General features: G+C 41.0%; 1 protein-coding gene across 1 annotated transcript; it reads right to left on the bottom strand.

Annotated features, from left to right (window-relative positions):
• Nucleotides 1-3,815: 3,815 nt before the first annotated feature.
• On the bottom strand, nucleotides 3,816-117,986 carry PHEX (phosphate regulating endopeptidase X-linked). Its single transcript, XM_009476238.2, has 22 exons — nucleotides 117,610-117,986; nucleotides 113,739-113,807; nucleotides 111,081-111,242; nucleotides 95,070-95,156; nucleotides 93,769-93,995; nucleotides 90,430-90,498; nucleotides 85,454-85,570; nucleotides 81,629-81,712; nucleotides 81,172-81,317; nucleotides 74,489-74,582; nucleotides 68,771-68,899; nucleotides 65,129-65,230; nucleotides 45,560-45,637; nucleotides 43,834-43,937; nucleotides 36,267-36,325; nucleotides 24,629-24,683; nucleotides 21,339-21,406; nucleotides 17,381-17,511; nucleotides 14,209-14,274; nucleotides 13,993-14,097; nucleotides 11,554-11,630; nucleotides 3,816-7,917 (listed from the first exon to the last, which is right to left on the bottom strand). Exons 1-22 carry the CDS (start codon nucleotides 117,719-117,721, stop codon nucleotides 7,815-7,817), a joined length of 2,244 nt encoding a protein of 747 aa, XP_009474513.1. The 5' UTR covers nucleotides 117,722-117,986; the 3' UTR covers nucleotides 3,816-7,814.
• Nucleotides 117,987-121,896: the final 3,910 nt, after the last annotated feature.

Raw genomic sequence — 121,896 nt, forward strand, 5'->3', positions numbered from 1 at the left:
TGGCAGAGAAGGAGGAGAAACACATGAACCCTGGCAGCTGGTTAGGTGGCACACCTGTGCTTGCACCAGTCCTTGCCCTAGTGCTTGTGTGAACCAAGGTGTGCCCAACCGCTAAGCCAGATCTCTCTGTCCCCAGCCTTTTCTCCCTCCCCATTTCATTTGGTTTTTTGCAGGCAGGCTTCCCTGAGGAAGCAGGAGGTTTAATCAAACGAACGGGGTTAAACCTGATTCTGCAAGGAGATGCATTGCACCCACTGCTAGAAGCGGGAACTGGTGCTGGAGCCGTTGGTGACTCCTGTCTGGGCAGCACAGGAGGTGCCCTGTTTCTTACCGAGCCCTCCTTCTGCACAGCTCTCCCTGTCGTGGGGAGCTTTGTTCCTTGCTCAGCCCATCCAGCCTTTTGCGTCGTCTCAAAATGAAGGGAAAGAAAGACACACCTGCAGGCAGAGGCAGTTCTGCAGATGCCCATGGCTGTAACAGTGCTGGAGCATGCACAAGCAAGGCGTGGGTGCTTTTATTACTGGCCTCAGTCAGAATGATAGCTCAGGTTTTCCCACCTTTTTGATTTTCACAAGGAATTTCCTTTAGTTTCTTGGTCGGGACAATAGATGTCTTTGTTTTGCTAGGCGGTACCATTTAAATGTCTTGGATGTAGCGCAAGGCGCACAGGGCAAGCGCTCACTGCTGTCTCTCCGAGCAGCTTTTCCTGGCTGCGATGGACCACACACCTCCTCCCCGGCCACCCCACGCCCGCGCGGCTCTATCCCTGCCTCGGGCACTGCCCGGTTTCCCTCTCACTCCGGTAACACGAAACTTTTCTGTCTCATCATGGAGACAAAAACGCCTCACTGGCATAAATAAGCCTACACTTAGTTCGACAGGACATGTTGTGTTTACTTTAATGGTTAACAGAGCCTTATCTGGGAAAGTTGAAAAAACTACTTTGCAATTCTGAAACAGTGACAAAGTAACTCTTAAAGTGTTTAAAAAGATGAAAATGCAATGCCTGCTAGATAAGAGTAAACAGAGTCCGTCCTATACAAATGACTGAGGACAGGGGCAGCTTTTGAAAATCCCAAAGGCTAGAAATTTTTTTCTGGCTAGAAGAAAAAGTGTATCCTAAATACTTTTAAATCAGTAAAGTCTATCTGCAGTTATCCAGATGGAGTAAAATGCTGGCCCCACAGATGTTAATCACCCAATGAAGTCAGCGAGGTCAGGGTTTTACCCTGAGACTATTTATTTAAAAATGATTCATATTTCTGGCATTTTTATATACACTTACATAGCACAGACTTACAGACTTCCTGTGCTGTGCCCATACATATATATTATCTTTAACAGCAGTACGTGTACTAATGCTTTATAAAATCTTTTAATGATTTACAACGCTAAAGAAAAGAGTTTCTAATTTTTCTTTATCATCCTATTCAGAGGTCACTCCGTACGTTGCTCTCCTCTCTCCAGCGCAAACCCTGTTCTAGCGGAATGACATGAAAGCATAAGTGTTAAGGGTCTGATTAAGAGCAGCCTCATTCCACAAAACATGCCAGTGTTTTTAAGATGCAGTGGCACTGCACCGTTTTGCAGCATGGACCTATAAAGGCACCACTGTTTTCCTTTATAATGCCAAGATATGAAGATTGGTTGATTTATATGCCTGTTACATGCACTTGGGGGAAAGGAAAAAAGGATGCATAGAACTAGGAGTCAGTGGCAGAATTGCAGACAGAGCCTTTTGGGGGCTCTGGACACCCTAGAAAAGGCAGATAGCCCCTCCAGCCCACTGGCCAACGGGGCGAGCTGGGAGCAGGCACGGTGCTGGGATCCCACAAAGGACGGAGCTGTAACACCCGCACGCTTCCCAGTGAGTTACAAAGGCAGACAGGTCTCCTGCGCTCAGGTCTTTCTCCCAGCAGAAATGATGTGGCAAGTTGAACCATTCTCCTGGCCCAGCTGGGCAACTGCACCTTTTACAAGAGTATTTTTTTAAAATTGCACGCCATGGCATATATTCATATATGCATTTTCCTGTAATTGCTGTATTTCAGAAGATAATTTTTTTTCTGATTTTACCCAAATACTTTCCTAGTGTTGACGTAAGAGGATGTGACATATTTTTTCAGATTCCTGTACTGAAATCTCTGCTACTCACATTTCAGAAGGGGAGCATGTGTTGTCCACAGCAGCACTGGTATGTTAAATAAATTTTGTGGCAGAAAAAGTTTTTAAATCCCTTTTGAATCTTTTCCCCAAGCTTTGTTAAACAGGTCACTTTTTCACCAGTTCGAACAGTAGATATGCATGTTGTAAAAGTTTTAGAGACATTTTTAAAAATCTGCGTCTAAGTTCACACCCGTGGTTAATGTATGCATCTGTGTCTAACCTTGTAGGTAAAGCTGTTTCAGCTGTTGTGCTTATGGATGTTTAAAATTATATCTCTTTCTTTGATCACAAATCAGTGTAACACATTATCTTGATTCTCAGTAACTTCCAACTTTGATGTTATGTTCAATAAAACATAATGCTGTGTTGGAGAATCCGTTGGGAATCTTTAATTTCTTTTCTTTTTTTTAATATATATTACATTTTAAATGGGATTAAATTGTCTGATTAGTGAAGCAGGCTCTTGCTGTAGCAGATAAATGCTGAATTCCTCAGGGCAATCTACAGTCATTGTTAAAGCATCTTTCCAAGATGCCGGCAAGCTCAGCGAACGCTGCGAGAGTCACGCAAAATATTTTCTTCATGCCGAGGCTGGTGTCATGCTCCAACCCCAACCTTTGCTTTGTTCATTCATCTTCCTCCACGCAAACCTTTGCTTTTGCCCATAGAAATGTTGGTAAGGCTGTGCTGTAAAGTAGGTGACAGAACTGATGCAGGCTTTCAATGATAAAATCTCCTTGCCGCCCCAAACCCAAGAGCTATGCAGAGACTTGCCTGCACAAAGCTATGGGCTTTGAGAGGCTGTGTCGCCACAGAGCATCATTCAAAAGATGCGGCAAGGCTGACTTCAGCCATCATCCCAAGGGGTACAATTGCTCCTCACTGTTCACAGGCTTTGTGCTGCCTTGAGGTGGGCCAGCACCGCTGCTTATGGGAACCCAAGCAGTGTCAGGAAACTGGTCAGAGCCCAAGAAACAGGGCACTTAGCCCAGAAGAGCCAAGCTGGTAATGTGTAAGGCCTTGGCATGGTCCCTGTGCCTGAACAGCCCTTGAACAAGTGCTTGGTCAGGCTCATGAAGTACATGATGAGGAACAGCAGTCACACCCCAGCCTGGGAAGGCAACAAAACCATTCCTTTGTGCTGGCTTGGAAGAGACGTCATTGAGCTGCAGTTCAATCTCAGGCATGGCGCTAGGTTTATCCTAGTGAAAACACTTCTGGAAAATGCTTACAAGCCATTGAAAAATGAGTAAGGCTACAAAGGATGGGCCAAGACAGGAACGGACTGGAGCAAGAGGAGGAGACGTTGACAGGCAGGTGGATCTTCTCCCACCCCTTCTTATGCTCCAGCGGCTTCTAGTTGAGATAGTTCTGCCACCTGCCCTTCTGCAATTTCTGCAGCATCCAGCCCTTGTCCACAGTAGCTTGTCCTATGTTCATTTTAATTGCCTCCAGCAGATTAGTGGGGGCAAGTGGAGCTTAATAAACTCTGGCTGAAGATGGCTAGATGAGTCTGAGAGAGGAGGTCCTTCTTAAGCTGTCAAGCAGTAACAGTAGCCTTAGGAACCTGGGGCCATGCCATTATGCTCTTTATTACATTTTATAAAGACAATATATTACAGAAGTAACATTACAGAGTTGGACAGCGACAGGCCAAGCAGCTTTTGCCATACTGCAAGCATAGGAAAATTCTCCATCACTTTGGCTTTTACTGCCTAACACAGTTGTCTTTAAAAAGTCAACCAACATATGACGCAAGAAGAAAAATTAAAAAGTACAATAGACTGACTAGCAAAATAAAACTCTATATTAAAAGGACATAAACACAAAAAAACCTTTTAACTCACTATAGTTCTGCCTCTTGAGTCATCAGGCTTTTAATTTTTCTTTGGAGACAGATATATATATATAAACAACATTGCTGTGAGATATACTTCTAAGCATGAAATTTGTTGAATAATACTCAATGAAAAGTTACACATAAACCCACTTGATTATTTTATAAATATTTCAAACATTTAGTGTTATAATAGCGTACCTACATAAAGAATGCTGAAGTGCCCCTGCACAGGGTATGAGGCAGAGCTTAATAATGCAACTGGGTTTTTTGGTCCTTCGGCGTCCAGACCCAGCTTGGACATCATTTACGTACCTAAGCAGCTTACACAGGTGAATAGCACAGCTGTCTTTTCAGAGAGCTACTCGTGCGTAAAGCTAACTTTCACAATGCGATCAGCAGCCATACTCACAGTGTATATGGTGGTGTTTTAGTGTTTTCAGGGTTTGGCTATAAAAAGAAGGTTTACATATTTTCAGGACCCAAAGAAGGGGATGTGGGACAGGAGTAGGGTTGTTTCTTTATGTCTACACAGTAGAAAAGTATCTCCAAATTTACACAGGTAAAAACGATTTGTTCATAGGTGATCCTTCCCTACCTGATCACTGGAAGAGAAGATTATCAAGCCAACTGGAAGAAACATTTCACAATATCCTTAAAGGAAAAAGAGTGATGATATAATTACTGGCAATTAAAAAAAATACCAATTTAAAAGCTCTGGGAGAAGAATATATATGATGAAGGATCTGTTTGCATAGATGTAATAGGTGAGTCTGATCGGAACACAACAAGATATTGCTAGCATAGACCCAGGAGGCACAATGTGAAAGCAAAGCAGTGCCAGGGAGTCTGATAAAACAGGCAATGGGACAAGACCTCACAAACCATCACTAAGACATTAGCTGTCTTTCTTTGGTGACCAAGTTTCAATAATCCCACTTTGCTTTCCAGCTGGTACCTAAATAGCTGACTCCATCCAAAGTGAACAGTAAATTGCATTATCAGCTCTTTGGTTTGAGGTAAAATGTGGGCAAGTGAGGCAGGCTGGGATCCTCATGTGGGCGTATGCAAGACCTAAGCCCAAGGCACTGAAAACCTGGGTCAACAGCAAAGATTCCTCAAATTTCGATACTACTGATGAATGTGCTGGTCAGCAGCAAGGACTTCTGGCTTTCCTGGCAGCATGTAGGCCCCCTCTCAACTGCTAAAACCAGGGTCCAAAATCTGGCCATGCCCTCTCTTCCTACCTCCTAGTGCATCACCCCCAAACCCTCCAGCTCCCCACTATTCCCCCAGCCCAGGACCTGGTCCCCTGCCTGCTGCAAGAGATATCCTAGCAAGGATTAGACAGTTTTGCAGTGGTTCCTGTGCTGTTGGGTATAGGTATTCCCCAGTTCGAAAGTCCTTGGTATTAAACATGAAAGACCCGAGCCTAGCAAGGAGCAGCAAGAGTGGTGTTTAAGGCAGTGAACATCAGGCATTTCAGAAGAAATCACTATCCAGTACAGAGTAACAATCCCATAAACCACAAAATGACAAAATCTATCCCACTGGAAAATAGCCATGAGAGAGGAGCTCTTGCAAATGCATCTCTGACCTGAGAGATAAAATTAGAAAACTAAAAGCTGACTGTTGTGAAACCAGCTTTGCATAGTCCAGTAATTTAGAAAGCTTAGATAAGTGTTTGAGTTGTTGTCCTGACTTTTCTGAGGACAACGACCGTATTGGTACTACCTTTAATGGGGCCAGAGCGTCACCCCTGAACTTAGCTCTGTTGATCCAAAGCAGCCAAGATCAAGTTGTGACAATGTTCATATGAGCACATGAATGAATTCGGTACAGGACCCAAGTTGCTAAGGAACTTTCCCATTAGTAGGCAAAGAGTAACACTTCGCTCAGGATTCATACCTGCTGGATTGAGGAAAGTCTCTATGAAAATACTGCCATCTAAACAGTTTATGTGAAAATATCTCCATGAAAAAAAATTAGCAGTGGCAATTCAAATGACAAACTGTAATCCATGGAACTCGGGAATAGAGCTGGCTTGAAGGAAGTAAAAGTGTTTTTCCTCTTAAGAAAACGTTGACTTTTTCAGGGAAAGACTGAAAAAAGAAAGTCCTCGTCCCAAAACATAATATTTTGTTTCTAAGAAATGGCAGCAGTGCCTTGAGTTCAGGAGCTTTGGAAGGTAGCTTGAGGGCCTATCTCCTTCCATAAATGATGTTTCCATGATGCCCCCCTTCTTTATAAAGAAACATAGGAAACTAACCCTGTTTGCAAAAACTTAGCTTCAGTTGAACATTCCTCAACCTTGACTGTTGGAAAAATATTTGACCAATCCTTGTAAAAAAAGTTTATCTTACTAACATTTCTATACTGATAAAATAAAATTTAAGCAAATAGAAGAATTTATATATTTTATATATATATATAAAAAGTATATACACACAGAGACATATTTGCAGTAATTAAATCAGTCTAAAGAAACCCTCTCTCTGTTTGAAACAATTCCACCATGTAAAAATGAATTAATGCACAAGGTATAAATAAATACCAGTTAAATATGTATCTTTCTGTTGGGGAAGAGAGGCTTGTTTTGCTTTTTCCAACCCCTTAGTAATAGTTAGGTGTTAAAGTTTTTCTGCTGCAATAAAATATTTTTTTATTAATAGTTAGAAATCAAATGAAAAACTCAACTGGCCTGTGTGTATACTGTATTTAAAAGACCTCTGCTCCTGAATTTCTCTTTTTATCCAGACAAGTCAAATGCCGCTGGTACTCTGTTTTTCAGTCACAGTCATCTTTCCTTAAAATCATGTCACCCTGCCCTGTCCAGAACATGAAGACAAATATGCACACAACTTACATTCCTCTGTAAGACCCAGATGCTAAGAAATCCCTAAATTAAAACTGGTATAGTATTTCAGGCTTAAAAATAAATGTAAGTGAAGCTACCTTCAGCACAAGGTAAAAATCACCCCTTGGAAAAAAAAAACTGCCCACACTGTAAACAGGAATAAGTGCTGTAATATTTCTGAGTATCATGGTGCTGGGAATTCCCTCTGCCAGCCTCCGATTCTCACCATACATTGATTTTTATCATAAGCTGTTCTAAAATTAGAAAAGGCCAGGATCTGACAAGTATCCTTTCTGTTTAGTCCTAGCAGATGGAAACCAAGAGGTGCTTTGTCAGCTTGAAACTGTTCCAAAACCCGAGGCAATAATCTGACATATTAAACCGAATTTATATAAAGTCTTGTGTCTTTACATCATGCAACATCATTTATGGCACGCTGGGCAGTGACAGTTTAAGTTATGAAAATTCTGTATCACACAGCAGATCAGAGCTGGCTTTATAGCAGGTCTCATGAATTTCTTCATCCAGCAAGAATGAATTTTGTGTGGGAGCATTCTGCATAGCACCCCTGCAGAGCAACAGATTAAAACTGGATTTTAGCATTTACCTCTTGCTCAACTATGAATCAGGAATTAGAATTGATAATGGCAGTTACCCATCAACAGCAGTGCAACTGCAGATGAACAGGAGCAGCTTTATGGACAAAAGGAGTTCCTTTTTTTTAAATTATTATTAAAGAAAACCTATCCTCTTCTCCTATTTCAAAAGTTTCTAGGCTCTGGATAGAGAGTGATTAGATCCATGTAAGTTATCAGCATGGATAAGGAAGATGCATGCGAAGTAACACCTCTCCAGATTGCAGAACATTATTCTGAAACTCTAGCAGTGGGCTTGAGCTCAGGTGCAGCATTTCACATTGCAGACCCCTCTTGACAGAAGATCTGGAAGGGACATCTACCACAGCCGGCAGGATTCTGCCCCTCGGTTCATCGTTGTGTTTGCTGGGCAATTGAAAGCTTTACGGAACTCTTCAAAGTTGCTCATGGCACCGATAACTCTGCAAAGAGAAGAGAAAAGTTATCGACATGCAGATTGTCTTCTGTTAAACACTACAGGCCTGTAACTGTTTCAGTGTGGTCACTTCAGGTTGAATGTTCAGACTTCCCATGTCATTTTTCCACAAATAAAACTAAAAAGTTCAGGAGAAATACTCCAATTTAAAGTTAATGTGAAGACAATCTTGTTTCATTCGGTACTTTGAGAAGCATCTTACTTTGCTAGAAACTCAACCAAAACCAACTGCATTTTGTGGAGACTATGTCATTTAGAACAATTTTCTAATCTGACCCTTGGCAGCAAAGGTGGATCAGCGACAGCCTTGCACAGTGGAACCCTTCTTCCAGCAGCTGCCAAACAACTGCAGTCGAGCAGGCAGGAGCATGTAGGCACTTGGTTGAGCTGGAAGTGATTTGATTTGACTTGTGCCAGCCAGATTCTTGTAACAACACCCTCCGCCTATCCGCCCACACACACACACACTGGCTCCCTGAGACTTTGCAGCCTGAAGCTGAAAAGGAGGTCAGGCAGAGCCTCTCTTACTGGCCAGCTCAGCCTTACACCTGTGAGCATCTCAACTCTTCTGGTAGTTTGGAAATACGTTTTCTGAGACTTCTGCCCTGACCAGCTCCCAAGCTCTCTTGCTTCCACCACAGATGGTGTGATACTGAAAAAGCAGCACATTCCTGCCTCAGACAAGCTAGACAATGTGTCTGCATCCCAGACTGGCACCTTCAGGCACAGGGGAAGAGCTCGCACTTTGTATGCAGTCATCTTTGGCTCCTGCTTTCATGTCTGTATTATTTCATGCTGTCAGAAATTATTATTTTACCATTGCTAGATTGGGATGGTGGTGTTTGCTGATTTTTTGTATGCTTTTAAGCATATTAGAATTTACTAACCTGAAATTTGCAATGGTACTAAAGTAAACAGCATCCCGAGTTAAAAGCAGAAAAGTATCTACTGAGATATTAATTGTATGCCTTTCCACCCTCTTTGTTATGCAGTGGGAAGGCATTTTTCTCCATTGCAGACAATCAGCTTCTCAGCATAGCGCAGCATGATAGAAAACATTCTTACGTTGATTAGACTTTCTGTGGGTAAGAAAATTTGCAGTCAGCTGGTGCAAAAATGTCCAAAGGTCAGTTTTGTAGGGAGAATTGCAAAATGATGTTAGGCTTCAAATGAGATATACAGCTTTACTGTAAAAACATTGCAAACACATATTCAGGGACCGGAACAGCAAGAGCTGGTCATGCAGAACCGCTGCTGAAGTTGGTGGGAGTTCTGCCTGCCATGCCAGGGATTTCACTTTGAAACTGGTATTCAAAAATAGCGAAGACACATGCTAATACTGAAAATCTGCCAATTAAAAATAAATCAACTGAGAATCTAGCCAGCACAAGATCTTTATGTGTCCATGCATGTGACTTTTCTACCCATGGTTTGATATTGCCACACATTAACCACAGTTAATCAGAGTGGCCTTTCCGGATTTCATCCCATTGAACCACGGTGGAAACACCCTCCCCTGAACGGGTTGCCCTAGGCTCCCTTGGCAGTCTATAGAAAGATGTATTTGCAGGGTCTAAGTAATCCAAATTTATTGCTTACAGAAGGATTATATATACATACATACATATGTATATGTATATACACACTTTCAAAATGCCTATTCTTTTCTGACTGTGAAGGGAACCTGGGGTGACTAGCTCAGATGCACACACCTATGCTCAGGATATGTGTTGCTCATTTCTATCATTTTTTGTAGTTACTTAAAAAAAAGCTCTTTGGGCTTTTTGGATAGCAAGAGCTGTCAATGTTGAAACTAGCTGTACTGCTGACTCAACGGTCTTGGGACATAAATGAAGCAAAGTTGGGGGAAGTAGATTATATAATTTGTTAACCCAGTTGACATGATTTGCAAGAAGACATAAGCACTACAGTTTCTCTTCAGGTCTGAAACAGAAGCCTGTTCTGAGTATCTCACATAAAAACTAAGAAACAGTTTTGTCTGTATTTTCTAGACCCCAAACTCTTCTAATCTTCTCTGGAATTTTCTTTTGTAGCCCAATTCCTTCATGAGTTTTCCTCATGAATGCTCTATCCCCAGGCTTCCCTGTATATTTTGTGATTTGCACTGCCTCATGGGAATGTATCTATGTAATGATTCAGAATATATAAATACACATATAAGCAAATAAATCTGAGGACTTTAAAAGGCAAGAGATGGTTATTTTACCAAAATCTTAACGAGGCAGGAATTATAAAAAAATACTGCTCTATAGGCTGAAGATCAACCTAATACTCCTGTCCTCATTGTCATGAGGTATTTTCAATTGTTAAAAGGCATTTTGCAGATTTGCATACTGCATCAGTTTTACCCTAGCTAGTTAGTGTAACAGGTATTGCAAAGGTACAGTAGTGCAGGTTTCAATGCAGAGTATAGAAGTCTACCAAGACCAAGCATACACATCTACAATGCTAGCTTATATTAAATTTGTGTCATCGTGTTTCCAGTTCCATTATTTCTTAACCCATCCTGGTTATAAGTAGCCCAAGGTGTGTTATGCATGCCATGTTTATATCTTCAGCTTTGGCATGGCTGTGTCGAGGGAATATGTCAGAGTAACTATGAAGCAACCTCACAACTCCCCCGTGAAGGCAGTGTTGCTATTTTTACTTTACCAAGAGAGAACTGAGGCAAAGGGGGCTCATATCACCTAAATTTAGCCATGGAGAAGGTGGGATCCCAGCTCCCTCTTTAGTCACCAGAAAGTGGTAGGCATCTCCAGAAGGCAACTAATCCCATGCATTGGAGACACCTCCATTATGAATCAGTTTGTGGAGTTAACATCCTTCCCCCCAATACAGAGGTAATGTAGCACTTGACTGAGGACAAACACAAAATTCTTAGTTAAGTAAATACAACTGACATGAATCCTAACAGAAAAAACTTGCTCTCAGTCACACAAACTCTGTGGAAAAGCAGAGAAATAAACTCCGACTTCCTAATTCTTATGAAGTCTTTAAACCTTCCTCCTTTTCCAGCCTTTCCTTCTTGAGGTTCAGGAGTGTCTGTGGTTAGCAGAGACTGTGGGAGGCCTTTTGGGCAAGGACACAGACATGTTGTTACAGCTGGGCTACCACAGCTCATTCAACCAAAGTGTCTCTTGAAGGGCAACTAAGAGTTCAATCCTGATCTGAACTTACAGGGCATGCTTTACTTTGCCTTATCAATATAATTCAAGGTACTCACTTTAAAGCTTTTAATGAAATCAGGCAGATTAAATCAAGGACCCTCCTAATAGTCATTGTTTTCTAAAGCAGAATTGCATAGGAAAAAAAAGTGATAGATTAGACATTTTAGGCCATGATTACAGAACATCACAGGGATCAGAGTGCGTTCTGGTTCAACTGTTTTTGAAGGTAAATGGAAGCCCCTTATTTTTACAGAAGAGCATTTGTAACAGTGAAAGATAAACTAATAAAAGCAGTTCAATTTCAATCTAAGCCAAGAGCACAGTCCAATTTTGCGTTTGCTCTTAAACCCCTCTTAACATGCTAAATTTCTGCACTTGTGTGCTGCAGTGATTGATTCTGTATGTATACTGAGTAAATGCATTATTTGCACTACCTGAACTGAGGAGGGCTGTGAGCTCCAATATATATTTGCTCTCTCGCAGATTCTGGTCTGAAGGAGTTGCATCTTACCTAATAAAAGATAAAAAGCAGAAATAGGCATGTTATCTGGGATGACTTTGGAAGTAAAGTAGAATGTAATGTCACTGTTCTTAAGACGCCTGTTACTTACAGAATGCACAAGATGGAAAGACACCACAAACTCCTATTTTGTTTCACCTTTGCTAAGTTGCATTTTTCTGTTGGTATAGTCTCTTGTTTTTCAAATCCCTTAATGGATCCAGTCTCCACCCACTGTTATTCTCCACCCACTCACTCCCATCATCTAATCATAGCCACTTTACTAGTTCTTTTTTTGAGGTTCTCTATAATTGTAGCTTGCTTTTCAGCTTATGCTGCAGCATCTCACACCTTAATAATTACCAAGCATACTACTTGGTCTCAAAGCTATGTAATATGTATATAAGGTACACGTAATGATGCTTATCATCCCTAGAATTGCAGCTGTATTACCTGACATATTTGTTTCATGTTGGAATGTCAGTTTCTTTTGAAATTACACATTTTTCAAGTTTCCATCAGTGGAAAATCACTATTCCTAATACAATACTTGACCCAATTGTAACTGACCACAAAACAGGGTAGAGAGAATATTTGCACAACTGAATAATCCCTCTTATGCTGTATCGACTGCATGAAAAATCTCATTTAAGCAGCCCCTCCCTTACCTAAGCCCCAATGTTGAATGTTTCCTATCGATAAAATCCTTTAAACCAGTTTCATGGTTTAACCCCAGCCAGCAACTAAGCACCACACAGCCACTCAATCACTCCCCCCTGGTTGGATGAAAGAGAATTGGAAGGGTAAAGGTAAGAAAACGCGTGGGTTGAGATAAAGAGAGTTTAATAGGGAAAGCAAAAGCTGCGTGCGCAAGCAAAGCAAAACAAGGTATTCATTCACTACTTCCCAGTGGCAGGCAGGTGTTCCCCAGGAAAGCAGGGCTTCATCATGCCTAACGGTTACTTAGGAAGACAAACGCCATCACTTCCTTCATCTTCCCCCAGCTTTATATGCTGAGCATGACGTCATATGGTGTGGAATATCCCTCTGGTCAGTTGGAGTCAGCTGTCCCATCTGTATCCCCTCCCAACTTTTTGTGCACCCCCAGCCTACTCACTGATGGGGGTGGGGTGAGAAGCAGAAAAGGCTTTGGCTCTGTGTAAGCACTGCTCAGCAATAACAAAAACATCCATTATCAGCACTGTTTTCAGCACAAATCCAAAACATAACCCATACTAGCTACTATGAAGAAAATTAACTCTATCCCAGGCAAAACCAGCACAGACAGGCTGCCCATAGAATATGTGAACTTCGGTGCAATTTTGTCTGGCTGAAGACAGCCCTGGCAGCTTGAATGAGTCTATTGAGTGTCTTAAACTCTGTGGAAACAAGCTGAGCTCAAGCGTACTTGGCATACACTCTTCTCGCTGTCCATGTGCCTCCCCTCAGAGGGTCCACTGGATGTATGATTCCTGCAGCGGTCCTGTAAGACCCCCAGATCATCCTTATAGCTTCAAAGTTTTCCTGGAGAAAAACTGACACAGTGTGAAACTCAACGCAGCATAAACGACCAAAGTGGAATCTTTTCATTGGTTAATATTGTCAAACTTAGGTGGCCATAGACCCATACACTGCTACATTGACCCTCGGCAGAGAATGATGTTCAGCCAGGGTTGGTTGCATGGGTTGCATTGGGTTCTGTTTCTTCAGTTTTAGATGATTCATTCCTTCAACTGGTGAGTAAAGTTTTATAGCAACTTTTACTCCTCATATAGGTAGTTTGTCCCAACTCTCTTCACCAAATAAATAATTTCTGATTCTCTCCCTTGTTCTACATGTTCTTATAAAAACCTCACATCCCCTATCAAAGTTTTACTACTGCATAGTGTACAGCAAACAAAGATGGGAAAAAAATAAACTAAGATTTTCTTCACAGCTGCTTAGTTTCCTTGAACAACATGCTCAGTAACAAATGGTGATGGTACCTTTGCAACAGGAGTCTGTGGTAGAAGCAATCAGAAACTGCTGCATATGGCAAGCACCAGAAAACTGGGAAGCTAAAACAGGAAGAGGTTAAGGAGTCAATAACATGCAAGAAGAGCCTTGCAGTGGAGGTAAGCAGCAAGAGGAAAGAAAGCTGCCATGACAACACTGTGCAAACCCAAGAATAATTTCAGCAGTTCTGGAACCATGGCTAGATAGATGAGGACAAAGAAAGAGAAAAGAAATAATAGTCCTGGGAGAAGTCTCTGTTTATACCCTTAAAAGTCTGGGTTTCGCTGGTGTAGACTGTTGAAAAGAAGCAGTTTCATCTCTGCACTGTACATTGTTCAGGTTAATAAATGGGGACTTGAAACACATTTGTACTACTCACATGGGCATAACTCAGAAAGAAAAGCTGGTTGTGTGTGAACTCAAGACCTGGCAGTAAAGGCTCTTCTTCACCTCCCCTCTTTTCTGTAATCCATCTCCTGTATGCCTGATAAGAAAGAGATACTAAGTGCCTTTCAGCGACATGGAGCCTAACCACAGCTTTTTCTTTTTCTTTTTTTTTTTTTTCAAATGTTTCAGATATTTTTCATCTACTTACCCTGAAAGCCTCTCGCAAACCTCCATTATCTGCAATGTTTTCTGCCAAAGTCCTTTTGCCTTTCACCTGGCAGAATGAAAGAACATCAGTCATTTGACCTGTTTCTGAACTTCCTTCTTGATCAACTTCAAGAAACAGGGGAAAAAATAAAACAAAGCAAGAATGACCTCAGCCAATTTCAGCCATCATATCTCTGGTTAAGAAAACTGGGTTTCAATGTGAAAACTGTCAGTAAACAATTCTCTGTGATGAGTTATCCTGGCTCTGGTCCTAGATCTCTGTAGCACAAAATGTAGTAGATAAAATGCACTCAAGAATCCAGTCCCTGATCTTTGATCTGAGCATCAATAATTTTCCCCTGAAGACTGTTTTTCTCTGGTTCCATGTGAGATCCAGTAGTCCCTTTCTTAAACTTTTATCTAAAAGGTTATGTCTATTTCTCTACATAACTCTTTATATACTACTGGGATGCTAAAATAACTTTTAAGTCATAACATAAAACAGCGTAATTAAAAACTGTCAGAGACAGAATTGAAATGGATAGTATATTCAGTTCTCTAAAAATATCTGCAAAGGAGATTCACATTGCTTTTCCCCAGTATTAATTCCAAGAGGAAGAGCAAGAGCAACAAGAACATATTACAAGAAGCAGTGTTATCTAAACTTTCTGAAAAAGCCAGTCTCCTGGTATTACCAAGTGCAATATCATTATGAAGAAACCCTCATTTCTGCAAGTGCAGCATTATCTCTGATCACCCAGCCTACTAGGGTCTTAGTGTTACCAAACTGTATTTGTAATTAAGCAGTTTTACTCTCTACGATGCTTCAAAAGAGCAAGGTAATTGAGCACAGTTTTGAGCAGAGCTCTGAAGGTCAATGCTATCCTGCAAATCCTCCAGCGATGGGGATGAGTATAGTGGGCTTGGTGTCAGGACCCACCTTAGTCTCAGGATGGTAAAAGAGGGGAAAATGGGGGAGAAGAGGCAAAATGACCTAGGGGATACCCAGTTACGTGTGCGCAGCCTCACCACTCAGTGCAGATGAGCACCCAAATTGGACCCAAGGTATGTTGCTTGATGCTTCGGGTCCAAAGTTACACCCAAGGGTATAAAATAGGAGAAATGGGAGCAGTAGAGGAAAGTGCACCCCTTTCCTGCCACCCCTCCCTCCCCTCAGGAGCCTGGAGATGGAGGCGGGAGAGAGGTTTTTAGGAGAAAAGGTGCTGGGACACCAGGGAACGTGCACACATATCAGCTGTCTTTTTTTCTGGTCTACCTACTTACACTTTTTTCTTGCAGTGGGCTAGTGAAGTAGACTGATTTAGAGCATAAGATGAGAGTAATCTAGCAGTGGCACTTGGGTTACAGGTCACTTTAATAAGTGGAAGAAATCTTTCTGCTGATCTCAGGCAGCTCTGGGTCAGGTATCTGAGACTGCTCTGTGCAGACAGTTCGTGACAGGGCTCAGGGACCATGATAAGCCCTTTATTTGATCAGACGACTTTATGTGATTACCGCACTCTGAAGCTATTTCTATACCCACTTTTTCTTTCATTACAGTTTTCTGGAGATATTTTTTATGTAAACTGAATAAGAAAGAAGAAGAGTAAATAGGTTTCTTGATCCATGTAAAATATTCCTACAGGGGTAAAAAAACCTGCAGAATGTACAAATATTGATGTAAATGGCAGGCAAAAAAAAAGCTCTTTGCATGCATAGCTCTTCATACAGAAGCTATAAAATATGGCAGAAAATACCAAGATTCTTCTTCTATCATCTAAAAAGTGCTTTAGGTTATCCCACGGAAATAGGAGGAAAAAGCCTTAGAGATGACAAGGCTGTGGGTAACAGGATCTCTCTAGTAAGGCCATCCATGGACTTCAAAGGCAATAGCTACACTGGAGGGAAATTCAGATCTATCCTGTCTCAAGAAACAGCAAAGAAGGTAAAGGGGATGGCCAAGCCAATGGCAGGAGCATGGGAAGGGCTCAGTCACATCCTTGGGAATGGTTTTAATGACCTTCTTTAAGTGGCATTTTTGTATTGACAGTTTTTGTCCTACAGATATTCAGGAATGAGCCTGAGAATTTTTATTTGTAAATTAGCTTGTATGAAGTACTTCAAGTCTGAGTTGTTGGACTTCAGAGTGGACTACAATATGGCCTTGTTAGCTCTGAGACTAATACAAACAGCCCAGGGAAAGTGTTAAAATTATTGCTAAGCATTCAATATGACGTGTCTATTCTTAAAAGGCAAAGGTGTAATTGTATTTCTGATTCTAAAATGTAAGTAGAGGTGGTAGAATTGAGTAGGGCGTGGGGCATGTGTTTTATCCTGAAAATTAAGATTAAAATCGTGTCCCAGCCAACATTACTGGAATTTTAGCTATTGATTTCGAAAGGTCTGGGATTTATCCTATTTATCCTTCATTTTGGACACTTACATAATGTGCACATATTCAGGGAAGCCCATAACTCTGATTGATAGACAATGAAACAGAAACCATTCCCTTGCACTTTCTTTCTCAGTCCTTTTCTGTGAGCTACTGCTATCATACTCCCTTCATTTAAGACACAAATTGGGTCTGCACGCACACATGGAAGAAATAGCAAGAGTTGAATGTGAAATAAAGTAGGGTTTATGCATCCATTTTATAGCTGTAATAAATAACAGGCTGAATTGCTAAAGGAATCTATAAAACATGCTATTATATTCTTCTTTTTAAAAAGAGTGGCTGCTCAGTTTTCATTATAGAGCTCATCTTCAGAAGACGTTTAACATGCTCACAGTAATTAGACAGGCCCTGCTGAGTGGCTTCATCCTCTTCCTCTGATTCCAATATGATGTGATGAGGAGAAGTGGTTTAACCCTGTCACCAGGGTGCGGGTAGTAGTATTTGACTGGACTAATCAAATCTGACAGACAATTTTTATCACAATTATTCACTTCAAAAAATGATTTGTTGTGAGAAATGAAGTTGGTAGCCTAATATCCCAATACGTTGGGATTTATAAAATGATAATTTAAAAAACAAAAACCAAAAAAACAAAATAAAACAAAAAACCAAACCAAACAAAAACAAAACAAACAAACAAACAAACAAACAAAAACCAAAAAAACCCACACAAAACTCCTAAGGCACCACTGCTTTCAATCACTGGTGTTTTACATACATGTAAGCCAGCTCTCTTCCAGTAGTAATTGCTGTATTGATTAATCATGCATTTTGTTTTCTCTTTAAATTTTTCTTCAGAGTCAGTTGTCCACCAAGGGTCTAAATTTCCATTTTTGTCATATTTCCGACCTTAAAAAAGAAAGAAAACAAATGTTTTTGTAAGAGAAAACCCCATACTTTTCCAGTTTTGGAATCTATCATCCGCGCAGAAATGAGAGGTGAATGTACTCATGCAAGTGTGTGTACAAAATGGATAAGATCAGCGAACAAAATCTTGATCCCACTCAAGTCAGTGGTGAAAAACTGGTATTCTATTTATTGTCATAATTTCCATTTTCAGAAAAAAATAGTAATGACTAATGAGTGCTATAATACATTTTATAATTACAGAATGTAAGAGGCATATGAGCTTTCTTGTAAGTATAATTGCGAGTATTTTTCATCCTCAGTCCTTATGTCTTTGATTCTGCAAACCTGATGATAACTAATTTATTATTAATTAATTACACTCTTGACCAGAAAAAAAATGCATTTCGTGGAAACTTCTGAAGTTTCCATATTTTGCCTTGGAGCAAAACCAGAACATTTGAACCCTATTCATGGAAGTGAGGAGAATAAATACATCCCATTCCTCAGGCTGACAGATACAGCAATGGCTCACGGAAGATTCAGCCTCAGGTCCCTGTTCCATCTCATTTGTAGGAGAGTACTTAGTCTCCCTCATGTCTCCAGCCAGTCAGAGAGGAAACTAAGATTTCCTTCCCTAAGCAGACCACTAACTCTTGCCCAGGCTCTTACCATCCAAATATAGAAATAAATACATCTCTAGGGAATTTGTCATCTTGAACAAGACAACACATAGGGAAAAAATAAAGAAATAAAAAGATGAAAGAGAACATTTTCAGTACTTGGAATCATGTCTACTGGCTGCTCTTTACCTCTGTTTCCTGCAGTCATAACGAAGAATCAAATCACAGAGCAAGGTTGCATCCACATGGGCAGATAAACTTGCTCTCAAAAAAAGTCCTAACATGTCTCATGTCTACCTTTCTGCAAGAAAAGACTATAGAAGACCCAACTGCCAGACTTTTAGGAACTTTGGGTCAGCACTGAAGACTAAGTCCAGGCCCTCCACGTCACACTGCAGGATAGAAAAATCCGCTGGTACTCAAATGCTGTCATATCCTCTGTAGCAGGGTCCCTTAACCATGCTGTGCTCAAATGAATCATAGAATCGTAGAATCGTCAAGGTTGGAAAAGACCCTTAAGATCATTGACTCCAACCGTTAACCTATCACTGCCAAGTCCACCACTAAACCATGCCCTCGAGCAGCACATCTAGCTGTCTTTTAAATACCTCCAGGGATGGAGATTCAATCACTTCCCTGAGCAGCCAGTTCCAATGCCTGACTACCCTTTCGGTGAAGAAGTTTTTCCTAATATCCAAACTAAACTTCCTCTGGCACAGCTTGAGGCCGTTTCCTCTCGTCCTGTCACTCGTTACTAGGGAGAAGGGACTGACCCCCACCTGGCTACAACCTCCTTTCAGGTAGTTGTAGAGAGCAATAAGGTCTCCCCTCAGCCTCCTCCAGACTAAACAACCCCAGCTCCCTCAGCTCCTCCTCATAAGACTTGTGCTCTAGACCCTTCACCAGCTTTGTTGCCCTTCATTGGACACGCTCCAGCACCTTGATGTCCTTCTTGTAGTGAGGGACCCAAAACTGAACACAGTATTTGAGGTGCAGTCTCACCAATGCCGAGTACAGGGGGACAATCACTTCCCTAGTCCTGCTGGTCACACTATTCCTGATACAAGCCAGGATGCCATTGGCCTTCTTGGCCACCTGGGCACGCTGCTGGCTCATATTCAGCTGGCTGTCGACCAATACCCCCAGGTCCTTTTCTGCCAGGCAGCTCTCCAGCCACTCTTCCCCAGCCTGTAGCGTTGCATGGGGTTGTTGTGACCCAAGTGCAGGACCTGGCACTTGGCCTTGTTGAACCTCATACAGCTGGCCTCGGCCCATCGATCCAGCCTGTCCAGATCCCTCTGTAGAGCCTTCCTACCCTCCAGCAGATCAACACTTCCACCCAGCTTGGTGTCATCTGCAAACTTACTGAGGGTGCACTCGATCCCCCCGTCCAGATCATTGATAAACGGAACTGGCTCCAATACTGAGCCCTGGGGAACACCACTTGTGACCGGCCACCAACTGGATTTGACTCCATTCACCACCACTCTCTGGGCTCGGCCATCCAGCCAGTTTTTAACCCAGCGCAGAGTGCACCCATCCAAGCCGGGAGCAGCCAGTTTCTCCAGGAGAATGCTGTGGGAGACAGTATCAAAGGCCTTACTAAAGTCCAGGTAGACAACATCCACAGCCTTCCCCTCATCCACTAAGCGGGACACCTTGTCATAGGAGGAGACCAGGTTAGTGAAGCAGGACCTCCCTTTCATAAACCCATGCTGGCTGAGCCTGATCCCCCAGTTGTCGCGCACATGCTGCCTAATGGCACTCAGGATGATTTGTTCCATGACCTTCCCTGGCACCGAGGTGAGGCTGATAGGCCTGTAGTTCCTGGGATCCTCCTTCCAACCCTTCTTGTAGAGGGGCGTTACATTTGCTAACTTCCAGTCATCTGGGACCTCCCCAGTTGACCAGGACTGCTGATAAATGATGGAGAGTGGCTTGGCAAGCTCCTCTGCCAGCTCCCTCAGTATCCTCGGGTGGATCCCGTCTGGGCCCATGGACTTGTGAGGATTCAGGTGGAGGAGCAGGTTGGTGGCTGCCACCTCTTCGACAACTGGGGCTTCATTCTGCATCCTATCTCCATCTCCCAGCACAGGGGCCTGAAAACCCCAAGGATGACCAGTCTGACCATTAAAGACTGAGGCAAAGAAAGCATTAAGTACCTCAGCCTTCTCATCATCCTTCGTGGCAAAGTTACCTTCTGCATCCAACAAAGGAGGGAGATTCTCCCTGGCCCTCCTTTTGTCACTGAAGGTCAGTTCCAGAATCCAAATTTATCAAATCAAACTATCCATTCAAATACATGGATGTGCTTGCTACACCACAGCCTGTATGACATGGAAGCGGTAGGGCAGACGGGAGTTTGTGACGAAACATTTTGCCATTCAGAAGTGTTTGCTTATGCAAAATGTTGCAGAGCAGTGCCACCAGGATACGAGGTTTTCCTTTTATTTTTTAAAAGATATTCGAAGTCACGCAACGTAAGCAACCTAACTTTAGTTAGGCAGTGAGCTAGAAGCCTGCTTTTCCTTAAACTCATTATATTTTCAGTGGAAAGGGGTTTCTCTAGACAGTGAGTCAGAGCAGGATGTCAGTCAGACACTCAGAATTGCTCCCTGGCGGAGGAGGTTTGTGTTTCTCTCTCTCTCTCTCCCCCATCTTTCTCAGGAGCCCAATTTTAAAAAGCACTTTACTGAGATAGCCAAAGTTAGATGGTGGTAATGCCCCACTCCACCCAGTTTTTCAGGTTTCCCACTCTTTTTTTTTTTTAAATGTTTTGCAATACGTTTTCTGTTCCACTTCTGTTCCGGTGTTGTATTTTAATATTTGTATGTAATTGCCTTTTGAAAAAAGTCAAAACTGAAATGAAAAGTTTTATTGGAAGCCATTTTTATCAATCAGAAGTTATCCCTTTGCCCTTCCCACTCTCTCCAAACAGGATTTTCTGAATCTGTTGTTGATTTAGTTTCCATTCAAAATAAACAGAAAGGGTCAAACTTGTGGTATTCCTTACCAAACAAACCCTGGTTCAGACAAGTAAGATTGTATGTAAATAAATAAAAAAATACAACTTTATAATTTTCTTCACACAATTCAACATTGTTAAAAAACAAAACAATAAAAAAGCGAAAGCATATACAAGTCAGCTTTCTAACCTGTCAACTCTGTTAAAAACAAAAAGTTAGCAACATATGGACAAATACTCACCGTTGCTATCAAATCCATGAGTAAACTCATGGCCAACGATTACTCCTATGGCACCGTAGCTTAACGACCTGTAACACGATGAAACAGTTTCCTCAGAAAGTGTCCACACTCATGAACATCAAGGACAGAAGACAGAAGAATCAAACAGATTTCTACATCAGGAAAGATCGTTATTTATTTAAACTGGTGGTGGGGTGGGGAATGGGACTAAAGATCATACCTGCACAATTTTGACTTAAAGTTGTTGAAAGTCTGAATGTTAAAGTCTTGTTTAAAAACAAACTTTAATATAAAGCTTTAAAAAGCATTGTGATGGTTCACTCTTCTAACCAAATCTCTTGTTAGCATCATATGAGCTCCCAAATGTCTCCTTCAGCTGACTGCATTGTGTATATTCTAACTGAGAACAGGACAAAGCTACAGGTGAAATTATTCTCTTAACGTCGTCATGAAAAAAGAATAGATCAAAGGCTGAAATGGGCTTCCATAATGCCAGCTCCAGCCATTCTTCACTGGCATGCAAGAAACAGACTTGCAAATGACTGACTCTAGTTTGTAAAGCATTAAACAGATCTCCCTTCCATTTTAAAAAGAGAGGTCATACAATTTCCTTGCACCTGCACAGGAATAGGACATGATCGACAGTCAGATCTAATGCAGCAGAGAACCAAAATAGAAAGAAATATTTTGTATTCCTGATTGACGATGAATTATATTTTCCTCGTTATAGCCAAATAAGCATGCATCGGGGAGAAACAGAGGTGAAAGTAGGAAAGGTTCAGGGTTTTTATATCAAATGCAGTGGATATTGCAAGGGGAAAGTGATGTACTAAATGCATCTTTCATTTATTATGTTGTTCTTCCTGATTTTAATTATTTCAGTTATTGAGATGCCATACTTCAAAGTAGCTCATAGTATTTCTAACACATTGTATTGAAATAGGAGAAAGGCAGAGGGTTTTGAAGTAACATGTTATTACTGGACCTAATGATCCATAGCACACTAATTGCTCATCTCAGTCATGCCCAAAAAGTATTATATGATTTAATTCCCCCAGCTCCCATGACAATTCTTCACTTTGTTTTTTTCTTTCCTGAAAGGTAATTTGCATGTGATAAAACTTCCCTACTGGTTTTTTTTCCCTGAAGTACTATTGCAAACCTTCACCAGAAAATGCTGGTTAAAATTATACATTTCAACAATGGAAATATCATCCTTTTGTGTGACAAATTTGTAATCTTGTGTAGCACACAGTGATAATTATCTATACTAAATGTACTATATTAGACCTGTTTTCCACATCTGAAGTAAAGTGGTTATACAGGATCTTTTGCAGCTGGAGAAGTATAAAAAGAATAGCACAAAACATGTAAAGAGGTCAAGAAGAACCAATAAGCCCTATTACTCAATACACCTTATTTTTCCTCTAAGGTTCTTGGTCACCAGGAGTGGTAGGGACAAAGAACAGGCTGGTGCCCGGGCACTCCTAAGGCTTTCCCAGCTCCAAAAGATGGGGTGAAGTTTGGGGTGAATTTTGGCCTTTGCTTCTGTGAACCCCCTTCAGCATTTTGTCCAGCTCAACAACATTTTTGCCAGAAATGCTCCCAGCTCTGTTCATGCTCTTCACTTCTGGGGCACAGCTGGACAGAGATGGAGGGGATTAAGTGCAGCCCAACAGGTACCATATTAGAGGGGAACTTTCTGAGACTGGGAAGGCTCAGAGGACTGTAAGGAAGCTACCAGCTCAGGTAGCTTGAAGTCTCTATTTCAATGTATCTAGCACTGAAGACTCGTAACTATGAATGATGGCATTTGAGTGGTATTTTATTTCATGTACTGAGATGTAAAGCTTCCTTTTATGCAAATAGATGCAACTGTTTTATAGTGGTTATGCTGGAACTGGACACTAAAATGCCACTAAATGTTAAATATCTGCTAAATCAGTTTTCCAGCAAGTGCTGATGACTTTTTGATGATTTTTCTGTTCCAGTGCCATGTACTGTTTCTTTTAAGCAGACAGAAAACAGATCCAGAATATTTCAAGGACAAAAGCAATCTGTTGTCTGATATAAAACAGCTACATTTGTTTAGTAAATTTCATTTTGATACGTACTCAAGCAAAACCAATTTAAGCTAAGGTAACCTTTAAAGAAGAAAAATGAGCAAAGTATAATTCTTTGAAAGAACCACAATTTTATCGCTATGGCAGAAGGTCAGGGTACAGACAAATCTCTTCAGAAATCAAAGCTGGAAACAGGTCTGCAATAACCACAGCAGAAAATAAGTTCATCCTAACAAGAAAGGACTTTCTTCTATCCCCAATTACCACTTAGAAAGTCACCTGGCTCATAAGAATTCTCTTTGAATGCAAATTCATTTGTTCCTAAATTGAATGTGTCTCTCTACATATATTGCCAAATTTTCTGTTTACAAGGACACATCCATAGTGGAAGATGGCAAACCCAAAGTGTTCTAAAAGTTTGATTTTTTTTTTTAACAAAGATTTATTAAGGATATGTTTCATCAGTAACTGACATTATATAACTGCAAAATAACTTTCAGAAACTGCTGTTAGAAACTTTTCATGGTCTTATCCTCCCCTAAAATAGAAAGTTATTGAACTGCACTGAAAAGCAGCGATTTTTCAAAATTAAATATATGTGACCTATAATTACTCTTCCTCAGCTACAGTAGCACATGGGCCTGCGCAGGCAATCACTTATGCACATGGAGATATTCTCATGCACCTCAAAAGGCACAGGCGAAGGACTGCTGTTAATCTGAGATATTAGCAGAAAGTGAACTATAAACTGTTAATAAATGGTTTCTCAGGGTATTCACTTCTGTTCAGGAAGTGTTAGTTACCTGATTTACAATTCCTTTTAAAACCTGCCATGTGCACACTACTGCATCTGCATGCTATAGCATTGAAACACTTCTGCTCAGGTGCACTTAATTAGCAATTCCTGTGAGAAATCAGTCATCAGTTTAAGACAACAGCAACACACACAGCTCCCAAGGGTGACAAAAGTTATCGTGCAAAGCAGCAGTTTTCAAAGTCTGTTTTTTCAATAGTAAAAGCAGTATGCAGCAGGGAAGAACACACAACCCAAGCGCCAAGCTTTCCCTACAGAAGGGCAACGCAGTATTCCTGTGCACTACCTCGTGGTTGTCTTTAGCAGCGTAGCCTTCTTCTCCATGCTCTCTTCTTTGTATATATGTATTTGCAGTACCTTCCCCTGTTATTCCTCATTTCCAGGTGTATGAGGTTCCCTGGTGCAGTACTTACCTAGGATACTCTGTTCCCCAAAAGAAAGGCTTTTGCAGTTCTCCTGCTGGGAATCCTGCAATAGCAAAAACAATAATAGTGAGGTCCCTAGTTCAGTACAGCTGAATAACAGTCACAAGGCCCAAGAGTTTGGATTTAATGATGTTTTATGTTTAGTTTCAGAAGGTTTTGCTAGAGGAGCTTTCCCTCAGGTGGTAGTTTTGGAATGCGGTAGAGAGGATCTTTGAGAAGAAGCAGAGATCCTCCCTCCCTCAGGACCACAAGGGCAACAAGATGCTGCACTGCAAGAACTTTAATTTTCTTCCATGGCTACACACATGTCTGTGTGTGTAAGTGCATATGTTCCTGTGAAAAAACACCTAGAGTTTCCTGCGAAGAAAACTAATGCATTGCCCTCAGATGTGTCGACAGAATAACAGACAATATATAGGTAAAATGCAACAAGAATTCAGAAAGTGTTAGCTTAGTGCGGCTTCAGTGCAGCAAGAGACATATGAAAGTGACAAACTGTAAGCCTAATTCCATATAGTCTATGAAAATCAAAGGTAAATGACCATACTTAGGCATGTTGGTAAAGGAGAGCTATAGACTATTAAGGCTGTAGAGTCAGTCTAGCTACAGGAATTACCTGAGTGCTTCTGGTAGACTAACTAGTTGCCAAAAACCTGTCAATGGAGACACTCTAGCGAGTGATGATCTACTGATGTTACACATAGCAACCAAAATTGTTCCTCAAATTTAAAGTCACAGGTCTATGTCTAATTCCTGGATGACATTGCAGTGACATGATTCTGAAGACAGTGGACCTGAACGTGATAACAGTTTAACAGTCCAAAGAACTGCTAAATAAAACAGACACCTATGGTCAAAGTTTGTATATGCTGGTGAAAAGTGTCATCCTTCCAGGCCCAAATGTGGAATTTGTTGTCTCATGTCAGGAATTCCCATCTATAAAGCACAGGCATACACCTACTTTGAAGGTTACCCCACATGGACATCATCTTGTCAAGGAAGAAACAGTTTCCTTGGGTGATTCACTTGCTATCCCAGGAACCTCTGCTTCAGCTTATGGGTCTCTCTTCAAGAAATCATGTGGCCGCTCAGATCAAAACAAAAACCACATTCACTTGATTCTAACCCTATTGAGGTTTTTTTTGATAGATAGGACATGGATTTCTTTATATCTGAGATAAATTGTCAGGGAAGATTTTTGTCCTTTCTTTATAAAGTCTTTAAAGACAATATGTTGAGTGTAATTCATGCCAAATGATGTGGCAGGTGGCATGTCCTCCTGGCCTGCCCATCTGCTTTTTCTCCTCCCTGGCTGCCTTGACTACCTATTTGCAATTAGCTTACAAAAAGTATGATTTTCAAACTTACTTTCTGAGTGTTTTTTTCTCTAATTTCTCTAGATGCTGGTTTGCTGTTTCAAGCATGTTATCATTTGCTTTTCCAGTGCTACAAAGCACAATTGTACCAATGTCAAGAACAAAGTTTTCCTGATCTAACTCTCTTTGCCTCCTAGTGCACACAGAAGAGTATTTACTATGTATATTTTTTAGACATCTCACAGCAATGGTACACTCATGCAACCCAATGAAAATTGCTTGTCAGTACACTAAGTTAAGAGCTGGTGTTAAGAGCTGGAAATCTAGTCTGAACTACATTGCCTGGTTCCTTCCAAATATTGAACCTCAGGAAAGGTTTCTGGACATGGCAAAGAAAGCATTTAACAAAGGAATCATTAGGGTCCGCTATCCCTGAATGATCCTCTCCCCCCAACAGTAGATGAGAGGAACTGTGGCCAAAAGGAACAAATGAGCCCATACTGAAGATGGTATGAACCAAGGTGGCACAGTCACCCCACAAATCATGTTTAGGTATTACACAATCCTGTGTGCCTGTCACTGCACCAAAAGGCTATCAAGATCTTGTAAGGAGCTGCAATTATTTTGTCCAGGTATAGACTTGTGTAGTGAATTTGCACTTGTCTGTGTGCCAGGTAGAGGTAATGTACGTTATTTACAGTATACTAGGTGCAAACCTTCACTCAGGCTCATTCATCTAAGAAATACAATCTAAAGGTGTCGTCATAGGACATTGCTGAAACACAGTGAGATATGAGTTAAGCCATGAGATAAAGTTTTCACTGAACAAGTTGTGTGAATGAACAGGAAGAAGCTCCAATCCTGAATCCATACAACAGGTTGATAATTATTTTACTCAAAGTCAGGATCCATTTCAGGTAAGACATGCCTTAGCATAGAGCTTGTTGAAGGAGTGGTTTCTGCTTCTCGGCAGCTGTGTGAAACACCTTTGTAGTTTGATTGCACTAAAGGAAGCTTAGGAAGTATTTTCAGGCCAAAGCAGAGTCAGAAGCCACTAGAATGTAATACACATTTAAGAAAAACTCAGGGAACTGGATTGTATTACCCACAATAGATTTTTTTTTTCTTTTTTAAGAAAAAAAGTTATCTACTTTTGAAAGTGATTCTTGAGCAGCTAGTAAAGCAAAGGTGTCCTGTTCTCCAGAGATTAGTAGCACTAAATGAGGGAGGGTGCTGGTCCACTATTGCAACGCTACAAGGAACATATTCAGAATGGGCAACACAGGGCATCCCTCTGTATGCAATGTCTCCCTCAGGCAAGCATCAACCAGATAATCCTTGGAGGGAACAAGGATAACAATGTCCTAGACCTAGAATCTCCTTGAAATTATAACAGGAGATAGATCACCTGACAGTTTCTTATTTTGTGCTGTATTGAATTCCTCAATTTAGGCAATTCCCTTGTGAAGTCTGTTTCTTGCTTGCTTGGCATATTGTACTTAAAAGAATTAATGACAAAACTCAGAGAGCTCATAGTAGGCTGTAGAAGCAATAAATACTAATGGGATTATTTATATGCCACTCAAGCAAGTGAGTTCAAGCAAGCAAAGCATTGATCTGGAGGAGTAAGTCAGCCAGACTTCAGAGAGTTTCACATCTGAAGGAATGGATACAGGCACTGGGAAGGTACTTTAAGCTAACACTTCACCATGAATTTAGCCTGTAGTGCATCTGTTCATGCTTTCTCCCTCTACACAGCCCCAGAAGAGGGATACGGGCTGAAAGCCTCTCTCTGCATACAGTTTATTGCTAGTACAGGCTTGGAGCCTACACTCAAGGCCATTACTCACCAACAGCACATGGAAAGTAAACTGTGTTGTCTTATTACAGACCCCACCCAAACCTATCTGCCATATGTAGGACCTGGACTTGCAGAATCTGCCTTGCCTGCCTTCTTACAACCTACCTACTTTTGGAGCAATGCCACAAGGTTGAGCATTATTCTGAGATAGGCACTGGTGTCACATGCCACAACAGCACTGGAGGTCTGTGGACAGCTGAGTTTAAGCTGTCACAGAACAGCACTAATACCCTACATCCATGCATCTTTCAGGTGGCAAGGTAGGACAGCCAGGCTAGATCGTCCTCCAAGTGGACTTTGTGCCACTGATCACAACACTTTAGAGCCTAGCAGTTCTGATCACACAGCCCTTTAAGCCCAGTAGTTCAACCAGTTTTCAGTCCACCTGACTATCCACTTGTCTAGCCCATTCTTCAGCAGTTTGTATTCGAGAATGTTATGGGAGACAGTGCTGAAAGACTTGCTAAAGTCAAGGTGAATCACATTCACAGCTCTCCCCTCATCCACCAAGCTAGTCATCTCATCATAGAAGGCTGGTCAAGGAAACTATTTCCAGGATTTACTCCATCGCGTACACAGGCACTGATATGAGGCTGACCAGCTTGTAGTTCCCTGGATCTTCCTTCTTGAAGATAGGAGTGACATTTGTTTTCTTCCAGTCCTCAGGAACCTCCCCTCAGTCACCACAAGCTTTCAGAGGTAATCAAGAGTGGCCTCGCAATGACATCAGCCAGCTCCTTCAGCACTCATAGGTGCATGCTGTCAGAGCCCATGGACTTGTGTCTTGCCCAATCTGTTTAAATATTCCCTAACCTTCTCCTCCTCCACTGAGGGTAGGTCACCTTGCTTGAGACTCCCCCTCTGGTCCTCAAGGGCCTGGCATTCCTGAAAGCCAATCTTACCAGTAAAGAATGAAGCAACGAAGGCATTGAGTACCTCAGCCTTTTCCATGTCTTTTGTCATGAGGTCCCCTGCCCCATTCAGCAGTGGGACCACATTTTCCCTAGACTTTCTTCTGTTGCTGCTACACTTGCAGAAATGTTTCTTGTTGCCTTTCATATCCCTCACCAGATTCATCTCCAGGTAGGCTTTAGCTTTCCTAACCCCTGTGTCTGGACCCTTGAACAGTGACTCTTTGCTGAACTTTCCTCTTACTCAGCTTACTGTTCCGGAATGCAGGGGCATTTCAAGCAGTGGAGTACATCTGGTTTACTTCAAATATTTCACCCTGAATTTATGCTGATCTTGAAGCTCTGACAGCACTCTTTGCCTACACAGGACTACTTTTAACTTAATTGAAGGCTTCTAGCTTCATTTTATCCATTAAAGCAATTTTCAGCCTCTCTCCACAGCAAGGTGTTATAAAGCTTCTTAGAATATATTTCAAATTTGAAACAATTTTTTTTCCCTTTTACAGGGCCTTTACTGCCAGTAATGAATCCATTTACCAGCTAAAACCTTTACAGTATTATTACACACATTTTGCAGATGAACGCCCTGAGACTCAATGTAATATTGTTACTTCACCAAGGAGACACAAGCAATCACACTTCATCTGATAGTTCACTGAAAAGATGCAGACTAATAACGGATGAAGTAAACTAAACACACAGGAGATGGCTCACCAAATCATGAGGAAATTTGGAGTGCAAATCTAAATATGAATTCAAATTCTATAGTTCAATTATTATTCAGTCACATTGCATGATACTTTTAACTGAGCAAGACAAAATCTAGTAAAGCCTTATTCCAAGTCAGTGCATTTACAATTTCCAATTATTAGTTGGTTTGTTTAAAGCAACTTCTGACAGGCTAGTGAATCCAGTGTGTAAATAGTGCATATGGGAGACAGCTGTACTAAATTCTGTGATATACAGGGTACTCTGCCGATTTTTGTACTGGCAATTCTCAGATGTGTTTAAACGCTGTAACTTGTTTTTCAAGTGTCATTGAATCAATTCAGATGGAGAGTTGTAAAGGGATAAGATATAAGCAGAAGACTAACTGCTGGTCAGTAAACAAAAGATATTGAATTCACATAAGGAATTAAACATGAAGACAACTACGGTGCTGATTAGTTATCTAAAAACGGCACAAAGGTCAGAATACATTCGTTTAAAATGGTTCCACAGACTTCTGTTTGGACAACTGAATCTCTTTCCAGTGCCTTTTGAGATGACTTTGCATGTCCTACTTGGGCTCTAGCTGCCAGTCTTGATGGGCAAGGGTCTTCTGCAAGTTCTCTCTCAGATACGCCAGACATGAGGAAACATATCGGATGCTGTAGAGCATCCCAGACAGCTTTGAGCACCTATATGTAGGTTGTTAGGATCAAACTCTCTGCCATAACATGGACCTGAATCCTATGCTTAATTTCAGGTTTTATCCTGTGGACAAAGAGGACAGAAAACATAAATTGTGTAAAGCACAGTAACCGTTCCATGTTTTGCATGAGTACAAAGCTTAACTTTCTGAGGACTAGTGAATAAATTCATTAACAGATAAAGAGAAGTGATAGTCTAAGCAGATGACTCAGCAGCCTTTGGTTCAATTCTTGGCTCGGTTTTTGCTTCACCTGACAAGAGGATCTTTGCTGCTCATGAAAAAGAGACAACCCAGCATTTCCCAACCTCAATGGGACAACATGACGAGAAACGTGATGGTTTGTAAGGGGCCAAGGAATACTGTATGCTAAGGGACTAGGAAACATGTGAAAATACCTGCTTTTACAAGAAACTTCAATCTTTATTTTCTAAAGGAAACAACTCACTAGATTCCCCAGAAGAAAAGAAAAGAGCAAAGAACCTCCTATTTTATACTTTTATAGATAAAAATTTTAGGAAGAAGAAATAAAAAAATGCATGTAAGGATCATGCATCATCTTACCTGTGACCATAATTAAGTAAAAGAGAATACTGGTCATTAGTAAATAGGGTAAACTGAAAATGATGGCTCACTTAAGAACACTTAAGGCTTACTTAATAACAGGGCTTAGAAAGTGTTTAGTCCAAATCTGTTATGTTCATTAACCTCCTGGAAACCAACGGCGCACTTGAAACTACTTCATCAATAACCTTCCAATTAGTCTAGTTCTTCAGGGAAGAGGAAGTGCCCCTACATACAGTCCCCTTGTCCTCCCCCGTCCACAGCACCATGTGCTGTTTGCCAGCACTTCCCTGGCTCCTGGCAAGATAAGAGGTCTCCCTTGCAACTCACAGCATCAGCAAGCTGCCAGCATCAATATCTGCATGCCGCTTTCTATAAAGATGATACTTATTGGCTGATATGCACTCTCATCTCTGGTTTTCTCTATGAATGCTAATTCAAACATAATTTTAAAATTCTGTTTTAGATTATAGCTTATTCCTGTAACATGTAATGAAGCCACTCTCTAAAGAGGCCTCTTGACTTTCACTAGAGAACTGCAGTACAAGCACAAATGACTTACAAGGAGCATGGGTATAAACTTACAGAGATAGTATCAACACTACTTAATTATCCAGTACATCTATTTAAGCTTACACCTCATGAGTGTGCTGTGTATATTTGCCTCAGTTCACTGTAAATCTCCCTTTCATTACTGTTCACAACCCACAAACGTTACTTTTTTTCATATATCCTAGACACATACATATTTACACTTGGAAAGCAAATTAAATATACCAAATGTCTAATGAGCAGTTCCTTTCTATCCTTAACATATTCAAGGGCCAATATTTTAGCGCTGTAATGAAACAAAACCTTTTCTTCAACAGAAGTATGCTAGCATACTTTGATCATCACTTGTATCTATTTTCAGCACATATTTGTTGACTGCTCTAGAGCCCATTAAAATAAACAAAGTCTTTGGGAAAGTGTTTTTGTGCTCCAATGATGATAATTAAAAAGATAGTATCCATGCTGCTTAGATTATATGAAGTGTGCTTAGATACCTTTTTAGAATCTAAAGACAATGACTTGTACCTATTGTCCTTGTTAAGTACCCATAATTGAGGGAAAAATGACTAGCAAATACAAAGAAAATTGAAAAATGATTCAAATTAGAATTGAAAAATTATGAACGACTATTAGAAACATGCATGGTTGTTAATCTAAGACACTTTGAATTATGGAAAAAGAGGAAATAAATAAATAGAACTCATGTACAGAGAACATCAGGAGCAAACTTATATAATAATAAGATAAATTATATATATGTACCATATTTTATAACTCTGCTCTTTGCAGCATGTCTTACCTTGATTCATCTACTTATTTCTCCTTTGGAGATACTAACAGAATTGTTGGCCATTCAAGCTATCAACAGTTTAGTAATAAAAATTAAATGAAGCAATAGCAAACATAAGGATGTTTGCACTAAAGTGCAGCAAAATTTGTTACAATCTACAACATATGCAAGTTTTGCTGTATTCTCCCAAATCTAATAATTTTCTAAGTCATCTGGTTTCTACTCTCTATTAATTTTCACTTTTAGTGAGGAAAGATCTTTTCTTTCAAGTAATTGAGTAGGCAAGTAGTCAAGTCATAAACACTAACAGCTTGCCCATGTATGAAGATTGCATGGACTTTTATGGAGATTGCGGTGATTTCTTGTTTAATGCTTATGTCAGTGATACAGACTACAGAGACGGAAGAATTTGTAATTCTTACTTCAGGAGTGTGTCAGAGACCTCCTTGTGCTCTGAGCACAGAAAGCAAAAGCATCTTCCTAAAGTTCAGAAGTGATCAGGACCTCCACGTTCTCCTCCACTTCTGCATGTACCTGATGATTGCTCCTTTTCAGAATCCATGATTCAAGGCACTATTGCTTTTTCTCTAAACTCTTTCATGAAGCCTTCAGTGACTAATCAAGTTTGGAACTGGTGTGGTTATGTTGATAACATCACACAGCACATTTCCATTTCCAACTGAACGGTCTTAATTTTTAGAATCAACTTTGTAACCAAGTATTTTCCAGTTAATGTAGAAGCTGCTTTCCAGAAACCATTTCTATTATGCATTTTAAAATTCTCATTTCTCAAATTCTCCTTCTTAGTAAACTCATTTACCAAGAGCAAAAATAGATGGGCCTTGAACACACTAAAATCTAGTTTGCTCACTGAAGAGCAAGGGCACTCAAGCAGATGAAGAGCCTATCTGGTTCACTCTCTTATTTCCAGCAGTGACCAGTAGTAGATGTGTAGCGAAAGAGTGTCAGGCACCTATCTGTGAGCTAATTCTTCTACTAGTATATCTTTCTACCTTCCAGCAATCAGTAGCAGAGGAAACTGTCTTCCTGGACCGAGTTGATATCTGTCTGTTCTTTTTTTCAGAACAGAACACCCTCTTTTTCAGATCATCTGCTAATACAGTGACCAGCACAGATCCTCATATCACACCCCTCCAACTAATTTGAAAACAAGTAATTTGTTCCTACCTCCTTTTCTTATTTCTAATTAGTCATTAATTTATGAAAGGACTTTGTCTCATGACAGCTTCCAGTTAATAACATTGGGAAAGCATCCCATCAAAAGTGTTCTATGGAAATAAACATAGTATATCAAGCATACTTACTTACTTTCTGACTTTCAAAAAACTCTAATAGACTAAGAAAGCATGATTTTTTCCTAAAAAAAAAAACCAAAAACCAAGTCACGTTGACTCTTCCCCATTAGATCGTACACTTACTCATTCTCTCTTATTCATTCATGTTGTGGTCATGAGCAGTTTCCTTCATAGAGGTGCAAGAATGACTTTTTATGCAGATCCCTCTGGAACCTCTTCTGAAAAAAAGGTTTTGACACTTGCCACACCTATTGTTCCTGTGCTAAGGCCACTATAAGTGTTAAGCTATATGTCAAAGTTGGTTGTTTGGCAATTTCTTGTCTAAGTTCCTTTGAAATACCTGAGAGAATATTATCTGATCCTTATATTTGTCACAGTTCATTTTATGAATTTCTTCTAAAGTATCTTCTTTAGACACTAGATTTGAAACACTTCCTAGGACTTATGTCCCATAAGAAAAAGCTCCAGGATAAGAACTTCCCAAACTCTTCCAATGCAAAAAAATATCTTATTTTTATGCCTTAGAGACTCTCCTCTTCCAATGTATTTGAAAAAAGGTTTTATTATTTGTTCTTATGCTTTTAGAAAGTTGGTCTTCAAAGTCTTTGTGGGCTTGCTGTGTACTTGTTATATATACTTTGTGCACTTGCTATAAATACTTTACATTTAACTTGCTAGATTTCATGCTTGTTTCCTATTCTCAAATGACTCTCTTTTGTAGAACTTCTTTTCTGTTGTTTAACTGGGCCTTTAAAAAGGCCACAGCTTTTGTAGCATATCACCAGCCCCTACAGAATTTTCTACGGATTATTACTGAAAACATAGCTGCAAAGCAGTAAGGTAATAACTGCTGGGCATGAGATTTGCCCAGCAGATACATCACACAATACAAGTGTGCACAGGTTCACAAACTTCAGTCGCCCTCAGCGCAGTTCTTTCCCAGCGGCGTTAATGGGAACTCAGTTGTGATGTGACAAATACTTATGAGCAACTTCAGACCCGAGCATGTTCCTCCCACATTTCACAGGGGCCTCTTCCCCTGCAAATCACACCGGCCAGCAATGGAAGACGGTTTGTACTGTGCCTTTCTGTGAATCTTCCCTCCTATTGTGCATCATTTTTAGGGCATGATTACATTTGTACCTCTCTCTCAGGTAGGACAGGGTTTTCTTCAGAAAGAGCCACCTAAATTCTTTTTCTCTTAGCAACAGCCCTAAAAGGACAGTGATCAGCACTATCCGAACTTCAAGGTCAGGTGCCAGCAGTACAAGAAGGTCAGCAGTTATGATAGAAAATACAATTGCCTCTACACCCATGACTGCTTGGTTACGTTTGACAGTTCTCTGCTTCGTGACACTGTTAGACACAGCAAGTGTGAAATTTAGCTTCAGTGACTCCAGCCTCTCATTACAGCTTTCTCTAATGTGCCACAGCAGAGAGGCTGAGAGAGCTGAACGCTGCTGAAACTTGAAAGGACTCAATATTATAGAAGACATAACAGCGATGGTTCTCATTTCGCGCTGACTGGGCTTCCTCTCTGTTCACACGATACATCTGAAGCTGCAGTGGTGGCCAGTGCTTAGTTCAGCAGGAGCGGCAGCTGCCATGCTTCACATGTACCTCAGAGCTGCGATCAGCTCAGGGAAGCCTGCCTCAAGTTCTCCCTCAGATGATCAACACAAATGTGGCTGCTTAATGACAGCAGCCCTCTAATTAAGGTCTAGGTCTAGGCCTAGAACTAATTTTAATCAAAAGAACTGCCTAATTATCACACACACTTTACAAATGAGCTCACTTATAGACAAAAGAATTTAAGTGAGTGGTTTGAAGGCAAAAACTGTTTACAGAAATTGGTAGGAGCAGATACCCAGATTGTCAGTCCTCTGCTGTAACCTCTTCAGTGTGATAAATTCATTTTGTGCCTTTCAAAAACTACTTCTCTCTGCAGCCAAGAGATTCAGGAGAAAAAGGGGGAGTCGCTCAGCGATTTTTGACACACCTGTCCTTGGGGACCAAGACCACAGAGGTTATGGCAGCTGCCTTCCAGACCGTGACAGCACAAAACAAGAAGGCTGATTTAACTTGCAAAGCTAATAAGAGTGGAGAGAAATGTCAGGGTAAAGATAACACTGTTGTACACAGAAATACTGATATAGACTTTTAAAGCCAGTTAGAAATTTTCTATGCAAAGCCCCATTAAAGCAAATGGGAATGAACATCCAAATCCATACACATCTTTGAAAAACTCAGCTCTTTTACCTCATGTCCTTCCAAACCAGGATTTATGCTCTTGAAAAACAACCAGTAACTAAAATTAGCATAAGATATGTTGTACTGTACATACAAGATAATTTCATCAAACTATACAGGTAAGAATTTTAGGTTAACTACAGATACCATTCCTTGTCTTTGAAAGTATTGAACAAATATTCTGGACTCCCCTTCTTAGGTTTTCTGGCTTATATCACAGTCTAGTCTAGTCACATTTATTGCTACATGTTTATTAATACTAGAGGACTGAGTTGCTATCACTTAAAGAGTTACTGTATATTTATGGAGGTATGTGTACACGTGTTTTTGCTACAGAAAACAGAAGACAGAAACATCAACCTTTAATAAAAGTGATTTAAAGTAACATTTGCAATGGACAGAGTACACACACAAGCGGTCACTGCAACTCAGCTGACACGGGATAACTCATTAAGCAACAGTAAATCAAATTTGTGGGAGCCCTTGCTTTTCCAGAACTATCCTCTCACTTAAGATGTCTCACAGCTGAATTACCAGGTTTGAGCTTTTGATCTTCCGTCACAAACACACAAACTGTACAGATATTATCTGAAGCTTGATATATACATTTCCCAAACAGGCACTTTATAAGGAGGCTCAGAAGTCAGATACTCACTGATCTGGTTGGTAGATGCACTATAAAAAGCATTTACAGTAGTTGGGCTTGTAAACCACCTGTAGCAAGAGCAAAAGAAATTGGCTGTCAGTACACTTACACATCTTTATGAATAGAATGAGCAAAGATAAAAAGTTAACTCAGTGGAAGGAATCAAAAATGTGAAAGACCTAGGCTACATTGAAGTTTAAGTATTTATCCATTTCAACACATGCTACCTGCACTTTCTAGAACATTGAAATCTATTGTTTAATGGCTTTATTTTAAGTGCAGACAGTCAATGAATGTTCAACAGGAGCGATTGTTAAGCTTCCCGTTACCTAATCTGTTTTATTTCTAAGTGGCCATTGTGCTTGTTAGGTCTGCCATGCTGATGAACTGAAGTTCACCCAACAGAGGCTGAAGCACTGATAGCAGCTGTGAAAACTCTTTTAGGTGTCTTTCAACCATGTGTGGAGAAACTCCCTCTTGAAATTAGAGGAGAGCATTTTGAAATGAGTGAAGTGGCTTTAGACCCTTTGCTGAACAACTACTTGAACAATTAGGATGATGCCAGCAACATGGGCAGGAGCTTTCTGGGAACTTAAATTGAAAATAAACAGCTTCACATTCTGTACCCTACACAATGAACACGGCTATCAGTGTGCTCATAAACAAATGGACCTCTTGCAAGGCAAAACAAATCTAAAAAGGAATATCAACATTTCTTCTCATAGTTAGATCTCTCATATACACTGGAGGGAAACCTAGATTTGAGTAGCAAATGGGATTTATTAATTTCCTTAGCCTAAGCTCATCTATATTGGCAGTGGTTTCACCCATATGAGTGGAAAATCTCAACTGGCTTCAGCAAGATCCAGATCCTCTCAGATGAAACTCTGAGTTCAGTGAGTCCAAGATTTCACTTTATGATTTTATAAGGAAGAACTGAGATAAAAGGAAAGTAATAATGATGATGAGAATTAGTGGTTAATTCATAATAAATTAGAAGCAACTCTAGTAAATGTCCAAACAGTAATATCCTGATGTCTTTCTTTAGCAATGCATTACTCAGAAGTTTTATAAAGCCAAATGAATGCAATGAAATTGCTTTCGAAAATTTCTTTCAAAGAGAATACAAGGGAGCTGCAAAACAAGGTAAGGCAAAGGACGATCTATCAGAACATGGAAAATGTGTGATGTCAGTGACATTCACGTACACAATCTGTGCTTTAAAATAGCACCATCAAATGAATGAGTTATCTACAGATCCCGACAGTTTTTATGGCAACTGATGTCCTCACGTAAACCATGCAACACGGGAGACTTTTAGAATGGCAGCATTCTGTCTTTTATCAACAAATTTATCTGCTTCTCTCACCTTCAAGGCTGAGCAGCTTATTTTACAATGCACCAACTACAAAAACTAACCAATGAAAGCAAAGGGTGATGTCATGTAAATATCTTAACCATCGCATTATAGGCTCTAATTGCCACAGATAACTCTCTATGTTTTGTTTAGTAGGAGATTCTGAAGGGGAGGAGCAGGGGGAGGTTTTTTCCTGGTGTGTTTTCTATTTTCTCTATAATAAAGAGATTAAATGTTAGAGGTAATGTAGTAAGATAATTGAAAATTGAAGAAAGAATGCTTATGGTGAGGGGATAAAGACAAAATTAGGGGCTTAATTAACTACATCTCAATTTCATGTCTGTTTACAGCAGCAGTCAGCTGAACTGTTTTGAAGGATGCAAGCCAGCCATTTGTGCCGTGGGACCTGCTCTCCAGGCTTAGCAGTATCTCTGGAGGACTCTGTCCCTTTTTTGACAAGGAGAGAACCCATCTGAAAGGGACCCATCTGAAACACTCAACACTTGAATTTAGATTTTTCTCTAAGTTTGAAGACACATAGTGTTGTGACTTCCATGTCACCCTGTTGGCTCGTTTTACTTACAACAGCCTTTCTGTTCTCTTGAACAGCAACTTTCAAGCATGAAAAAGGCTTCCAGGACAACAAATCCTCCCTTTTTGCAAATCCTTCTTAGAAGGAGTGTCTTACAGGGCCTCTCATTTCCAGCCACAGGATCAAGGGCCTGAGACAGACAACAAATATTTCAAAACACACTAATGTGTTTTGCTCTTCTCCCCATCCTCTTTGCTGCTGCAGCCCCAGGGGCTTACTGCAGCTAGTTCAAAACAGGAACCACCACAAGCAGTGGTTAAAGAGCTCTTCACTGACAAGCGACACCTCTCTACTGGTACAAGTTTGCACCCGTTTTTATTGGGTGAGGAGCTAACTAGTAATGCACGTACTTGTCACCACAGGAGCACCTCACTCTGCCCAAGAGCAACCGCAAATGCTGTTGCCATTTGGTCCGCAGCTACCAAGGGAGGACATCACACCACTGTTGGCCATGCTTTCATACCTATGAACTCATAGACTTGTAGCTTGTAGACGAGCTGTTAAGACTCATTGCAACATCCCCATCCTGAGACTACTTCTTTCTTCGTGATCTACCACCACAATAACAGAGCCCACCCTGTTTCCTGAGCTTAGTATGAGCCAAAGACTGATAGCAGCCTTGATTTTCTCACTGTAAAACTGAATTAAGTTCTTTCCAAGTCACTCTTTCATAATGATGCCTCAAGAATGACCCCATATGATGTTTGTATGTTTTTAAGTAGCTAAGAAGATAAGACTTAGCAGCTGTACCAAGGAGTCAGGAAGAACACGAGTTCTCTAGTGACAAGCAGAGTATACTGCTGAATTTCATATTTGACATTTAGATACTCAGCAAGGAGTATATTTACACTCCAGTATTTTGTTGTACCATTATAAGCCACTCTCAAAAAGATTTAGGAAGCACAAAAGAGCAGAAATAACCAAGATTGCTTGCATTCAGACTAGCAGAACAACTTCACCTCTCATCTGTCATCCTCTTTCAGTGAGCTCCTTGAAATGACTGAACCTTCAGTGACAGACCTTAACTAATAACACATCAAATTACTATATGAAGGTCTGTAATAAAGAGCTATCACTGTTAAATTTTAAGGTGAAGCAAATTCAGAAATAGCTCTCTCATTCCTGTTTGAAGTCAGATTGCCTGGGCTTTTGCTCTAGGTCTGCTTGCAATTTCAGTGCATTTGATCTATTAGCAGAAAAACAGAAAAAAAAGACAGGCATAACAAACTTTAAGCTCTTATTAATTACAAACTAAATTAAAAAAATCTAGAATTGTTTACACTGTTTCCATTTGCTATTAGCATGTGAAAAAAGGACAGCTTTGTATGATGTCCTGTAACATTACCTATCAACTACTGCAGCAGTCAAAACCTAATGCTTCAGACTTGACACTTGTAAGTTTGAGATTTCTCTTGTAGAAATAAAATCTGAAACCTGCACTGAGATAGCAAGTGGGGCAAATATTCTCTTAGGTTCATGTTTCTTTAGGCTACAATTTTTTCCGTGATATCTTCCTTTCTGAGTTAAGAGTATAGTGTGCTACATTGCCAGTCATGAAGAGAGGTGACTGAGAATATTTACAATACAGGGAAAAGCTTATTAATTTATTTAATTCTCTGTAAAGCACAAACCGAATTTGCAATTTGTTGTCTCAACTTTTTGAGTCAGAAGAAATCACTCAGGTGGAGCAGAATTTGGTGTTCAACCGCCCAAGTAAGTAAGAATTTAAAAAAAAAAAAAATCATATAAGTAAAGAAAATGAACTTGTGAATGTATAATGCACTTAAGCTGGTTAGAAGTGAAAGGCCATACAAAGTTGCTAATGAAATTGGAATCTGGAAAATCTCTTCCCAAGAAAGGACTATAAAGAAAAATTTCTAAAGGGGAGGCAATGTTCAAGGTGACTTTCACAAGTGTATTTCCTCTTCTCATTTTTAGCCTGTTTTATACATTTTCCCGTGTAGAAACAGAGGATTAGCCTCCCAGGCCAGGCTGCCATCTGTCTTCCCTGGGGCTGGGCAAGAAACTGGGACAGTAAGGCTGGGCCCAGCCGCCAGTGCCACATCACTGCTTAAAATGAGGTTCAAAGACCAGGAAAAGGCTCCAGGAGGCTCCTTTCCAGCCTCTCCTCTCCAGGGCAGGTCCACCCACAGGATTTCTGAGCTCTCCAGCAGCACCTCTCCAACAGACAACAGCCTGTCCAGTGTCTTCCATGGCTGCTTTTGCCTTTTTGCAGAAGGAGCTTTTGCACTGTCCTCAATGGCATCCAACCCAGCACCTCTCAGAGCTGTCCTCCCCTGCGGCAAACCAAGAGCCAGGGCTTACAAACAATAGTATGTGGTCAAGAAACTGGAATAGGTCCTGGAGGAGACCCAGGAATATTCTCATAGTACACTTCCTCTGTGTCCTCTTATAGGGCTGCTAGGTGCCTACACTCCAGCACTGAAAGTTGAGAGAAAAGTGAAGAAAGATTTAGCCAGGTCTAAAAATCTTAGAGGAGATATCCTGGCTTCAGAGGAGAAAGATTAATAATAATGAAGTGGTATGCCCAAGAAGTCCTCTGATCCCCTGCTATTTGCAAGTATGATATCAGTGTTAAGACTAGAGTCGATCACTGTTCAAAAGGTGTGGGTGTGTGTTTATACATACATACACATATACACACACATGTGTATGTACATATGTATGCATGAATGCATATGGCTCCATGGATGGATAAGCAAACACCACTAAAACCCTGTTTCTCCTTTATCTTTCCCTTCCACATGGCCATCACTTCCCCACACCCTGCCTTTCACCTCCCTCTGCTGTAGTCATGTCTCACCTGGATTATTATAATTGTCTTCATGCCCGGTCCCCTTCCTCCCACACTCCCCTCTTTCAGCCTCGCCTCCTCCATTCAGCCCTCTCGATCCAACCTGTGCTATTTTGTGCATCATATTCCTCAGATTCTGCCACAAATCCCTTTTGTACGTCTCTCTCCTGATGCCTGAGCACTTTTTCTCTTGTTTGATAGAGCCAGCTGTGAAGACGACAGCCATCTCCCCAGCCAGCTGTTAGGATCACAGCTGGCATCCAAAGCAGGTATTGAGGACAGCAAGCTGCACCTTCTGCAGCTGCGGTGGCCACAGGGGAGCCTGGCACCAGGACCAGCAGAGCAGGCGGCTCCGGCGCCCTGATGCCTTGTGACAGCTTCTTGGCACCAGCTGGGCCGGGTATGTCCCCCATCCATGCCCTGAGCAGTGCCTCGCCTGACTTCCTCCATGCTCCTTTTCCTTGTGAGGCAGATAACTGCTAGGGAGGAATGGAGCAGAACAGAGAACAAAGAATTTTGATAATTACTCCTGCTTTGGGGGATTTTTTTCCTGGTTTTAGATTATGGAACTGTTTCCACTTTGATATCCACATTCCCCCTTGCTTTATCAAACTCCTTTGTCTTGTACATCCCAGCTTCTCTGTCTGTCCCCTGATGGTGTTTCCCTGGTGCCTTGAGTGAACCATCATTTTGGTTTTCCATTCAGTTGACTATATTGAGGAAAGTGAGTCCAGTTTGAAATAACATTGCTGAGAAATCTAGACTGTCTGCTAAATGAATACAGTGTTTTACACCTTTTGGGGTTAGTATTACTTTACTAGGTAGTAACTTATTTCCTTAACCATTCATTTTCTCATTTATCAGTCCACAACTTGGACCGTCTTATAATATCTATCTCTAAACATAAATATTATGCTAAAAGCTACTGAACTAGGAAAAAGAAGAAATGAAGCAAACAGAAACAAAACCCCAAGAGTAATTCTCTATTAACACAATGCCAAGCTTCAGTGTAGTCCAAGTTCTATGAAATATAAAAGCTTAAAAAAGCAAAAACAGAAAAAGAAAAGAAAGAAAAAAAGAGAAGTAAAAGCATCAGAAAGCACTAGAGTCCAATAGTTGAAAATGTGGCAAGTGCTGATTTTTTAAGGCCATATTTGACATGCGTCAGACTGGTGGGTGGGAGTTACTGATTTATGATAATAAATTTAAAAAAAACTAGTGGAGGTGCCAATGACTCTCTGCATCTTGGTACCCTTCAGCAGACACAGGAAAAGTGGACAGTGTGACACCACTTTTGGATCCCTTTTCTATCGCTGAGCAGGTGCAAAGGCAGAATAATCTCACAGCAGGAATAATTACGACTGAGGGCTCAGGTGGGGGTTACCCCCAGCCCCACAGAAGGCAGAGCATATAGCTGTGCTGACAAAGGAAAGAGACTGGAAATAAAACTGGGATCCCCCAGGCCAGAACGTGCCCAGTGGTATGACAAGAAAAGCAAGACAAAGGTGATGAGGGGGCTGCTGTTAAGTAGTCCTGGAAATAAGATGATAAAGACAAGCATGAGAAAGTGTTCAATCTTGAAGTGGGCAATCAGGTAAAACCTTCATTTTTTAAGGATATCCATGCGACAGTTCTCAGATTACAGCCCTTGGGGTGTACAGTCAGGGACTATCTGCCAATTAATTTCCTTACAGGGTAGATTTCCCATCATGCCAAGAATCTGCATGGTCTGCATTAGTGCTGCCCAAATACTGTTCATGAGGAGGAGGCTGCTGATCACCATTGCTATAGAGAGGCAAGTGTTACTTCACTGCTCTCATGGAAACTTAGTCTGAAGAGAATATACTATCATGATCTAGCCCTGGCATCCAGGGCTGCAGAAAAGCCTGTAAAATCGTCCCCTGGGATTAATCATTGCAATGTCAGAGAAAGGTGTGACGAGAAGGTAAAATTCACAATTAAAATTAAGCTAAACAACTCCTCAAAAATATGGGACCGAATTACAACACTCTAACCAGGAATAGCCTGTGCCTGTCCTGCTGACATCCTCTACCTGCCTCATGGACAACAGACAGACAGCCCTGGAACAAGGTATGGTTCAGTTTGAGTAGGAATTTCTGGAGCCCTAAGGAAATACCACCACAGGAGCTAAGCAGCAGCACCGATTTCAAAGTCTCTGTGTAGAAGGAGTCATTTTTACGTGGCATGATTAGACTAATTAAGTTCTGTTTAGGTTTTAATTTGCATTTTAAGGATTTGATTGATTACCCACCAGTAAGAAGAGAGACTGATTCTGTCATGTGTTTTATGACAGTATGTGACACAATCTGCACTCTCTTGTTTACAAATAAATAAAAATAACATATGTAAATTAAATTATGTTCTATTCCATATCATTGCTATCAACAGCAGGTAACTAACAATGTTGATTGCTATTACTAATATTAACATTATCTCTTACTGATGGCTCCATTCTTAGAAAATTTATTTCATAAATCCCTGCTGTACCATTCCAAATTCTAACTGTGACCAAGAGACATAATCCATTTTTAATTGAGGTAAAATTACCCCTTTTTTCATTAAATTAAGTTTAAGCTGCAAGCATGACCACTGTGCATCAGAACAGGCATACCTAGAACTTAAAAAAAAAAATATCCACAGCAGTTTCTGAATAACTGGGAGGTTTGCCCATAGGCTTTTTGTGTCATAATATGTTGCTTTGTATATAATTCTATTAAAACACAAATTGTATAAAATAAATAACATAAAATACTGCTAGAAGGTTATGTAAATTTGCCTTTTGTCTACTCACTCTGTTTTTGGAACTTCTTTTCTAAGCCAGTAGAAATCAGACTGGGCTGCATATTTGCGAGTTTGCAACACATTGCCAAAATAGTCACTTTCTGTAAACTTCAGCTGTGTAGATAAAGCACAGACATTTTTAAAGCATGTCCAAGGAAACAAAAGCTGACATAAAACAATCAGAACTTTTATTTTAAACAAGATAACCACCTAATTTTTTAGCCATTATCAAAGCAAGTAAAATTTTCACACTTGGTAGGAAGAATAAATATTTTGTAAGCTTACTTAAAAAAAAGTGGCTGAACGGATCTACACTAGGGACTGGAACATCAGAAAAGCTTTTCCCTATGCAGAGAACAGCTGAGGAAATTAGAAGTACCCAACGATAAATTGCAGACTGCATGTTTCTGAGGTTATTATCCAGGCAGCTTCTTTTCCATAAGGAAGTAAGTCTACTTTTTAAAAGTGAATTTTAAAGTCACTTTCAAAAATGTAACGAAGTCCCTTTTTTCAGTTCATTTTGCATTTTATGACAAATACTTTGTACTCTGTGCCCTCTGATGGTTCTGCCACTACTTTCTTACTGTTTCTTGCATTAAATGCTTACAGACACAGGGCTCCGTGCTTCTATAAGCCTCCAAATCTCATAGCAACCCCCCCGCCCCCGCACACACACACACAACTAACCATGCAAGAAAAAGGGATGTTAATATTTTATAAATCCAGCTGATATCCCTGTCACCAGTTTCAAGCAATCCTACGACTCATGAGGAAGTTATACTTCAGATTTAAACTATGGCTTCACAACCATGATTAACGAGTGTTTTTCACTAGACATTACCACTTATCTGGGCAAATAATTCCATACATTGAGTGGTAATTTGGTCACATCCTCCATCTCATTGCACTGCCTTCACAGCACCATCTCACCCTAATTTTTCCAGGAACACGGACGAGGCTTGTAGAGTTGGTTCTTCAAAGTTTTCTCAATAAATTATGCCTCTGTTTAGTGCTCTTTCATGTTCTCTGGCAAAGATGACTATGACTCTTGTATTTTACCAGTTCAGGATTGAATTTGTGAATCTATTTTGCCTGTGACTTTCAGTAACACAATTCATCACATGCATGCCACAGTTACCCCTTTGGAAAGAGGTAAAATATATTATCTTCATCATCTGCCTTCCTGCCTTAGGCTGCACAGATACTGGGTCAGGAAGGAGTCCCCCCCACAGTATGGTAGGTATATACGTTGGTTAGGACCTCTAGGCATGATCATAATCGATGAGCATAAATAAATTCATAGCCTGGAGAGATGGGGAGAGCTTATATAGGGGACCATGAATTGTGATATTCTGAGGAAAAATGCATTAGTAGTTTTGAAGACTGTTACTTTGAGGAGGAATGGGTTTTTTTGTTTTGTTTTATTTTTATAACTAAATGCAAAATTTATGCCAGTATATATTTAATCTATAAAATGCTTAATAGCAGGAAGGTTCTTTGTACCCAGGAGCATTTTACTTCCAGCAGGCTTCATGGTCATCTAACTTAGACACACCTGCATTGACAATGTAGACACGAGAGCTAGCATACTTAATTCAACATCTAAAAATAACAAGGCAAGCAGAACTCCAGATGCGTGCCAAACAAAAGAAGAGCTTTGATTTTTGACAGCAGCGAAACAGAGCAAAGAATGGCTGCAATATGTAAAAGAAGAAAGCTGCGAGTCTGACGCTTACCGTTTTGATGTCTTCATTAATATATGTGTCATTCTTTATAAACTGAGGGTAACCCACTTTTGCCATAACAGCTTTTGCCTTTGAAAAAGAAAAAAAGAAAAAAAAATGTTGGCAGATATAACCATTTTTCAGCATATGTTTTTTTTTCCCCATTCTATTTCCAATTTGTATTATTATGCCTCCCTGGAGGCATCCTAATTTAACTTCAAACCAACTTGCCTACAAGGTAAACTTTGTGCCGCAGATGAGCTTCGCATCACAACGTGGAGGGACCAGGTTCTGTTGTCAGATTATCACAGTGGGTCTGTTGTGGCCTGCAGAGCTCTGCAGACTTACGGCAATGTGTTTGAGTGCAAAATCTTAACAGCTGATTTTCCCTAATCAGATGGTCAAATATCTGTTTTTACAGCATTTTCCAAAAGACGACAGGAAATGACCCGTTTCACTATAGGACAGTAACTGGTACACATCCAACTGTTAAAGTAGATTTGATACACAGATACAGATGAACATGGGTCCCAGCAAGTGCAGACTGGTGTATTTCCACTCAGGGTCACTTCCATTTACACCTGAGGATGGGTGCACACTTTTCTGAAGGACACTGTACTTTCCTAAACCACATGGCTAATCTTTGTTTCATTCTCCACTTCCATCCCTCTACTTTGCAGTCTTTGCCCCTCCCCTAATGTCAATAAAGGTGTTAAAACAAGACAGCTGACTTTTCATTAACTTTGGGGTTTTTTTCCTCTTTCAGTCATGACTTGGTCCCAGTGTTTATGCATAATCTGTGTAAACACTAGTGTGAAGTGACAGCAGCTGTAGATGATGAGTATTCCCACTTTGTAAGTCATGGCGTAAGCACATACACAGCCTTACTAATGTCCTCACAAGAACACCAGCAGGCCACCCAGAATCTCTGTGGAAACAAAGTGTTTCCAGAAGAAAAGCAGAAGGTTACAAAAGGATAAGGCAACATACTAAGAAGTATGACCAGTCCATAGAATAAATTAAAGCCACGATGGACTAGGGTAGAACAAAGCTTTCACTCTGTATGTTTTCGGGATGTTGAAAGTAATTTCTCCTTAAGTCTTTGGAATGCCCCCCACTCCTCAAAAAAAGCTCTTCTGGATAGTTGTTCTTCAAACTCAAATGTCTAAACCCAAATGAATATTGCAAGATATGAAATGTAATAAATGGATTGGCCTTTAAGCACTGGCAGTCATACCAACCCTGCATTCTGCTCTCTGCAAGCAGAGCTCAGACCTCTCTGGGGGCCTACCAAGTTCTACCCCCTTGCTGCACGGGGTGGCTGTTCGGGGAAGATTCCCCTTCCTCCACAATTAAATCCTTGCCCCCTTCTTCCCCTCCACAGTGTCTCAATACAGCAGGGCCTCCTATAACAGCAAGAATTAGAAACGTCTGTTCCATGACTATAAGAAAGAAGCTGATGGAGGACTGCCTCCGTTTAACCAAAATTATTTTGTCTTCTCTTTTATTTTTCAAGAAGAAAGGCCTCTCTGCTTCTTCAAACTCCTTCAATTTCTCAATCTCATTTCCAACCCAAAGTCATAATCCTCCATTTGTGACATCACAATTAATTGCGGTTGAGATAATTAAGATGTCACAAACAGAAGATTACAACTTCAGGTAGGAAATTAGCAGCAGGAGCAGATGAACTCTTAAGCAAGAAAGATCCCATTGTCATGCAAATATCCCTAGTGATAAAAAAAAACAATGGAAGACAAATGCTGAACAGGAAATGCAAAATGAGCCAAATTAACTCTCAACAGAATGTTTTCTCATTTTTCCAGAAGGTAGAGCTGCCTTTCAAGATATTTTAAATGCCTGGGGGAGATAAAAAGCAGGAGGTGGTGGGAGCACAATTCATTTGCAAGTTTGTATATCATCAAAAGGGTGTATTTTTTTTCCTAGTGGTTTTGTCAGGTCCAGCTGACTGAACTTTGCAAGGAACTGTAAAATTTCCATTTTCCATTTCAAATGTTTTAATCCTAGTTGTCAAACTAGTCTTGAGAAAGCAAAATACAAAACTCAACAGTTTTAGTTTTTACTAAGTCAGCTGCTTAAGCAAGTTCAGTGAATCTTGAATGTTCTGCATGTGTTCCAGAGTACCCATCTGAATCATTTACAGTAGCCTCTGTGTTGAATCTACTTAATTGAGCCCCTTCGCATTTTGATTAAACAGATTTAATTTAAAACCTAACTTATATCATGAAGAGTAAACCCTTTAGAAACAATTCATAGTGCAACTTGCAAAAAATCAACAGTGGCTTTTAAAGAAAAAGTAAGGATTAACTGTGTCAGTACACTGTCATTTCACCAACGATTTAGCCAGTACCATGCTGATCAAAAATTTTTAATCATGTTTTGGTACATAAAAAAACAGTTTTGTATTTGAGCTATATTATATCCTTTAAAAACACTCAATTTCTAGACTGCCTTCCAAATAAAAACAAATAAATTCACGCCTCGCTGGCTGTAAATGCAGAGGACTATGAAGCCAGGCTAGATCTGGCAGTGCTTCTTTGCTGAAAGAAGCAGAGATGGGCCCTGCCCTCAAAACCATGGTGCTAGTTGTCTGGTTGTGACCACAATATATCTATCTCCACTTCACCCCATGACATTTTGGGATCTTTGTGAAATATGGAATCATAAAATCATAGAATAGTTTGGGTTGGAAGGGACCTTTAAAGGTCAGCTAGTCCATCCTCCCTGCAACGAGGAGGGACATCATCAACTAGATCAGGTTGCTCAGAGCCCCATCCAACCTGACCTTGAATGTTTTCAGGTATGGGACATCTACCACCTCTCTGGGTAACCTGTTCAGTGTTTCACCACCTCATTGAAACATGTATCTGCCACATCCATCTTGGTATCTTCCACAGCAGCCCACTAAGAGCAGCTGCTTGGAACTGCCAGGTTTTGACCCTTTTAGACCCCATTCCTTAACCAAACATCTCCAAGGATGAGGATGATTCCTCCAGGCTCCTTAATAGCAGGTCTGACATAAGTTGACCTAAATATCATATATAATCTTATAATATCATAGATAATCATATAATTAATATTTAACATTTATTTTATATTTTTGTGACACTTAAATCCTTTCGTCTTGTCATGGCCCTGCTGCATTAGAAAAGGAAGGTGGGAAGAGTTCTCCCAACCAGACTACCTCAAAACAGCTGGCCTCACTTGTCAAGTCACACATACTCTTGCTTTTTGTCTGTGTGTTGTGAGCTTAAGATTTCCATGTATGAGGAAAATATGGTCAGGTACGACTGAGATATTTTGTTATAAAGCCTATATAAAACCCTAGTAAATAACAGAGTTTGTCTCAAAGAGTTTTTTGAAAGTAAACTCAAAAGGTAATGCCGCTCCTAGTACTTTGATGTTTTATCAATGGCTAAAGCTGTCTCTATTTTGTAAGATATATAAACATATATGTAAAGGAAAAATTGTTATTTTATTGCATTTGTTACTTAGAAGTTTGTGCCACAATATGTGTTTTAGACATCTGAGCAAGACACACAGACAGCTATATACTCTGTAATGACTCAACTCTAAGGTAGACCTTACTAGCACTGTGTAGACCTTAGTACCACTGTAATTTCAATGCCTTCTTAAATTTTCCACCACTCATACAGGATAACAGATTCAGAAAAGTACACACATTGTTACTACACCACCAAGTTAATTTGTTATTAGAAAACATAGGTACATGCTTGAACACCATTACAAAGCTTCTGGACCATCTAAAATCACGAATGAACAACATCTTTTTGGAGCCTTTTGGAGAACATCTAGAGCAAGAGCTGATGGAAAGCAAACTGGTACAAGGTTGTCACGTGCAATCCATGTCTCGCTATACAGCTTCTCCCAGAAAAGGAATGTGTCTCAAATTTGTCCTAATGGTATGTGTTATGCGGCCAAAAATTGAGAGGTGTGCCATGCTCCTCTGAGATCCTACTGAGCTAGTGGCCTAGGGCCACCTTATCTCCACCATGTAACACATGCTGGTATGGGAGGAACAGAGGAATAAGCTTGCTTGATCTGAAGGACAAAGTGCATCTCTCTTTTTGAAGGGCTGCCTCCAACATCCTGACTCCAGCCTGGGATGAGGTCCAGGCCCATAGAGCCCATGCAGGCACTTTAAGGCAGGAGGCGTGGGTGGCAGGCCAGAAGGCTGTGGCACACCAATAAGTTGGCTGATGCCAACAGTGAAGGACACGTGGCACCTGGTGGAGGGGACTGTTTCTATAGCCAAAGCAAAACCCATGAGAGAACATAGGAAGCCCTCTGAAGTCCTTGGGAATCCTTTCAGCTGGGATTCCTCCCAGGGCCTTTGCATCAGGTCCAAGCCTGTTCAGCTGAGCCCAGCTGTCCTGATTTCAGCTGGGATAGTTAATTTTTTTCCTAGTAGCTGGCATAGTGTTGTGTTTTGGATTTAGGATGAGAATAATGTTGACAGCACACTGATGTTTTAGTTGTTGCTGAGCAGTGCTTACACTAAGTCAAGGACTTTTCAGCTTCTCATACTGCCCTGCCAGCGAGGAGGCTGCAGGTGCACAAGAAGCTGGGAGGGGACACAACCAGGACAGCTGACCCAAACTGGCCAAAGGGCTATTCCATACCACATGACGCCATGCTGAACAAAAACCTGGGGGGATTTGGCCGGCGGGGCACGGCTGCTGCTCAGGAACTGGCTGGGCATCGGTCAGCGGGTGGTGAGCAATTGCATTGTACATCACTTGTTTTGTGTATTATTTTATCATTATTATTATTTTCCCTTCCTTTTCTGTCCTATTAAATTGTCTTTATCTCAACCCACGAGTTTTACCTTTTTTCCAATTCTCTCTGCCATCCCACTGGGGGCGAGTGAGTGAACGGCTGTGTGGTGTTTAGCTGCCTGCCAGGTTAAACCACGACACCAGCACACAGCCCAATTTATTTACGCAACAGACAAGTTAGAAAGCAATGTATTAAGAGCTGGTTTCTAAATTTGCATGTTAGAAGTCTCTTGCTTCTTTGACTATCTTTTCTGTTCACTTGAGTAATATTTAACGGCAGTTCAAAGACTCCTTATTCATACAGCACAAGAAAGTGGAAAACTCTTCTACGACTGGCTTGCTCTTTGATAATGAAGCCAGTATTTTCCCCTTGATAAGATTAAAATTATGTTTTAATCCAGCTTTCCAGGAGGCCTGCACACACATATGGGGAAAGCAAATGAAATGTGACAAATGTACAGGAAACAACCATGTGGCAGTTGCACATGAATCCGCCATAAATGCAACATGCACAACTTTTTATGGTTTAAAGGCTCATTTAATTCCTATCTCCAATTTGCATATTGAATAACTACGTGTACAGGAAAAAAAAAGGGCTAACAGGGTATTTCCCCCAGCTATTGTTAAGCACACAGCCTGCCTTAGGCTGTCAGGTAAATTAAGAAAACCCATCTCCACAGGCTACCAGTCCTGCCATTGAAAGCGAGAGGCACTTGCAGGGGGTGATGCAGAGCAGCAGCATGCTTTAGAGTAAGACGCAATAACTGTTTTCTGTCCCAGCAGCCAGAGAGCAGGCTCCGAGGCAGACGACCAGGAGTGGGACTACTCCCTCTGCCTCTGATTATGCAAGGAAGTTTCCCCACTGACTTCAACACAGTCAGGATTTTATCATCAGTGTGTCTTTCTGTCATGATGAGAGCATTGCAAGTCAGTTTACTACAGAGACAGAATAATAAACAACCTTTCACTCTTGACTTAACAACTTGCCAACGTGGGACTGCACACGTGTTTCAATACTACAAAGCATCCCAGTTTCCAGTCTAGTCAAATTCTTGCTTGCCAACCAAACTTGGCATGTGAGCCTTCCGAGAAGCTTTTTTTGCCCATTACAGTATGATTTGGATATTTTGCAATACTAGCAACACCAAGTACTGACTTATTGTACTTACTGTAAAAAATCCAAACCAAACATAACATATATCTCACCCCTGACCAAGTTTTATGAGTCTGACACAGACCTTCTGTATATAACTTGACTCACAATAACTTTGTGAAGATCATTTTCAAGCTTCTAAAAATATAAAAAAATTAATACAATTACAGTTCACTGAAAAATTAGCATGAAATACATTCTGAAAGCTAAAATCATTCACGGCAAAGTAATGTTCCATTTAATTACAAAGATTAATTCAGCCTTTATGTACATGCCTGGTCTTTTCATTTTTCATTGAAAACAGATGATTCAAAAGCCATCTGGTAAAATTGCTGCATAAATATCGCTGCATCTATTTAGGTTTTATGTATAGAAAAACTAGGAAAATAGAGTGATGGATCTTGGTAAAACACAGAGAAGTTCCATCACAGTCCTACAGATATCAGTAGGAAGTGACACACTGACCTGAGTGGGAGATGGACTGAGCCCACCTTAATGGTGTATTTTATTTCCTATGCAGGGGCCACATGAAATGTCAGGGATTTGCACATCATCAACTGCAATCAAAAGTGCAGTGGCCACTCAAACACGAACGATTGGCCTGAAATGATAATTTTTAAGAGTACTTGATCTGGAGTGAACTGGTTGTCATCCATATTCCAGAATATAGCTAATCATCCAACTATCTGTTTTTAAACTTTGGCTTTAACTTTCCTTTTATATTTGCATATCACAACAATACAAACTGTATAGACTTTTCAAGATTTTTTAGAGCTACTGTTTCATTTAATAATACTTCACATACCACCACCTCACACTGCACCATAACCCTCCCCTCCATATTTCAATAATTGTTTTGAATGTTCTACATTAATCAATTCTGAAGATGGAAAATACAGCTATTGATCCAGTCTTGTAATACCTTGAAAAAAAAAAAATAAAAAAAAAAAAAATCAAGTGACTTATGTGAATAATCACACCCATGAAGTACACATAAAATTGTTTTCAGTTAAATACACACTGTGGTTTCAAAAGTAGCTGAGTCCATTTAACAGGTTTGTGCTGCCAAATTAAAAAAAAAAAAAAGTCCTAGTCCTGGCTCTTCTCCCTTGCTCCTCCCATCTCTGTCCATACTTCTGCCCATGGTGCCTGCACCCACAGCCTCCATGAGCTGCCTCAGCTCCTTGCCACATCTTTCTGGGAAATTGCTTAGCTCACTAACATAGCAGAAATCTATCCAAGTTTTTCCCCAGCTAATTTTCTGCCAGATCAGTGAGCTGAATCACTCACTACACAGAGAGATCCAGCGAGTGCTGGAACTAGCACATGACAAGTGCTAGGAACACAATGTGGGAAAGTGGAAAAGGAACAGCAAAGGGAGTATGTGTTACATTAGTTTACCCCTTCCTCTGCATCATCTTTTGAAACCAAAGCTTTACTCAAGGAAAACGTCCTGACAAGAAAATATTTCTTAGTACACTTATAAAGGGACCATACCATACATTACCTTCCTAGGAAAAGGAGGGGAAAATGGACAAAGAATTTTCTAAGCAAACTGTTAGTTGAGATTATATATTCAGTCTTAATATCCACTAGCTATCAAGATAACATTGTTATTACTAACCATAAAGTTGCAAGCACCTAAAGGTTTAGTAGGACTGCCATGCACAGGAGAGAGTCGGAAAAAGCAACAACATACGTTAGTGCCACTCTTTCCTGTCCTAAATCCATTTTGCTTCTGGCTCTCTGGAAGACAAAGATTCAATCATCGGTTCAGGCACTGCGATGGTAATTTCACTGCAATTAATTTTTCAGTTTAAACTAATCCTGCATTAATTTTTTTTTTTAGCAATACAACTGAACTAAATCACAGAAAATCTGAAACAGCCTTACTTATATAAAAATACAAATTTACTGTGATATTCTCACAAGCATAACTCCTTAGTTCAATGCAGCAGTATAAATAACAGACCTACTCATATTTTCTCCTACCAGCGTGGTTCCAAACTCATTCTGCTGCCAGCAACACTTTAACATTGCTAAGAAAAATAAGTCCTTTGTCCATTTTATTTTAATTCAATTTTCCATTTGTAATCTCTCTATGATGGTTATCATGATTCCATTATTTTATACATAGAATATTATATATAACAGACATAAATGCTGTCTTTCATGAGCGGGACCACAGCTCTGTAAATTAAACACATTTCTTCATGGCACACAGCAAATATCTTCCTCTCTGATTACACGATACATAAATGCACTTCTACAGCAGACCAGCACAACTGAGTACCTGGCAAAAGGTATGTTTAACATCTAACCATCACTGTCTAAAGCTCCTCAGTCAGTTTTAAGGCCCTCTGGGTTCTCAGTGGAGCTGGGACCATGCCTGCAGACCAGAAGTATGGGTGGTGCACACATATGCAAACTGACTCAGCCTGTGCTAGGTCCAGCTATGGCATCACGTCACCACATCAGCAGTGACAGGTCCGCTCCAGCATGGGGATTTCTGCACTGGATTCCCCTCTACGCCCCTGTGGATCACTTAAGGCATGACTACACCAGCGTGCGTGTGGACAGTTAGGAGCTCCTCCAGCTGCACTTCAAACAAGCCAGAAGCAAGTGTTGTGGTCTGAAGGCACAGACCATCATTAGTATCACGCTGGTACATATATGCCCCATGGTATATGCTGCTAAGCTGTCTTTGATACAGCTGTAACAGCTCATGCACCTGAGTTAAGCTTAGACGCATCCTTAGCACTTTAGAAGACTGTACTTCCTCGTGCCTTTATTTTCAGGCAATGTTTTATGTTTTCCAATACAATTGTCTCTTAAAACAAAAAACAAAACCAAAAAAACCCTCAAACAACCAAACAAAAAACCCACCACAACTCAAAATCCTCTTTATCTGTCTTTTGTAACTACATTAGATATCCTTACCCAACAAATTTTGCACCAGAATCCTAAGGATTTGCAATGACGCAAAGAAAAGTCTACCTTTCACTGGCCTTTGGCATGTTAGTGAGCTGCAGAAATTATTATGTTACATTTTTTGTAGAAACTCCTTCCTGGACTCATTTCACTGCTCACCGCCAGAGCTCCTCATCAGTCGACCCATACTCCCACTGTCATGCCACCTCTTGCTAGAAGCACACCCACCTTGCTGCAAAATCTTTTCTGCTGTTTTTGGTTTAGCTCTGGGAAAACAGCAGGTTTAACAAAAACCACTGCGCTGACAAAATAAAAGTCCCCAAGGACCCAAAAAGCCCCGTGTGTTGAAGAGATCTCCAGCACCAAATACTGTAACACTGTGAGAGGGGCAGCCCTGGGGACCAGGAAAGGGCAAGGAAGCTCTCTCCCCACCACAGCTGAGTTACCACAGTGTTTCTTTTGGCAGTTTTATGCAAAACTCTGAATAACCTGTTCCAGAGAGGGACGACTTCTGACCTTAGCCTCTGCTTGCATCAGTTTATACTCATTTAACATTTTCAAGGTTATCTTTGCTTAAGCAAAGGTTGCAGAGCAACTTGCCTTTTTTTTTTTTTTTTAATGAATAGAATGTGAAAAATTCTCTTTTCCTTTCTAGCCACAAGTGAGCATCAGACCCAGTCTGGATACAGCTGAGACCAGACATGGCAAAAACTCCTTACACTACTCTAAAACAGAAATAGGGACTGAGGACCTAAACACAAGCATTACTCAGCTCCAGACTTGCACTTTTTCTCTCCGGGGGGAAATTCCTTTTGCTTGAGCAGGGACCCTGACCAGCAGTGTATCAGTAAGCATGTCACTATCAGTTATCCATGCCTTATAATACAGGGGGGGAAAGCAGATGCATACATAGACAAAAACGCAGGCTGCAGAATATAGAAAAAAAAGTATGCAAGAAATGCTCTACTTTCTACTCAAGACCAAATCCCTCTCTATTCCAAATCTTTACATATTTTTATTTTTAAATAAATTATATATATGTATTTATTTTCGCATTGATGGAACTTACCACTTACCCAGAAAACTGAGCACAAGACACCTCACAGCTCCCTCACGAAGGAGGGCAGCAGAGGAAGCCTGTATTCTTAGGCACAGCATCCTGGCTTCTGAAAGGCCACCAAAGGAGCAAATTCCTGAGTCTGATGACCTCCTTGTGGTAAAGCTCCTCTAAAAGTAAACTCTAGCAATACCAGTACCTGAAGCTATTTAAACATTTCACAACTTTGCTTCAGACCTCCGGGACTAGTACAATACCTGAGCAAGTTAAAGCGCTGCTATGGCTCCTGGTCCTGGACAGCTCGGTGCCTGAGGCTGAGGGCCCATGCCGGAGCCCCAGCCCATGGCCCTGCCTTGCCGCGCTTCCTGCTCGCGTGGAAGGGGTTAGGAGACATCCTTCCTTCCTTCCTCTCAGTGGCTCAGGCAGGCATATACAGGACATGGAGAACACCACAGCCAGGAAATGCACACTCGTTGGAAATAAAGAGGGAATACCAAGTAGATACCTGAGCATGCCCTTGTAGACTCCTCCTCCATACAGAGAATGGGTCTCCCATACTTCAATTTCTGTTATTGTTGAGATGAAGGACTATAATGTCTTTGTAACTGTTCCTCTACGGAAGGTAGTTTTACTTGGTAAGATAATGAAAGCTAAAGCTGAAACCGTCCGAGGCTTCCAGGGATGGTGGAGGACTTCCTTCTCTTTGGAAGAATTAATCTGTCTTTTAGCATACCAATGCTTTCATGTTGCATTTCTGCTACAAAAGTTTCAGATTCACCCCAGTCCCTGAGCGTCTGCAGGTGTGTCCATCTGTCTCCCTCCTTCTATTTCAAGCATGAGATTTGTCACAAGTGTTTTGATGTCACACACCCATTCTGGCCTTATGGAGTCGTGGAGGAGTCTGAAAAATGACAGCTGCAAGATCACGGTCAAATACAATTTCCTCTCCCTTCACCTGTTTTTCACTATCTGTTTGCACGGTGCTCAGGTTATTAATGGGACTGACATCCCTGCACAACTGAGTGAGCAGTAGCAGCAGTCAGATAACAAGCTGACAGCAGCGACCTAACCCCAGAGATAAGAGATAAGCAAACATGCCATGGCTATTAGTTTCAACTCTGGCCAATGGAGAAGAACATCTCCTGTGGTTACTGAACAGGAAAGCCCAGTTCTCCTGAGAAGGTTAAATTAAATTCAGGATGTGTGAGAGATTATTCTTTGAGTTCAAAAATTAAAGTTTGTGATGAGAAATCAACATCTGACTCAAAAAAAAAAAGTGTTGTTGATCTGGTGGAAAGTGAAGACTTATTTTTATTCAGAGGAAAGCATGGAACACTTCTGCACTAGAAGGAAAGTACCTTCCATTCTCCATATCTTCCAGTTACCCTAAACATTGGCATTTTCCAAACAGCTACGTCAGGGATGGTGTGGGAGTTGCAGCCTCAATGTCCTGACCAAATTCCAAACTAGGTAAGCAGAACCAGCTTTTCAAATCCCCTACATCATTTCTGAGCCGCGCAGCATCTACTTCATTTCCTGCTTCCTATGGAGCTGTCCCCTTCTCTTCACATGTCCACGCACACGGTAGGATAAAGCTGAGTTACCCCATGAAGGTAAGCTCCCAATGCCCAAGGGAACTGTAGACATGTACGAAAAGAGTTAAAATGTGACTCTGCCTCTTCTGAACTCCAACCCATGTTGCAACTTTATCAGGAGACTTGTTCATTGCTCCCTGCAATGCAACTGCTACGATACCGGCAGGACCTTAAATTTTTGCATCCAAGTACCAGTCCAGACAGAGACTACCCTAATTTCAGAAAGTACACTTCCACAAAGGAAAAGCATAGCCAAGGTTCAATTAGCACTAAGCAGAAGTACGCTTTCCAGTTTAGAAATGACAAGGTTGTTTCAAGAAGATCTGAATAAAACTTTCTAGTAAAACCACTAAATTTGGAAACCAGCAGTCACCCCCATTGGCTTTTGAACAGGAATGAAGTGCTTAAATGCAATTAGAGCCTTTGGAAATTTCTCCTTCTTTTCCTAGTTCTTCTGAAGCGAGTCTGACAGCTCCTGTTAGTGCTCTGAAGCAGTCTTACACTTTGTGAAGTTCTCTGAGATCCTTGAAACAAAGATATAAAGTAATCTTAAAAGAACCAGTAAAAGGTGTCTTGGGATCTTCAGTTTTGAAACTCCATCCCCCTCTTTTATGAAGTGTTGTTCTGTCAGCCTCGTGCTGGCCTTCATTCCAGAAGAAGCCCACTTGAGATATGGGAGGTGTTGAGACTCAAGGCTAGTTTCTCTGTCGTATTTTTGCATTATTTTACTTAGGATGAGTCCACAGACCCCACAAGGCACAAAAAGCATTTTTTCTTTTTGCAGTGCCCACTCTCAAGATTGGGTGCTTCGTCATCTTTGTCCAAAATTAGCATGGCATTAAGCAAGATTAATTTCAGCTCCTAAAGCTGTGGTGTCTGGCTTTTTGTCTGGGTATGCCTCAGGTCTTAATGAAAAGTTATTTTTCAGAACTGTATCTAGTGCACGCCCTGGACAGCCTATTTGAACAAATGCAGGAGGCTCCATACTCCCTGGATGTATTGCTGTGCCAGAATTATACGTAAGCAAGAGCGGGCATGAGAAAAGAACACGCAATGATGATTCTCTTGTTTCCCCACTATGAGAACGTAGGGGGAGAAAGTGACATTTTCCAGACAAGCGAAAGGAGATGCTTTCTCACACAGAGCACAGTGAGGCAGTGGAACTCATTGCCATGGGAAGCTGTGGATGATAAAAATTGTGGGTTCAAAAAGTCATTAGACAAACTCACAGCTGAAAAATATGAATAAATACAAAGACACCACTTCTGGCTCAGGAAGCAACTGAGCTGCAGATTGTCAGAGGCCAGGAGAGGATAGCAGGAATGTATCCCTTTATGCTTGCCCTGTCTTTATGTTCATCTCTAAACATCTGCTACTGTTTGGCCGTTGTCCGAGCCAGACACTGGACCTCTGGTGTGAGCAGTATGGCTATCATGTTCGTAGTGAAAACACCTAAATGTGAAGAGAGAGAGACCACAGAGAACTGGGAAAGATGGCAGGGGCTCAGCTAATTGACTGGAGGGCTGGATACAGCCAGAAAGTTCCAGCTGAGAAGCGAATGGCTTCAGTGGGATAACCCATGGACACCTACCTCATTTAAAGTACCTACACTTTGTTAAACCGGGGCTTGTACAGATGGCTCTTGATTTCCTAAGGGCTATTGGCCTAAATTACACTGTGTTATCTAGGGAGGTTTGCTGTAGCTCTCTGAAGCAGCAGAACAAACTCTGGAGGCTAAACAAAGGTACCTAACACTGCCTGAGAGAGACACCTATATCTAGGCACTGTCCTTATATTTTCCTGTGGTCCTCTTGCCTCAGTCTTCAGACTCAGAGAGATGCAAAGAAAACAAATGTTGCGAATACGACTTCCTTAGAGAGAGATAAAGCCAAGCAGCAGGCAAGTTCAGTAGGCAAAAAATGATTGCACAGTGACCTTGGGATTTGTGCTCCATGACCTAAAGAGGTTAATAATGTTACAGAAAAATCTTAGTAGAGGAAAAACAAGCTTTTTTGGCTTATCATCCATGCTTTAAAAGTAGTATTGCAAAGCAGAAAAATAACTTCCTACAATACAGGCTATTTTACAGGCAATTTGCAAACTTTCAGAAAACAGGCTTCTGTGTAAAAGTCTCTTTTTCAAACCTCCAGTTAAACCCAAGCACAAAGGGCATTTCAGGAAGGAAAAAAGTGATCAATAAAATAATGGCTCCAGCCCAGGAAAGGACATAATTTTACATCTCAGTGACGATCCTCCACTGAATTATCCTTTGAAGAGCAGCAGCAATAAATTACCATTTTAAAGATGAGAGCCCTGATCACACAAGTCATGTCAATGGAGTTTCAGTTGCGGGTTCTCCCTTTTTCCTGTGGCCCACCACTACAAAACACAGCTGTCAATACCATTTGGCTGACATAGCCAGCTGCAACCTGCACCTTCATTGTAAGAGAAACAAAAGGCTCTCCTCTCTCCCCCCGCATCTACCATCCTTCTCAGAGGCTGCAAGGTGGCCCAGAGCTCACCAGGTGCCTGGGCAGCCGATGAGGGATCTTTCTGCATGGCTTCTGTAACTCGCAGACCACGTTCTTGAAGACTGTTGCCAGACAGACCCTTGGAGCTGCACTCATTTGAATAATTTTTCTGTTCTTCGAATGAGAGAAAAATTTAATGACCCTTACAAAAGAGAGAGGCTAAAAGGGCAAGAAGAGGAACCTTTTGCTTTTTTTTTTTTTTTTTAAATCACAGATCTCCATTGAAAATTCGGGAGGTTAACAGGCATAGTTTAAGCAAATTTCAGATGATAGTCAAATACAGAGCAATAAAGAAAGGCTTGCACAGAGCAGAGAAGGAAGGATAGAGCAGAAAACAGAGCATCACAGCACAGAGCAGAATGCTTCTCTCCGACTCGGAGCTCCTTTGGAAGCAGCATGAGCTCCATCCAGAGAGCTAGGTGAGAACTGCACGTGGAGACAGACTGAGTCACCTAACCATGTTAAAAACTTTCTTTGCAAGGCTGGCTTTCAGATGGTCTGGTTTAAATCCATGTTTTGATCACAGAAAGAGAGGAATGGAGGGAGGATAGAAGGAAATTATTAGATGTTATCTCATTATATTGTTTTGCTACAGAGGGAAAGTCAAACCTCAACTCCAAAGTATACAAGGGCTAAAAGGGTGATTCTCAGAAATCAAGGCTGCAAGACAATTGTTCCCTGTGTCACATGGACTAGTTGATTCGATCCTTTTAATATGGTTTGGGCTCATCAAATTAGTAGTGTCCCCTCTGTTAAAAAAACAGAATAGACACAAAGAGAGTCACAGAAGGCAAAACATTTCAGTGATTAGATGGAGCCGACAGGCTGCCTAAAGCAAAATTCAAGCATCGATTCTACCAGAGGGCCTTTTTTATAAGTCCTTCGGAGGTCAATGGTCCCTTTGATTGCAAAGCATCAAGCTGACAGCAAGGTATACAAGTTTGGCCTCAGACAAGTGCACAAGAAAGGTGGGCATCAGTCAGAAAACAGGCAGCAGAAAACATGCAAAACAGTGAGTATCCAAATCATGGAGAGAATTTGCAGTTAATTCTCTTTAAAGCCTACCAAGTCATTTGCATTACAGTGTTGTAATCTAAAGATACAATCACCATAAGGAACAAAAGAGTAGGCTAAGATGAAATGTTTTTCTAGGAAGGCTCTCCATGCTCACAGTCCAGACATCCAGATCCCACACCGACTTCATTCTTCTTTCAGGAAATGAATAAAACTTTCGTTAATGACCCAAATATGCCTGAAGTTAAAGAAAAGGCTAACGACAAATTAAATGGATCATATGGAGCAGACCCAGTAAACAAAACCCATCAGGTTTCTACAGTTCCTTTCTTTCCAGAGCATTCAAAAAATTCAAGAATGCAATGAGATTAAAAATACAGAGCAAAAGCAAAATATATGAATCACAGTAATTTCCATGCAGCACACAGTTCTGCCATAGAACTTCAGGCAGGAGCTCTGCTCTGTATTGCTATAAGGGACGATGTGACAGCTACTGATGAAAAAATAAAAGACCAAGACATTCTTTACCTAACTAATAACTTCCTTTCTTTGCTTAATTGATAAGAATAATAGAATAGAATATAGAATATTTCAGTTGGAAGGGACCTACAATGATCATCTAGTCCAACTTCCTGACCACTTCAGGGCTGACCAAAAGTTAAAGCATATTATTAAGGGCTTTTTCCAAATGCGTCTTAATCACTGACAGGCTTGGGGCATCGAACACCTCTCTAGGAAGCCTGTTCCGGTGTTTGATCACCCTCTCGGTAAACAAATGCTTCCTAATGTCCAGTCTGAACCTCCTCTGATGCAGCTTTGAACCATTCCCTTGCCTCCTGTCACTGGATACCAGGGAGAAGAGCTCAGCACCTCCCTCTCCACTTCCCCTCCTCAAAAAGCTGTAGAGAGCAATGAGGTCACCCCTCAGCCTCCTTTTCTCCAAACCAGACAAGACCAATGTCCTTAGCCGCTCCTCATAAGACATGCCTTCCAGCCCTTTCACCAGCTTTGTTGCCTTCCTCTGGACGCATTCAAGGACCTTCACATCCTTCTGAAATGGTGGGGCCCAGAATCGCACACAGTACTCAAGGTGAGACTGCACCAATGCTGAATACAGCAGGATAATCACCTCTTTTGACCACCTGGTTATGCTGTGTTTGATGCACCCCAGGATGCGGTTTGCCCTCTTGGCTGCTGGGGCACACTGCTGACTCATGTTGAGCCTGCTGTCCACCAGCACCCCCAGATCCCTTTCTGCAGGGCTGCTCTCCAGCCACTCCTCTCCCCATACTTGTGCCCGACATTACTCTGTCCTAGGTGCAGAATCCGGCATTTGGACTTGCTAAATTTCATCTCATTAATCATTGCCCAATGCTCCAACCTATCTATATCCCTCTGCAAGACCTCTTGTCCCTTCAGAGAGTCAACAGCACCTCCTGGTTTAGTATTGTCAGCAAACTTGCTAATGGTGCATTCAACTCCTGCATACAGATCATTGACAGAAATATTGAACAGAACTTACCCTAGGATTGAGCCCTGCGGAACAGTGCTGGTGACCAGTCACCAGCCAGATGTAACCCCATCCACTACGATCCTTTGAGGCCTGCCGTTTGGCCAGTTCCTCACCCAGCACACAGTGTACCTTCTGATCTCGCAGTTGGACAACTTGTCTAGAAGGATGCTGTGAGGAACAGTATCAAAAACCTTACTAAAATCCCGAAAAACTACATCCATCATCTTCCTTTCATCCACTAGACAGGTCACCTTATTGTAGAAAGATATCAGATTAATAATGAAACAGGTGCCATCCTTTTTTCTGGAAATAGAAAGGAGCAGAAGATGCTCACACAGGACTGAAATTTATTTCCAAGGAGAATATCCTACCCTAATAAAAAAAAAATCCACAGAGGTGTTAGTAACCACAAAGAACTAGAACAGTTGTTTTGTGTGTTATTGGGCTCAGCCCAGCAAAGCAGGGAGTCCTTTCTGGCCTTTGTCTGAAAGAAGGTACCTTCAGCATCCCACTGCGCTCTGTCATAACACTAGTCTCTATTTTGATAGTGGTGCAGAATGAAGAGTAAACCTGAGAAGACCCCCAGGATGATACAACTTGCTCTTCAGTTCAAGAACAAACTAAGGTCCTTCCTAAATTGTGAAATCCATGGCAGTTGCGCTGCCCTCACAGATCCCAGCTGAAACCAGGACACACTTATTGATGAAAAAATGTAACTAACTTTACAGATCTATATAATAAAGTAATACTTGGGTTTTTTAAATAACCAAACAGTCCTCAGTCCAAAATTCCTGTTTCCTGTGCTACTTTATTAAAGTGTAAGTATTAAAGAAGTGACAGCATAATGTGCTGGGCTCGTGAGATTTAATTGGAACAGAATAACAGATTTTGAAGGTTCTGTTTTATTATAAATCTTAGATTTTCCCAGAGAGTTATCTGACCATACATGTAATGAATCTATTTCTTGAATTAAAAACACCCCATCCAAATGTCCCAGGACAAATCCAATACCTATCATTAGCAATAAATAGTATTTAATAAACACGCACAAACGCCATGTCTGGAAATCTACCAAAATGTCTCTCTAGACTCTTTCCTTCTAGCCAAGTAGCTGTTTCTGTGAATCCGGACTTAAACTTACAATCATAAATCCTACAGCATAATTGTTGCTGCGATTTCTAAGTCATTACATAACACTTGTGGCTTATAAGCTTGACTTCGGTTCCTATGTCAGTAAACTATAAAATTGTTGTTCAGTTCAGTGAGAATGGATTTAAACCATTTGCTGTTCGTAGTACTATGGCTTGTAGTATTATTTTTATTGTATTGCTTGAATTTAGTTTGTCATGCATTGTTCAGCCCAGACTCACCCCATTAACTTCAGAAACTTAAATAAGATGCCTAAACTGGGCATGAAGTGCCGTAACCTTTCTAAATGTGTCAACAGAGGGAAACAGGCATCTCTACCTACAAAAGATGTACCCTACCTTCTGAACAAAACTCTCCCTAAATTGGGAAAGGGAGAGCATTTTAGGGAGTTTATTAGTTTGTAGCAATGCTTGTATTGTTTCTCTGCTGAAAGGCAGGTAACAAATTTTGAACAAAATGGTTAAGCAGATTGTTTGCTAGAAAAATCAGACTTGCATGTACCTGTAAAGGTATATAGAAATATGTCTATTAAGGAAACAATTAGAAAAATCTTCCTGCTCTTATTTTGCACAAAATTTGTCAAATATCTAAATTACAGATCATTATATTTCTAAAGGTATTTCTAGTAAAAAACAAGCATAACAGCCAGTAAGAAGTAATAACTGCAGTCCATTTACCATCAGGTTAGCAGGAAATAAATGGCATCCTACTATTGTTCTCTTGCTATAGAGTTTATTGGCACATTTATGCAGCTCTATTTCATTTGCACATCTGTGAAGAGCACTGCTGTATAAAATGTAAATAGGCTGTATATGGAATTTAAAACTTTCCAATGATAAAATGTCTCAACAGCCTTTTCATCAGAATTACAAAAAAACTTCGAAGTTCCCGTTTGTTTTTAAATCAAAACACCGCTATTTTTATTCAAGCAGAGCAAGCAGGAACAGTTCAGCTGCACTTTCATGTCAGTTTATTCAAAGAGGGTATTTACGAATTCACTGATATATCATTGCCTCAACAAATAAAGACACAGTCCTACACATTGCCTTCCCCTCTTTTTTGTTTATGCCTCTTCCAACTGCTACTCTGGGGGCAGAGTTCTGCATTTGGACAAGCTCCCTTTCCACATATCACATGCTGTAAACGTTGGAATAGAGTGAAAAGGGAGCTTTGAGTACCTCCTCCTGCCTTCACCTTTACCTGCATTTTATTGTCACTCCATCTAAAAGTAATCAGGATCAGTAATGCCATCCTTGACCATAACACTCCATAACTGGCATTATACTACTGGGAGACATATTCAGATGGGATGGTCATTGCACTCCTGGAAGATGGCTTTCAAGGTAGGCCTCCCACCATGACAGTGGAGAAGGTACAAGACCTGGACTATTCTCATATCCCTTCTAGGCTTGATCCTCCACCTTCATACCAAACACCCTCAGCTGTCCCAGATGTTTTAGACACCATTTTCTGTTTGTAGGTTGGTGTGCCCCTGACATCCCAATCAAGATGAAGACCTTGTCAAGAGAAGCCACTCTACAGGCAAATCTGAAAGGAGCTCACAGTCTACATTAGCCAGAGCCAAATGGGGAAAGATGGAGGCAAGGGAGGAAGAACAAGGTAATAAAAATATCTTCAGCAGAGAAGCAGGAGCTCAGACAGCTCAGCTTCTAGCAAGACAAATGTGGCACGTGTCCCTTCACAAACAAAATGATGGATAAGAAACTGGAACTGCAAGTACAGTTGATGACATTCTGTTCTCATTCAAGTCAAATCTTCACCATAACAGGATTTCACCCATTCAACCTTTATATTTGTTACCTTCTCATAAGCTTTGCTTTTTGTTTCAGAGTCCATCCAGTCATTTTCCTTTTCCAGCATGTCAATAAAAGCCCAGCGAATTCCTTCAGTCAACTCCTCCATCTGCAAAACATTTAGCAAACCCCTCCCCAGTAAAATATGTCATGGCAGAATCATTATAAGAAAAGGTTTGGCGCATGCAGGAGTGATGGATTTGGTTAGACCATTAATGATTTCAAATCAGACAGTATCTGCTGTCCTTTCTTGAATACCAATTTCTTCTTTCTCCAGTCCTCAGACACTTCTGAAAATGTTTCCTTCCATTTTCTTTTCCTTCAGGTGTACCACACAACTTGTTCCTTGCTGATCCTTTCGTGTTGCAATTGTGAGAATGTCTGTCTTGAAATCATGAAAAATACTAGGAGATTTGCAGTGATTTGGGGAGATTTGTGACACTTTAGTTCTAGATCACTAGCCCATACAGAAGAAGGAGCCAGCTGCAAGGCATTTGCGCAGATAAAGCCTTTTCTGCAGAGAGAGCATCTGTAGCCTTGTTTGGTTTATGTCAGACTGAAACATGCCTTATTAATACTGCCAAAGGACTAAATTTGGGCTGAGAGTATCATGAACCAAATACAAAGTACTATCCAAATATTTAGCCTGTATTTAGCTGTACTTGTGAAGTACTTCTACCCTTTACTTACTGCAGGGATAGAGGCCATGGCTCACAACACTGAGCAGCTCTAACTGCTTCTGTGGTCTTGAACCAGCAGTGACAGCTTGCATCTGTGCAAAGCTAGGAAAACCCACAACCATTTTAGCTTGACTGCTTCTTCAGACACCTATACAAAGCCATGAGCATCTCACAAGCAAGTAAAAAAAAAATAATAATAGGAGTGTTTAGTGAGTGTGCACACTAAGAAAATCCTGAAATGACAGAAAACAAGAAATCTAATGGCTAAGAGATGTATTACATCAGTCTAAAGAGCAGAAATGTCCTCATGCCTATGCATCTGTCTGGCAGCACAGACCAGAAAGGTGTATATCATCAGCTGCTTCTGGTTATATCAATAGATGAACCTCATGACAGATAGCCACTGAGAATACTGTGAGAGTGAGGCAATTCGGGGGATCCAGCTGTTGCTCGAGTCTTTTAGCACAGACCAAAACAGAGCTGAGATAGCACAAGACATGACAGATAATCATTACATGAAGACTTACTGGATCTTTGTGTTATCAGTTATGTTACATTTAAAAATAATGAAAATGTCAAGTACCAGAGATCTATGGAATTTTATTCTATAGATCTAGTAGCTCTGAAATGTCATTTAGTGGGGACTAAACCCTAGAAAGTAAACGTTAGCTTTAGCTAATTTGCCATTTATGTATCTAATGTAGATTTTAATCTGGAACTGTTCTTTATTTGTGGTGGAGCCAGACAACACATAGCAAAGCTCCTTTGATTATTAATTTTTGCCTACCCTTTTCAAAAACCATTTTCTTATTTTTAGGGACAATACGGGACAACTGGAACAGGTCTAGCATTAAATATGACTAAAGAGTCAACATTCACAGTAAACGACATCCCAGGGAATAGGGTAACTTAAAGATATTGATGACAGAGCACCGACTCAATTAACTTAGTGCACTAATGAGGTGAACTCCCTGTATTTGGAGGTTACAAGTTCAAACTCAAGCTCTGCAGCTAGACCCTGGTGTATACTTAGGCTTTATGTACCAGCTGTAGCTGCAGGGGGCAGGGGGAGAAACCTATTCCTGCTATCAAAGTTATTACTGAAACTGCTCAGGCATAGCTGTAAGAAACACTGCAGGCACTCTGGGTTAGAAACAGTGCTATATTTAGACACAAATAATGACTTTCTTGATAAAAGGAGAGAAGTATCTAAGGTATGAAACATCAGTGACAAAACATGCAGGAAAAAGAATCCATATTATCCATAACTCAGGATTTGCTTATCAGACAGATATATGCCATGAGCCAGGAAAAAAAAAATCTGCACAAATAAGAGTGTTTTTCTCCAGTGCTTTCTTACTGCTTAAGAAAGAGAAATAGAACAGAAAACCAGTGAAATGAAAATGATAACAGCACAAATTATTAACTTGAAAAGCACACTTCTAAATGGATTGCAACAACTTTCACCTGCATCTAATGTTAATCTCCATGGGCAGTTCACTATAAGTCTGAATCTTGTGATCTACACTGTAAATTTTATATGCATTTCTTACTATGGATGCTACTGTGAATTCAGATTTTTTTTAAAGATTTGGTCTGAAAGGAATTTGCACGCTAAGAAATACTTTAATTAGGTCACATTTCAACAGAAAACCTTTCTCTACTCTATCAGCTTCTCATAATTCTCCCTCGCATACACAAACATGAAAAAACGTTCATCCCCTACATCAACTGTACATTTCTTATAGTCCTTCTCCTCCTGCTTATGCTGTGCAGAGGTCATACTGTTTAATATCCCAGAAATGTTTTTGCCCCTAAACTGCCAAATAGCACATTACAAACTTGATGAAGAATCAGGGAACTGAAAAGCTGGATCTTGGAGAGGAAACTAGCTGAAGGCAAGGAGCAAAGGAAATGCAGAACCTGAGAGGGAAACACATGTCAAAGATTTGGATCAAGCCAAATCAGAGTGTTGGTCTGTCTAAAATGGAGTCCCTCCTTGAGAAAACAGTCAAACTAGAGAAAGTCAAACAGACAAACTCAGGCTACTGAGCCAGGGCTGTGCAGGACTATCAGAGAGCTGTCACTCCCAGCGCAGGATGCTATTTCACAGGTTTCCTGAACAGTTGTGCCTCTCCTGCACCGAGAGCTAAGTTCAATGACTAAATTAGTTAATTTTACACCTGATTACCATTGGAAAATCAATGGCTGGAAAAGCAGATATTGGAAAACCCTATGGGAAAAATATGAACTGAAAATAAGTCATAAATTATTCTGAAGGGTAATTAATCATTTGAATATGTTATTAAGGGAAGTGATAACATAGCTATGTTTGAAGTTTTAAAATGAGGATGAACATCCAGCTAAAAGCTATTCTCTGGACTCAGCAGTGTGGAAGAATACATTCTTTCACTGTCAAGCAAAAAAAAAAATCTAAATCACAAATATAAACTCCCAGTACATGGCTCTAAACTTCCCTTAATTTGGGCCAGACATCAGTTACACTTTTCTTGCTTAGACTACAGGTGTGGCACAGTCAGCTTTAAAAGGGTAGCCCTGAAGCAGAGAAATCTTGCCTAGTCTTCATCTAGTCAGTAAAAACTTTACTATAAAAAGTTACACTAGCTACAGTAAACCATTTCTCATCAATATCCCCTCGCTGTACCTGCACAGCCTGGCTCTCATTATTTACACAAATTAATGCTGCTCAGCCTGTTTTTGATCTGGCTACATATTTGTCTGAAGGGCTGCATATGGAAAGAATGGGCAGTGCCCAGATGGACAGAAAGGTGACATTTCTTCAAAGTTGTTCTGTTTTATCCTTGTCTTTTTTTTTTTTTTTTTTTTAATTCAGTTAAAGCATTTTTAAGATTCTTGTCTCTTTTTAAACTTCAGTCTAACATCAGAGACAATTTGTGGGGAGGAGCTACTAATTAAAAGTTTCTAGACAGAGGTCTCAAAGGACTCACCATCTCTTTCTTGTCTTCTTGAAAATGAGCGTTCACAAACATCTTGCCCACAACATAAGGGAGCGCGCTTTCAACGAGGTCCACACATTTTTCCCATTGGGGCAGCAAAGTTGTGGTTCCATGGATCACCTGTTGGCAGGTGCACGTAGCAGGTCATAACATCATATTGTTTAAGAAGAACAAGTCTGCATTCACGTACAGTATAGTTTAAAGCATATTTGTCAAAGAGCTACCAAAATAAAACCATAACAATACATAGTTATTTCTATTTTCATCAAGTGCTATGACAAAACTTTTGAACCCCACAAAATAGCTGCAAGATATTAAACTTAGAAACAGTACAATGGCAATGACTTAGAGAGGCTGGGCTTCAAGGGTTAGTTATGGGAAGACATTCCCAAGTGCCAACTTTAGGCTAATCTTGGTAGTCTTTCTGTGTTCAGTGGAGAGACGCTTTCCTCCAGAAAGTCCCTGCTCTGAGATAGCTCCTGAAAAAGTTTCTCTCTCTCCACTGACTAGGTGAGAAGCCTAGGGAGATCAACCTTATGAAAATGAGGTCAGGCGTTATGAAACACCTCCTACAGAGCCCTCCGCTGCCATGAACTTATCTGTACTGACTAATGATGTCTAACATTGGTAGGTATGTGTCCATTTTTGGACATTTTTTTTTGCCATTTACCTGTCTATCTACTCCTACCACAGCCTGTGTAAAATAAATAGTTGCTTTCAGTCCCTTTCCCAAACAGAGTATTTTCAGGAGAAAACAGGTTTGAACCATCAAGAACACTGAATACATGTTTGTCCCCCAAAAATCTCGCTCTGTGTTGTGGCAGAAAGAGGTTAGTAGAACAGCTTGCATATTTTACTAAAGAATGGTGGTTAAATATACACTTCCAGGCTCTGATGATGTCCCTGCTCCACCATACATGAGTTTCAAAAGAGAAATAGTCAAAAATGGTCAACACACCAATGAACAAGGCAAAATAGAGCTCAAGCACATTGCTGCCTTGGTTTCTGTTTCTCACAGGAAGAATGTTGTTACCGTGGAGCTTACCCAGTTAACATTACATTTTCTCGTCAAGGTAGAAGTCCATTTAAAAAAAAAAGTACACACAACAAAATACGATATGGGTCCATGTAAGCAATAGCAGTGCTGATTTAAGAAACATTTTTGTTTTCAAGGTTCAAAGGAGTTCCCTTTCCACTTAAGGAACTTCTTAAGCTTTTCCACAGAGAACAAGCAAAATCCCAGTCCAGTAGTTAACATCTGTCAGTTGTGTGAAAGCAGAGTACAGTCAACACCAGACCAGCTCAGGCAGGACAGGATTTTGGCCTCTCACAGATTATACAAGCCTCTTAAGCACTGATCTAGCAATTTCTGAGCCTCTTCTTTTTCCCAGTCTTCTCTTCCTTTGAGCCCAAGATTAAATTTCTAGCAAAACTGAAGGGTTTGGATTTGTTGTTTTCCAATAGGACAAGATTTCACTGGAAAATTCCAGAGTAGCTTAACCCTCAGCTATTGAAGGTCAGATATTTTGGTAGTTCAAAGATTGATTTTCTCCATCATATTGCCTGTAATTAAGCTTAATCAATGACTCATACTTAAATACACCAGTGAATTGCATTTTCAAACACTTTTTATTAATACTGTATGTTCACTAATAGGTTTTCAATGACAGAGAGAACACTGCTCCTATAAGAAAACCACATTAGGCAAACCAATACATAATAAGGTAATAGTTTCCTAAACAGAGCCAAATTTGAAAATAAACTCCTTTTACAAATTCTTCAACCCTCATATATAACGCAGCACTCAAAAAAAGGGGGGGGGGGGGGGGGAAGAAGAAGAGAAAAAAAGAAAGAAAATTTCTCTCCTGGGTCCAAGCAAAACCACAATGGAGCTTTTTCCCGATGCAGAGGAAGAAAGGGAGTCATGGCATTAGTCAGAGCTTGAAATTCCTTCTGAAAGCTCTGACTACGCATCAGCCACAGAAAGAGTCAGGAGACAGATCTGGCTTTTAGACTGTGATATATTATTATTACAACATAATAATTATCATTATTTTGAGGGAGGTTTGACTGTAAGGAGGACAGAAAGGCAGCACAGGCTGTGAGACCAATAAAAATAGAGCTGAGAGGAACAGATTATATCTCACAGCTGGTTTATTGATATTTATGTTACAATAGCCAACTAGAACTCCCTTGGAATGGTCCTCCTAATATTAATGTACCACTCTAAAACACAGTACTCCAGGTAGTGACTATAAATAACAGGTTTCAAGACCTCCCAGTCCATTCAGAGCTCCACAACACAGTTAACTGATCTCTTCCTCAGGTGCCACTGCACCTTTGCTAGGACTCAAAGTGCCACCGCAAAGGAGCTGCTGATAGTTGCTGATGTGGTAATCATAGCGCTTTCTCTAGAGTCAGCAGGTTTGTCCTATTTCTCAACCTGAAGTTTTTTGAAGTTTCATCATGTCTTTTTCCCTCTCTTTGCAAAGAGTTTAAGTGTCTTGATGCAAGATTTCTACATGCAAGACGTAAAAGCCACCAATAGAAAATGAGAACATGGTGAAAAAAATACTATGATTATGATGGGTAAGGCCAAATTAATGAATGAATGATTAAAAGATATTTTTTGCTTTAAAGCTCATGTCTTTTTAGTAGTTATTTAATGTTTTCTTCACTTACCTGGCAAGAGATTGGTGGGTCCTTTTTATGATACCAAAGGACCTGTGTGTCTTTAGTCCTCCAGCCTCTGACTGGACAAATCTGTTCAACAAAGCCTTTGCCTTGGACTCCATTTCTCATGTCCTTTCTGCTGACCTGTGAAGTCTGTTCCTCTGAGCTGTTTACTGCGCTTAACTTAACTATTAACTATTAGCTATTGCTGTTTACTGCACTTAACTAACTCTCCATCTCCAGGTCCCAGGGGCAGGTAGTGGGAACGAGCTGCTGACTCACTGCCCTTACTGTGCTGTTCTTAAGTTTTCACAACTACTTACATGAAACCCTTCATGACATTGTTAATAAGGATTGAATCAACTTGAATTAGATTTCTCCCTAAGCTTCTGGAGGAAGTACCCAGAGAAGTGACAGCAGCTAGTTACCATATCAAAACGCACAGTATCCAAACCTTAAAGTTTCCTTCCAGGAATTTTTCTGGCCATAATGTTACTCAATATAACTAGTATTATGCTGCAGACTGGTTGATGGCCAGCATAAATCTATTTTACCTGGCTAGCAAGGAATGTCCCAGGAGGGGACACACTTACAAACTTGTTGCTGTGGTTCTGACAGCCAGTTTCTCACATTTTTGCATGAAGAAAATGGTGTCTTTAACAAGATTGATTTGAATATGATGTCAGAAGTATAAGAGACTGCCTTTCCTGTGTAGTTTCCATCAAGTTACTGGAGTTTATTTTTAGGTATGTGATCAATTCAGAACTATCCCAGTACTACTCAAGGAAAGACATTATGGGTGCTTCAATTAGCCACCTGCATGCCTCACCAGGGAGGACAGAGCACCCCCACCTCCTGTACCACATCACTGCCAGTCATCATGACAGCCTCCTGTTGTCATGATGTCACTAAGCAGCTAATTTTCATAATGACAAAAAAAAAGTTCACCATCTAAACTAAAGTGGCTTGGAAACAACAAGGCAAAGCACCTTTCAGATTCAGTTTCATCCTTGGTTTGCTTAAAGAGCCCTCAGGCTGCCCACAGGATTATCAGGGTGGCTTTCTATTCATGGTTTTACATAAATGCCCATATTACTTAATGGATAATTAGCTCTGCTCTCCTAGCTTGGGGCAGTAACTAACGTCTTCTGGGGCTTCTGCAACCCCAAGCTGGAAGGCGCCTGATCAGCTTTTCTGTGGAAACGGCTGGTGTATGGATGTGCTAGAGTTTGTGTAAAGCTAGCACTACAGCATGAGAGGTTTGAGCAGACTTAGAAAAGCTGAAATCTTAGACTTGTTTCACCAGAGATATATTAGAATCATAGAATCGTTTAGGTTAGAAAAGACCTTTAAGATCATTGAGTCCAACCATTAACCTAGCACTGCCAAGTCCACCACTAAACCATGTCCCTAAGCACCACATCTACACATCTTTTTAAATACCTCCAGGGATGGAGACTCAATCACTTCCCTGGGCAGCCTGTTCCAGTGCTTGACTACACTTTCAGTGAAGAAGTTTTTCCTAATATCCAAACTAAACCTCCCCTGGTGAAGCTTGAGGCCATTTCCTCTCATCCTATCACTTGTTACTAGGGAGAAGAGACCGACCCCCACCTCGCTACAACCTCCTTTCAGGTAGTTGTAGAGAGCAATAAGGTCTCCCCTCAACCTCCTCTTCTCCAGGCTAAACAACCCCAGCTTCCTCAGCCACTCCTCATAAGACTTGTGCTCTAGACCCTTCACCAGCTTCGTTGCCCTTCATTGGACACGCTCCAGTGCCTTAATGTCCTTCTTGTAGTGAGGGACCCAAAACTGAACACAGTACTCAAGATGCAGCCTCACCAGTGTTGAGTACAGAGGGACGATCACTTCCCTGGTCCTGCTGGCCACACTATTCCTGATACAAGCCAGGATGCTGTTGGCCTTCTTGGCCACCTGGGCACGCTGCTGGCTCATATTCAGCTGGCTGTCGACCAGCTCCCCCAGGTTCTTTTCTACCAGGCAGCTCTCCAGCCACTCCTCCCCCAGCCTGTAGCATTGCATGGGGTTGTTGTGACCCAAGTGCAGGACCTGGCACTTGGCCTTGTTGAACCTCATACAGCTGGCCCCGGCCCAACGATCCAGCCTGTCCAGATCCCTCTGTAGAGCCTTCCTACCCTCCAGCAGATCAACACTCCCGCCCAACTTGGTGTCATCTGCAAACTTACTGAGGGTGCACTCCTCTCATCCAGGTCACTGATAAAGATATTGAACAGGACCGACCTCTATACTGAGCCCTGGGGAACACCACTTGTCACTGGCCACCAACTGGATTTAACTCCATTCACCACAACTCTTTGGGCCCAGCCATCCAGCCAGTCTTTTACCCAGCATAGAGTGCACCCATCCAAGCCGGGAGCAGCCAGTTTCTCCAGGAGAATGCTGTGGGAGACAGTATCAAAGGCCTTACTAAAGCCCAGGTAGACAACATCCACAGCCTTTCCCTCGTCCACTAAGTGAGTCACCTTGTCATAGAAGGAGGTCAGGTTAGTCAAGCAGGACCTGCCTTTCATAAACCCATGCTGACTGTGCCCGATCATCTGGTTGTCCTATACATGCCACGTGATGGCACTCAGGATGATCTGCTCCATAACCTTCCTTGGTACTGAGGTCAGACTGATGCATGCGTAAACAGTAGTTTTTTTCAAAACCTTAGAATTTGGCTAAACAGGTTTGGCCTGCATGAATAGCACAGGTCACAGCCTTGGCACGTAACTCAAACTTTCCAGCTTTGAAGTTCTGCATGAGACTAAGGTTTTTAAAGAGGAGGTCTCAAAAACTCCTTAACATAATCTAAAAGACATTTCTCCTTAGTGTCATATACTGGAATATGTACATCTTAATTTTTTAGAGGAAATCTTCAACAAAAAAGTTTATTCAAGAAATTTACCCAGCACGGAAAACATTTCATGTTTTGCAAAGGTATAAGCAACTCTAAGGGAAACCAATAGTATCAACATTAGTACCATTGTAAATGCTATAAAAACTCTAACTTACCCGAGAAAATTCCAGCCACCGATACTGAAAACGTCTACTGAGGTTAAATAACCTTGAATAAACCATCCTCCACACCAGATAGTTGGCAAGAGTCCTGTTAAATCAGACATATTTTTATCAGACATCTAAATACATATGATGTACCACAAAACACTCACAGAAATATCTCTACAAACATTTCAACTGAATGGTAGAAATTTCACCTTGAAAATTAATGAGTGATGACCACATTGATACAGAGAAGAATCTGTATGATTGCAGCCAGTTAATACATAATTGCACCGTGATAACCATCTTCTAGGGGATATTTATAATAAGTCTATATCCTAGTATGTCATTGTTAGGTAAAGCTTTTTTCAAAAGGCAGTTTTCATTTTCCATAGAAGTGGCAAGGACTGTGTCATAATAATAGTTGCATGAAAGTTATATCCAGAGATAAGAAAATAACTGATTTTTCTTTTGTAAATCAAAGTGAATGTTATCTCTCCTCATTAGTAGGGCACATAAATTGCAACTATGAAACAGAATAGATAACAGTCCATCCCATATATACTGTCATTATCTCATATTTGCATCTTTCATTAGAAGTTATCAATATGGTTTTAAAAGTTCTTACTACCCACAGAGTTACTAAAGTATTACCACTCTTATTTTGCAGATGGATAATTGAAATAGCAAAAAAGAGAAGTCTCAGTGATGAGAATTTCATAAGAACTGAGGCTGAGAGATCCAGGATGAACTTATTTAAAATTCCCAGGGGACCTGACATCCATGCCCTTTTTCTAAAACTCCAAGCACTTGACTGGAGAATTTATCTAGTCTAGATTGAGTTCTCTCCATACTCAGCAGTGGCTGTATGAGGTAAAGGTGCATTGTAAAATACACAATTCAACTTCAAACAGTCTCAAAACAAGTCCAATAATGGCCTACACGTATTATTCTCATCTTGTCTTACACATGACATTTTTCAAGGGTAGTCATTGCTCTAAAGCTATGGATATCCAAATGTTGTTTGCTCTATACTAGGATATACATAACATTTTGGGCAGGCCATAGATTTTTCCATAGGGAGGAAAATTGTTCCTTTGCAACCAAAGATGCTATTATAGACCGTCTGAACAACTCCTCCATCTCTAAAAATCCCATTTCTGCAATATTCTCTTGCCATAGGTGTAGAGCAGTGTAAATGTTGTTACGGTGTCACTCCATTAGCTTCGTTCAAGGACACATCCCATACTGTCCCCTCCTCTGAATCATAACAGGTTATAAACACACTTTGTGGGCGTGTTGTCTTCACAGCAGCATTCGCCTGAGCCATAACTTGAGTTTTGCCTCTAACCAAGCTCCAGTTCACCCACACAAAGCCTCCAGCTCAAGATATGTTGTTTGCTGGAAGCTTACACTCTTGGTCATTCAGATGGGGAGGTCATAAAGAGCTGAGAACGGAGAGGTTTAAGGCAAGTAGAGCTACATATTGTCTGTCAGTGACTGAGCACACGATAACCCAGTGAATCCAGCAGTGTGCACACATCCATGTGGGACACTACACCAAGAGCAGATGAGAGGCTGTGCAGTCTCTGTGGGCTGGCTGAGATGTACACTGGGGACCAGTGTGGTCAGTGGCCAGGGAAGGCAGGGGCTCTGCAGTGCCGCTGGATTTGGCTGTCCCTGCAGGCTGCTCCGGCTGAACTGAAGCTAGCGCAAGTGTGCATACTCACGTGAACCTGCACAGCAGTTGTGCATCCGTGACAGCCTGGGCAAAGCCTGTTTTACTCATCAGTTAAGTCTGCATATACTTATAGGTCAGAAGTGTGGTCAACTCATTTCACACAGGAAAACTTGAGGGTGCAGTCTCAAGCTGTCACCTCAAAGGCATGATACTCACTAGTCTTTCTCGTCTTCTACAGGGGAGAAGAAAATTGCTGTGATTTATATGTCCTGCCTTTTATACTCCTCCTCATCTCTCACGCTGGGCATATTCCCTCTTTTAGCATACAGATATGTCATATAGTACACATAAATCCCCACAATAATCGTAAAACATATCTGAAAAAGCTTTTTAGCATGAATAATGCACATTTATAACACAGTACATGTTACAAAAGCTAAAACAGTTAGCTCTGCTTAGATGATCAAACCATTTTGAGATAATGCTTAGGGTCATTAAAAATTCATTCCAACCTATGAAATACCAGAAAGTATAAATTTTCCCCTTAACACATTTCCAACAATGTGGAATTACCTCACTCAATGGCAACTGAAGAACCCTAAAAGTGCTCAGCTCTCATTGGTTTTGTAAACAACTCGAACTCCACAAGCCTCACAACTATCTGCCTCAGGTATTTCAGCAGAGCTGGATAGCATCTCTACTCCTGCAGTAACTACTCTGTGGATCTAAAACAGTATGTATGCAAGTCCTACAGATTAAAAGGTTTAAAGATTTAATTTTGACCAAAAGTCTAGGTAAAAACCTCAGCTAAATAGACCAATATCATAAACCAATTATGTGTTACAATTTAGTACTTAATTGCTACAAAAAAATCAATTCTCCCTTCTGTGTGCTTCTTGTTCTCATCCAGTGGTGTTTGTCCTTACGTCTGAGTTGGGAAACCTCTGTCAAATTGGTAGTGACTGAAAGATTGAAATTTGTAAAGGATGAGTCTCAAAAAGGTGACTTATTCAAAGACACTAATATCAATGGGAACATAAAAACTTTTCTATCAGGCATAAGTAATGAAGGCAGCTGTCAGTTTCAGGAAACATCCCACAATTAATTGAGGTTTGTTTTAATTTGGGAAGGAAAAGAAGGCTGACATGTCCTAAAGCCAAGCTGCCTGATGAGCTTTAATAGTTCCTGATTGTAATCACACTAGAATCCACTGATGCATACGTGCATAAAACAGGAAGGTTTCGCTTCAAAGCCCAGAGGTATGTTTATTTGCTGGGGGGAGAGGAGGGCAATGGGGGGAAAGGTTGAGGGGTTTTGTTGTTGTTTGCTTGAGGGGCGGTGTTCTTTGTTTTTCAAAACAAAACAAAATCATATTTTATCTGAATTTGTTTACTTATTTTGGGGATGAACATTTTACCTTTTTGGCTAACTATACAAATTTAAAATCAATTGGTCATCTCCATTTGGTTTAAAAACTGACACTTTTTGGTTAAGAAATGCCTCCAGTGCATATCTTGGGGTGATTTTCACCCCAGTTTCACAAATAAGTTCACTGAGGCTCAGAGAAGTTAACCTCTTCACATGGAGCAAAATCCAACACACAAATAAAACATACAAATCCTCTCTGCTCTTTTGATGAGACCAGGGCATTTGTTGTTGTAACCTTTCAGAAGAGTACAGTACATAGTCCCTTATTTTAACTTCAAAATGACTGTTACAGAAAGAAGCGTAGGTTCGCTCTTAACCAATATGACCGTTATTGTGACACGCACTCCCAAAGGAAGTGGTAGAGAGCTTTTTTGCTGGGACAGTTAAAATTATACCGGTGCTTATGAATGTGTACTAAAGAACTCTCTACCCTGTCTGGGAGCAAAGTAGGTTGCTCATGTAAAATTCTGTGAGTTTGTAATATTTTAATCAACAGAAACAGTGCCAATTAAAGAGGATAGATTTAATATGAGATAGATGGACAAATTAATTGACATTTTAAGAAAAAGATCCCTTTGACAAATTTTGAGATCTGTTTGAAAACTGTATTCAGAATTGTCATGAATCAAATTATAAGTACTGAAAAACTTTTGCCTCTATTGCTAGAGGCACTAGTTCAAGTCAAATTATTGTAGCTTCTCTCTCTAATTTTTCAGAGGCAGGCTGAGATCAGAAAGGAGATCTAGTGCTCCCATCCCTTTCTAAAGAAAATTCCTTTTATGCTGCAGGAATTACAGAGTACTTCTCTATTAATTGTCCCGTACTGCAAAGATGGGGTAAGGTAACGCAAAGGAAAACAGATATTCATTCTGACATCTGTGAGAATGATAAAGCTGCTTCCTTCAACAGCTGCAAACATCTCCAACAAGGACACAATTTACCGTATCCTAGTTATGGCTCACACATAAAGCACCATCACAGAGGTAACAGGGAAGGGATATAAGGGGCTCCTAACTGGTGCCAGCACAGCCCCATCTCCCCCCTCACATGGCACAGCTGTAGTGGAGCTCTGCCATTATCTCATTTCTACCACAGCTACATCTATGTTTTCAACAGACACCTCTTCTTCCTGTAATAGATATAAACTCCATTAAAAATTAGTCGGTACACTAAAAAACTGAAGGAATCCCTGAAGACTTCTTACGAAGAGGCTGTGGCTGACTTCAGCACTGAACACCTGACATGACTTAGGCTAGCTAGCCCAGGGCTAATGGAAACTCTTGCAGGCTAGTTACTCAGTTTCTTGGGCAGCTTGCTACAGAGCGCCATGCTCCTGGGCTAGACTCACAGCAGTGCCCTGGCTTGGGAATTTCAGACACACCTCCAAACCACACCACTGCACATATTTCAAGCTCCACACAGTAACTTGATTATATGCAGCAGGGTTGTCAAGTAAATAACAGCCTTATTCTGCTAAATTCACGCTACACCCTGCCAATGTGCTATTTTCTAGTAACATTGCCATGTGAATGATTTCACAGTTCAAGATTGTTCAGCGGGTTCTCCAAGGGAGCAGTTTTTAATATGATGATTGTGAGTCCATATGACCTGTCACCTCCATCACCGAGAACTGCTTCTGCAGCCAGACTTAATTTTCACTCCATTCTTCCCTCCACCTGGAATAAACTTCACAGAGTACTTTGCCAGATCACTGGGGCATGAACCATCTTTTTGTGCTGTTTTGAATAGTACCCATGCTCATCTGGGAAGGGGACACCCAAGGCATTGGAATAAAAGTATAATTTAGGGATAGAAGGTTTGTAAATGGAAAGAATATGAACTTGGTGAAAGTACCTGCTTCTCCTAATGATACTGCATCTCCTGAAACGATAAGTTAATTTGTGTTCTAATCACTGAAGGAAATCTATAATTTTGGAATGCTTTTCTAGGAATTTGATTGGCCTAGATATTTACTGTAACAAACCAAATTCATGTTGTTTGCATTAACTTAACCTTTAAAATATCATATGGAGAATGACAAATGAGATTACCTAAAAGAAAATATCCTTGTTAAGGCTTTCAGAGTTCACTCTACAGGTAAATTTTAAGACCTCATTGTTAGGAGTTCCCATTAAGATGATCTAATTTTCTCAGGTCAGATAACAAGGTTACTTCTGGAGCAGACTGTGACGTTTTAAGTAATGAACATTATCATCTAATAGATAAACATGATCTTTGTTGTCATGCAGTAACTGTTTGGATGGATTTTACGTACAAGAATTTGAAGTCTGCTTGGGTTGAGTTTAGCACTATTTGCCATTTCTAACATTGTATGATGCAAATTTCTTAGGGTAAGACTGAGCAGAAAATGCCTAAACCATTATCAGCTATAAGATATGCAGCGTGAATATACTGGTAATCAGACACTGCTTTTGCCCACCCCCCCGACCTGTGGGAGTCAGGAAGCAGGTCTCAAGCTTTGCTGAAGATGGGCGTTTCCATTCGTTCTGGTCATTACTCCAGCCTCCCTCTGCCATGACACACAGACTGGCTTAACTTCTCTTGAATACTCAGATTTTCCCTGAATAAGACCCCAATGGAAAAAGTCTCCAGGTATTTACTCTGTAGTTACAGAATATATTTGTGTGTAAGTGTATTTGTACACAGGGAATAACTAATTCTCTGTTGTCTTGCTACATGTGCATCCTCTAAATTACCATTTTATCCCTACTGACGTAACTAACCTTGAGATACAAAGCATGGACAGCCCAAACTATTTAGAAGACTTTCTTCAGTAGATTAAGATTGGTGGCACACTAATGATATTTGTTTGAATAAAGAAAGGAAGTTTGATGATCTGTAGGCAGATCAATCATTATTATTTTACTTATTGTTTGATCTGTGTGTTATTTTTACAGGTACTAGGAATTAATGTAAGCATTCTGCCACTGGAGACATAGAACAACAATATAAGAATAATGGTTCTGAATTAGTCTTTTTTTCTGAAATGTAAATTTAGTTGTCATACTGTACAATCAGCAAAGAATGTTTTTTTGGAGACAGCAACCTAACAATTTTTTTTTTTTTTTAAAGTTCAGCACCACACCTCAGCAGAGAGCAAATTATCACAGAAATCACTTAGACGTCATCAATACTGATGTTTCAAAATGGATGTCATCTTCACGTACGCTTCTTCATCACACTGTTCAAAGCTGTCTTGCTTCCCTGTGCAAAGCACATCTACTACATTTAATCTGAGCCACCTGCATTTTACAACTATGTTCTACAGGTGTAAATGATTTCACAAGATACAAGACCCTATACAAGTAAGAGATGCTGAATCCAGCTGGAAAGAGCAGCATTACTGCAACCTGTGTTTTCTGTAAAAGAAGAAAGGTGTTGAAACTTCAAATTCTCCTGCTACACACAAGTTAATATCTATATCCTCATTCAGACAAAACCAAACAGACCTTTTGCCTAGAGATTTGATTCCAAAAACATCTGAAGCACCTGAAAAAAAAACAGGAAAAGCCCAGCATTTGATGTCCCCTCAGAAGTGTGGGTGAAACCATCATAAGATCCTTACTTTTTCCTTTCATTTTCTAGTATCCTGAATAAATCTTTGAAGTACTGGGGAACACGGACAATCACATTTTCTGAAGGACCTATATCTTTGAGCTCAGGATAGAGTCTGGTGTCAATCACCTTCTTGATGTACCCCAGCCAGTCAAACTGCAATGACAAAGAGAAGGCTGGTTAAAGCAGATTATGAAGCGAGATGATTTATTAACTAAGTTGCACCTTTGAGACTAATAGTTTTAAAGCTTTACTTATTAAAAATGCAAAAAACTATTGCACTTTTTCATTACACATGTTTTCAAACCTCAGTAAAATCATAACTGTATTTAAAAGAACATGTATTGTAATTGAGTACACACATTCCTAATGTTATTCCTTTAACATGCTGCTCTGCACGCTAAAGGCAATTTTAATTATACAGGTCAGATGTTAAAAAAATAATTTTGCAATTATCCCCAACAAACCTGTGGAATCATGGCACTAAGCTCTGATATGTTCATTTTATTGTACATCACCTCACTTGTTCGATTTTCATATGGAATCATGATCTGGGGGAAAAAAAAAAACAAACAAGCAAACATCAAAACAAGGATTATCTTGCAGGGACCTACTCTTACATCATTACTGTCCATCATAATCCCAGTGCAGAAATATCTCACCACCTGTTTTCCAAGCATTCCTGGCATTAACTTCCCTTTCTGAGGATGGCATTTAACTAGGAGAAACGGAACACAGTTCATTGTCAGTTTAACTCATTATTGGGGAATTTAATGAGCTGCATGTCTTCTCTGAACATATTAGACCAATTTTAGCTCTGATTATACTAAGGAAATGCATGTTGATTCATAAGAGAGAAAAGCACACCTAGACCATTAATACTTATTCATCCCGTTATGTCAGGCAAAAGCCAGCTCCAAACTATATGGTTTAAAAGGTCAAATCTGAGATAGGTATGCTGGAAGCACATCTCATCTCTTGGATTTGAACATGTTCTTGCTATGGCCTGACTCCATCTGAGGGAAGAGCCAGATACACACAAGTTTCTCCTCATTTTATCCCGCCATCTTGATTTCCATAGCAGAAAACCTGGGTATATAGGCCAGACATGAATTAAAGCATTCTCCAACCAGGCCTCTCATCTGGGTGACCAGAGGAGCCAGACCTCGGGATCCTCTGTAGTGTCAAGGTCCATAGACATAGCAAAAGAAATCCTAAATATAAAGCAAGTCCTTTTATAACTGACAAGGGACATTCAGATTCCAAGATGGCAGTATAGTTCATAATAGAAAAACAAACCAAGTACAAGATATGGCTCAAAATTTTCACAGTGTTCAAGTGAAACAAGAATTCCCAACGGCAATTCCAGCCCCACTGTAAGGTAAATCCTATACAACAGGCTGTACACTGTGCAGTTCAAAGAGGACAGAGATTGATGCCAGACTAACCAGACAGCTGGCAGTTCTCCAACCAAAATTCTCTAGTGTCTGCAGTTTTATTATTGCTCAAGCCACACAGGAAAAAAAATTACTTTCTTCTCCCTGTCTGAAAATTTCATTTATCTGACAAATCTTTAAACTCTTCTTGAACCCACTTGCTCCCTTCCTCTAAAAACTTTCTCTCTTCCTCCAGTAATTCAAACATAATTGAAATCTTCCTAGTACACAAAAAACTCTCTTGAAGCATGCCACTCCTTCCTATATCCAAAGTATTCTCCCTTTACTCTTGCTGTCTCTTCCTGAGCACTCAAGTTTTCCACTATATACGTTCACTTAAAAAGAACGCAGAGGAACACAGGATACAATAAAAGCCTAAGTAACAAAAAAGACTATCTGCTTTGAAATCACAATAAGATGTTTATATAAACCATTGTGCTTGTTAGGGATTATGCAACAATCCATATCCCTGGACTAATGCCTAATATCTGGATATATTTTAGGAGGATTGTTCATACTAAAGGGAAATTAGGTAACCATGAGCAAGTATGGCTTGTTGCATAATGGTATGCATTACTGATCCTGAAGGCTGTTACATGATCCATGTCATCGTATATGGCAACTTCACCTGTATACTTTGTGGATTAAAGCTCTGTAAGACATTTGTTAAGTAAAGCATTAGAGTGACCAGAGGTAGCGATGCATCTTCTTGTCACATCACCAACAAACAGAAGAAACATTTTCTGGTTTTCAAGTTTACTGGGTCACAATGAAGTATCTGCTCATTAGTTCATCCACACTAGGTAATTGAAGCTGAATATTGGGCTTTATTTAGAGGTTTGACAAAATTTCATCTCTTTCAGGAGAGAGATGGAAACACTGATTTACTACTATTGTGGATGGCCCTCAGTTCTGCATACACACACCATTAAGAAGTATCACTGCCTTTCCTCCTGTGGACTGCAACAGCAGAACCCAGTGAAAAGTCATCTGCTGCATCACCTGTCCTGTGCAACAGACTTCTCTGTTAACAGGAGACCCAGCATTTCACAGGGGATAACTTCTTTCTTTGGTGATATGAAGAAATACTCAGCTCAGCTGGCAGTTCTGCAAATTAGTGTCAAGTTTGTAGCTGTAACTTTTGCTAGTTTCCCAACATTGGAGGCTAACTCTTCCCTCTAGCTTTAGAAGTGGGAACGATAGTGGACTTGCAGCTCCCAGGAGCAGAATTCCTGCAGTAGCCATACTGAAACAAGGAGACAGGGAAGCAGAAATGCTCCTTCACCCTGCAATAGTCCTAATGCATAAATTAAACTCCACAAAGGGGCAAAAATGTTGCCAAGTAAATCAGTCTGAACTGAGCACCAGATTTAAATCTGCTTAGCTTTAGTAAATTCTGTTGGTCCCCTAAATTAAAACTCGGAGTTTCTCATCCCCTCTCCCAGTGTGCCCCATGAAAGCAGCTCAGGAACTAACTGTGGTGCTACTGTAACCACTGCCCTCTCACTACCAAGTGCAAATATCCCACCTCAGTCTTGCACTGCTTTTAGACTGTTCCTCAGAGAATTAGCCCAGTCTGATGATTGATTACATAGCAATATATTCACAACATAGCTGCACAGCAGGGACTCAAATTCTGCCCAACTTCTTCAGGACTGCCTCCCAAGGGACACTGTCAACCAGGCTCCTAAACAGGCCAAAGTCTGCCCTCCGGAAGCCCAAGGTGGCAGTTCTGCTAATCCCCCTCCTTACTTCCCCAAGAATCAAAAACTCTTCTCATTTCGTGATTGCTATGCCCAAGAGGGCCTCCAGCTGTCACATCACCCACAAGTCCTTCTCTGTTCACGAACAACAGGTCCAGCGAGGCACCTTCCCTAGTTGGCTCCCTCACCAGCTGTGTCAGGAAGGTATCTTCCACACATGCCAGGAACCTCCTGGACTGTTTCATCTCTGCTATATTGCATTTCCAACAGACATCTGGTAAGTTGAAGTCCCCCACGAGAACAAGGGCTAGCGATTGTGAGACTTGTCCCAGCTGCTTCTAGAATATTTCATTTGCCTCTTCATCCTGGTTGGATGGTCTATAACAGACTCTCACCATGATATCTGCCTTGTTGGCCTTCCCCCTGATTCTTACCCATAAGCACTCAACCCTATCGTCACCGTCATCAAGCTCTAGACAACGAAAACACTCCCTAACATACAGGGCTACCCCACTGCCTCTCCTTCCTTGCCTATCCCTTCTGAAGAGTTTATAGCCATCCACTGCAGCACTCCAGTTCTGTGAGTGACCCCACCATGTTTCCATGATGGCAACTATATCCTAGTTTTCCAGACGCACAATGGCTTCCAGTGCATTGGTGTAGATGCACTTCAGTTGGGCTATTGATCCCATCACGTTTTTGGGGGGACAAGACCTAATTCCTACATGACTGTTCTCAGGAGCTTCCGTGGTTTCTAACACATCCATAACCCTTGCATCTTTGCTGCCACATGGATCTCCATCCCCTACCTCCGCTGAGACGGCAGACCGAAGGACTTCACTAGTACACCATCCCTCAAACATTGGCATGCCACCCCCCGGCTTATCTCTAGCAAGCCTGTTGACATATTAACAGTTTAAAGGACCAAGAGTATTTGGTTAAGGTTTTTCTCCCCTGAGAATAAAATAATCAGTTTAACAATTAACTAAGGGAGGAATATTGTTCATCTTTTCTTCATCAGGTTCTGCTCCTTTCCTTCTACTTCTGAAAACCGCTGTTGCTAAGGGCTGTTGATGTAATGGCTTTCCATTTTGAAAAAGGACTGCATATTTTTTTGTAAAAGCTAGCTTCAGTCCCGCATTAGATTACCAACCTCAGCTATTTTAACTTCCAGTCTTAGAACTGACTTCATATCAGATTCAGCTCGTGAAGCATTTGCACCCAGAAGCACTGCTGTATCAACCATGAACTGCAAAAAGGCATCTCGGTACTGTAAAGAAACAGAAAGAATGAAATGACCACTGGATTTGCTCTGTAGCAGTAGACCAGAAATGTCCAGCTATAGGAAGGAGTATAATATTTTGTACTTTCATGCCCTAGCAACCAAAGTTGTGCTTTCCTTACCTTGAATGCCTGCTGTCATCAAGGAAAAAGGGAGAAATAACACTGTAAACGTATTGTGCATGACAGAAAGGGATACCTAATGTGGTTCGCAGAGTATAAGTCACAGGAAATGCAAATGACGCTTCTGGATTAGACTGACAACAGACAACACTTACAGCTCTTACAATGGAATTAGACAACGTGTATGAGCGTACACCAATATTTTATGCCAACTCATATAGTAATCAGTGTAGGACTGAAATATACAAGTGCAAGCTTAGTGGCTGAGAAGATAGAGAGATAAAGGGATGCTCCACTGAGCGCTCTCCTCTATTTCTGCCTCAGCACTGCAACACACGTAACTGCTACAGTGCTCTGCTCTCCCCAGGCTGTCCTCATAAAGCACATTTTAGTCGCAGTGTGTATACGCAAATGTTAGCAAAATACACTGTATGTAATGATACTGTAGTGATTTCTGTGCTACCTCCCCCCCAGCATAATCTTTCAGAGATTTTGGAGGGATCAGATTGCTCCTTATCAACTCCTGCCAGCCCACAGTCCAACAAAAGCAAACCCAATGGCATCATCTAGTCTGATAGATGTGGCTAAAAAACTTACTAACCTCTCAGGGAACTCCAAAGGGAAGCAAAACTGTAAAAACTTAATCAGTAGCAATAACTTGTCCCCTATGGTAACCCAAGCGTTTGTTTTCTTTGAGCTTTGGGCTGCATGTGCTGGATACTGCCCACAGGCCTTCATCAAGCGAGGGGGGGAAATGGTGCTGCCGTTGTAAATATTGATACATTAAAGCCTTTGATAAACATCATTGGTTCACAACTGCTGTCCATAGAAAAGCAGCAAGAAACTAAGCTACAGCAGAGAAATGATAAAGCAGGGTCAGGGGAAGAGGAAATGAATGCTTGAAATCTATTGAGGAACTCTGTTCCCTTCATTGAATTCAGGTTAACTTGATGATAATAACCTGCAGTGGCTCTTGAAATGTGCTCAGCCTTCTGGCCTAATTAAGCCCAAGAGGCAGGCCCGGAGGGCAGCTCACCGAGGCAGCCTGCAGACACAGCAGCTTCTGGGCTCCACTTCATTGATATGTTCTTGAGCTTCTGGACACTTTGTCCACGATCTGGGAACTCCTGTGTGTCCCCCAAGGGACGTGAGGGCTCCTGCTGCCACCAGGTCAGGTAAAAGCTAAGGTGAGGGTAGCTCCAGCAGCTGCTAACTCTGGCAGCTGTGCTTGATCAAAGGGCGCCCACAGCCTTTCTTCTGGCTGACTCTTGATCAGGGAAGGCTGAGCACCCTTCAAGGCCGTGCCAGAGAGAGGCCTACATGAGAGCCAGGCCCAGAGCACAGCTCCCAGAGGCTGCCAACAGATGCAGCAGTTCACAAAGAAAAGGCCACCAAACTTTGTCTGGCGTACCCCTCCTCAGATATGGTGGTTACACACCGCAGGACATGATCCCTAGGGACCGCTGGTGTAACTGTCTCTTTGCTATTGGATATTTGGACCCAGATGGTGCTTCACAAGGAAGGATGCAGCTCTGCCAGTCTCAGGCTGCAGGGAGTGCCTGAGGCCTCTCGCTAAGGCTGGGGCACGTGGTCTTCTAGCATGCAGGAGGTGTGCAGCTGCTGAGGAGTTGTGCTGCCGAGTGAAAGAGCTGTGAGAGGACAGCAGATCACACAGCCTCAGAGGAGATGAGAAAGATGAACCAGACCTCCCCCAAGACCCTGCAGCTTCAAAGGCCTGGACCTTCAGCTGCAACAGAAGAGCAGGAGGAGCCTGTGCCTATGAAGCTGGAAAGTGGAAACTCCCATCACAATGAAGGCTGGAAGTCCAGCGCTCCTGTGGCTGATGAGGACGCAGGAGCGCTATCAGTTGGAGTGCTGTGGCTGAGCCTGAGCCCCGCAGGACCACCAGAAGAAAGAAGCAAGCGACAGTGTAAGAGACTCACTGCTGTAGGGGATGGAGACCCCCATCTGCCAACCTTATTTGTCACCTAGGGAGGTTTGCTGTTTGCTCAGGGTCTCGCATTCAGGATGTTGTGAAGAAGCTACCAAGGTTTATCCAGCCCTCTGACTACAATTCCCTGCTGCTCTTCCTGGTGGGCACCAATGCTATTGCCAGGGGTAACCTGGGAGGTATCAAGTATGACTACAGGGCTATGGGGACAGAGGTCAAGGGCATGGGGCCCAGGTGGTGTTCTCCTTGATTCTGCTGGCGAGGGGCAAGAGCCTGAGGAGGACATGACGGATCTTGCGGGTTAACATCTGGTTGGGCAGCTGGCATCAGCAGCAGAGATTTGGTTTCAATGATCATGGGACCCTCTTTGAGAGTTCACAGCTGCTTGGAAGAGACAGGATCCATTTGACTAAACAGGGCAGGAATATCTTCGCCAACAGGCTGGCCAATGTGGTAAGGAGAACTTTAAACTAGAAACAATGGGGGAGGGAGTGATTCCTCAAAAAACAACTAAGGCAGGTGCAGATAGGGTAAGCAAGCCAAGGACCCAGGCTGATGGGAAAAGAGGGGACATAATCAACAAAACTGAGCTGAAATGGAACCCCTTTGAGGGTAGGTATGTTTTCCTGTTTCCGGCTGGGATAGGGTTAATTTTCTTCCTAGTAGCTAGTATAGTGCTGTGTTTTGGATTTAGCATGAGAATAGTGTTGATAACACACTGTTTTAGTTGTTGCTAAGTAGTGCTTACACTAGTCAAGGACTTTTCAGCTTCCCATGCCCTGCCAGGTGCACTAGAAGCTGGGAGGGGGCACAGCCAGGACAGCTGACCCAGACTGGCCAAAGGGCTATTCCACACCGTATGATGCCATGCTCAGTATATAAACTCGGGGGAGTTGGCTGGGGGCAGCAATCGCTGCTCAGGGATGGGCTGGGCATCGGTCAGTGGGTGGTGAGCAATTGCATTGTGCATCACTTTCTTTGTGTATTCTTTTATCATTATTACTTTTTTCTTCCTCTGCTGTCCTATTAAACTGTCTTTATCTTAACCTGCAGGTTTTACTTTTTTTTTTCCCGATTCTCTCCCCCATCCCACTGGGGAGAGGGAGGGGGAGCAAGTGGCCATGTGGTGCTTAGTTGCCAACTGGGGTTAAACCATGACATATGTAAAGAAAGAAGTGCCTGCAGGACAGCCTTATAAGGAAAGCTGAAGAATCAGCATGACTGTCCATTGGAAATGCTTTTACACTAATGCACACAGCATGGGGACCAAACAGGAGGAGTCAGAAGTCTGTGTGGAGTTACAGGGCTATGACCTCACTGGGATCATGGAAGCATAGTGGGATAACTTGCACAACTGGCGTGCTGCAGTGGATGGATACAGGATTTTTAGGAAGGACAGGCTGGGAAGGTGAGGAGGAGGAGTTGTCCTTTATGTGAGAGACCAGTGTGAATGCATGAAGCTCTACCTGAGCTCCTCCAAACTCAAGAAAGGTCCATTCTGTCAAGTAGAAAATCAAGCGAAGGTGGTAGGAGGCCTTCATGGGTGTACAAGGAGCTCTTAACTAAACTCAAACATAAGAAGGAAATCTATAAAAGGTGGAAGAACAGGCAGATGGCCCAGGAGTATAGAGCTGCTGACAAATCTTGCAGGGGTATGGTTAGGAAAGCCAAGGCCAACCTGAAGTTTAATCTGGCAAGGATGTGAAAATGAACAAGAAGAGTCTACAAGTACACAACAGCAAAAGGAAGACTAGGGAGAACATGGATCTGCTGCTAAATGGAGCAGGGTGACAAATGACACTGAAAAGGCCAAGACACTCAATGCCACCTTTGCTCCAGTATTTACTGGTAAGACTGGCTTTCAGGAATCCCAGGCCCCTGAGACCAGAGGGGAAGGCTGGAGCAAGAAGGGCCTCAGTGGAAGAGGACCAGATTAGGGAACAACGTGGATGTAAGTAAATCCAGGGAGTCTGATAGGTTTCACTCATGAGTGCTGAGGGAGTTGGCTTATACCATTGCAAGTCCACTCTGGATAATATCTGGAAGGTCATAGCTATTGGGAGAGGTTCCAAAAGGCTGGAAGAGACCAAGTATCGCCCCTATCTTCAAGGAATGCAAGACGGAAGATCCAGGGAACTACAAGCTGGTCAGCCTCATATCAGTCCCTGGGAAGGCGATGGAGAAAATCCTCCCGGAAATTATTTCCAAACACATGAAGAACAAGGTGATCAGGAGCAGTGAGCATGGATTTACGAAGGGGATTTCATACTTAACCAGCCTGATAACCTTCTACAATTACATTAAAATCTTGGTGGATGAGGGGAAAGCAGTTGTGGTTGTTCACCAAGCGAAAAAGTACAGGTTAGAGAAGTGCACAGTGAGGGGGATTGAAAATGAGCTGAGTGACCACGTCCAGAGGGTGGTGATCACCAGTGCAAAGTCCAGTTGGAAGCCAGTCACTAGTAGTATACTCCAGAGGTCAACCTGCTTGAGCAGAGGGGTTAGACAAGATGAACTCCAGATGCTCCTTCCAAGGGGGAAGAAAAGCAGGGGTCATCCTAAATCTTACGAAAATCTTCATTTGAGAAACTTTGCAAGAGTGTGGTAGTGGTGCTTGTAGTGATGGTGTTTTCCGATAGAAGATATCCTGGAAAACCCAAATCCAAACAAACCAGAACCCTTTCTCAGTTTGGAGCTCAACAAAACAAAAGCAACAATGAAAAAAAAACTGAGGGGAAAAATGGTTACTCTGATTTCCAGTTAATAATACTTACAGATTTGGCTTCTGTGGTGTTTTCCAGGTAATCCTCTCGAGATGCAAGAGAGAGGCTTGCTTGGTCAAGCTGTTAAAAATAACAAGAAGCAGCATTTAATAGGTAAATTCATCAGAATTCAAAGGTAGCCCTATAAGCAACCTTGGAAGAGTCCATGTTTTTCTCGCAATTATGATAGGTGTGCGTAAGTATCTAACGCATAACACACTGCACCAGCCTGAGTTCCACAGGATTTCAAAACAACAGAAAAATGCTATACTGTACTGACAGACATTACCTAAATCACACTACTGTGATCTGGGGAGCCTCAGATGCTCCCTGCAATATCTGAGCCACCTACTACAGCAAAGAATCACCTATGGGATTTATGTGTTTATGGCTCCATTAGTGAGTAGGTAATGCAATAGTACTGGGTCTACAGGATCAAACAGCTGGTGCTGATGACCGTTCATCCTATACATATTCTGGGGCACAAGAGTCAGCTTGAGACAAACACTAATCTTGTACATGGACCAAAGGCCCACTAGGTGCTGGAGCACGTTAGCTGCTGTGTATCCAGAAAGCATCGTTACTCTTCTTTGACTGAAATTGAGGTTACACTTTTGAGCTTCACTGAGTGCTGTACTTGGCTTTTTGAACAGAGGTACTGAAACAGCTGAGTACCAGCCACAGAAATGATTGCATGCACGCATGGGAAATTGTTATGCCTCCAGTACATTAGCTAAAGATGTCTGGTAGTTCCAGGTGGATCTTTGACTTTCACTTATCATTTTGATTTAAACATGGATCAAATTTGTTGGTCTACAGTCACCCTAATATTGGAATAAGGTACTCAAGGTAATTTCTAAACCAGTCCTGAAAGTTCATCGAGATCTGCACTTAGTCTTTTGAGTGAAATGACTACATGGGAGTATTTGCATATTGTTTCGAGTTCCTAACCAGGCAAAACTCACAGTGCAGCATATACCTTAAAATTACTACTGGAAACTGAGATTTCCCAAAACACTTCAACATAATGAGGTTAGGTTAGAGTATGGAAGCCGAAGCTGAAAACATAATCCAGCCAGCTTCCAAACTCTGAATAAGAGACTGATTGGAGCAGAAACAACAGTTCTGATGTTCTAAAATTGTTATTTTGATGCTGTATTTGTTTTTGAAAGATAAGTCTAGTGAAGAGAGACTGTATTTATTCATACGATTTCACATAAGTCTTTTTTAATCTAAATCCTACACCATTTATATTTCACATTTTCTACATTTATAAAAATGACCTAAATAAATACCACTTAGAATCTAAAATGAATGCATAAATGTTATCTTTTCCTCTACTGGCTGATGTTCTCAACCTTTAAAATATACCATAAACAAATAAAACAAATCATCCACTAAAAACAGAGTAGCTGCAACTACTGATCAGCAACTCTGATTCTTTAAAAAAAAAAAAAAAAAACAAAAACCAACAGTATCACCTTCTTTTTTTCAGCATATTGAAGCATAAAGAACATACTCTTATGCTTTGCATGTGTGTGTCCTGGTAATAGTTAACTTCAGATTATTTGGTCTATTTCAATTATGTGACTGTTGCATGAAAGGTTCATCCAAATTTTCCTGGCTTAAGAGTTAGATTTGACAACGCATTGAAACCAAGAAGGCAAAAATATGAGAAATAAACAAAAAAGTTATCCAACTTCTTCAGCCCTCAAGAAAAAAAGATCATGTTGAATGCTGAACAAAGTTTTATTTGGAGTTTCTACTTTTTTCTGATCCATTCATGATTTTGCAATGCTGAACAGAAAGAATTTTGCAATAAAGCTGTTTTCACAAGCAGATTGAAATACTCTGTGGTATATCTGCACCCCTGGGAATTTGTTAAAACACAGACAAAGTAGAATACTGGCTGATGCATTCTGCAGATCAAGTTCTTAATCAAATTAACAACAACAGAATACCCTACAGAATAATATGTTATTCATAGCATGTAGTGCTTCACTTATTTAGATACCTAATTCTTAGGTGCCACTAAGCATACTGGGTGAAGATACTGCTAGGTATAATTCATTTCCAAGAGACCAGCAATAAGGATATAACTGCCCAGGCCTTCGCTGACAGGTGACTTGGACTGAAATATTATGACAGGAGATACCTAAATTTCTCTCCTGACTCTACTGTTTCAGTTCTTTTAAACAAATCTCCAGCCAAAGTAAGCCTGACAGGATCTGAACAACATCTTAGCAGAATGACATCTTTAATACAGCGAACTGTTGATCTGCTATTGACTTAACTATTCAGGAAAATGTCCTAGAGATGGGGAAAAGTTACCCTTCAGTTTTATACCAGTTAAATGCCTCAGTCAAAAGACATTTTAAAGAAGTGACTCAGAATCAACATCCACTCCAGTACCACCACAGTTAACTGTTGTTTGATCCCCAAATACAATGTATTCTTGGCTATGTACCTACAGCTAGCCAAGGTGCTAGCAACGTAAGGATCATAGATCCTATTTTGCTGTGATGAACGGCATCATAACTTCCTTCTTTGTCCCTTCTCTCTTGCCTTCATAAACTGTTTTCTTGTAGCACTGGAGAGCTGGTCTACTCTGGCTGCTCATCTCTACTCCTTAAACAACAACAACAATGCATTTGGCCCAGGCACTCACTCTTGCCACGGTGACGTCTCACAGTAATAGTTACAATTCTCTCTGGAGTTTTGTCAGACTACAGTGAGGCAACATTTCTTGGGTCTTTTTCTCACTAATCTAAACTGTTGTGTAATGCCATGCACTGGTAACAAACCAGTAATGCTTTAGGTCCAAAAGCAATAGCATTTCAGTAAAAAGGTAAATTCTGTATTTCAAGTTTAGAAGTGTTTGGAATACATCTGTGTTGTAAGGTGCTGTATAAGCACAAAAAAAATGTGTTTCCACCTCAAGAAAAATAGCTTAAGTTCAAAATATCTGCTACTGATGTACCATTCTTCATCTTCACAGACAAAAAACATCCTTCATGCAACTGAAGAGTCATAAGCAGTACTCAGAACACCCCCAGGACTGGATATATATATTTCATGCACACAGACCCTGGACATTGGTCCACTGGGAACATATTTTACCTTTTTTTGCCATTTGAAAAGGGAAAATATCCTGCACAGAAATATTTTTCAATAACTTGCTGTTCCTAGTGGCTTCTACACTCCCATAAATTGGCACCTATGTACATCTGTAAGTCAGTAGATAATAGCAACAATAATCAAGTGTAAACACTTGGCATTTAAATATGTTTTTTAAAACATGAGACCACAAAATACCATGCAAAGTAACCTATTAGATATGCTGTATTTTACCTTCAGGATATACCGATTGGAGATTTTATCATCAGCAGCCACATATAAACGGATGAAGACAGAGTTACTGTATTGACCACGAAGGGTTGCCAAGGTTTGGACTAAGCTAAACTTCCTTTCTGACCACAGCCCTTCAGGTCCAATGTTGGATTCCAGCACAGGCCAGCGGAAAGGTGAATGCCTCAGTATACTTAACAGGGGTTTCACGTCAGCTTTTTCAATTTTATCTGAAATGTCAAAGTGTGACAACAATTACATTCCAGACAATTCAAATCCAGCAGCAGCCACATGAGACACAAAGATTTATTGGCGTTGATCGATCCCTAGGCAAGACAAAACACAATAGCTGAAACCCAGAGCCTCTGCTCTGCCTGTGAGCATAGAATCACAGGAGTCCAACCCAGTTTATCTGAGTCAAGGATAAGAGAGGCAAATCAGTTCCTTTCAGAAAAGGCAAAGGGCTGGAATTAAGGTCATTAAAAAAAACATTCCTCACTTAGGAACTAGCATAGAAACTTCACTGGTTCTGAGGGGGGGTTATTGTACATAATCAAAGCTCGAGGGATCAGCATCTCGGCACCGAGGCTGTGGGGCAGGCTGTCTCAATTGCTGAGAATCAGGCTCAGGCTGTGCTGGAAGAAAACTGCTCAGGAAATAAAGCCTGAAAGAGTCAAAAGGACAAAGTGCACTTTGAAGGACAAAGTCCACTCCCTCTCAGCTCATCTTTCAAGGTAGTGATGTGTCCCAACCTAGTGTACCTCATTTTACAGCAACGTTTACAAGCTCAGGAAAAGCACTCCACAAACGTGGCTATAGGGCTCATTATCCAAACTTGCTTGACATCCAGATAACACGAAGCTAAAGAGGCCACGGCTGTCTATGCCCAGCCCTGTGGAAGTGTTTTGATTAAATGTATTTAAAGAAAGGTTGTAGGTGCTGAGCAACAGGGTCTTGAAAATGTCAGTATGAAAATTTCATCAGAGGTCTCCTCTGATTTACCAGGCACTACCCTCACACTCCCAGGGCATGGTTTTGGCATCCTTTTGCACAGATAAGTATCCCTTCACAGTTCCCTGACAAGCAGAGGTCTCTGTAAAACTGACTTCTTGTGCCTTGGTGTACCTCAGTCTCGATAGCCAACTTCAGAAATGTGTAGAAGACCCTCTGCATTCAGTTGAATCTAAATCAGCAAAACCTTTGATTTCTGCACAAAGCTTCACAGAGCTCAGCAGAGAGCAAAAAAGCCTGCCTTTATAAACACAAGTAACACATATACGTCCCCCTCAAATCAGGCCACTTACTCTCATTCATGCAGGATGCATAAAGGATCTTGGCCTTCTGTACAGCTTCACTGTCTCGTCTTTTGCTGATGGATTTCTCAAGCAATGCTGAAAAAAAAAAAAAAAAAAGACTTTTTTCCAATACATCAGAAAATGTAGGAACTGTTTGCCTGTCTCAGCATTTGCTTTAATCATAGCGTTTGCTTAAGAATGAGATTTCACATGTATTTTCTTAGGCAGAAACACAGACATAATTGCACTTTTTTCAATCCCCAGCAGAGAAGGAATTTTTATTTATTTATTTTTAAGAGGACTGTTTTAAAGCCAGTTGACAGATACTGTTTATTATTCATCCTCACAAACAGCCACCCTCAGCAAACTGAGGGGACAGGGAATTGTGGGGTGAGGGTGGGAACCAGTGCACAGGACAGGGAATCAGGAATTCTTTTCAAGTGGCTCAGCTCCTGGTGCTGATATGTTGTGAAATCAGGGTCTAATGAAAAAGGTGACAGCATCCAAGGAGCAAGACCGCTGGTATTCGCTTTTGTCAGCTCTGCTGCTGCTGAAAGCAAGCAGCAGAGAACTGCCCTGTTGTCTGTCAAACACACACAACCTTTATAAGATCCAAACAGGTCTTGCACAGCACTGTTTTATTGTTACTGGGACCACTGGAGACAGTGGCTTTGCTGGAACCATCCCAAGTCCCTCCCACTGTATGATCTGCCAGAGCTAAAAAGCCTCGAAAAATTAAAGAATGCATTCTCTTTACCATACTTCCCAGTGCTCTGGGTTTCAGATGAGCAAAGGCACAGTGGAGATTGGCCCTGTGGGGTGCTGTGCCTGAGCTAAGAAGCATGCCTCGAAAGGGAGAACAAAGTGCAACCCAGGAGTCCCAGTGGCCTGCCACAGTCAGCAGAGGGCCACTGGGACTTCATAACACCAGCAATGGCAAAACCAAACCACTTCCACACGGAGCTTAATCAGGCGTCAATGCAACATTATTCTTCTTTGCCAGTACTGGCTGGAGTGATGTGGAGTGCTAAAGAGGTGGTGGTGCTGTCATCTAAGAGCAGCACCCTCCTGCAAACAGGCAGCAGCTGCTCAGTCTCCAGCCGTGCCCTTTCCAGCAGCTCGCCAGAGGCTTCTCTCCAATGTCCCCTCTCACAGGATGCAAAAGTCCAGCTGGGTGGTACCACTAGATTCTGTCGCTGAGAATGGTCTGGGTTTGCTCAGCTCCACTCAGTATTAGGAGCTCGCTGCTGGAGGGAGGATTTAAAGACACTTGTTTCCCAGGATTTCCCTAGCACCTTGAAGAACCTGCCATGCCGCACCTCTGAGATGTTCCCCACCTGTGCTCATGGGAACACTCAGGGGACCATACTGCTGACATCAAACAGTTTATTAGTCAAAGAATACCATAGCGATGAACAAATGCCACTTGTTCTCTCCCTCCCATCACTTTTCTGCTTAAAAAAAACCAAACAAACCTCATTTGCTTGGATCTTTGAGAAATGTAGTGAGATCATTCCCTAAAAATACTGCTGGACAGGATTCCCAGTAGCTTTGGTTTCAAATCCTCAAATTGTTAATATTTCTCAGCGTGTTAAACACAATATAATACCAATCATTGACACATATCTCCAGTGTGCCCAGTTCTTAGCAGAATAATCAGACCTGTTCATGTTTTAAAAATGGCATTTTAAACGAAACTATAAATGAAGCCTACATAAAACTAAGGATGAAAAAATACACTCCTATTAAAGCCATTGCAATAACTTCTGTTCCTTGCCAGTGAGCTGCACAGCTATGAATTTTTGAAGCTAATAAAATTCAGTGGCTAAAGTCCAGCTAAAGCTCAGGAGAGATACAGAGGATGAGAGCCAATAAAATAAAATCAACTCTAGGAATACACCTGCATAAAATCCTGTTAAAATCAGACCTGGCATTTTCCCATCAAACCCCTTCATTGTGGAACAGAATGAAGCTGTAACACTCCCTGCACTATTGCAAAGAATGAGGTGAGATAGACACTGCCCATTTGCTCAGAACTAATTTATGAAAAAATTCTTGGTTCTGATGATGGAAAAATCCAGTGATCAAACATGAAAACCTTAATAAGATGGCTGAATCCCACAAACACTGAAATAGGGGATGTGATCCATGAGGGACTGTTTTTTAAGCTATAGAGGTTCCTCAGTATTAGCCTCAAGCTTCCATGTACATTTAGAAGCTCAAACCTGGAGCACTGGTCAGTTCCACACGATTTCTGCATTAGCTAATATAAAATCCAAATCCAAGGTTTGGAAATTCTCTTCTTATTCAACTCACAAATATATATGGGTTTTACATGTCCTTGAATATTTACATTCTTCTTAAAGAAGAAGAGCAAGAAAAGGCAAGAAGTGATGCATACTAATCAAAAATATGGGTAATCAATTAGCTTATCTACAGGTCGCTGTGTCCATGGAAAGAAAGTCACTACTGTGGTGGAAATCAATGGAGACACATCAAGCTATTTTTAAATTAGCAATGTCAGGTACTGTGAGTAGCCTGGCCATAGTAGCAGGCTGCAACAGCCCCCCTCCTGCACTGAACATATTTAACTGCATGGGTCGGTGCATACCGAGCTCTGCAGCATAGAGTTTTGAAGGGCTGCAGGTCAGAGTTTCTGCTCTCCAAGGACCTCTGCAAGTTGAACGGACCTGCTTCAGGGCTATCCTGCGTTCTCACCAGCACGGAGAGGCACTCTCTGAACAGTGCTCCATCTCTTGACATGAAATGTGGCATTTCAGGGTCTCATCTACACTGAGGAAAACGCCAGCCAGTGACTACAGAGAGCAAAGCCAGCCCCTCTGCCAAAATTCAACTCTTAACTATAGCTGGCTGGGAAGACTGTCTTTCCACCTGGAAAAATTTTAATGGCTTCAGATGTCTTCTGTTTGGACACCAGAATGAAAGCAAAACTTATGAGGTCTTCCAAAGGATAGGAAGAGAAAGACCACCCCAGATCAGTTAATGTTTAGCCTGATGAGATACCCACAGACCTGCTGTTTAGTTCCCTACTCTGCCTTTCCAAACACCTGCTCTCACCCCTCACTAGTGGATTGTGTGTATTCATGCAAATCCACTGAGAAGTTCAGTCTAATAGGTTTTGGTTTTTTTTTTTAAAGTCCAGTGGCTGGAATAAAGACTGGCCGAGTTAGGGAGATCAGGGTTACAAGTGTTTTGACTAAAGCAGCTCACTCAGCACTAAGGAGGACATTGCGATTGTTCTTCTTGCAGCTCCCTTTTTTTTCTTTTAACTCAGTTTTCTTGTTTCAAAATGAAAAGCTCCAACTGCCTAAAGTAATCTTCCATTTTAGGACTCCAAAGATTAACTGAATTCAACTTGAATCCATAGACAGTTTCCATAGACCAAAAAAATATATCCTTCACCAGATTCACTGATTGCAAAAGAAATTTTATCCAGCTTTGATCAGCATCTTTTCGCTTCATCTTTAAATAAGAATTTTTAGGAACAAATTGCTTTGACCAGACTAGGAAACACACAGCACTCCAACAATATTAACAAAAACCCCTTGAAACAATAGTTCATTTGTTAGCTCCCAGTTAACGTTACAGTGCTAGAGATGGAATAGCTATCTAGCTGAAGAGGTTAAAAAAAGACCACAATCTAAGCTGATTTACAACCCTCTGAAAGAGCACAGGATCATTATTAACAGCAACCACAATTTAACAACTTATTGCTGCTACTGACTTATATCACTAGCCTGCCGCAAATGCAAAGCAGAACATCATAACCAAAAATCACCAGGACAAGCAAAGTGAACAAGCATAGCTTAAGCCACCTTGAATATACAGTCTGCAATCACGTTTCCCCAGCCAAATATAAAGTACATGTTTGAATGGCTGCTCTAGCAAAGCAGCTCTTCTTCAGTCACGTCTTTTGTTTCCTTCACTTTCAAATTAATTCCAAAGTCATTCTCTTCAGGATAAAAGGGATCTGGGCCTGCACTACTGATCTCAGCACCTCATCGTCCATGTTCCCACATGCAGAAGATGCCCATACACAAGATTTATGTCTCCCTTCACATAAAACATAGTTATAGCAAGGGTCAAAACCTATTGGTAATTCTGCTCTGCAGCACTGAAATAACATAACTCATCTCATCAGGCAACTACCACTTGTGCAGTCAGAAACTGGCTGAAGGTATTCATGATATCCTGAACTTTCTGAGGTTGCAAATTGCTTGATCATTCATTTTCTTCTACCAAGGGGCTGAGGGCAGGGAGGTTCCCATTGCAAATCAAAGTTCTTGTACTTCTGGCAGCCCAGGTCAGGCAGGTTTGCATCACCGCTCTCCCTGGCTTTTGTACAAAATGCAAAGACTCAGCATCGCCAACAGAAAACACGCCATAGCTGGGAATGATCCTCAGTTCTCTGAATTGCAGATGCTCAGATGGACAGCCAGGAAAAACAGCCACAGCTGCAGGGGGTGGGGAGCTGGGGTTGGGAAGGAAGGAAGGAGGTTTATATTGAGTTGCCTTCAGACAGTGCTTTTCCAGGGCAAGAGGGCTAAAAAAGTCCAGCTTCCTGTGGTTCGCTACCCTACAGTAAATAGCAATCATCTGCTGTTAAAAGTGAGAGCAAGGCACTTCACAAAGTAAGCTTTGCACGTGTGTGTGTGTGTGTGTGTTTATTTAACTGCATGTTATTCTAAAGCTGCTAAGGATAGTCTTGTGGCTAAGTGTTACCTTTAATCTTACTTTCCATTTCTAGCCCTTGTTGATTTTCCAGCCTACTGTCTTACACAGCTTCACTTTGGTTTTCAACCACTGTATTTTACTTATGGCACTGAGAAATCTTGTACCTTTCCCTCTTCTGACTTGGAGTGCATGAACAAGGGATTGTACAGCCAGATTTTCAAGGAAAAGAAAGATTCATACCATTTATTCAGATTAGGAATATTGATTCAATTTATCAGTGTCCTGATATGCAGGTTATATATATTCTGTATGCTATCAGACAGCTGTCTACATATTAAGTTAAGTTGCAATCCTGAGAGACACTATGTGATTCAGTAAGCTTATTTCTTGTTCTAGAGAGAAAGAAAAAAAAAAAAGTAAGTTTTCTCTGCACTTTCCAACCCTAGATATGGAGAATACATTGTGCTAGTAAAGATAGTAGCATTTTTTTTTCCCAAATCATTTTTGACCTTATCCTTTTACAAACATCTGCTGTATGTGGAAAACACAAACCAAAGTGCTTGCACAGTGATATCTGATGATGATTTGAAACATGTTATAATGCTTTGTATCTTGAAGAAAAACAACTGCATGTGCAAATATCCCAGCGGGAATATGCTTGGACTTTAAACAAAAAAAAAAGCTATACAAGAACCCCAAGAGGACATCCCATTTCCTGGAAAGTTGTAACCCTGAAGGAGCAAAAAGCTAGAAGCAGACAAGTAATTCAGCATGAACCCCCAGAGCAATCCTAGAGCAAACAGCAGCCTTAGACTGCAAAAGCAGACAAGTATCAAAGTGGGGAGATGATCTTATTGTTGTACACAGGCTGGTGATACAGACTGGAACACTACCTACCCTTTGGCTGCCCATATTTTAAAACCAATGTTGGACGGCTGGACCAGGTAAAGAGAAACATCATAACCATTTGGCTTTTTCTTTGGGTAGAGTGGCCTAAGAAATAGAAGGGGGGGAGGGGGGGGGGAGGCCATGCAGTGAGGGAGCATGATTCGTCTCTCAAAAGATGGCTGAAAAGGCGATGGGATTACAGTATGAGAGTACTTCACCATTAGAAAATGCTTGGTGCCAAAGAAGTCTTTAGCCTACCGAAAAAAGGCACAAAGAAAGCCACCAGTTGGAAGATTAAGACAAATTCAGCTGTGACAGTGATTAACCACTGGAGCCAAGCAACCAGAGGAGACAGTGGCTTCTCTGCCCCTTAACATCTTCAAGACTTGATGCTTTTTTGGAAAATAAGCTTTAGCCCAATGTGAATTATATTTTATCCCAGTGCTATTGAGCTGCATTACATGGGTAATGTAATTGTGTGTGATATAAAAAAGGTCATAGGAGATAATCTAATGGTTACTCCTGGCATTGCACTCTATGCATTTAGGATAAGGATCTCAAAGCACTCTTAGACATGAGGGACCAAGGAGATACAGCCATTATCCATTGTTGTAGATAAAGAAAGTGAACCACAGAGGATTAATTCCTCCTTATCTAACTCATGTCAGAGTCCTATTGATTGGAACGGTGCTCCTTTATGAGCATTAAGCTTGCTGAACTTGATCCAAACACTCAAAGAGCTTGATCCTTTGGAGATGGTGAATGCCCCTCAGTCCTTTTAATGTCAGTGACAGTGGGAGTTGCTCAGCATTGCCCAGATGATGCTCAGTACAGCAACTGAAAGCTATTTGTAACGCATTGTTTTCAGGAGTAGATCCAGAAAGCAGCCCAAGGGCTTCTCAGAAACCCATGCCTACTCATTCACCAGGCCAAAGGCAGAAGATGCTCTCTCATCAGCTATGTCCACAGTAAAGCCCTATCAAAGCCCCATGCAACAGCATGCTCTCCGTTTGGTTTGGGCAGCAGTAGCTAGCAACCAGATATTTGCTCCATATTGCATGTTTATGAGCTTCAGTTTCTTAGACCAAAATACAGGAACTCTGCTTGTGGAAAAGGAGTTTCTTTGCAAATACCTGATGACAGAGAAGGTGGATTTCTCTTTCAATTCTTGAGCAATAAAGACTCTGTTCTTCACCCTCCCCTCTATGCTGCTCTACAGCTCTAGAGGTCAGGTTTCTAAACCAATGAGAAGAATAATTAAAAGAGCTGTTCACTCATCTCTAGCTATCAGTCACAAACTTTGTTTCCTTCTCAGGTTAGCACTATTATGTGCAAAACTCAAGTTATCTTTTGGAAAATTGCAGGAGATCCTCTGATGCCAGTAGCAGGATGTTTTAAGGATGACCTGTGAGGAATTTCGGCTTAAAAGTAGACGAAAAAACCTACTCAGACCTCAGTTTGAGTTTGGCAATCAAACCAAACACACAACACTTGTGTGCAGAATGTCATTCCCTGAGATCTCTGAGTTGTAAGATAATTATGATTAATCTAGTCCTTATTAAGAAAGTCTGACTCTTAAATCCTTTATTTTCTTCACACTAAAGAGCTCTGGCAAAAGAGTTCCTGAAAAGCAACTAAAACCCTAAAAACCCAAGTAGCCAACTGCACTTGTGCCACTAAGGGTATCTAAGGACTCCAACAGTGCCATGAAGGCACTGCCTTTTCTTCAAACTCCAAGTGCACTGGATTTAAGAAGTCAAGTTCAGTACGGTTCACAGAGCAATGATTTGGCCAGGATGCCAAAGGGCACACAAAAAACTTCAGAACCACGCTGCTGTTACGGAAATCACAGCTAGACAAATAAATGTACAGTCTTAATTACAGTAATGCGAGCTTACATGTTCCAAGAGTGATTATTTCAGAATGGTTTGGGGTCAGCTGATGTTCATTTAGAATATCTGGTTTCCAATTCTTTTTTTTTCAGAGACCAAAGTTAAGTGAAGGAGAGCTGGCAGTGGTAAGTTTTATGGATGAAGGCCTACGAGGGGCACAATGTTCTACCTCAAAATAAAAGCAGTGGCCACAGCATGTAAAATTATACACAAGACTGTTGTGATCACTTGACCAATGGTAGCTTCCCTGTCTTGCTACATGAAAATGAGTTTAATAGCTGCAACAGAAACAGTCCAGGTTAAGAGATCGTCAAAGAAGAAAATCTGATATATATATATATATATATATTTATATTCTCATCAGTTTGGAAACCTGACCCCTATAGCTGGAGTGGGACATAGAGGAGAGGTTGAAGAAAATATATATATTTATGTTCTAAAAGGAAGTGACAGGCTTAACTGACGTATTTCAAAGCTGGACATATCTCTTGGGAACAGGACAAGTATAGTCAAGCCAAGATTATTCTTAGAGTTAAATCTGTTCTCTCGAAGCACTCTCCTGAAAAAGACATGGACATCTCCTGCTGTAGGACGCAACGTATAATGTTTCAGTACAACTTTATCCCTCTTAGCAGGTTTATTAGCATAGGTCAAACTCCCACACTAATGCACCTGCCCAGCTTTCGTTTCAGAGCTGCTTTGCATCTGGAAGCCTCGGGAGAAGAGCAGAGCAAGTTCTCGCCTGCCTGGAAAACCTCACAGGGAGAAACCTCAGTGGAGAGCGCAGAAGCCTACTTACGGCTCTCTTCTGACACCAGTGTAACCCAACTTCAAACACATAATTTCAAGGCCTGATTAAATTCCTTTATGCTTTTAAAACACAAATTCTTCTGAGAATTTCTCCCGCTATGCAACTTTAGCGTACAACACATTTCCTCTATTAACAATTGATAGCAATATTTGTTTTTTGAGGCTTCCCTAAAATATGAACTAACCTAAATTTATTTATTTTTGTAAACTACCAGTTCTGCTAATCGTGCTGCAGTGCTTCTTGCTAGTTCAGGTGCACAGTTCGACATGTGCAGTCTGGAGTCCTCATCCCCACCAGACTCTTTACAAGAAGTGAGCTGCAAATGATGGGTTTTTAAATAAAAGTTTGTTTCCAGGATTCCAAAATAAGAAAGTATGCTTTTCACTCCCTCACAGCTAAAAAGAAAAACAACGAAAAATTTTCTCGCCGCTGTAGTTAAATATTTTTTAAAAATACCAGCACCTTACCGACATTAAGGCTGCTCTTCCTTTTTTTTTCCTGGTGGCTGTAAACATTGCTCAGTTTTAGAGGACTGGAAGCGAAGCAGTCAGAGCCTAATGCACTACAAAAATGATTTAAATGCATTTTATAAACACCTATTTTGAATTTCTAATGCATTATGGTCCAGATTTCCCTACTGTTTGCTAAATATATATGGAAAAACAAACTAGCATCAAAGCCTTGCAAAAATCTTTCTCCATGTGCTTAAAAATATCCTTGCCTAAATAAAGCTTTTCCCTTTGAATCTAAAATAAAATAAAATAGTAAGTCAATACACTTTTCTGGTGTTTATAATGTGGCTTTTAAATTTTACCAAAGCATATATTGTTTCCACTTTCATGTATTTTGTGTTCCTTCCTTAATCAGCCTTCTACTACTTTCTTACCTTTTTCTCTCAGTTGCCCATTGTAAATAATCAGGTCACCAGAATCATCTTACTGGTGTACATAAGGACTCAAAATAATCACTCCAAGCAACTTTCAAAGAGGCAAATTCCTTGCTCACCGAGAAACATGAAATAATGCAGAGTACTAGACACAATCCAGATTGTCTTACCACCTGCCATATTGCATATTCCCACCTCTTTGGAAGGCAGAAGCATCCAGGACGCCAATGAATGGGGCTATTGGTCCCTTTTGGAAGGCCTTATGTTGGCTTACACAGCCTCAGATATGCCTTAAATACAATAGTTTCCGTATTTTCAAACCATTAACTTTTTTTTTAAAATAAAAACTACCAGTGTATTCTGCAGCTCCAGGAGCTCATTCCTCAGAACTGTCTTCGTGGAGTTGATGCCTTAATCTAGGCCTGCCTTGTTTTGATAAACTGTGTCTCCCCCACCCCTTGTATTATTTTGTGAGTTTGGGGAGAGAGGGTTGGTTGGTTGTTTTGTTGGGTTTTTTAAAAGGCATTTAGTGATGATCAACACACCATTAATCAATTCAGGCAAACATGCTTCATATTTGATACAATTAATGTCCATCAGCCTATTTCTTGATGGCAGTGTCCATCTCACCATGATTAGACTAGTGACTCTTGAAAATAACCAGCCCATCATTATTAATTCCTCTGACATTCTGGTAGAACATTTAATCATTATGAATTAATTTTGCATTAATGAGGATGTAATTAATATGCACGTCCTCAGGAATTAATGAAGATTTAGTAATTAATCAATTCATATAAATTCTAATTCCCAAGGAACATAGATCAAGTAAATCAAACAAATGTTCCCAACCACCAATTTCATGAAAGGATGTGGTATTTACACAAATAAACCCAATTAATATTCTCAGATTTTAGGGTTCCCCCTCACCCCTTGAGAAGAAATTCCCTAATTCTTTTCTTGAATATCTATTTTGGCAATATGGAAGTTTTCATGGAAATGGGATTCAAACAGCTGTGCTTACATAAATGCTTCGTAATGCTGCTCCGTGCCCTAATATACAGCACATTTCCTAAATGACAATGCTGTTTATTTCCAGTTTCAGCATTTTGTAAATTCTCTGAGTTTGTATATGAAAAGATAAGCACATCATGTGAGTTCCTCAAAGTCAACCGACATAACTGTACACAAACTGCAACAAAACCAATCTTATGGGGATGTGAGAGCCTCTGTTCATAAACCTAATTTCAATAATAAATCTTAATCTTTTGAGCAATATTCCCCCCCTACCCTACCCTGCTCCTCTAGCCTCCCAGTATCATGCTGCAGGGGATAACACGTCTTTACAATATTAGGCACAAGAATTTAAATTGCATTTAAACCAGAAGATTGCAAGATCCCCAATTTTTACAATATAAGCAGAGCTCCATAGCATTAAGCTAAATGGCAGCATTAAGCTTTACTTCATTATATTAATACTTTCAACACGTACTTGCATCATTTTTTTTTGTTAGTCAGAAAATGGGAAATCAGATGACATGGATTGCTATGCCTTTCAAGGTATGAACCCTCTTTCTGCAAAATTACCAGTCCAAAGTACAGTCATACTGTGATTTTGAAATCCAATATCTGCAGATATGAACATATCATCCTTCTGCAGGCAACAGCCAAAACAGAGGTTCACTGTAAATCCAGGGGGAATATTGTGCCACATGTGGAAGAGCAACGTGCTGTAAGCCCCATTCCCGTTCCAGCGCCAGGCTTGCACAAGGATGCCGCTCTGGTCTCCTGACCAGGGAGATGCTGTGGGAATCCTGCGGCTCAGTTACTGTGCTGCCTTGAAACCTCATTTAGGAACCAAAATTACCTCCTTTCTGTACTCCGTGTTTCCCAAAATCACCCATTACAAATACAACTTTCATTTCGAGCAGCCACAAAGCCTGGAAAAAGTCCTGGCTTCTCCACCTTTGACTCAGGTATTTCATTTTACCAAAAACCTATTAACTTGTTGCCTAGAGAGATTTACCTGACTTGTGCCACTTATGTTATTTCTTACATTTAGATGAATAAGCCATTATAGGAAAGATATGGACCACTGAAAAAAAATATCTAAACCATTGGAAAAAGATCTGTTTGTAGTAGAAAAGACTGAGCAAAACAGTGTTAAGCATTGTTGCTGTTTGCTGCTATCTTGTTATCCAGGAGCAGCTATCTAACAAGAAGATATTGGAGGCAGTAACAAACATCCTCTGAGGTGTGTTGTTTTTTTTTTTTTTAATTACTGCTGGTATTCTCCCTCTTACTTGGGACAGCTCTCAATGAGCTACCTCTAAATGAAGAAATCACAAAAAGATGGGTCAGCTAATACAGAAACCTAGGGATGAATGTCAGCAGCTACATTACAGATTTCATGGGTCACATCCAAGAGATCCCAGTGGTCCCAACTGAGCACCTGCTGAAGGGTGGAAGAAGAGAAATCAGCCCTACAACAACCCTGTGGCACAGGGTCTTCTGTGCAGGACAGCAGCCGCTCAACACCAGCAGCAGCCGCTCAACACCAGCAGCAGCCGCTCAACACCAACTTCTGGGATGTGTCTAAAAGGACTATCCTATGATCAAATAGTATAAATTTCCATACTGAGATATTTTTACCTTACTAGTTTTACTTAAAAAAGAATTTATTTTCTTAAGAAAACCATTGCAGATTATCTTGGGAAAAGTTGCCTACACTGCCAAGCTGTTTTGTTTGCTGTCTGTCTGATGTTCTTTAAAAACCCACACACCATATCCTCCTAAAAGGCCTCCATTTCTTTCTCTATGCCACATTGGAAATTTCTCATTTTAAATTGACTGGCATTCAGAAAATAGCCACGCTAGAAAGCTTAACGCAGCAAATTCATCTCAGGTACATGTCTCACTGGGCCAGGATCAGTATGGAGATTTAATCTGTAAACTGGTTTCCACAGACATAAATTAAAATTTAAAAGGCCTGGAAGACATGTTCACAAATGAGTCACGTAATTTAAATCAGCTCCTTTGCAGTGCTGAGATTTAGGAATGTTTGTGTAGTTTTGTGGGGTTTTTTAATTTATTGCTTCCTGCATGGTCACTTAAAAAAAGCAAAAAAGACAAAAAAACAAAACCAACAAACCAGCTGTATATCATTGTTCTGCAGACTTCAGAGAAAGGAAAAGAAACTGCTTGGTTCACAATCAACATTCACCACAGGTAACAGGCACTGATTTACTTGCCTCAGACTTCCAGTTCTGAACTACTCACAAAAAGCCACTTGCATTTCAATGGTAAGACAATAGTGCTCCTAAACTCTTAATTAAGGTCACCAATCAAAATCGAAAAGTTCAGCAGGAACACAAATAGCTTTGCAGGAAATTTTACGGTAAGTGAAAAACATTTATTAACTTGCAGAGGCATTGCAATCTTGACCTGACATAAGGCTGAAACAGTTGCAGTTTGAGATAGCTTTTGTTCATGCCACAGGTGCTACAGTCAAATCATTTTTTCCATTTTGAAGGAGTTTGAGAGCTTCCTCAGAGGCCCATCAACACTGAAAGTGTTTGTTCTTAACCAAGGAGAGGCACTTTTTAACATGCCTACAGTGTATCTACAAATGAAAGGCTGGCTTCAAGTCAGGGACACTCTGGTCGAGCCAGGAATGGTTAACTGGAAGTAAGAGTACCTCGGTCCTCCCCAGGACAGTTCTATAAGGAATGAAGAAATTTTAACCTAAATATTAGACATCCATTACCTGGATCTGGGTCATAACTAAAAACACGAGTCTCTACTTTTGACATATCTTTGGCTATCTACAATTGTCTTCTGTACATTCCTCCACAATGTGTGAAATCCTGCTGTTGCTGATGTCCAAGAAAAGACCTACCACTGCTTTCACCAGGGTAGGGTTTTGTCCATTTTGTATAGCCAGGAGATCAAAGTGAGTTACACATGTGGTTTAGAGATTCCTCCAAGAGCAGAAAAAGAAATCCAAGTGACCCTCAAACAAAGGATGGAAAAGAAATTAAAGGGGAAACGATGATATAATTTTAGTTTGAATCCATCCTAAGACAGCTAAAGAAAACCATGGGAGCATTGTGTGTGTATATATATATATGTGTGTGTATGTGTATATATATTCCTACCCCATTATAAATCCAAATCTTACAAAAAACAGGATTTTTAACTATCACATTAAGTTTTGCAAATCTAGAAGAACCCTGAAACGAACATTTCTTGTCCTGTTCCTTCAATCAACCAGAGATACGCAGGCAAAAAATCTACCGCTCAGTAGTTCTCAGCTATTTTCCATTGACCCATTGCCATCCCTCTCTTTGGAATTCCCCATTAAAGCACCAAAACCCTTCACCAATACAGAAGATGTTCTACGCTTTCTTGAAGCTGACACCTGCAAAGTCCTATGCTCTTGTGTGTCCGCAACCTCAGAAAAAGAAAAAGGAAAAGGAAAAAAAAAAAAGCTTTGCTTTTAAGCCTGGTAATACTTAATGCAGGGTTCAGTATGTTATACAGCTACACCTATCACTTTTTGGTAAGGCAAAACTAATTCTTACACTTGCTACCCATTATCAACTGGAAGATATTCTTCCATAGCAATTGCCCCTGAACAGAAAATGAAGCTTCCAGAAGACTGAAGATACCCTTGTGTAACCAAGGCCATACACAGGTCTTTGCACAAATACCCAAACTCCCTTTCTGCCTAAGGCTCAAGAACATTCAGGGACCAGAAAACAGATTCGATGTTCAAATTAAATTATTTTAAGCAACACTATTTTTTAATATATTGCCTGAATAAATACTTCCATCTATATCACACCATCAAAGAATATCAAATATGAAAAATGTGACTTTCTCGCCAAGCCATGTTATCACTTTAAGATTAATAGTTTTCTTTAATATGATAAATATTTCAGAACATAGAACTTGCGTAATAATCAGCTCTTTAAAGACTGGGGCTTTTTTAATCTACTGAGTGTCAAATAGGGACATTTACAATGAAGTACAAAGTTCCACTAAGAGTTCTTTAGGAAGGAGAGATTAAATTGGCTTCCAAGGTCTGGTCAGCCGACACTTTTTTATTTTCTTTTCCTTTTTTAATTACCAAGAATATATTTTGGAAAGTTTATTAAGTAAAAAATTAAGGAGAAGATAACAAAGGTTATATTAAATCAACTCCTCTACACCACCCAATGTTTCACATCTTTGTCCCTGTACCATGCCAAGGAGCAGTTTAGGCCTCCTATTAAAGTAGTTATCAGGCACTTCATTACACCCCTTTTTTGATATGGAGTTTCCATTAAGCAAATACTTCTCACTTAGATGTTTCTTTCTTTGTCCTGTATTTTCCTAGCTCTGGATTAGCAACTTCTAAAGGGACTGCCGTAAGAAAACCATATAAAAACGTGGCTTAGCATGATGTCCTTCATTAGGCTCTGTAAAAAGAGGAAATTAAGGATAAAAGTCACAGCTTGCTACTCTATATTCAATTAGGACTGGCTTCTTTGTGGCTGTGGTTCATGCAGGATGTGCAGTTATCTAATACAGCCCGGTTCTGGCAGCAGAACAATTAGAATGCAAAGCATAACTTAAAGCAGGCTCTGTCAGTATTTTTTTTCCTTTGGTTGTGGCATCTTCAGCAGACTTAAAACAGCAGTCATCAGATCATATCCTATGCTGAAATTCCAAACTCATATTCTGAAACTGAATGCAGCTTTTAAAATACTTAATGATGTGAAAATTGAATATGATATGACTGAAGAAAGCAAGCAGAGAAGGGCTTTGGTGACTACACATGCACATATGTACAAAATCTAAGAGAAAAATAAATGCCGTATTTAAGCGCAACATCCTAAAACTGACCTCTGTTCTGTGGTGAGCTCAAAGCAGGCTCTTAAGTCAACTAATAGGTCAATAACGTGCTCAAGGTGTGCAATGCTCAAGCACACCAACAAGAAGAATAAGTCTTGCACATATCCCTTCTTTTGCATGACTAACTTTTAACAAAGATTATAAGACTCTGGCAGGGTTTTCCAACCTAACAATAATCATCACCCTTCCTCCCCAGTTGGTCTGCACAGCTTCCTGATGAGGTGGCCTTGCTGCAGAGTATAGCACAAAGTCAGGTCACACACAGATTAAAATACCTCTCTTCCTACACATTTCCACCCTGGAGCTATTTTTTCCTCCAGACACACATTCTTAAGCAGCCTTCTGTTTCACTGATGATAGCTCAGGTACTTCAATGGCAGCTTGAATGGCAACATGAAGGAAACCCAATACGCAAACAACCTCCATCTCCGGAAGCCTGTAAATTGACTTCTGCCAAGAGCTAGGTAAGTATACTGGATAATAACACTCTGGTTTTGCCTTATTATATTCTTTTCCTGCTATTGGCCACTGCTAGAGACAGAGTGCTGTCCTAGACTGATGTTTGTCTGGATCTGGGACATTCTTAAGTGTGTGTGCCGTGCTGCTGCACTCTGGTCTACCTGTCTACTGCGAGGGGGAAAGAGTCCAAATCCCCTCGCCTTTCCCGTTGGTATAAGGAGTACCGTTTCATCCCTCCATTCTTAACTGGTAGAGTTTCTAGCAGTTGTATTCTTCCTCCCAAATTCTGTTTGTGTTATAATTCACTATCTCTCACTGTTATTTTCAGTAAAAAACAAAAAAAATATACTTAAAAGAGAACATCAAGTTGGGCTGTTGGATATTATCCAATGATCAGAAAGAAGTATGGAGTCTTTATTCATTTCAAAACCAGCCAATTAACAAGCTACAGTGACAAGCCAACCAAGCACTTTCAGAAATGCCATACTTACCCTTCAGTTTGAGGTCCACATTGTGTCGCAGCCAAGGATAAACACCATAGTTTGACATGTCTTCAGGAATAGGGTGATTATATATCCAGCCATCACATGCAAATCGATAAAAGTTCTCACATGGATCTACAGATTGATTTATCTTGCTTAGGATGCCAGCAGCTGTAAAAAAGACACCACACAGATTTTGTGGAACACTTTTTCCTAAATAGAGAATTACACAAGGCCACAGTCCAGAAACAATGATGAATATTCACCAGTCTCTGCAACGTGATGCTGACCTCACTGGCAAGCTAAGCCTTGCTGTTCTAGGGCTGATGTGTGCCCTGATCTCTGTCATTTTTAAAGAGCCCCAAAAATACCACCCAGCTTCTCTAGCATCTAACAGTGCCTACATGAGAAGCACAAAAAGACAAAGTACCTGTAATGAATGTTCTTGAGTGCTGTACGCAATGACCACTGAACCTAGCACTACAGGAACATGAACTGCTGGAGCCAGACAACTGAAGACAGGCTCTCCATTGCTGCCATGACAGAATTAATTGCCTGAGGAATTTAGTAGCAATACATATCAAGCAGATTGTAATTAGCATTCCAGAAATTATGCACTGTTTACCTTAGCTGAATAGCTGCACAAGAAAACAAATCAAGTTCTGATCTACCATTCATTGGAAAAGATAATTGTAGTATTTTCAGCTCCATTTTGTGACTGCATCCCCACTGGTTGCTATTTCAGGTGAGACTGATAACAGAAAGAGCAGTCTGACAAGCTAGAGAATAGCTTTTGAGTATCTAATCATAGAATCATAGAATCATAGAATGGTTTGGGTTGGAAGGGACCTTTAAATGTCATCTAGTCCAACACCCCTGGGATGTCCCCCAGGGACATCTTCAACTAGAGCAGGTTGCTCAGAGCCCCGTCCAACCTGACCTTGAATGTTTCCAGGGATGGGGCATCTACCACCTCTCTGGGCAACCTGTTCCAGTGTTTCACCACCCTCAGTGTAAAAAATTTCTTCCTTATATCTAGTCTAAATCTACCCTCTTTTAGTTTAAAACCATTGCCCCTTTCATGCATTATAGTGATCGTGGCATAAATCTACATGGGTCAAGTAACATGGAATATGTGGATACTGGACATTTTTTGGCCAAATGACCATATGTTTTGAGGTTTATCCAAATAACTGATTAAAAATCCTAGCAGGAAATCTGATAACTTTTACAGACTTTACAGTACTATTTCTAGCATCCAGTAACTCTTTCTATGATATTTCTATGTCTCAGCTGTAATTCTCTCACATTAGAAACTCTCAAACTGACTACACTGAAGACATTTGGTCCTTGGCAATTTTCTGTCACTCCTGAAAGGCCGTTCAGCAAGGCAGGGCTCAGGTCTCGAGAGACTACGTAGTCGCTACACAGAGCGCTGAGCTAAAACAGTCAGGCCATGTAGGTGTCCAAGTCTGCTTTGGTGCAAAATCCCAGCTTCTGCTGAGCTTGCAAAAAAAAATCTGTGTTATTTCATGTGCACGTGAGAGGAAGAAAGCCAATTCAGATTCAAACTTCTTAAGTGACATATTTTTGTTCTGAAGCTCAAGATGAAGCCCCCCCCCCCCCCCTTTTTTATTTTGTTGAGGTTTTGGGGGGGGGTGGTGGTGGTGTTTTGATTAGTCATCCCACATTACTTAGATATTTGTACTCATTCAAGACTCAGCTCTGGAGGGTGGTGCCCAGGGCGGCCAAGAGCACTGTCAGTGCAGCACAGAGCAGAAGCAGAATGGCAAGAAACGTCCTGGTAGTGTTGAGATCTGCAAATTTTTCAACTTATGGAGCCCCACAGAATTTTTCAGGATTTCGAACACAAGCCAAGCACCTCACAGTATCAGCTTAATATGGTTCAGAATGGAAATAAATACTTTCATAAGTTCACACAATGTCCACTTTGTTTCCAATAAAACAGCTCTAGGTGCAGATTTCCAGATGTGGTAACGTTTGATCTTTGCTCTCATTAGACTCGATGATAAAACTCTCATTGATTTAGTGAGAGCAGAACTCCATCAAAACTGACCAGTGCAAAATGGATGTCTCTCAGGTCCTACCAAGCCCAGTCCCTTTAGCTCGCATTTAATATTAATAGGTGTCCCAGCTTTATAAGGATTACCACATGTATCTCTGCATGGGGAAAAAAGAGCCTGACAATATGGAAGTAGTTGCAGATTTTGAGTCGTAGTCACCACATTACAATTGTGCAAATCTGTGCAAGATGTGGCCCTAAAGCATCTCTGTGCCTAACAAGTCACTTGCTAGTGTTCTGACTACTGGGAAAGAAACAACAAAATACACCTGAAGGTCAAGTCACCCAACATTTTGTTTCCTGTTAAAAAAAAATAAACAATCCCTATAGGAAACTTCGAGTTAACCTGGGTAGAATAGAGTTAAAACAATTTAAAATATTAATTTTAGTTGTAGAAAATAAACAGATCTGCAGCAACTTAAACAGTGACTTTTAAAAAGTCTGGGTTTGTTTTTCCCCCCCCCCCCCTCATAATTAATTAAGCTTTCTGAGTAAAGCATATCATGGAAAAATTTAAACAGAATAAATATCTCATTAACATACTATAATCATGATATAACAGAGAGGATAAAATTGTTGCTTACCAGCTTCAATGCATTCTGAGGTCAAACAGTACTGTTGCTTCGGATGAAACTTTATAAGACCTTGGCTAACTGCAAAATGGAAAACCATAATGAGATCATTTGTAATGAATTTTGACCATTGCAGCCAAATGTTGTGTACTTGAATATTCAAATGTCAGTGCAATCTCTGGCCCTAATGCATCTCTGACTACATTGATTTAAAACAGTTAGAATGTATATTAAGTAAATACTGCAGCTCGTAACAAATAAATTTCCCCTCCTGTGCCTGCTTTCTCCTTCTTCTGTCTTTGCTCGTAGGCAGCATGGAGCAAGGGCTGTCTCAGCGTACATTTACGCAGTGCCTGGAGTAACAACACTTCAGCTTTATTGCCAGCGAGCGCCAGCACGATACAAACAGTTAGTCATTGTTGCTATCATCCTCCAGAGATGCACCTTCCACAGCTGGCAATGCAACATGGAGCTATCTAGCCACCTTCCGCAGGGTCTCCACAGCTCTTCCCAAGCTCTGGGGCTGGCGTTGCCCTGCTGCACCTTCTCCTGCGGCAGCACTGCGCTGCCCAGTCCCACCAGCACGACCCAGCACCGACGGGGTGTTTTCAGGGTCTCCTTATTCCAGCCTGCAATAAACCAGATAGCAACAGGCACAGGGATAGCTGTGGTTTATAAGGCACAGGGCAGTTTCATGTCTGAACTGGCTCCCAAAAGTATTGTAATTGTCTTTGCTTCCAAAACCCTGGCTGACAAGAACTATGAAATTGTCAGTTGATTTTGCTCATCTTTTAAAAATGTGTATTACAGCTGCCACTGAAACTTAAGCATAGGAATGGCTAATTTCAGACACTGCTGTCAGGCAGCAAATATGCAGATAATTGACACTTGGGATGAGGATGGGAGAGTCCCAAGAGGTAGATGAAATAAGACTCAGTAGATGTGCTCAGTAGACAAAGAAATGTCCCGTCATATTCATTATCTTAATAACTCAGTCCATGGCAAAAATAAAAAAGGAAAAAAGCCAAACAAAAACCCCAAGCTTGGAATATATTAAGGTGTCATAGCTTTACCAGTGCCGATAGTTATAAAGCAATTTCTCCTGTAGTTATATATTGTTCAAAAGGGATAAGAAAATGTGAAATGGTATTTCAGCACAGGAAAATATTACTATAAAAAACCTAATGCTAGAATTGAACATAAAGCTGTTTCATCTCTTCCAACCTCATAGCTTTAATGACAATTAATAACAGAAATGGCAGGATTTCAACCAAGTTTTCTTAGAAACTGAGAATGTAAAACTATTTCTGGACAACTTTACCAAAGCTTCAGCTGACTCAATGAAACACAACACCTCAACCTTTGTAAATTAGCCAAGAAATACACAAGATTTTGAGGCATATAAAGATTGTAATTGGAATACTGAAGAACAGTAGAAAATAGAGAAATGGAGGTCTTCAGAATATGATTTTGAGCTATATGAAATGCAAATGATGGATAATGTCCCTATTAATAAAGTGTTGCACTCCTCCTGACTCACCTTTTCCCCTCTTCAAAGTTAGCCTTTTAGAACCCATCCAGGTCTTGAAAGTTTGCTAGATTTTTTTTCTTAACAAAGCAGAGAAAGGATGGAAAATCCCAGACAGCATTTAATCCTTTTGCACTTGATGTAAAATGAGGGAGAACAAAAAAGAATCAGTAAAGAATCTGAAGTAGCCCTCGTGGTTTTAATACTTATTAAAAAAAGCGAAATATCATTTCAACTGGTTTTGTTCTGTTTACAACTTCATCAGTAGAGCAAATTAAAAAAAAAAAAAAAAATCTTTGGCAGTAACATTTCCCTTTTAATTAACAGCTAATTTTGATTGAAAAACTTTGCCTGGTTTTGTTCTCTTGCCGTTTTGTTGTTGTTTGTTGTTAAGAGAACTAACCATTACATTATTACATACAGTTGTGGTTATAACACTCAGTGTCCCAGCTTCTTCTATAAGCCTGTTTCCAGATTCTTAAGCAAATATACACCGTAATTAAGTTCCCCCCAAAAATCTGAAAGTGGAAAAGGCATACAAATATGCAGATACTAATAATGTGGGTCTTCCTATAATCTGAGCAGCCCAAAGGGCTACCGAGTCAGGAGGAGAGGCTACCAATTGAGGTTTAGAGCTGCCTGACTCCCTGCTCAAGGGAACTTGAGAGCGATCTTCTTCCTTTTGCTCTGGCCCCGGCTCCCACGGAGGAGGTGGCTCCTGCCCTTCCACAGCCCACACCACTGTCCGCAGAGCTGCAGGCAGGACCCCGCGTGACGCCAAGTGGCTCCCCTGGTAGCTCCCTGCCGAAGTCATAGTATGGCTACAGTCGGTACGAGCAAGTAACAGTAAATAAAAAGACGTGATTCTCCCAGATTCCTCTTACAGTTGTGGGAACTCTGAGAAGAAAGAAGAGAAGCAGGAGAAGGCTACGTTTCACTCCTCAGGCTGGAAAATTGAGAGGAAATTGTTTCAGGTCTACCAGAAACAGCAAGTTTTGCAGATTAAATGAAAACTGAAGAAAAAAAGGTCATCTTGAGGTGCCTGAAATGTTTCACATGACCAGAAATAACAGTCTCTTTTCTACAGTTTAACAAAACTAAAAAATAACAAAACTAAAAAAGAGTTAAACTCAAACTTACAAACAAAACAGTGTCACAATGAAACATGGAAACATTGCATTGACAAAATGTTAAACCAGAACAATTTAACTTTTTTCCTTTATTCTTTTGGTTGAAAACCTCAGACAATTTCCAAACAAATCCTGAAAACATTTGGCTTGACCCAAGGCCAGCATTTTTATTTTCTTAGCAGTTATGCCAATGAAAATTTTGACACCAAATCCCTGGCTATGGAATAGGCCTCAACACAGAAAACCAGCTCTAAGAATTAATATATTTGCTTGAATTTTCAGGTCTGGTCCATGGATAAAGCACTTATATTTCTGACAAGCTATGGTGGTAAATGTCTATTGCTTTTTACAAGCAATAAACAAACAATCTAGTGCTAAAAAAAGAAATAAGGTCTCTCCATTTCTCCCTGGTGTTTCATATTGTATTCTGTAAGTGAAAAAACATTATTTTTCATCTAGAAAAAATATTTTGCACTAACAAGTTGAAGATGCAATCCTGCTCACGTTTATAAAGAGTTTTGTTGAATTGAGTGGGATTACTCACATACACAAAAGTTACTTGCCTGCAAATGTTTGTAGAATTTGCTCTAGAGCAGAGAAACACTGAGTACGAGCCTGGTGCTTTAACTATTCTATAGAAAATCTGGCATAATTTTCTCTGTTGTGGTTATAAATGAAGCAGACCTTTCAAACAAGATCACAAGATCATAAAGGATCAGAAGGAAGCAAAAGATATGCTTAGAGGCTAAGCTTCCTCCAGTCCAGGGAAATCTGTCTTGGTCTAAAGAAATGAAAAGTTGAGCTGAATTATTCCAAAAGAGGATCTGTCTCTGCAAACTCTTATAGGATACAACACTGCTTTCTCTTCTCTCCTTGGTCACAATCTGTGAGTTTGTAATCAGCGTTACTAATACGCATAATCTCACCTGTTTCTCCCAGTTCTGCAAAAGAACCCAATTCTGAGTAGAACACATTCAACTGAGTATCCAAATTTAAATTCAGCATTCAAAAAGTTACATGAGCTCACATTGCATCTTCCAGCTCTAGTGTTCCCACCACAAATCCCTTTCCTGACACATTTCCATTTCAGGATAAATACAAAATGGGGGGAAAAGAAGAAGAGACCAAGATTTTCAGCAAAACACATCGTGGAGCACAAACGCTGGCACCAAGCAGACAGGCTGGGGAGGGTTGCGTTCAGGTTAGCCTCGACCTTTTCACTTACCCAAGAAAAGCGTGGTGCCAAGCACAACGGTGCCACTCACAAAGACGATGAGGGCGATCCGTGTGGCTTTACCGGCTGCTCTCCTGGCCTCGGGTACTGCCTCTCCTTCCATCAGGTTGGCTTGGGACGTGCTCACTCCCGCAGAAGTCTGGTTTTCCTCTGCTGCTGTGGTATCAGTATTTCAACTGCTCACAAACTGCACCCATGAGCTCTCCTCCTCCTCTCTCCTTTTTACAACTGCAGGTTTCTGTCGTGAACCATTTCCTAGGCACTTCCTGCTCTCCCCCTCTCAAAGGAAAATCATGCGTAAAATAGCAGCTGTCTCCTACGTTTTCCTCTGACCAGGAGGAGGAAAGGCACGCGGTGACCACTGTACGTACAGCCCTTGCTGCCTCTAGAGCCTCTATGAGCCGATCGCTCAGCAGTCCCTCTTATCAGGGGTGCCGAACACAAGGATTTCACAATGTTGCTGAACAGATGTTTTAGCTATTCAAACATATAGCTTTAAACCCCTGTACAATCAAAGCAGGATTGCTGACAACTTTTACAAACACAAGACAGATGGAATGTTTTCTTTTTTCCCCTTGCGGTTATTTAGAAAGACTAATTATTTGCTGACTAAAGTTTCCTCCTCTTAAACCATTCCTGCTGCATCATTTGGCTTCACCAGAAGAGATACCCACTCAGTGGACAAATCCCTTTTTAAAGCTTCCTAAGAGTTCTTCAAATATCATGTAGCATTTTATTTTGGGAATTTGGTATGTGACACTGCGTGCCAAAAATCACAGTCATGCAGCACAAAGCAATAATCAGCACAACCTACAGAACAGTGCTGCTTTAAAAGCTAGAGGTTTTTTTTTTTTCCAGGCAAGATATTTCAGTCCTTGCTGATATGCAATGAATCTTTGGAGATGATCCTATGCTTCCAAGTCAAGTACTACTATGAGCTTAGTGGAAAGTATCTATTTGGCACTTCAAGTTGGGCGGGGGGGGGGGGGGGGTGGGAAGCCTTATTTATATGGATTTCTCAGTTTCTGGCTTAGACTTGATGATTCTCTCTGCAGGTGGCAAGGTTTCCCTATTCATCAAGTAACAAAATTAATCATGTCAGGGTGAATTCTCTGAGCTGTGACATTCAGCCCTCTGAGGAGCTCTCACTTCCTCCAGAGCTGGACTCCCATGCAAAACTTAAGGATGCAGGGAGAGGCAGCGCCACGCTCATGCTCCCAACAACAGTTTATGTGTCTGAGTTACTTCTATGTGGGTTTATGAGTTATTATCTCAGCCCCCACCCACCCTGATAAAAAACTGTGCAAGTAGAGAGAAGAAGGGGATATGTCACAAGGTGTGCATGATGGCAAAGTTATCAGTTTGGAGACTGAAAGTTTTTTCCCTGTGAACACCTGCACACAAGTTGTCCTGGATCACAGATGGGCAAAAAGGGAAAACCCACTCCATCCACAGGAAAACTTAAGAGTTTGAAGGTCCTGAAACCCCTCACTCCTCAACCCCCTCTACAGCCTGGTTGGTGTCCTTAAAAAAAAAAAAAAAAAAAACAGAACAACAAAAAAACAAAAACAAAACCAAAAACCCAGCAAGCTCCAGGAGGGCGTTCTCATCTCTGCTTGGCACAGAACAGGAAAAAAGCATTTGTTTGTTTTCACCTGCCTACTTGTCCCACATTTAACCCACGATTTTTGGCATCCATCAGCTGAGGAAGAAGAACGAACCAGGAGGACCACGTACCTCCCAGTACAAGAGTTCCCATTCATGCACGAATGACTCCATGGGTGTGAGCAGATCCCTGGTTATAAAGAATCGCCAGCGCAAGTCTGTTACCAGCACAGGTTTGAAAAGGTATTTGAGCAACGTTGGTGCAATTGAGTCTTCATATCAGAAATCATTAGGAGTCTCAAAAGGGCTGCCAAAAGGGCAGAGTGTTGACACAGAAAATGCATGGACATGCTGCGAACTCAACACTTAATCAACTTTGCCCATGATCCGAATGCCGAGTAAATCTCAAAAGCGCCATTTCACAAGCATTTGCTGTTGATTGCCTGACGGTTTTCCTTCTACATCAGTATTGAACCACTGACAGTACAAATGCTGAACAGTTATTAGACCTATGCATACTGTCCATCAGCTTTATATCCCCCCAACCAACATTAAATGATCACATCCCTGCTCAAATTTCCCCATACTTTATAACTTTAAAGTTTTGCTTCCTAGAGAAGTCTACAGCCTAGCACGTACTGAATATCATGCTCTATTAGTGTTTCACTAACTGCATTTTGCTTTCAAGGTATGACCTCTCTCTAGGACATCAAGCCAGAAACCAAGAACAGTTTTCAACAGTGCAAAGCAGCAACCTGTTATTTCCCTTAGGAAAACTGTGGGGGAAAGAGGGAAAAGGGAGACAAAGAAGAGGAGGGAGAGGCTGGACAATTCAGTCCTCTATCCCAAATAGGAACCTTAGCCAAAGCAAAGGTGAGGGCTATGGGAGCATAGAGATGTCCCAACAAGAACCAGCAAGCTCCAACTACAGGACTCCTCTGGAGAGTCAGTCCCAAGCAGCACATGGTCCTTCTGGCAAGAAAATCATAATCAGCTGCCAGGAACAGAATAACTTCTCTAAGCTTGAGTTTGTGGGCTTATTTACACTGTGCCATAGTACAGGCGTCCTTCCCTCTGGCTGTAGAACCTGGCTGTAGTCAGTAACTCATCTTGGTTTCTCCAGGATGTACAGAACTATGAAACTAGGGCTAAAACACGAGCAGCCGCAGGCAACAGCTGCAGAGGTCCATTTCTGGCAGTATTTGCAAAGGTGCATGGAGCACGTGTGAATTGGCTTCTGATACTGCTGATCAGTAACAGAAGTTTGTGGAATTTGATGTTTCGGATTTGGTTGCCTTGCTCATCATAACTCCAGCAGCTCTTTGGCAGATACACGATACATGACCACGCTTACTGCTGGAACTGCTGACAGCACTCCTGCTGTTATAGTTCAATAAGGCACTTAACGAGGCTGCGCACAGACTCTGTTCAACATTCATAACACATTGAAGGGACACGGGGGAAAAAAAGAAGTAACAATTAAATGCAACATGCTCTAAATCACTCTTCATTCGCTCAGAATTGCCTCTGACCAAGATCCCACTCAAACAATGGGGGCACTCTGGCACTTGTGACAATACCAGGACAATGCACAAACAGTTCCACCCAAAGCCATGCACGAGAGCTTGCAAACCCTCTGGAACACGCTCCGGGCTGAACCACAGCAAAAGCGTCCCAGCTTCTAGGAAAAGTCTGTCTACATATGCAAGTGTGCGTGCATGCACGTGAATGTACACTCCCAAATACAAGTGCATGCTTATTACCTGGCTGTTTTATAAGCAGACACAATTCTTCTTTCCATTGATTACGGCAGCCAGGCAAGAGTGCTTGATCACAGCTAAAATCAACAGTACTACGTTAACTTCTTCCAACATAGTTTCGTTCAAGGAAGTTCTCATTTCTTGGAGTTTGATTATTCAATAGACACACAAGCCCCCATGTTTTGCCTAGTTTTCACTGGCAACGGACAAAACCAGAGTTACAGGTGTCGCTGAATGTCTGGAACAACAACCTGAGGTCACCACATGTTCAGCTTCAAGCTTGCTGAAAGTCCTGCTTGCAATGAGTCCGAGCACTGTAAACTGTTTTGTCTTGCTTGCATTTAGGTAACTTCAAAATGTATTACAGCAATTACTGATACTTTTAATGCAGACAGAAAAAAAGTTCAGTTTTAAGCGTAACAACCAAAATAATGCATGTGAAACATATTAGGTTACACCAATACATTAGTTAGAGAAGACATTTCCTCAGAAGATGCTGTCCTCATGGTGCACATTAAAGACTTCCCCTATCTGGGAGGCAACTGGTAGGTTACCTTAGAGGAATTAGTTAAGCTTGACAGAAGCAGTCCACAATCAAAGCTGTGATGCTTTGATGATGCCCTGTTGGGCATTTTTAGCTCATGGTAAAAGGAAGAATACAGCCGTTCCCACCCTGTTGGAGGCAGAGCCACCAGATAAAGCTTGAGTGGCTTCAGCAGAAAAAGCATAGGAGTACAGCCTGTGAAGTTAAGGGTGTATTTGGAGGTATATGCTGGCTTCATTGAAAGAGATTAATTAGCATGGGTCAGAGTAAAGGCCGTATTTCTTTTTATTTCAGGTGTTCCACTATGGGGTCTTGAACTGTTTTTTCAAACTATGCAGCTGTTGCAGCCAGAATTGGCCAACTAGGCTT

The sequence above is a fragment of the Nipponia nippon genome, unplaced genomic scaffold (assembly GCF_047370975.1).
Source record: "Nipponia nippon isolate SJK-2023a ecotype South Korea unplaced genomic scaffold, ASM4737097v1 scaffold_2, whole genome shotgun sequence".
Lineage (NCBI taxonomy): Eukaryota > Metazoa > Chordata > Aves > Pelecaniformes > Threskiornithidae > Nipponia > Nipponia nippon.

What these genes read in the sequence shown, in the direction of transcription:
- PHEX (XM_009476238.2), bottom strand. Translation starts at nt 117,721, where the DNA reads ATGGAAGGAGAGGCAGTACCCGAGGCCAGGAGAGCAGCCGGTAAAGCC. An exon ending in TGTGGACCTCAAACTGAAGG is followed by an intron (nt 95,157 to 111,080) that starts GTAAGTATGGCA and finishes TTTTTTTTTCAG; the next exon opens with CATTGCTTGAGAAATCCATC. An exon ending in AAAGAAGTTCCAAAAACAGA is followed by an intron (nt 36,326 to 43,833) that starts GTGAGTAGACAA and finishes CTCTTGCTACAG; the next exon opens with GTGGTTTACAAGCCCAACTA.